Consider the following 124,727-nt stretch of genomic DNA (forward strand, 5'->3'; position numbering starts at 1 on the left):
CATTCATTTTCGCATCTTTCTCGCGCTAATCGAAACACATCACATGACCGCGCGTTTACCTCGCAAACCGGAGCGCAAGCCCGAGCCCGGCCCGAGCCCGTGTAAGATGATAGAAATTAAGCCCGAACCCGACCGAACCCGTCGGGTATTTAGATCCCCTAGTGTGCTCTGTCCTTAGTCGGTTCATTGTGATTGTTTCCTCATTGTGAGATGCGTTTCTACATGTTCCTGTGAAATATTGTTACTCGGTGTTGCTCTTGAAAGAAGACGTTGTGAGACCTGTTATTGTTTATTTGTAGTGAGTGTTCTTGTGTTTCGAGTCTTTGTTTATCGTGTCTTGTTAAGTTATATAGTATCTGCCCTAGTCATTGTTTTCCCCTTTTGTGTAAATAAATCCTGTGTTTAGTACATCCTGTCTGCACTTGAGTTCCTCCTAACCCCTCCACATGACACTATGGATCAGACGCGTCCTCACGCGGGTCTAGAGATGCAATTGCAATGCCCCGTGTTTGGCGCGTATGCCCCATAATACTAATCTTGTTGATCATTGTAATAGTATGTGTTTTCTGTAATGATACGAATCAAAACAACTCACCTGTTGAGTAAAACACAAGTGAGATTGCCATCTCTTTCTAGCTGAAGTTTGTCGCAAAGCTACTTCCGCATTTGTCCATGACACAGTTGTCATGTGGTTTCTACGTCAGTAAAGGTGGTAACAAAAGGTAACTAATGTCATTGACAGGCAGTGATGTGACTGCACTGCCCCGTGTCACTGTTTATGGTAATTTTCTCATGATTTACAAGTAGTTAAAAACATTAGAAATATTGTTAGTGATCAGCTGGACAAAATATGTAACACTAGCCTAGTGGTTTTTGGATATTTTACTGCAAATATCCATCAAATTGTACCTTTAACTTAGAAATTATACTGCTATTTAGGAGAAACCTTAGTGGTAAGATAAAATGTTTTGTGAATATGGCTTCTTCTATAAAGTAATTCTGACCCTTTTGGCTTGCCATAGTGTTTGCTTTGACATAAGCTCTGGGTTGCCCAGTCAGCGGTTTTACCACTTATTAGGCTACTTATACACTTTTGCCATAGGTGTTGTTGAAGCATAGATTCTTTAAGAATATATATATATATATATATATATATATATATATATATATATATATATATATATATATATATATATATATATATATATATATATGCATGTATGTATCAAAATACGTTCATCAGAAAATTTACTCCAGAAAATTAGTACAACATCATTGTATTTATTGGCTCAGCCTCTAGATTTTTTGGGGGATCTTGAAAAAGAAGATCCTCTGAGCAATGTCTGTGAAGCTCATGACCCTTTAGCTATACATTCATGATAAAATAAGTTTTGAGATTCATTGTTACATCTTCAACAAACTGTAGACTTGATCTTCTGTGTTGGAGTGGACTGGTTTGTCAGGGATTGTGGAGTATAGGTGATAAACATTCTTAAGGGAGAATGTAAAAAAAGATAGAAAAGACAAGAAGGAAATGTGTTAGTATTCTGTTCATGGTGCATGTCTCATTTACTTATGTGGGTTTGGTGGATGAAACTGTTCACACATACCTCATTTTCCTCTGTATTTCTCAATTTACGTTTTTTATCGATCAAAGCATCTGTAATGAAAGCATTTAAACCAGTCAAATGATTTTAGAAATGTTCTGACCTTGATGAAGCTCTCTTTCATGAAGCTTTAGTGTATTTGTACAGCAGAATCAGCTCAGTTCAGACTCATATTCTCTAACTTTGTTCGGCCAAGTTTTTCAGTGACTAAACATGGGACTAAACTTTTTGGCCAGAGAGGAAGTTTCGAGTTGTGAAACCACAGTGTGCTTTTATAGAAGGCCTAGACATTCAATTCCTCATGATATATGACTACTTTAATAAAATAAACATTTCATTACCTGAGGGCTGGTAAATTGGATTGACAGATGTAATGAAAGAGCGAGTGTCTTTGGGATCTGCTGTGCTGTCCTGATGTGACTCTGGATGTTTGAGGCCTTTGAAAGAACAGCATGAAAAGAGGGTCAAACAAAGTCAATAGAAAAACATCCAAAACAAGAAAAAAAATAATAATAGTAAATATTCACCATCTTTTTCCACTTTTGATGTTATTTCTAGAGAGAAATTCATATTGTATTAATTAAATATTTGCATATTACCAACAAAAGCTCACTTTATTTTGTTGTAAATATTTAAACGGCTATGTTGACTCAGAACAGACTGTCTGAAATCAGTTTGGTGAGGTGCCTCTGTGCACAAAAACTGCCTGCAACATCATTGCCTGACAAGTAAGCAGCCTATGGTTTCAGATGCAGTCACTAGAAAACTTCCAGAGCTGGGTGGCGCTAAACTCAGCAGGAACAGGTTTAAACAATCAAGGCCTAAAAACTTCAAACTTGTTATTTTAGAAGCTTGAGTGCTTCAAACTGCTGCTTTCATTGTAATGACAGTGTATACATCCTATAAGTAGCTAATTTTGTGTTCCACAGAAGATTTATGCTAAAGACTTGAAAGGGGAAATGGTACCAGTTTCTGAGAATCTGTGGTCGCTCTACGGGTTTCTACCTCAGCAGGTTTATTTAGCTTACTTCGTGACATCTGTTACTAAGTGACAAGTTATCTTAGACTATTTCCGGAGAATGATGTTCTCTTACCTACAGCTATAGGCTGAGATGTGGCTGGAACATAAGTGATCAGAGAATATGTCTCTGCAGGTCCAGGACCAGTCTAAAGAACATAATCAATAGTTAAGATCAAGTCCCTTTTCAACAATTCTTATTAATTATTATAAATGTTTTTATTATTATAAATAGAGTGATACTCACCGTACCAGTTTCTTGGATGGGCTCATTCAGTTTTTTTGATCTCATTTTATTACAAAAATAAATATTTATATTTATGAAATATTTTCATACATTAATATATCAGATAAGAAGCTAATTTCATATTTACACATACAGCTAGACAACAAAAATCAAACAACAAAAACTTACTGTTTTCTTCTTTTTTTACCTAGAAAACAATGAGCTACTGAATTAAACAGTATTAAACAGTATATGCAACAGAACATACAAAGAACATACATTTGCAAACCTTACTTACTTGCAAACCAGCAAAGACCGGCAAATCCTGTGAGTCCAGACAAAATGACAGCAACACCAGAGGAAACCAGCACTATAACCCATACTGTGTCAAAACAATACCAACATCCATGTTCATCCATGTTTTGGTTTTGTGTATGCATCAGTCACTTGAGAATTAAAGTATTACTCAAACGAACTGAGAATATGTAAGGACATCTAGATTTGTTTTATTTATTTTAAATAAATTTGAAATAAAACATCTAATTCATGCAAAAGTCAAGTCAGCCCAACAGGAAAAATGCTCAGGAAACCTGCGTATCGTATTGGGCCTTTAGGATGATCAGTTGAAATATGAACATTAGGAAGAAATTTGAAGTGTTGAAGTAGGGTTTCAGTGATTTGATGAAAATGACTTTTTTTTTCTTATGTGTTGTTCTACTGATATTTAGAAAAGATGCATTAAGTTGCCTGTTCTGTAGGACGATGGGGCTTCAGATGTGAAAATGACAGCCATTGTTGTTGAAGCTGAAATAGTTGAATAATGAGCTATATGAGATGCAATAAACACTTAGAAATAAATATTATTTTGTCAAGTAAATGTTTTAATTGAACACTAATCTTTACTCACATGTGTTTATTTGTGAAGATCTTTGAGTGGGCCCTGCTGTTGAAACTGCAGTGAGAGCTGTATAAAGTTGTATTAAACATGAATCATCTAAGCAGAGAATGCATGTATATTTATTTTGTACTGAACTAAATATTGCAGCAGTGACCATGATAAAAACAGTTAAATTTTAGGACAGATTCAAAATATTAAAGTTATATTAAAGAAGCATTCATATGAATGATGCATGTACAGTATATTTTGACTTTCTACTGTTACCAGACTGAGTGGAGGTTGCCATGGAAACTGCAGAAAAACATGCCACAGCATGTAGTTACAGTATTAAACTAGAATGTATGGAAAAAAATATACATAATTCTTAAACATTAAAAAAGCAGCATAATAATGAACCACATCTTTTTTTTTTAATTCTCTGAGTGCTACTGTTGACCATGTACCAATAATCTTTGAAAATAGATCCCAGCTCTTTTTCTGAATATGAATCTTGATTCCAACATATTAATTCTACAAAGTGACTTTTACCATTGAGGAAGAGTGGATGAACTTACTAATGGTTTCCTTTGTTGTGATTGTCATGGACTGGGGGTCTGCAAATATAAAAATAGCATATTGCAAGGGGAATCACTATTTAAAAGGGAACAATTTAACAATCTAGAATAACTAGAAAATGTGTTATAAGTTACTTACTAGTTTTACTGTATGGTGTTGTGGTTTCAGAAGTGGAGATTACAGCTCTCGCTGATGAAAAGACATGGTGAAATATACATTGACACAGTAATTGTTCAACCAATAATGAGCTTGACAAAATGATGTTTTTTTTTTTTTTTTTTTTAAGGAAATTCAGAATAGAGGAAAGAATAACTGATTTGCAAACTCATTTACTCACAGGTTGTCGTGGCTGTTGTTGTAGTGGTATGTTCAGTGGTGGTTGATGTTGAAACTGCAGAGACAATTTATCAGATTTACAGGGAGTCATTTACATTATTTGCAAACTTTCTACTGAAGGTAAAAACAACAACACAAACATACATATTATCATAGATTTGATGAGTTCAGTGATGTTTTGTGGTATTAGTTGGTCTCACAAAATAAAAAGATCTGTATTATAAAATTAACACTTCAGAAGTTGGTTGGCACACTCATGTAAACTAACTGTCAATCACTGGCTCTTTTTTTGAATCCTGTTCATTTTATTGGATTGTTTAAATATTTTTTCTTTATATATATATCATATCCAATAAGGTATTTATTTAACTAGAGCACATTTCTAAATAATACTTTTAATGAAAATACTTCTGACTATTAAGTGTCACATTATATTCAATATGACTTTACATTTTGTGCAGACATCATTTTGGAGCAAATTGTACAAAGAATATTTGAAAATAGATCCCAGCTCTGAATATGAATCTTGATTCCAACATATTAATTCTATAAAGTGACTTTTACCATTTTGGAGGAGTGGATAAACTTACTAATGGTTTCCTCTGTTGTGCTTGCTGAGAGGATTGTCATGGACTGGGGGTCTGCAAATATAAAAATAGCATATTGCAAGGGGAATCATTATTTAAAAGGGAATCATTTCTCAAATTTAATCTAGAATAACTAGAAATTGTGTTATAAGTTACTTACTAGTTTTACTGTATGGTGTTGTGGTTTCAGAAGTGGACATTACAGCTTGCGTTGATGAAAAGACATGGTGAAATATGCAGTGACAATAAAAAAAATAATAATTAATGAGCTTGACAAAATGATTGACATTTTTTATTAGGAAATTCAGAATAGAGAAGAATAACTGATTTGCAAACTCATTTACTCACAGGTTGTCGTGGCTGTTGTTGTAGTCCTGTGTTCAGTGGTGGTTGATGTTGAAACTGCAGAGACAGTTTATCAGATTTACAGGGAGTCATTTACATTATTTGTACATTTTAAAGCAAAGTTTGTTTGTTGAATTTACAGATCAAAACTTAGCATATGTCGTGATGTAACTTGACATCATCTCACACATACTACACCACATAATAAAAAACTCACTCTGGACTGTAACTGTCACTGGATCAGAGTGAGCAGATGGTTTTTGAACTTGTTTCTTCATCACAGTGTAGAAGCAGTTTATTCTCACAGATGAACTCTGACCTCCAGACCAAACACTGATCTGAGATCCAGTGAGTGAGATCTGACATGATGAGCTCACTTTTGAGTTACTTTCTCTTCCATTTATATAGAAATAACACTTCTCCATCTTCAGATCTTCATTATTCTCACAGCTCAGCTCAACTGTGTCTCTTTCCAGAATAACTGAAGCAGACGCTCTCAGCTTGGCCTGAGGAAGATCTAATGAACAAAAAAGAATAAATATAATGGGTTTACATAGAGATCTCAGATTAGAAGCAAGTGACTCTTCAGACTACAAACCTCTCCTTTCAGTCCTTTTTAATTCTGTCACTTTGAAGGAGAAACAACAGCACAAACATACATATTAGCATAGATTTGATGAGTTCAGTGATGTTTTGTGGCATTAGTTGGTCTCACAATATATAAAGATCTGTATTATGATATTAACACTTCAGAAGTTGGTTGACACACTCATGTAAACTAATTGTCAATCACTGGCTCTTTATTTGAATCCTGTTCATTTTATTGCCATTTTTTATTAATCAAATCATAATCAATAAGGTATATATTAGTTTAACTAGAGCAAATCTCTAAAGGATACTTTTTATGAAAATACTTCTGTCCAGAAGTCCAGAAGATGATGCAGAACAGAATATCCCAATAAAAATTTACAAAGTACATATTAAAATTAAAATAACTTGCAGATTTTAACAGTTTCTCTTTTCACCTTAATATTACGGATTTCATTTTAGACAGACGTGAGTTTCTGGAGACTTTTTTTTAGATATAGCCTGACTCTCTGATATGTCAACTTTTATTGATATGCATCAGATTGTTCACTTGCCAAAGTGACACATCTTGGGTATTCTATCATTTTTGGAAGTATAAATTGTTAATATATATATATATAAAAAAAACATTCAGCAATAAAAAAGTCCTGAAAAATAGAATGATACTATCTCTGTACAAAGAGTCTAGATGTTTTTTTTTGTTTTTTTTTTTTTACATAAAGACCCTTTCAGCTGGTTTTGAATAGGGATAACTCCAACACGCAATATGGCCACAGCATAAAGGGCTGCCCACTGCTCCGGGTGTGTGTTCACAGTGTGTGTGTGTGTATTCACTGCTCTGTGTGTGTGCACTTCGGATGGGTTAAATGCATAGCAAAAATTCTGAGTATGGGTCACCATTCTTGGCTGAATGTCACGTCACTTTCACTTTTTCACTTTCACTTTCACGTATCAAAGGAAGCCCCACCTTCTGAGTAAAAGAGCCAATCACTAGTTGGTAAAGTTATCAAGTCACTGCAGCAGCCGTTAGAAGTCCGGTTGCTATAGAAACTGTCACAATTCTGGAGACATGCGCTTAGGTCTACAGATATGACTGATGTAGCCTGAAATATAAGCTTTTTAATGCTATATGAGCAAAATTAATTTATGAGAAACTTTGATGTTTTTAGAGGGGTTGTTAAGGTACTTTGATACTACTTGCCTACATAATAAATCAAACTGGCTAAATTATTATAAAGGTGTCTCAATGATAACAATAATAACTCACCTTTGATGGGGATTGTGTTACTGATGGTGTATGTGTCACTGTGTGGTGATCTGATCTCAGGTTCAGTCTTGAGTGAATAAACACAGCTCAGCTGTCTGCTGTTCACTGATTGTGTGAAGAGTTCACTACGACTTACATCAAACATACAAAGATTCCCTCCAGACTGACTCCACTGAGAGACACGGTGAAACAGAGGAACATCATCCTCAGTGTAGAGACTACAGATGAAATCAGCTCTGACTGAAAGTGGTATTTCACATGATATGAAGAGCTGGTCATCATTATCACTAACACTGATGATGGGTTTCTGAAGGGAATCTGAAGAGAAATAATCTGCAGCTATTAAAGTGCTACTATTTTTAAGGTTCCTAATAATGTTTTGGAGTCTCCTACAATAGTATTACATGTATGCAAGGTCAAAAAAAAACTTTCAATTTCTCAAATAGGTATATGCAATATCACCTAATTTTCCAACGATTCTCAAATGATTTGTTTTAACCAGATTTAAGATTAAATTATTGTGTCCGAAATCGCATATGAGTAGGTACTAAATATGAATTTCAATTTACTTCATGACCGTAATATATTATGAATGAGAATAGTATGAATGAAATTCTTAGATACTACATCTGCCATGTTCTTACGTCGCCTCACTGCCATTTTTAAATCTCTCCTGTGGCCTCATGGGATTGTAAAGTGTTCATCATATGCAAACTTCAGAATCTAGGTGGAAGAAGTCATACTTTTTGCCTACTGTTTTTGTATACCATGAATTCGGACATACTTCTCACCTCACATACAAAAATATACAGTTTTTTTTTTTTTTCACAAACTATCCAGTAGGGAAGTATGGGATTTCGGACACAGCAAATAACTTCATTTATTCAGATCATTTACATTCATAAACACATTACACACTGCATGAAAGGCATTATTGGAAATGGCAAGATAAGGGCACTTTATCTCACTTTTACACAGCAGTCAAAGTTTCTAAGACAGCAGAACAGCAGTGAAATATCTTACCTAGAACCGTTACTGTGGCAGGAGGAGAATTAGATGATGGTTTATTGACGCCTCGTTCATTTATTGTGTAATAACAGTTAATGTAGACTGATTCAGGTGATTTTACACCTGCCCATCTGAGCACTTCAGCACCAGTGAGCTCGAGCTGACATGATGAACTGACTTTTATATTCTTCTCTTCTCTGTTTATGGTGAAATAACACTGACTCGCTCTAACATCTGCTGGAGTCTCACAGCTGATCTTCACTGAGCTGGACTCTCTTATGACATCTGGAGATACTTTTACAGTAGGAGATTCTGAAACAACACACAAAACATGGTTCTTCAGGGCTTTGTGTGCAAACACAATAATATTCTGATATTAATCATATGTATTTGGGTTCTAAACTCTGAATAAGACAACTGCTGAATAAATACACAATCTTCTAAGACTAAATGATTTTCAGGTAGGTTAACATGGAGCACTATTGACATGTAGAAAAATATTAGACAAAGATACTTTGTTCACTACAAATGTGGACATACAGTATTTAATGAACATTAAACAGCAGAGATCACTTACTGTAAGACTGAACCTCCGTCAGGAGCTGAAACACTATGAAGATGAACAACTCCATTACAGCGAGAGTGAGAGAAGAGACGAGACACACACAATGGGTGAATTAGGAAGTAACTCATCAGACCACAGGAAACTGAAAGCTTTGTGCAATCTGTTTTATGAAGATGAACATGATTATGATACTTACAGTTATGTGCACTCACTGTAACTACCCTGTAACTGAAACTTGACACTAAACAATGCTTTTCAGATGGTGGGTCATAAGTTTAATTAAGTTCTAATCAGGGCTGTTATATTGAAGAAAAAAGTTTTTTTCCAAAACTAAGTATTAGTATCAGTGTTTTTGTGCCATGACAACCTCTTAAGCACAAATGCTATTTTGGGGATTTCCGTTTTTCATTTTCCTACCTAATTTTGAATGCCTGCCTATACTAATGCTACAGTGTAAGCTCAGAAAGTTTGGTATAATTTCAAAGGAAACCCTTTGAAATTACATAAAACACTGTTGAAATTGATAAAAATGACAATATATGCTGTCTGTGTTATAATAAATAGGGAAAAAAACAAGGCGCTTTTTTATTTTATTTGTGTAACCTGAAGTTTGAAATAGAATAGCTCAGGCAATGAAAGGCCTAGCAACTTCAGACCAATGTCATTTTTTTCTAACATTTGTCAGCTATCCTGTTCTTTCTATCCTAATCTATGCTAAAGTTATTCTATTCCAACTGAAGGAAGGAATAATACCATTTTTGTATAAAATTTTAGTCTAAATAAGTATGAAGTCATCTTTTGCACACTTGCAGTATGGAATAATGTGATCTCTGTATATTATTTTACAGAAAACACTCAGAAGTTACATAAAAAGCTTCTGTTTGTGACAAATAGTATTATTTATCTTGTTTCACATATGATGAACCATCTCAATACAATGTGCTTTTTTTGTGTGTGTGTTTTCTGAACAGTCTTTGAAAGAGAATAAGTCAAATTACACAATAGCAACATGCATAAAATTATAAAAAATATCTGGTCTATCAAAATCTAAAATAGAATCCACAATCTCCAGCTTCATATCATTTCATTTATGTCTATTCTGCATCGTGTAAAGATTGGGAGACCTCGCCTGTCTGATTCAGCGCTAACACGCTCCCCGAAGCTTTTACGCGAACTTCGAGCGTCAACAAACTAATTTATGTTTATTCCCCCAGTACTGTACTGATTACTGTACCTTCACTGAGATGCGGTCAAATACTGTACGATATTGAAAATAAACAGATTAGCTTATTGCTACCGGAGCTTCCAGGCCTCAGAATAAAGAATCATATGTATAAAAGGCAAGTAGCACGCGTATAGGCTTACCAGATGCGCGTCCTGACCTCTCCACGGCGAAGGTGGCCACCCATAACTTGTTTTATGAATATTATGCATTATAAATCCGGAGATTCGGCCGCTTGTAGTTTCGTCTCGCGTGGGCTTTGTTTAGAAGCAGCCAAAAACTCAATTTCCCAGAGTACAGCGCTTCTCTGGCATCATACCGGCGGAAAGGACTGGGCAGTCGCTGTCTAGTTCCTGTCCCTCCCGCGGTGCTGAATTCACACCTTCGATTGGAGGGAACGACTTGTGAATGGCAGCTATTAGGACAAATAGCGCTTCACAAAAGAGATCAGATGTCTATAGCAGAAGAAAGGCTTTTAGACCCATCAATATGAGTTAGAGATCTTGTCAATCATACAGCTCTTGGATCTCTTTTGCGCACTTGTACAAAACGCTTTATATCTCAGCAATGGAAGCACGCAGAAACGTAAAAATGGTCTTGTTTGAAAGAAGAGATTCTAATCTAAAAGATTATATCGAGTATATAGGTATGCGTGGCTGTTTGCGGCTGACTGAAGCGGTGCAAAATGTATAAATAATAATTTGCAATGAGGTGAGAAATTTTACATCGCGATTCTGTTGAAGATCATTCGATCTGTGATTAAAATGATCTACATCATCGGATTCCTGAGAATGAGAGCTTTCTTGTGATATATGACTTGACTGTTTTGTGAAAAATATTTTAAATACACATTCTTATGAAAACGTATTCACAATCTTTAGATGGAAATTTATGGGGGGGGGGGGTATATTTCTTAGCTTAATTTGACTACTTTATGTATCATAAAACCCCAATTAATGAAGAAAACACTCTAAGCTTTCAAATGAACCCATTTATGGGCATATACCATATAAGGAAGGATATGCAAATGAGACACAAACATCTGGCATGCTATTTTCGGACCCGGTACCGGGTCTGCAGAGTTTATTAAGGTGCGAAGGATATATGACGTAGCCACATGCACTTACTAGAGAGTCTCATTCTAGCATTTAATGCTGAGGAGGACTCTAGCAAGTCTCTGAAGTACTGTACTAGGAAGGATGCAGCCTCAGTAGGGTGAAGTCTTCTGTTTGAGAGGGATCCTCTGTGCGAGATACAGCTTGTGCGCTGGCTTCAGGTGTGTCAGACACCAAGACAAGACGGAAATGACTTGTTGAGTTGTGTAATTCTCTGCTATATGAGTCAACCTAAAACGTTGACCTTTGGAAACGTTTCTATTGAAAATGCCTATTATTTAAATTATTTAGATATAGCATACAGTTTTAATATTCATTTCGTGATATTTACAATTGCAATATTTTGAGAATTTTAATATATTGTGCAGCACTATAGTTCTGACTTAGATTTACAAATTTCACTATTAATTTTACCGGTGTAACAGAATTCTTGAACAAATCACTGAATAATTTATATAATATGCTTTTGAACAAATTATCTTTTCTCAAAATAAGAAAGGAATGTTCTCCAAACGTAAAAAAAAAAAAAAAAAAAAAAAAAAAAAATCTTAAGAAAACGTTTAGTATATTTCGTCTTTCAAGAATATACTGCCAACAAAAAAGAAAAAGTCAATGCATTTTCTTACTTTAACATTAAGCAACACTTCCCAGACAATATTTTTCCAGAGATGCTGCGGTCCTATTCAAATGTGTACAGACGTAGAAGAGGGAAGCTCAAGCATTCATCTTGTGAATGTCCATTTCTTTCTTAGTGAAATAAATGAACAACTTCAACTTTATCAACAAGGACTTTTCAAACTCTGCTGTATTTTGCTTCACTGAAACCTGGCTGAGTGAAGCCATTCCAGATAACGTGCTTCATCTTCCAGACTTCCGGCTGTTCAGAGTGGATCGCATCACTGAGTAAACGGGGAAAATGAGAGATAGTGGATAGTGTTTCTACATCAACAAAGGTTGGTGTTCAGATGTAATAATGCTGAAAAGATATGCAGTCCTAAGTTGGAGGCACTCTTTTTAAATGTTGTCCTGTTTCTACTATTTCTACACACCTTTTCCTTGTTCATTCTTGTGAATGTGTATGTTGTTGCAACAGCTCGCTGAACAAATAACTGAAATGGAGAAAAGGTACTCTGTTAATAATTCTTGGAGATTTTAACAAAGCAGATCTTTCCTGTGAACTAAAAAAATAGAGACAGCAAGTTACATGTCCCTCCAGAGACAGTAATATCACTGGATCACTGTTACATCACAATAAAGGATGCTTTGAAACTCTCTGATCACTGTCAAGTTCATCTCATACCAACCTACAGGCGGAAACTCAAATCAGCTAAACCTGTATTAAAGACTGTTAAAAGATGGACTAATGAAGGATATCATGATTTACAAGCCTTCCTGTTTAAAAGCTTGTGCTGACCAAATGGCCCCTCATCTTCACGCAGATCTTCAACAGATCACTGAAGCTGTGTGAAGTTCCCTGCTGCTTTAAATGCTTCACTGTCATTCCAGTCCCCCCAAAAAACAAAACCACTGGATTAATGATTACAAACCTGTCGCTCTCCCATCTCTGGTCATCAAGTCATTTGAGAGATTGGTGTTGACCTATCTGAAAGACTTCATTGAACTCATTGTTGGCCTCATACACAATGGAGACTAGTCTGCTTACAGACAGCAGACTAAAGAGCTGACTGTCTGGTGTGCAGTCACCTCAGCTACCAAATCAGATGTCAAGAGACTACAACTGAGTCAGGACTGGTGAGAAGATTATTGTTACCACCCTTCCCAACCTCCAAGAACACAACTTTACACCTCCAGAGTGATGAAAAAAGCTAAGAAACATACTTTGGACCCCACACAACCAGCCCACTTTCATTTTCAAACTGTTGCCTTCTGGTTCGCTGACCACCAGAACAGCCAGATACAAAAACAGTTTTTTTGTTTGTTTTTTTCGTATTCAGGCTATTTTCAGCCTGAACAATTAAAAATGTTTTGTAAAATACATAAACAGTGCACTTGCAAATAACATATCTGTACATTCCTTTAAACAATATTTTCTTTCCATATATTTCTACTTCTGTATATAGTGCATTATTTAATTTTCCATTTTTTCTTATATTAGTGTTGTATTTAATTTTTACTGTGTAATCCCTATGTATATCTGCACTATGTGTGTACTTTCTTTTGCACTGGAAGCACCATTGTGTGTGTAGACATACATACTTGACAATAAATCTCTTTCTGACCTCTGACTTCTAAACTGTAGTAATCTGTGTCTAACACCAGTGTTGTGCAAGTTACTTCTAAACTGTAATACATTATATATTACTTGTTACTGTCATTTAAAAGTAATTTCTTACCTTATTATATTACTGTCTCGGAATTGGAATGTGTTACACCACTCCTGTATTACTTTTGAGTTATTTTCACCAAAATAACTACAGAAGTAAAACTTTTATGACAATGACAGAATTTACTGCAGAGCATTTTATATCTAGTAGAGGGCTATTGATGTAACTAAAGCCCCTTTCACACTGCGATTCCGGAAAATACATGGGTAATCTGTCCCAGCAATTGTTCCCGGGTCGCTAGATTTTGCCCCTTTCACACTGCCAGTGATTACCCGGAATATGTGTGTGCGTTCACACACAACCTGTAAAGGTCCTGTAAAGACATGTGACATCAGGGTGTGACGTGTAATGTATGAGTCGAAAACACTAGACATGTTAACTTTCACTTAAGCTGGCATATGATCTCAGCATCATTGCAGAAGGTGAGGATCTAACTGATCTCTGCTTCGTTACAGTTGGCACACATTTTTTCCATAGTGAACGTTGATCTGCCTTCAAAACACCCGCTAAAAGAGTCACACGATAATGTGCGTCATCACAACGACACATCCTTTAGGACATTAGTTCTGGCTTTTGTTCACACAGAGCTCATTCTGGGACTGAACCCAATGTTCCGGCAATTTTCCGGGGCCGATGTGCAGTGTGAAAGGGGCTATAATGACTCTGGGTTATCCAGGGTTTTAACAATATAGCTAATAATTGGCAAAGTGAAGGCTTAAGACAATGCAAAAAAGGATGACAGCCAAAATCATAAATAATCAAAGTCTGTTAAACATATGGTAGAGGTGAAGTGATTATCTGTGAATTTCTTGGGTCTAGTCAGTCATAGTCTGTCTCAACTATGATCTTCCTTCAACAGCTCTTCCTTCCTGTCTAAATGTATCAGATTGTTCACTTATCAAAGTCACACTGTGGTTAGCATTTGCATGAAAATGACCTTCAAGTTCTTCTCAGTAAGTTGAGTGAACAGATTACTGATTCAGTGTCTAAAACACTGATCTATAGGATGACTGGATTTCTGTTTTTGATCAATTGTCCTCCAATATTTTATAATATATGTCACTGTCACTGTGTGGTGATCTGATCTCAGGTTCAGTCTTGAGTGAATAAACACAGCTCAGCTGTCTGCTGTTCACTGATTGTGTGAAGAGTTCACTACGACTTACATAAAACAAATATTCCCTCCAGACTGACTCTTCTTAGAGACACGGTGATACAGAAGAACATCATCCTCAGTGTAGAGACTACAGATGAAATCAGCTCTGACTGAAAGTGGTATTTCACATGATATGAAGAGCTGGTCATCATTATCACTAACACTGAAGAAGGGTTTCTGAAGTGAATCTGTTTAAAGAAAAATTATCCAGTTATTAAAAACACAGCAGTAAAAGTTTCTAAGAGAGAAAAACAGCAGTGAAGTATCTCACCTAGAACCATCACTGTGGGAGGAAGAGAATTAGATGATCGTTTATTGATGCCTCGTTCATTTATTGTGTAACATTTCATGTAGATCAGTGATCCTCAAATCTGGCTCGCGAGATCCACTTTCCGGCAAAGTTTAGCTCTAACCCTAATCAAACACACATGAGTTTGCTAATCAGTTTCTTCAGGATCATTAGAAAATCACAGGCAGTTGTGTTTCATTGGAGTCGGAGCTAAACTCTGCAGGTAACTGGATCTCGCGAGCCAGATTTGAGGATCAATGATGTAGATTGATTCAGGTGATTTTACACCTGCCCATATGAGCACTTCAGCACCAGTGAGCTCGAGCTGACATGATGAACTGACTTTTGTATTCTTCTCTGTTTTTGGTGAAATAACACTGACTCGCTCTAACATCTGCTGGAGTCTCACAGCTGATCTTCACTGAGCTGGACTCTCTTATGACATCTGGAGATAAAAACAGAACAGATAAGAACAATGTTTACAAACACAATAATATTCCAATATTAATCACATATTTTTTGGGGTTCTAAATTTCTAAATAATACAACTTCTGTTTTTTTTTTTACTATATTACATATATCTAATATGTCAGGTAGGTTCACTTTTAGCTCTACTGATCAATATGTTGAAATATTTTAGACAACTTTGTTCACTACAAATGTGAACAGTATTTAATGAACACTACGGCAGCCATATCACCCTGGAGCCCAAGAATGGTTTCCCACTGAAGCTAAGCAAGGCCGAGTCTGGTCAGTACCTGGATGGGAGACCTCCTGAGAAAACTAGGATGCTGCTGGAAGAGGTGCTAGTGAGGCCAGCAGGGGGTGCTCACCCTGTGGTCTGTGTGGGTCCTAGCGCCCCAGTGTAATGATGGGGACACTATACTGTCAAAAAGTACCGTCCTTCGGATGAGATGTTAAACCTAGGTCCTGACTCTCTGTGGTCATTAAAAATCCCAGGATGTCTTTCGAAAAGAGTAGAGGTGTGACCTCAGAATCCTGGCTAAATTTGCCCATTGGCCTCTGACCATCATGGCCTTCTAACAATCCCCATATCCACTGATTGGCTTCATCTCCTCTCCACCAGTAAGCTGCAGTAAGATGCTGCACACTGGTGGTGGATGAGGAGATACCCCCTGACTGTGTAAAGTGCTTTGAGTGTCTAGAAAAGCACTATATAAATGTAATGAATTATTAACCAGCAGAGATCACTTACCGTAAGACTGAACCTCCGTCAGGAGTTGAAACACTATGAAGATGAACAACTCCATTACAGTGAGAGTGAGAGAAGAGACGAGACTCACACAATGAGTGAATTAGGAAGTAACTCATCAGACCACAGGAAACTGAATGCTTTGTGCAGTGTGTTTTATTAAGATGATGAACATGATTATGATTCCACACTCACAGTTGTGTGCACTGTAACATGTTAGGCAACCCTTACTCTAGTACAGTGGGTCACAAGTTTAATTAACAAGTGTTTAGTGATTTAGTGTTTCCCACAGTGCTCGCTATGGAGCCCCGCACATAACATGCAGGAAAAAAAACAGTAGGCTAAATTGTGCGCACAATTTAGCAAATCGAGGGAACGCAATAGCAAATCGAGGGAATGCAATAGTAAATCGAGGGAACGCAATAGAATTTGTGTGCACATTTTAGTACATTGAGGGAACGAATTAGTAAATTGTGCGCACAATTTATTTATTTTTTCTTGCATGGCATGTGCAGGGCTCCGTAGCTTGTAATTGTAGGATTCACAAACAAATTTGGTCCTGAGTTGGTCCTTTAAATTAATAGTTTAAACGAATAAATACATATTTTATATTAAATAATTTTAGATCTTCAAATGAAATACAACAAAGTCAACACACACAATGTTATCGGTGTATTAAAAAAACTGCAAACAGCAACAACTTTAAAAGGGTCATCGAATGCTAATTTCACTTTTACATGTTGTTTGAACATAAATGTGTTTTGGCAGTGTGAGTAAACATCTAACCTATGATGATAAAAAAGTGCATAAAAATTGCATAAAATTTGAAAGCATAACAACTGAATGTTTGGGAAACATCAATGAATAAAGTTTTTTTTTTTTTAAACAATGGCACTTAATGTAATTTTTATGTAACTTGAATTAATGAAAATTTATATTTTTCGTGGCTTTTGGTGTCTGAATTTGTGCTTCAATAATGAGGTCAACTTTTACTTTATTTAACAAAATTAATTAACTGTCGTAGTAATTTTATATTTCTTTATTTTAAAATAAATGTATGAGACAAAAGTCTTTTGAATATTCATTTTCTTGCAAGAAAGGTGACAGTCATAAAGTCATTACAGTCATTGTTGCAGAGCGCATAATAATAACACAGAATAACACTCTGACTCTGAAATGTATATCCTAATCAAACCTGGATGTTTCCATCTCATCCTATCATAATGCATATTCAACATATGTGTCCATTTAATATATTTAACTATGTCCCCTAGATTTGTTTCTAAGCATTTAATGCTAATTATTTTTAAAGAAGCTGGGTATAACATAGCCTTTCAAATCTCACACTTGTCTGGCACACAGACACACACACACACACACACACACACACACACACACATACACACAGACACATATAAATAGATTTCCTGTTATCTCTAAGCTCATAGAAAATTGAAGCATGCTGAAGCAAACTGAAACACTCAGAGACAGTCTAAAGTACACTCTTAAGTATACAGTGAAGTAAATAATACATACAATTATAACAATATTTGCGATGAAAAAAGCATTTCCTCCACACTTACAAGAGTGAAAGATGTCTTCCTTTCGGGTAGACTGTATGTTTTCTTGCCTAGTTGGATGTTGTGCTAATGACCAATAATTACATTGTGTGTATTCCCCAAAACTGATTTGCAGAAATCAAAACGTGGACCGTGGAAGCGGCTGTGAGTCCTGTACACTGAAGCAAGAGTGACCAGGAGGACGTATGTTCAAAATTCAAACAATGTGAAAAGAATGGTTTATTATCAGTTAATAATTAGTTGTTCATATGGTCTTGGTCAGGGGTGTCAAATTCAATTCCTGGAGTTTTGTCCCAACCCTGCTCTAACACACATAGGCCTACTCTGTAGTTTTTAAATAACCCTGAAGGACTAGATTAGTTGGAACATGTTTGTTTAATTAGGGTTGAATCTAAACTCTACAGGACTCTGGCCCTCCAGGAATTGAGTTTGACACCCCGGTCTAGGTGGTCATACAGATTATGTCTGCGAATACTGGACAAACGGCATTCCATATAGATTGATAACTTCCTTGAGGCCTTGTATACAGGAAGATTTGGGTATTATACAGAACGGCTGGCAACTTTTCATACTTATTTCATACACACAGATGTAAACTCAAGCAGTTCAGATGGTCAATTATCATAAAACAAGAACAAACAAAGAAATTAAGAAAACCAGTAGCCTATATTTACATAAGATTTTTCATTATCTGCACTTTTTGAGGTGTTAATAGACGGTTATGGTTACGGTTACACTCATGTTAATTTGTTATCTTATTTTTCGCCGTTAAACTGATTGTACGTTAGTCTACTTAAGGAAACGGCATTGTGTAGTAAAGACTAGCATAATTATTTTGAGGCTATTGAAGGAGTAATTGTTAAAAGTATGTTTTGCATGTAATATTTCAGACTAATATTTCAGACTTGTTGAGCTTGTGTCTTCATCGTGTCAGCGCCATGCACCAAGAGTTAAAGACACAGAAGCTGTTTGTGTGAGGATTCACAGACTGTGTGAGGAGGAGGAGGTGTCCTCAGCTTCTTCTGAAGAGATGAACAGACGGGATTAAGGAGAGTAAACTTCAGAATTCCAAGTTATCTTTATTTTTACTAAGACTGAAATGTTTTTTTTTTTTGTAGATGTTGTAATCCAGAGACAAGATAACTTAATTCTTTTGAGACTGATGTAAGTTGATTTTTCAGAAAATGTATGTTTCTGTTGTGTCCTACCTGTTTACTTCACATTTTGATGCAACAACATTATTTGTTCATATTTTATTTCAACCATTGATGTCCCTTTTTTCTTTGCAGAACTCAAACTAACTGGAGTTAAGGACACAAAAGTCTTCTTGTGAGAGGAGGCAGTTTTCTTCTTCTGAAGAGAGGGAAAGATAGTTTAAGGGAAGTAAACTTCATAATTTCATGTTATCAGTTGTTGTTGTTTTTTTACTTAGAGTAAAATAATGTTTGTTTTTGTAGATGTTAAAACCCAGAGACATGGGAGAGCATCATTCTTTTGAGATTTTATGTTATTTTTAGAAAATAAATGTTTCTGTTGTCTCCTGCCTGTTTACTTCACATTTTAATGCAAGAACAGTGTGATTAGGTGCTCATTTCATTAAAACCATTGATGTCTGTGTTTTTTATTGCAGAACTCAAACCAACTTTGGAGTTGTCTGACTTGGAGAGTCATCATTCTTGGTCTTCCCTCTTAAAGGAAAAGTTCACACAAAAAATAATTTAATTGCCCTTATGTCATTCCAAACCTATAAGATTTTGTCTGTCTTTAAAACACAAGTGAGTATATTTTTAATTTTCTCATAATTTTGTTAATCCATTTATAGTCTAGATAATCAGTATTTTCAAGCCTCATAAATACAGAGTTGTCGTAGAAGTAATCCATTCTGATATTTATATATGAATAAATCTTAAATTATATGATAGCAAACATGTATGTTCAAAATAAAATATTGGTCTCCCACACTTACAATGGAGGACAAAAATTAAGAGAATATTAAATATATTTATTTGTGTTCCAAAAATTAGAGTTTGTATGAATCTGGAACAACATGTGGGGAGTAAAGTATGACCATTTTCATTATTTGGTGAACTAACCCTTAGAAGAGCAGCCCTCCTCCACGTACATGAACATTTGTGAGGTATGTGAATGTCATGTCTGTTTTAATGTTTCAGTAAAGTAGCTTTCTGAAAGCAATATATTTATTCAAACAATATAACATACCCTCACACTAGTGCTGCCTTTTATAGCCTTTTGGAGCACTGTGGTACACAGAGACATTAAACAACCACAACAAGTGTTGAAACTTTAAAACCGATTATTTACGGATCCTTACTGATGTGAATACACCTCTATCTGAAAATGGATAGTTTAATTAAATGCTTTCTTTTCCAAATGTGTTTCTCTTTTTAGGGCACTGATGAAGAGCAGGTGGTGACTGGGATGAATGCTGGTCAAAGAAGAGCATGTCCTTTCCCCCCAATCTGATGCACAAGTGATTTTAACCCTCTGAAGTCGATTAAAGCATATAGATAGTAGCATGAATAAAGTTATCACAGTTATTTAACGATTTCTAAGGGTTTATTGTAGTATAGTTGTATTTATGTATAAATAACAAAACTATGTCTTCTTTTCAGAAAATGAATACAGCTATATTTTATGGAAAGGGCAATAGGAAGAGTGCAGAGTTGGCCTGTAATAGAGAAGAAAGGGAAGTGCAAATACCCTGGCTGCAGGGGGATCATCTGCATGAAGTGCAGCAAATGTGACTTGCACCTTTACATCACAGCTGAAAGGAACTGCTTTTTGCAGTTTCATGAAATGTGACATGAGTTGGATTGAGACGGGTGCACATGGATGGACAGGAGAAAACCCACACTGAGGGCCAGCAGTGGCCTAATGGTTACAGACTTGGACTAGTTACCCGAATGTCACAGGTTTGAGTCTCAGTGCTGGCAGGAGTTGTAGGGGGGGGGGGGGGGGGGCAGTGAATGAACAGTGCTCTCTTCCACCCTCAATACCCATGGCTGAAGTGCCCTTGAGCAAGGCACTGAACCCTAGTTGCTCCCCGGGCGCTGGATATATATTTGCCCGCTGCTCCGGGTGTGTGTTCATGGTGTTCATCACTTCTCACTGCTGTGTGTGGCACTTGGATGGGTTAAATGCGGAGCACCAATTCAGAGTATGGGTTACCATACTTGGCAAATGTCACAACATTCACTTTTTACTTTATTTCAGGGAGCCGCCTATCGCAATACCTGTATTTTATGTTTTCATGTTCTACATGGTATTAGTGCATGTTTCAAGCTACCATACATTTACTTAATTGTATAAAATACTTTCAAAAAGACTTGTTTTTGTTGTTGGAAACTTTGTGGATGTAAAACAATAAACAGTTGATGAAGTTGATATGCATATATGGTACAAAAGTGAATGTTTTGTCCGTATGCAAGAAGTATTATAGTACTTTTAAGTACCATTTTAAGTACCATTTTGAAGGTTAAATGAAAGGAACCTTACTTACTTTTGGTTTGCATGAATTCCAAGTATAAAAATCTATCAATATCTCAAAGAAATGTCAATTTAAATAGAAAAGATAATCATAATTTAATAGAAAAACTACATTTTTGGCCATTTTCCATTGTGGTACACTGTTGTCATATTTCAACGTTTTCCTAAATACCACCCCCCCCCCCCAAATACCCCCCCCCCCTTTTTAAATTGTTTTTGGATTTGTGTAATTGAAGCTATTTCATGTAATAAAAACTTATTTAAAAAAAAATATTTCATAGTTAGAACATAATGCGTACCATATAAATAATATCTGTAAAATTCTAAAGCTCAAAGTTCAATGCCAAGCGAGATATTTTATTTAACAGAATTCGCCTACATCGAACCACCCGTTTGGACTACATCCCTCTAGTTCCTGCAGTAATGACGTCACTAAAACAGTTTTTTGACTAACCTCCGCCCACATGAATTCACAAAAAAGGGGGCGTGGCCTTGTTGTACTCCGACGGAGAAGAGGAAGGGCTGTGTTTGTGTTTGTCGCCATGTCGTCGAAACGCTGTTATTTTCATCTTATTATCTGTTATTATCAATCACCTTTGTTTGGCCTTCCCAGGGATGCTGTACTTGGAGATTAATGGTTAATTTATGTTTAACTCGGTTCCCGAAAATTATAATCCACATGTAAAACTATGTGCAGCACATTTTGCTGAGGACAGCTTGCTGAGGACAGCTTTCTCAATCTGAATCAGTTTAATGCTGGATTCGCACAAATATTATTCCTGAAAGATGGAGAAGTTCCCTCTTTGTCTGGAGAAAGCGTTGTTTATGGACCACAACAGGTAAGTGTATTTTATTATTTAAGTTGGTGTGTTTAACAGTTTCTGTAACTTATTACACAAAGGGCAACGTTGTTTAGCTTTGTTAACTAGATGTTAGGGCTGTGCAAAAAAATATAATGCGATTTTCATGCGCATCTCTTCAGTAAAAACACTCATGTGATTATAAGTACATCTCCAGCACATGCTCCTGCCCACTTGCTTCTCAAAACTAGTCCAAAACTAGCCTAATCGCATTTCCAGGAGGGCCGCGTGCGCTAAGCTGCTGTCAAATCACAGCACAGGAACCGCTGGCACAATCAGAACTCCTTACGTATTTCTGAAGGAGGGACTTTATAGAACAAGGAAGTCATCAGCCCGTTTTTATGACAGTGAAAACAGCGGTATACAGAAAGGTGAATTGTGTGAAAAATACTGTGATTTTTTTTACACGTGAAACATGAACACATATTATATTGCACACTGTAAACACAATCAAAGCTTCAGAAAAACACGAAAAACGGGACCTTTAAACCAAACAAGTGCTGACGAAGTAAAACAACGCAATGTCCGTTTTTCATGTCTCCCTTCATTATCTTCTAATGTGACTCTGCCCCCACACTGAACGCTCTATTCAGATTCTAATGTTTCGTCTTGAATACGCCCATACAACAGAAGACAACTCAGCGAGACTGTTCTTCAAGTTCTTTTTATCTTACTGTTTGCTTCCCGATGAGAGGAATAAGACATAATTCACCCAAAAAAGATGTGATGTGGTTGAGGATTTGAGAAATGGATTTCCTCAGAGAAAAAATGAATTAAGCACTTTATTCAGCAGAGATCATAAACATGAGTAAGTCTCTTTTTATTTATTTATATACTTGTTCTAGTTTTCACATAATGTGTAAACATTTTACTAGTTATACTTCTTCCAAACTATAATTCCTGACTAAATGTGTAATTAAGTGAAATATCATGAAGTTTCAATAACAATATACAATACTATACCATTCAAAAGCATGATGTAAATAATATAAATGTAACAAATAAATGTAACTGTAACAAATGTAACAAACAATGCTGTTCTTTCAATTTATCCCCCCCCCTAAAAAACCTGAAAAAATATTCTCAGCTCTTTTCAACATTAATAATAATAATAATAATAATAATAATAATAAATGTTTTTTTTTGTAGAAAATAAGATTCTTAAAATGATTTGATTGTGTGACTGGAGTAATGATGCAAAAAAAAATCAGTTTGAAACTCAGCTTTGATTGTCCCTAATAAACTGTTTATCTGCACTCCCAAGTGGATATTAAATTATGTTGTGGGATAGTTAAATATATTCTAAATAAACCACAAACATAAAATTATATACATTTATTTTGTTCTCACATTCTTTCTTGTAACCCTTCCCTCTCAGTGACACAGCTGACTGGAAGGCTCATTATGCAGGCCTTTGTCTTCTCAGGTGTAAATCATAATGATATTCATGATAGTTGATGCCTACTCGCATTTGACTTTTACCAACAAAAAGTGTCTTAAAAAATGTAAATCAATATATTGTTTTCTGTGAGTGAGTTTGATTTTCAAATCATTTAGAAAGGCAAATTCTAGGCTACAAGCTCCAGTTCTCAAAAGTTCCAGGTACCAATGTTCTGTATTTGTTTTATCGCCTTATTCAAGTGTTTTAACATTTTTCGTTTTTCACTAACAACACATAACATTTTTCTAAAAAAAACAATCATGTACATACATGCTGCTCACATATTATTATAGCCCAGTTTGTGCTGATTACAGTGAGATTAGCCATTTAGATATTTACAGTATAAGAAACTGAAAAAGCACAAATGTCAGGGCATGACAAAACTTCTCCAGGCCCCAAAAATAGCCTTAGACTACAGAGGTGCTAAAGAAATATATACACTGTAAAAAATAAGTGTAATTTTAACTGTAAAATTTTGTAAAAACGCTACGGAAAAAAACTGATAATAGGTTAACAGTAAGTTCCCGTACTATATACAGGGAAAAACTGTAAAAGATCTAACAAAGCATTTAATGTAAATTTACAGTAAAAATCTGTTAATTATACAGCTTTTAGAAGTAAAAAAAGAACAAATCAATGTATAATTTACAGTCTAAAACTGTAAACTGATATTCCCAGAATTCCCTGCGTGACACTCCACGTTTGAAAGTATTTTGTTTAAATAATCATGTTTTTAAATAGTTCTTGTTATGAGTTATGTACATTTGAGCTTTATGTTACATCTTCTGTTGCTTAATGAAAGTTTTTTTGCATTATTTAAGTATCACGTGTGTTACCATGATGGTGTTTTGTGTTTCCATAAATGTGCACCTTCTATATGTTAATATATACTTCTGCTTGTGGTGAAGCTACTTGTGATGAGCTTTGATACTTCATGTGGCTTTCTCTTATACAGTACCATCTTTATTATTATGGTGGTTGTCAGTATTTTCAAGGTACAAAACAGATTTAATTTTGTGTGTTGTTGAATTTACTGGTTTATATTCACATTTTCTTGTTTGTAAATTACAGCTTTATATTGTAAAATTAACAGTTTTTGACGTAAATGTGTTTACAGTTTTCTGTATTTTTACAAAATTATTCTGGCAACCACAGCTGCCAAAAAGTTTTTGAAAAAACAACAAGAAATTTTTTACAGTGTACATGTAGACTAAAGATTTAATACTTTAGTGAAAGGAAAAGAAAGTAAACAGGTCATCCATGTTTTGGCAGTCAGAGGAGGTTAAAAGAGAAGTTGTCTATCTGGCAGGAGGTGTACTGTAGTTCAGCTCTGTGAGAACATCAGCAGAACCTGCAGAGACACATACTTTATTATCATGTATCATGTAGTTTACCAGTTTACTTACAACTAAACCTGTATATTGTTCTTACTGGTGAAGCAGCATAGACAGATGAATCCTATGAGTTCAGACAAAGATAACGCCATGAGTCTGAAAAAAATTTAAAAAAGTAGAGTGGAAGTAGAATTCATGGTTCAATAACAGTGAAAAGCCATTCTTATAATGCAACAAGGTAATGAAAATGCATAATTGCACTAAATCAGATAAATAATGTTCACATTTTTTAATTATGATTCATTGCTGTGAAAAGTGTTTGTCCCCATCCTAGTATGGGGGGTTAAAAAAATAAATAAAAATAAAAAAAATTATATGTTGCCTTTGTTGCATTTCATTTGAAGATCTAAAATAAAATATAAAATATGTTCAAAAAGAGAAAAATAAAGATGGGGAAAATACATTTTCACAGCACTGTTCCATGTACGTAATATATGATCATGAAACGAGAACATTTCAAGGTTTGTGTTAGATTTGCAAATACTCAGTTAGCAGTTGTGTGTAGTGAGTGAATGAACAACCTTCAGAGTGAGTGTGAACAGTGTGAGGAACAGCTGCAACAGAAAAGATCTCAAATTAAATCAGATTAGAGTACAAACTCAATTACTGCATGATGATTACAGACATTAGTGTTTAAGTCTAGGTTAGTTTCCACAGACAATGATCAATTATAGAGTTTAGCTGTACTTATGATTTGTCTGCTAATGTTTTGACTGAACAGTTACAGTCACATTTTAAAAAAGCAGTGAAATACACTGAACTCAGTAAGAAAGGTTTTTTTTCTTGTTGTTTGTTTTTTACTTTGAATCAGTTTAAAGTGAAATATGCAAAATGCATCTGCGTGCTTGTCAAGTATATGTTTAATTTACAAAATGATATTCACTCACAAGTTCCTGTGGCAGTTGTCAAAGTCTCATCAGTTGAAGCTACACAGAGCTTTCAATTAGGTCACAAGCTGCATTTACCATAATTCCTCAAATAAAAACCGGTAGTCAAATAAACGCCGGTGTTCTGTCGATGTAGCATACTTTGTCAGAATAGCATACCGGAAGTTGAGTTTTATAGCGGAGTCTGTCAATTTTGCCTACTTTGTATTAAAAATACAGTTTATACAGGGATATGCTTTTTTGATAGGCCCTGGTTTAATAAAAATACAGTTTATACAAGGGTATGCTGTTTACCGCTTGTAATCTTGCTGAAATTATGTTTAAATTTAACGCATGCACAATTCCACCAATTTCACTGCTGCGCAGCATGTACATTAACCGAAGGTATCCCATTCTGATGGGTAGGGTATGAGTGTTCCGTCAGAGCATCGGGCCTCTTATAGTGGTCGGGGGCGTGGTCCACACGGACAAATAAAGGCCGGGGGAAGATTTTTGCAGCAGAGCCAGACGAACTTACATGCCCAATGCCGGAGAGTTTCTCATTCTTGAGTCACGAACCGGGTGCATCGGTTTTTGGATCACCAGTACACTGAACCGAGAACTGTTTCTGTCGGACGCGTCCGACTCCGATTCGAGGACCGAGGAGCTGATGATACTGCGCATGCGTGATTCAGCGTGAAGCAGACTGACACAGAGCACGTCTGAACTGAACTGATTCTTTTGGTGATTGATTCTGAACTGATTCTGTGCTAATGTTACAGTTTTTCTCAGTTGCTTTGGTACATTTCTCGAATCATCCTTGAGATTTGCAAAACAGTAATTGCATTTCTCAAAACAACTCGTACAAATAGCAGAACACCATGGATTACCTGCAAAAGCCAGTCTCTTGCATCTCTCAAAAATAAATGAACATGTCAGTGCCATCAGAATGACAAGTCCTTGTGTCATAGTTTACAGATAAGATATAACAGTGTACTCTGGAGGGATGTTCTGATGTAAACTATAGCAACTGTTTTGGATGACAGTTACTGTATTGAACAGTATGCCATATGCCATATATCCATTTCAAAAGTAACAATGTACACATTACTGTATGTGGGATACTGATTGAGGCTGGATAGAATTCACAGTTACAGTTTTTCTCAGTCGCTTTGGTACATTTCTCTAATCATTCTTGAGATTTGCAAAACAGTAAGTGCATTTCTCAAAACAACTCGTACAAATATCAAAACACAATGGATGACCTGCAAAAGCCAGTCTCTTGCTCAAAATCCTTAGTTCATCTCTCAAAAATAAATATCTGTGTCAATGAACATGTCAGTGCCATCAGAATGACAAGTCCTTGTGTCATAGTTTACGGATAAGACAGTCAAATTGCTTAGTCATGTTGTCAACATAACTGATGTATGTTCTGATGTAAACTACTGTATTGAACAGTATGCCATATGCTTATGTATGCCATATATCCATTTCAAAACTACACATTTACACATTACTGTTTGTGGGATGTTGATTGAAAGAGACTGGATAGAATTCCCAGTTACACTTTTACTAGTGGTCTGACCAAAAAAATAAAAAAATAAAAAATACTTTTACAATGCCATTGTGATATAGAAAAGGAAATATGGGAACAAAGATGAAAATAATTCCATTTTCAGAATTTGTAACTCTTGTGTTGTCCTTTGTCTATACAGTATAAGCTTTCCTACTGAAGATTCATGAGATGAACCTTTGAGCTATTTCAGAGAAATGGTTTATCATTGGTTTATCATCTACATTCTCTTCATTAGTAAAGATTCACTTGCACAATTCATGCCAAATTGACAAAACATCTAATAATAGTGTGTAAAAATACAAATAAAAAGTGTGCTTGGCAGTTTATGACAACTAGATTAACCATTTTGCATTTAATGACTTATACGATGAACTAAAGACTAGATGTTTTGGGGGGTAAGACTATTGCACAGAAAACTGTATAATACATTTTGAGCAACATGACATTAGCAACTGATAATGTAGGAAACCGCAGATAAATGTGCGTAATCAATTGCATGAATGTACAATAGCAATCGCAACTTGTTCAAAAGAATGAGAAACTGGTTTTATGATGTGTATTAATGACTAGATGATGTGGAGGTTGTACAAGTAGTTTTGAAAATTTCATTTCTGTTTTGAAAAATGCACCAAAGTGACTGAGAAAAACTGTAAACTTTTTACTAGTGGTCTGACCAAAAAATAAAAATAAAAAAAAACTTTACAATGCCTTTGTGATATAGAAAAAGAAAAAATAAATATGGGCACAAAGATGAAAATAAGTCAATTTTCAGAATGTGTAACTCTTGTGTCCTCTGTCTATACAGTATAAGCTTTCTAACTGAAGATTCATGAGATGAACCTTTGAGCTATTTCAGAGAAATGGTTTATCATTGGTTTATCATCTACATTATCTTCATTAGTAAAGATTCACTTGCACAATCCATGCCAAATTGACAAAAAGTCTAATAATTATGTGTAAAAATAAAAATAAAAAGTGTGCGTGGCAGTTTATGACAACTAGATTAACCATTTTGCATTTAATGACTTATACGATGAACTAAAGACTAGATGTTCTGAGCAGTGAGACTATTGCACAGAAAACTGTATAATACATTTTGAGCGACATGACATGAGCAACTGATAATGTAGGAAACTGCAGATAAATGTGCATAATCAATTTCATGAATGTAGAAAAGCAATCGCAACTTGTTCAAAAGAATGAGAAACTGGTTTTGTGATGATGTGTATAAATGTCTAGATGATGTGGAGGTTGTACAAGTAGTTTTGAGAATTTCATTTCTGATTTGAGAAATGCACCAAAGTGACTGAGAAAAACTGTATGATCTCTGTCCACTGGAACGCTATCGCTTTTAATTTAAAACCGGTTATTTAATACAATTACTTATCAAACAGATGGAATTAGAAATAAAGGTCTGCCTCTAATAAAAGCCTGCTTCAAATAAAAGCCTGATACCTTCTGCAGTTCAGGTAAATAAAGGACCCGGCTTTTATTTGAGGAATTACGGTAGTTTGAAAATAAAACTTAAGCTGAGTTTTTAATATAACATAATACAATATTAAAGTATCAGAAAACTGAGCTGTACAGAATCATATAATGTGATAAACATATTTGTATAGCATTGAATATAGCATTGGATATAGCATTGGTTTAGACAACTCATTCAAAATAAACAGAAAATGTATATTTTAGAAAATCCTCTACATGTATATTGGGATGTATGGTTACTCACTTGTTTTTGTGGCAGTTGTCAAAGTTCTATCAGTAGAGGTCACTGTTGAGACTATCACACAAGGGACAAATACAAGTAGATGTGTAGTCATTTGTTTTGGAGAAAATTGGTTAAAGACCCTTTTTAAGACCCTTTTTAAAGTTAACCCAATAATCAAAATTATGTAATTAAAAAATCACCCTCATGACGTTCCAAACCCGTAAGACCTCCGTTCATCTTCGGAACACAGTTTAAGATATTTTAGATTTAGTCAGAGAGATCTCAGTCCCTCCACTGAAGCTGTGTGTACGGTATACTGTCCATGTCCAGAAAGGTAAGAAAAACATCATCAAAGTAGTCCATGTGACATCAGGGGGTCAGTTAGATTATTTTGAAACATCGAAAATATATTTTGGTCCAAAAATAGCAAAAACTACGACTTTATTCAGCATTGGCTTCTCTTCCGTGTCTCTTGTGAGAGAGTTAAAAACAAAGCAGTTTGTGATATCCGGTTCGCGAACAAATCATTCGATGTAACCAATCCTTTTGAAACAGTTCACCAAATCGAACTGAATCATTTTAAATGGTTCACGTCTCCAATAAGCATTAATCCACAAATGACTTAAGCTGTTAACTTTTTTAATGTGGCTGAGACTTCCTCTGAGCTCAAAAAAACCAATATCCCAGAGTAATTCATTTACTCAAACAGTAAACTGACTGAACTGCTGTGAAGAGAGAACTAAAGATGAACATTGAGCCGAGCCAGATAATGAACGAAACATTGACTCGTACACGAGTCAAGAACCGTTTCTGTCTGATTTGAGAACCGAGGAGCTGATGATACTGCGCATGTGTGATTCAGCGTGAAGCAGACCGACACACAGAGCGTCTGAACCGAGCTGATTCTTCTGTTTTTTGTTTTTCTTACCTTTCTGGACATGGACAGTATACCGTACACACAGTTTCAATGGAGGGACTGAGAGCTCTCAGACTAAATCTGAAATATCTTAAACTGTGTTCTGAAGATGAACAGAGGTCTCACTGGTTTGGATTTGAACGACATGAGGGTGAATTATTAATGACATAATTTTGATTATTGGGTGAACTAACCCATTAAATTTTTAAAGTAATTTTCTAATGTAATAATGATTTTTAGAAAATGTGTTATCAGTAACTTACAAGTTTTACTGTATGTTGTTGTGGTTTCAGAAGTGGACATTACAGTTAAAGCTGTTGAAAATACATTATGAATTTTGAAGAGACATAGTAAATGTTTAACAAATAATCATGAGTTTGAAAGAATGATAGTTGTTTTGAGGACATTCAGAATGGAGTAAGATTAAAATGATTTAGAAATTAAATTACGCACAGGCTGTTGTGTCTGTTCTACTCATATGTTCAATGGTTGATGCTGGAACTGCAGAGAAAATTTACCAAAAATACATGAAGTCAGTTTACATTATATATATGATAATTTAGCAAATTTAATCTAGAATAACTAGAAATTGTGTTATAAGTTACTTACTAGTTGTACTGTATGTTGTTGTGGATTCAGAAGTGGACATTACAGCTTGCGCTGATGAAAAGACATGGTGAAATATGCAGTGACAATAAAAATTTAAAAAAAATTAATGAGCTTGACAAAATGATTGTCATTTTTTATTAGGAAATTCAAAATAGAGGAAGAATAACTGATTTGCAAGCTCATTTACTCACAGGTTGTCGTGGCTGTTGTTGTAGTCATATGTTCAGTGGTGGTTGATGTTAAAACTGCAGAGACAGTTTATCAGATTTACAGGGAGTCATTTACATTATTTGTACATTTTAAAGCAAAGTTTGTTTGTTGAATTTACAGATCAAAACATAGCATATGTTACAAAGTCGTGATGTAACTTGACATCATCTCACACATACTACTTCACATAATAAAAAACTCACCCTGGACTGTAACTGTCACTGGATCAGAGTAAGCAGATGGTATTTGAACTTGTCCCTTCATCACAGTGAAGAAGCAGCTTATTCTCACAGATGAACTCTGACCTCCAGACCAAACACTGATCTGAGATCCAGTGAGTGAGATCTGACATGATGAGCTCACTTTTGAGTTACTTTCTCTTCCATTTATGTTGAAGTAACACTTCTCCATCTTCAGATCTTCAGTATTCTCACAGCTCAGCTCAACTGTGTCTCTTTCCAGAATAACTGAAGCAGACGCTCTCAGCTTGGCCTGAGGAAGATCTGATGAACAAAACATATATAATGTGTTTAGAGAGATCTCAGAATAGAAGCAAGTGACTCTTCAATAAGTTACAAAACCCTTAACATTCAGTCTTTTTGTGATGTAAAATTTGTTTAATTCTGTGTTTTTGAAGGTGTTAGTTGATTTTAAGGTACAAACATCTATTCTATATAATAATAGCTTAGCAACACTTTTAATATTGATTCACACTCATGTAAACTAACAGTCAGTCAGTGAGCAATGGCTCTTTATTTCCATCCTGTTCATTTTATTGCTACTGTGTAAAAATCATAATCAAGTCATAATTAGTAAGGCACGTTATGACCTCATATACAGTAGAGAATGTTGTTAAAGGATACAGAAAATCCTTTAAAATATTTATTAAAATATATTTTTTTTTAATATCACTTTTTGTTTAGTTTCTCCTCTCATGGATTTCATTTTAGGCAGAAATGAGTTTTCATAGATCTGTCAGTCATAGCCTGTCTCTATGAGATCTCAACTATGGTAATGTTTATCTCAAAAAGCTCTTCCTTCCTGTCTAAATGTATCAGATTGTTCACTTATCAAAGTCACACTGTGGTTAGCATGTGCCTGAAAATGACCTACAAGTTATTCTCAGTAAATTGAGTTAACAGATTACAGATTCAGGGCCCTATTTTAACGATCTGAAAGTGTCAAAGCGCGAAGCGCAAGTAACTTTGTGGGCGGGTCTCGGCGCTGTTGCTATTTTCCCGGCGGGATAAATGGCTCTTGCGCCCGGCGCACATCTAAAATGGGTTGGTCTGAAGTAGCTTCATTATTCATAGGTGTGGTTTGGGCGTAACGTGAAATAAACCAATCAGAGCGTCATCCAACATTCCCTTTAAAAGCAGGTGCGCAAGTTCCATTATGGATTGCTATTATTATGGCGTATTTACCAGGCGCACGCCAGGAGCGGTTCACAGCCGAGGAGACTGATGTTCTTGTAAGAGCAGTGAAAGACAGAGAAGTTGTGTTGTATGGGGATGGGAGAAACCCACCCAAAATAGCGTCGGTTAAACAGGCGTGGGAGGAAATAGCCACAATTGTTTCATCGATTTTTTTTTTCCTGGTTCTTGACGGACAAACCAATTTGTCAGATGTCCTTATACGTATATGACCTCAAACAGGTCTGATCCTTAATTACTACAATTAGCCTGAATAATTTGTAAGCTAGATTTATGCCTATTTTTTCACATCTTCGTGGCACACCACAATGATTTCCGTCATCTCATGTGTTAATATTTTTTTTAAGTGTAACAATTTATAATTTGCAAAAATAACTGTTGCATCTGTGTAGATTACATGAACAAAGTGTATGCGCGTTGTGCACGCTATACATTATGGTCAAGCATGCGCCCTTAAAATAGCAGAATGAACAACGCGCAACGCGCCACTGACTATAGACTATGTTTTTTCTGGTCAGTGGCGCAATTGTTTAATGGAACATCAAAATAGCACCAGGGATTGTTTGCGCCGGAACACGCCTCCTTTTTTGCGCTGAACCGCCCAGGGAGCGCAAGTTCATTCACTAGTTTAGCGAAGTGCTTCTGTGGAGGGAAAAGCGCGCTTTGCGCGGGTGAAAAATAGGAATGACACATGCGTCGGTGTACAAAGTCAATTGCGCTGGGTGCAAGATAGGGCCCTCAGTGTCTGATACACTGATGTATAGAACAACTGGATTTATTTTTTGATCAATCATCCTGCAAGATTTCATAATATCCGACATAATAAATCTGGCTAGAGTCAAGTCAAGTCAAGTCTATTTATATAGCGCTTTAAACAAAATACATTGCGTCAAAGCAACTGAACAACATGCATTAGGAAAACAGTGTGTCAAAAATGCAAAATGAGAGTTAAAAGGCAGTTTATCATTGAATTCAGTGATGTCATCTCTATTCAGTTTAGATAGTGTAGAATTATACAGGCATCTCTAATCATTTAATGTGCTCATGTAAAAAATCATAATAGTGATAACTCACCTCTGATGGTGATTGTGTCACTGTGTGGTGATCTGATCTCAGGTTCAGTCTTGAGTGAATAAACACAGCTCAGCTGTCTGCTGTTCACTGATTGTGTGAAGAGTTCACTACGACTTACATAAAACACACAAACATTCCCTCTAGACTGACTCCAGTGAGAGACACGGTGATCCAGAAGAACATCATCCTCAGTGTAGAGACTACAGATGAAATCAACTCTGACTGAAAGTGGTATTTCACATGATATGAAGGGCTGGTAATCATTATCACTAACACTGATGAAGGGTTTCTGAAGGGAATCTGTTTAAAGAGAAATTATCCAGTTAAACTTAGCAGATACAGTTTCTTAAACAGAAGAACAGCAGTGAAGTATCTCACCAAGAACCGTCACTGTGGCGGGAGGAGAATGAGATGATAGTTTATTGATGCCTCGTTCATTTATTGTGTAATAACAGTTAATGTAGATTGATTCAGGTGATTTTACACCTGCCCATCTGAGCACTTCAGCACCAGTGAGCTCGAGCTGACATGATGAACTGACTTTTATATTCCTCTCTTCTCTGTTTATGGTGAAATAACACTGACTCGCTCTAACATCTGCTGGAGTCTCACAGCTGATCTTCACTGAGCTGGACTCTCTTATGACATCTGGAGATACTTTTACAGTAGGAGATTCTGAAACAACACAAAACAGATCAGTCACTACATTACATCTCCTCACTGACAATGTTTACAAACAAAATAATATTCCAATATTAATCACATATTTTATGGGGTTCTAAAAACCTAAATTATTCTGCTGCAAATCTAAGGTAGGTACACTTTTAGCTCCAATGATCAATATTTTCGACAATGATTCTTTGTTCACTACAAATGCGAACATATATGTAATCAACATTAACCAGCAGAGATCACTTACTGTAAGACTGAACCTCCGTCAGGAGTTGAAACACTATGAAGATGAACAACTCCATTACAGCGAGAGTGAGAGAAGAGACGAGACTCACACAATGAGTGAATTAGGAAGTAACACATCAGACCACAGGAAACTGAATGCTTTGTGCAGTCCATTTTAAGAAGAAGATGAACATGATCATGATACCACACTTACAGTTCTGTGCACTCTAACATGTTAGCGAACCTTTACTGCAGCACAGTATCACAATTAACATGTTTTAGATGGACATAACTTTGATTTACAAATTTCACCAGTGTTTCTCACACTGCTTGGAATTAATTCTCAAATAAATGACTCTTATGAGTTGGTCCTTTAAATTAATAGTTCAATAGTTCAAATACCACATCAATGCATCTTTTTCTTCATTAAAGCAATAAGGCTGCTCATACCTGCTGTGTTACCAAGAAAGCAAAATATATATTCTCTGTTTATGTACACACCTCACACTAATCTTTGTTTAGGTTTATCTTCATCTTTTATTGCATACCGTAGTGAACAGGTTCATGATTTCATACACACAGCTGGACACAGTGGTCCCCTTATTAGGTACACTTTAACTCCTTAATGCAAATATCATATGGAAGCAACTACATGATTCATGCAAACAAAAGCAAGCAGTTCAGATGGTCATTGATATTAAAGTAAAAAAAAAATAATAATTCCAGACAAAACCATTGTTACACTATGATCATTTTATGAAACTGTTGCAGTTCAGCCCACCCAGGGACGAAAGAAGCTTTTGGGGAAAAGTCGTGGCTCAGTGGTTAAAGAGTTTGACTCCTAAGGTTGTGAGTTCGAGTCTCAGGCTGGCAATACCATGACTGATGTGCCCTTGAGCAGGGCACTGAACCCCCAACTACTCGCAGCATAAATGGCTGCCCACTGCTCCGGGTGTGTGCTCACGGTGTGTGTGTGTGCACTTTGGATGGGTTTAATGCAGAGCACGATTTCTGAGTATGGGTCACCATACTTGGCTGTATGTCACTTCACTAAACTTTTTTGTTAGAATTCATGTTGACGTTAAAAGCAATGTGTTACAATAGTTTAATAAAGAAGTGTATATATACACTTAAGATTTAATACTTTAGGGAAAGGAAATTAAACAGGTCATCCATGTTTTGAGGGGCAGACAGAAAAGTGATTCCCTTTGCAATATGTTATTTTACATTTGTAGATGTCCAATCCAAGACAAACCTGACAACCAAGAAATCAAAGACAACCCCGAGTAAGTTCATCCACTCTTCCTCAATGAGAAGTGTAGTGTAGAATTAATATGTTGGATTCAAGTCATATAAAACATACAGCTGGGATGCAGTTTCAAAGTTTATTGGTACAAAGTAAGCTGTAGCACACACAGAATTAAATGAAGATGTGCTTCATGATTATGCTGTTTTTTTCAACATGGTTATGGGCCGTTCACACAGAATGTGATTTACAATCCATTGCACTATACATTCCCATTGTTTTTTTTTTGTTTTTGTTTTTTTATGTAAATGCACTAGACAGATGTCCTTGACCATTGTGCCTGTGTCTCGTGTCTTTTGAAGGGAATTATTTCTCAAATGTAAAAGTATCTAGAATAACCAGAAAATGTGTTATTAGTAACTTACCAGTTTTACTGTTTGTTGTTGTTTCAGAAGTGGACATTGAGTGAATTAGGAAGTAACTCATCAGACCAAAGTCTTTTGTATGAAGATGAATGTAGTCATGACCACACTCACAACTGTGTGGATTGTAACATGTATATGAAACCTTTACTTTACACCGTAAACCCTGATATGTTCAGAACAAGCAAAACATTTAAGTAACCTATTGTATCATAAATTAAATAATTTAACAAATAAATTAACAGCACTTTTTTGTGAAAAATTCATACTAAACCTTTCAAGGTTAAATGCTAGTTAGAAATGACTCTCCAGCATGTGCTATCTTATACAGTATGTAGGGTGAAGGTTGTGTAGCTCGTTCTCTACCCAACCACAGGCTCTACTCTACACCACAATGATAACTCTACAATCTTTAACATAACAGAAACACATGTAAATTCCAACATAACAGAACGTTAAACACTAACACATCTCTCCTTATATTAATCGTGCGAGAGGCCACAGAAACCTCTGCAACATAAGTTATATATTATTAATAATAAGATAGTGTTACATATAATTTGGTAGTAAAACAATTGCTTCAGGTATTTACAACATTTGGAACTGCTTTAAAATTAAGCTATGTAAACACTGGCATTTTTACAATAGTCTAAGTTTGTCCCATCAAGTAATGAAAAGTTCGACACACACCTCACTTGAACACTTTCGCCAAATACAGGAAATACGTCATATCAATTGTCAAGGTGTCAAGTGCAAAGACCGCAAGTGTGAGTATTTGCACAAGGCAGTTGTTTCTATCTGGCAGGAGGTGTAGTTCATCTCTGTGAACATCAGCAGAACCTGCAGAGACACAGACTTTATTATCACATGTTTCTCTGTCATGTTGTTCAGTTTCTGTAAAACTAAACCTGTACATTGTTCTTACTGGTGAAGCGGCACAGACAGATGAATCCTATGAGTCCAGACAGAAATAATGCCATGAGTCTGTCAAAATAAAAATAGTAGAGTGGAAGTAGTGTTCATGGTTAATGAGTTAAATAGGTTTCATTTAGTTTGTAAATAAAATTCTACTTAGTACTGCTATTAATATTAAAATAGCATCCAATAATATAACTGTTATATTATATCATGATCTCTAACAGAAGTAATTATGAGTTTGCCTCTTTGCAATCCCTCCTCCCTTCTTACTCTCTCCTCTCCACAGAAGTTTTTTTTTAAGGTTGGGTGTGAGTGTTGATGTCCTCTTTTACTCTTACTCCAGCCCTCCCTTTCTGTCCCCTTGGTTTTCTCCCTCCTCCCGTCTGTGCTTTCTCTCTCTATTCTCTAGTCGTATGTCTCTTTACCTCAATGTATACACGCATGTGCAGATGATACATAGTTTTGGTGAAGTGGTGAATTGGTGAAGAATGGTGGTGGATCCTTTTGGGCCCAGGTTGCTGAGTTCAGTATATCCTTTACTGAAAGTTCAAGTGTTCTGTGTCCATATTATTCCTCATATTTCCAGCATTTGCTGAAGGTATGCTTACCTCAGACACAATGTTGTTTTGGCTCATACTCAACACATATATAATCTATATCCTATTGGTTGAAAAGATGGTACCACCCTTATTTTATCCTATATAAACTCAGTGTAAAACAATAAAAGATTTGAAGTGAAGGTATATTCAGATTTTGTGTCTGCTGTGCCTTTTCTTCCCACGGCCATGAACACCTCAGGATGACTGAGAAAACTTGTGGTGGCGGCGATGTAGAACGGGACCATTTTAATACTTAATAATTTAACAATAGCATAAAAATATCAAAAATGCTAAAAGAATCCCAGGTATTGAGATGTAATATTACTCTCTTGTTTGTGTGGTTGCTGTCAAAGTTTTACCAGAAGACGTCGCTGTTAATACTAACACAGGGACAAATACAAACTAGTGATTAGTTTGTGAATGAATAATTGTTCAAGGTTTACTGTTGTAAATAGAAGACGTAGTGGACGTTGCTGTTGAAACAGCAGTAAGAACATCTTGAGTTGTATTTAACATGGAGAATCTTTTAACACACTGGTATGCTTATTTATCTAAACTAATCACTGTAGTGTTTGTATTGTAACATTAAAGAAGAATTCACACTTAGTGTGTGTGTGTGTGTGTGTGTGTGTGTGTGCGTGTGTGTGTGTGTGTGTGTGTGTGTGTGTGTGTAAGCTAAAAAAATGTTCACATTTGATTGAATAAGTGTAGTTCCCAGTGCTACTGTGCTTACCAAATAAACTTTGTAAATGAATCCCACCCCCACCCCCCTCTCTCTCTACACGTATTGGACGTCTATAATAACATATAATGAAATAACATACTGTAATTTGCACAGTATTTGGTATTTTATTTGGTAAGCACAGTTGGGGCAGCTGTGGCCTAATGGTTAGAGCATTGGACTTGTCACCAAAAGATTGAAAGTTCAAGTCTTTGTGCTGGCATGAGTTGTAGGTGGGAGGGAACAGTGTGTGCCCTTGAGCAAGGTAGCAGGGGTTTGTGGGGCCCCAGTGCAGGTTGTACCAGTGGGCCCTGTTGAAATTGTTTAATATGTATGTTCATTCTATTTATTTATTTGTGCTATTTACTCAATGTTTAAGTGTCCAGGTACAGAAAACAAATAATTAAATGTAAAATAGCACTGCATTGACTTCACTGTAAAAATGTAATATACAATCAAACCAAAATTTATTCAGACACCTTCAACATTTCTAACATGATCATTTTATTTGATATATTTTGGAAAATGGTAATAAAATATGACAAGAATTAAGAGTTAAACTGTTTCAGAACAAATTCATCTTGTTAATGCCAGATAATTTTGAAAGAAAGATATGAAATCAATTACAATCAACCAAAACTTCAGACAGCTGTTATTGTGACAATATTTACACAACTGTCAATACTTTGTTGACCAATTACCAAGCAATGCTTAATTTTGTTTAGACTGTGTTGCATTAGCAATTCAGGAAAAAACACATAAGCAAAACATGGTGCTTTTTATGGTGCTGAATAATTTTGGTCCCAATTTTATTATTATTATTATTATTATTCAATTTCACTAGTAGTCCACTGTATGAAGAATTTTGGGTATAATATGTCAAAGTTCGCTTTATTTAGCTATTCTCACTTGCATAAATGTATTACAGTGTCCTGCACCTACTATAGTATATGTATGTGTTCCTGCTTAATTGGTAGAGCATTGCATTTTCAAGCACAAGGTTGGGGGTTTGATTCCCTGGGAACACACACACTCGAAAGAGTGTAAGAGATACACTTACACGCGTAAGAGATCACTTCTGGCGCTTTCCGCGCTTTCACAGACTGAGCCAGAACGCGCACACGTCACACACCAGGAAACACGCGCGCCCTCAGATCACTTGGACGAGGTTGTGTACAAGAGGTAAAAACGATATAATTACTGGTCATTTTGTTACACAAACTGCTTGTTTTGTATCTTAGGTCATCAATGTTTACTTACAATGGGGAATTGTTTCATTTGGACTTTTCAGTGTATGCTCTTTGAGGTGGTGACCATAGACCCTCATTATATGAGTCACAGACAAGAATGGTTTGACCTAAAAATATCAAAATGGAAACTACTGTGGAAACAAAGACACCTACATCTTGGATGGCCTTGAGGTAAGCTAAAACATATTAAAATTTAATTTGAAAATGAACTATCCCTTTAATTTGGAAATAATAGCAGTTAATAGCAATTTCTAATAGCAGTGTTATTAAAACATTATCACATACAATTATGCAATATTAAAACTTGAGAAAAATTTAATGTGGGCTGGACAGAATAATCTAATTTAAATCTAAAACTTTTTTAATTGATTAATCTTCCACAAATTATATTCTAATACACTACCAAAGACTACAGAATACCCAAGATATTTTGTTTTTAAGGGTCAAAGCACCAAAGGTGAATTTACTCTGTAATGAATTTATGATTCAAAATCTTTACTAACAGTCATTTCAAATGAAAGATGATCTTACTAGAAGGGCAAGTGATAAGAAATATTTTCATACCAGCCGTTTTCTATAACCGTAATTGCCATCTCTTTAAATGCAAATAAATACATATATGTGGTATTCTGAGAGAGCTCTCTTGTTTGAGTTAAGGTGGGAGTGAGAACAAGAGATGTAATACATGAGTGTGAAATAAAGGAAGTTACACAGAGTTTCATATGGAGTGCATTTGCTTTTAATTGAGACACTCAACATATTGGCGAAGAGGATGGGATTGAGTCTGAGTCAACCCACCCCATTCTTGCAAACACAGGGGGAACAACCCATTCCTTTCAAAGTGTGGATCAAATGTTAAGAACCTTTTTTGTACCTTTCTGGGCATGGACAGTATACCGTACACACAGTTTCAATGGAGGGGCTGAGAGCTCTTGGACTAAATCTGAAATATCTTAAACGGGTTTGGAACGACATGAGGGTGAGTCATTAATGACATACTTTTGATTATTGGTTGATCTAACACAATTAAGAGAGAGGGATATGTGGTGTTCTGAGTTAGCCTCTAGAGGGAGCTCTCGTGTTTGAGTTAAGGAGGGAGAGCCAGAACAAGGAGGTTATACAGAGTTTGACACAGAGTTCATTTGTTTTTAATTGAGACACTCTAAATATATTTAGTCGATTTGAATATGCTGTAATGGCAGTATAGTTTTATATAATTAATGTACAGTTAAATTTCTATAGACCCTTAATAAAAAAATGTCAAGAAAAAGAAATGAAAAGATTCTTGATAATGCTTCAAATAGATTTTTGAGCTGCAAATATCTTCACATTCATTTAAAATTGACATCCTATGACATACAATCTGTCTAAATAAATGTTAAATAGAAGTCCACTTACACCAAGTATATTATGATCACAAAGCTTAAGACAGTTAACATGTTACGAGGACTATTTTTTCTGATTTCTCCTTGAAACAGTAAGTAAATCAGTTGCCCTTTTAGCTGTGTGCAACTCTAACCTGTTTCACTGAAGATGAAGCTGGACTTTCCTGTAAAAATCACATCATGAGATTAATTTCAGTTAGACCATTAATCATGCATATGGGCCATTGGTTCTTGGACCCTGACGATTGCTGCTTGTGGCTATAGTTTTAATTGTAGTATAGATGATATAGTATAGATTAAGTATAGATGACTGAATGTTTGTTTTCTTTAGTGTTGCCACCCATCACAGTCCTCACGCCATCCCTTTACTACCCTAAACATTACCCTAAACATTTAATTACTTTACATTGCCCTAAACATAATTTTTCATGTTTTTTTTCTAGAAATCTAAATCACCAATAGATTCACTCCAATCTTGCAATAACAACAATAATGGTTTTAATGCTACAAGAGGAACAGTTTGAAGTTGATCTTTTAGTCACTATCTTGATTCACTATTACCTAAAAAAGCAATAAACTACTTTTGCGATTAGCTTTTCTCCATCACCTGTATCAAGTATCACCCAGACTTACCTTCATAAGAACATGTGCAGATGTAAATATACATTACAGTGGATATTTCAAAAAAGGTGTTTATACAACCAAGTCTATTTCTAGGAACTCAGAGTGGCTTCATCAGGTTCCTGAAGAAAGAAAAGTACAGACATAGTGGAAACATACATGACAGTGTAGACATAGGAATCGCACAGAAGAGATGAATTATAGCACTAATATAAGAAAACTGAAAATTTTTATATAAATCAGAAGTACAAATATAGAGAAAATAACATTTGTTTAATGTATCTACAGATATTTTACAGTATGATCTTTCAGTTTAGTCATTTTACCAGTCATTTAACAGCAAACAATGCAAGATACATCTTTCAAATCACACTCGTGACTGAAATACAGTTACTCACAACTTAAATTACAACAACTTGAAATTATGCTTCTAATGTTAGCGATCAGTGTGCTAAGAGTGCACATATATGTTTTGTTTGATAATAACAATAATAACAGACTCCAGCATCCCTGATGTATGACTTTTCTATGCCACCTTGATTAGAGTCAGAACTTTACTAGCAAAACACTGGTTTGTATCATCCAAAGAGAGTCATAAAGGTTCCAATTTTGGTTCCCCAAATAACATTTCAGTGAACAGTTCTTACATTTTTTTCTTTCTTATTGTAAATAACATTTCAAAATCTAAAGAATGTTTTTCCACTATAAAGGAACTTTTGTGCAATGGAGTTTCTTCTTGCAACAATCAATACCAATAAAGAACCTTTGTTTTTTAAGAGAGTATCATGGATGGGTTTCAAACTAAAACACTGGACTGAATGATTCATTACAACAGAATGTAAATCACTATTCTCTTTTATCTCTGATGTAATTGACTGGGCTTTGAGGGACTAAAAGCTATGATGGAGCTTGAAACTGTCTAAATGTATTTATCTTGAGTAATACAGAATAGCAAGGAGGAAAAAAAAATATCTAGTTCAAAACATTTACAATTACTTCAGACAGTTCAGCCTATTGAATGCTCAATTAGCTGTTCTTGGTATTGGAGTGGGCCTTGTCCAAGACTGAAATCACTCTATATTCCACACAAGACACTGAATAATGAAAATAAACACCTGTTTGTCTGGAAAGGAAAAGATATTTTATTTGCAGTATAGTGGCTGTACATAATAAACACAGACATGAGATTCATCAGTGCATGTCCACCAAACTGTACATGTGATCTTCTGCGTTTGAAAGAACTGGTTTGTCAGGGATTGTGGAGTACAGGTGATAAACATTCTTAAGAAAGATGAAAGACAGAAAACACATGGAAGATGGAATGTGTTAGTATTCTGTTGATGATGGACGGTCATGTGGGCTTGAGGTGTGAGTGTTCAAACATACTGTACCTCATTTTCCTCCAGATTTCCCTTTTTCTGTTGTTTGTTGACCAAATCACCTGTAATGCAATGTAGAAACAGTGTATAAAAACGCAGAAACACATGCCGTATTGCTAGAAGATGCACGATAAATGAAAGCAGTATTTATTGTAAAATCAGCTGAAAACAACGTTTGATATCCTCAGACTGAATGGAATCATAGACTAAAGCTGAAAAATCTGAATCTGTGACCATCATAAACTACACAATTTTTCTGTGAAATGTTAACTCAAATCTGGAGACTGGCTCTGACTTTCAGCAAATAGTTTTGATATATATGTTACCTTGCAAGGCTTTGTTTTTAAAATAGGAATATAAGTTTGGCTGTACTGCTCAGAAAACCAAGATAGTAAAACCAACATGACAAAGAATTGTGAATCATTTTTCTGAAGAAGAAGAAAAAAAAATCATGTTATCATATTTTTGCCATATTGCCCACTCTATTGGCTTCTATGTTTGTAATTGATCGAAGATAATTTCCTGAGAATGATGTTTTCTTACCTTCAGATATGGGCTGAGATGTTGCTGCGACAGAAGTCACCAGAGAATATGCCTCTGCAGGTCCAGAACAACTCTACATAACATAATCAATAGTAAAGACCAAGTCCCTTTCAACCGTTCTCATTAATTAAATATTAAAATAAGTATTTAAAATTAATATTATGGTGACACTCACCATACCAATTCCTTCACTGGGCACATCAGGTTTTATTGATTTTTCATGCATGCATATCAGATAAGAAGTTAAACATTTACAATATAGTCTACTTACAAACATACACTACTGAATTAAATGAATATAAAACTTACGGTTTTCTTTTTTTACCTAGAAAACAAAGAGAATCAATATTATATATTCTGTTTTTATTCTATTTTATTGTACATCACTTTGGTTGACTATCTGTTGTTATATAAACTGACCTTGAAATACTTACTTGCAAACCGGCAGAGACAGATGAGTCCCATGAGTCCAGACAAAACAGCAACACCAGTGAAAACCAGCACTATTAACCATAGATCTGTCAAAACAAACCAACACTTTATTCCAAGTTTATGAGTATTATGATTAATACTGTTGCTGCAGATACATTACTCAACCTGACAATATAAGCGATACCCAAAAGAATCGTAGTGTTTTGTTTTTTGTTTTTGTTTTTTGTTTTTTTATGAGAATTAAATGTTCTGCAGATATTTGAGAAAGAATCCAATGGTCAAATCAATTCACATAAGAAAGAAAAAAGGCAAATACCTTTGTATGTTGGTGAATGTGGACCTTTAGTAGGAGCATCTAAAAATGTAAACATGAGGACAATCAGCATCAGAAAAGACCTTAAATCAAGTCAAGTCTGCTTTATCAGTTCTTCCACATGTACAGTACATACAGAGAATCGGAATTGCGTTACTCTCAGACCTACGGTGCATACAGATAACATCAACAGTAGAGCCTAAATCTAGATCAAGTATAAAATGTAGATACAACTATACAATAAGGAAATGTATAAAAGACATAAAATTAAAAATAGAAGTTAAATAAAGCAGCGCAAGGCACATGGCAGATAGAGTGCATATCAATGAAGTGAACAACAGTGCAGATAAAATATTTAAGTGCAAAAAAAAAAAGTTTTTAGTCTGATTAAAATGGCAAAGGGCTCAAGAGCAGTTATTTTATTTAACTGTCTGACGAGGTAGTGGAATGACGAATGGAATGATTGTGAAGTGTTTTGAGTGGATATTGATGTTGAAACTGCAGTGAGAAGTTGTATTTAACAAACCAAACACTGACATACAGTTCACATATATTCCTTTATATTGTTCCGAACTAAACATTGTACCAATAACCACTAAAAACAAAAAAACCTGGACAGTGCAGGATAGATCCAGTGTGTGTGTATATATATATATATATATATATATATATATATATATATATATATATTAAGAAGTTGTGTTGTGTGATACTGAAGAAGCATTCATACTGTATGTATGATGCATGTAAGTCTGACAGTAATCGGTGTTCATTACTACTGTGAGGTTTAAATGTTTGAAAATAGTTAACAGTTTAATAATTGGTTCAGAAAATATTTCCAAAGTAATTTCCAAATCAAAAAATATTGGGTGGAACACACAATGTTCTTCCATATGCTTCAATTATGCATTTACATATAAAAACAATAATTGAATGGGAAATGCATTCTGTGTGAATTCTGTAGTATTAAAAATGACCTTTGGATCCAACATGTTAATTTTCCAACATGTTAAGTTTGACCGTTGATAACTTACACATTGTTTCCTTTGCTGTGTTGGTTGGAAGGTTTGTCTCAGAATGAAGGTCAATAATAATATAAAAATAGCATATTGCAAGGGGAATCTCTTGTTAGATGGAATCATTTCTCAAATTTATTCTCAAACAATCATAAATAATAATCAGAAAATGTGTTAACAGTAACTTACAAGTTGTACTGTATGTTGTTGTGGTTTCGGTAGTGGGCATTACAGTTAAAGCTGTTGAAAAATCATTGTGAATTTTGTAAATATTCAACAAATATTCATGAATTTGAAAGAATGATAGTTGTTTTAAGGACATTCAGAATGGAATAAGAAAAAATATATATTTAGAAATGAAATGACTCACAGGTTGTTGTGGCTGTTGTACTTGTATGTTTAATGGTTGATGTTGAAACTGCAGAGAAAATTGATCAAAATAACAGGAAGTTATCACATTACCACATTATCAGATGTAACTTTCATCACCTTAATATTGGTTCACATGACTATAGGCATATATATATATATTTATGCCTACACTCATTGTTATAACGGAGGCCGTAGCCATTTAGCCTCATTGTTAGTGCGTCCGCCTCCCATGCCGGAGACCCGGGTTACACACACACACACACAAACAGTGGGTCCGATAGCCGATATAAAGCCGAAATAATTTTACATATTAATATTTACGACATTTTCAATAATTTGACAATGGATTAAAAAAATGCATACTTATACTTTAGATGACAAAGTATTTCTCATAAATAAATAAATATTGAATTAAAATATTATTAAAAAGGGGGTAAACCATTAACACAAGGCACTCAGTATTCTGGTGTGTGCATTGTGGGTTTGTGAGTTTTTTGTGCATTGGGAATCATATTTTTCAAATAAAGCCAGGGTAACACAGCTGGATTCGAGTAATTTTGCAAGGTTTGTGAAATTAAATGTTCATTAGCTATTCAAAGATTTGTTCAATTGATATAAATGCATATTTATTTAATAAAGTATTATAATGTTTGCCATTATCTCAGTAATAATATAAAAGCAATCATTATAATACTTTTTGTATACATGAATTACTTTGTTTAACAGTTCTATCTGATTATTTGACAGACTTAACCCTATTAGACAGAACTGTTCATGAGATATATATATATATATATATATATATATATATATATATATATATATATATATATATATATATATATAAACTTACTATGGACTGTCACTGGATCAGAGTGATTGTTTTGATTATTTCATATGCATATAAAAAAACTCACTGTGGACTGTAACTGTCACTGGATCAGAGTGAGCAGATGGTATTTGAACTTGTTTCTTCATCACAGTGTAGAAGCAGCTTATTCTCACAAATGAACTCTGACCTCCAGACCAAACACTGATCTGAGATCCAGTGAGTGAGAGCTGAGATGATGAGCTCACTTTTGAGTTACTTTCTCTTCCATTTATATAGAAGTAACACTTCTCCATCTTCAGATGTTCAGTATTCTCACAGCTCAGCTCAACTGTGTCTGTTTCCAGAATAACTGACGCAGACGCTCTTAACTTGGCCTGAGGAAGATCTAATGAACAAAACATATATAATGTGTTTAGAGAGATCTCAGAATAGAAGCAAGTGACTCTTCTGAAAGTTGCAAAAACCTTAACATTCAGGGCCCTATTTTAACGATCTGAAACGCAAGTGTCAAAGCGCGAAGCGCAAGTAACTTTGTGGGCGGGTCTCGGCGCTGTTGCTATTTTCCCGGCGGGATAAATGGCTCTTGCGCCCGGCGCAAATCTAAAATGGGTTGGTCTGAAGTAGCTTCATTATTCATAGGTGTGGTTTGGGCGTAACGTGAAATAAACCAATCAGAGCGTCATCCAACATTCCCTTTAAAAGCAGGTGCGCAAGTTCCATTATTGATTGCTATTATTATGGCGTATTTACCAGGCGCACGCCAGGAGCGGTTCACAGCCGAGGAGACTGATGTTCTTGTAAGAGCAGTGAAAGACAGAGAAGTTGTGTTGTATGGAGATGAGAGAAACCCACCCAAAATAGCGTCGGTTAAACAGGCGTGGGAGGAAATAGCCACAATTGTTTCATCGATTTTTTTTTTCCTGGTTCTTGACGGACAAACAAATTTGTCAGATGTCCTTATAAGGACATATATATATATGTATATATATATATATATATATATATATATATATATATATATATATATATATATATATATATATATATATATATATATATATATATATGTCTTGCCACTATCGGGCAAACAGGTCTGATCCTTAATTACTACAATTAGCCTGAATAATTTGTAAGCAAGATTTCACAATGATTTCCGTCATCTCATGTGTTAATATTTTTTTAGTGTAACAATTTATGATTTGCAAAAATAACTGTTGCATCTGTGTAGATTACATGAGCAAAGTGTATGCGCGTTGTGCACGCTATACATTATGGTCAAGCTTGCGCCCTTAAAATAGCATAATGAACAACGCGCAACGCGCCACTGACTTTAGACTAGGTTTTTTCTGGTCAGTGGCGCAATTGTTTAATGGAACAGCAAAATAGCACCAGGGATTGTTTGCGCCGGAACACGCCTCCTTTTTTGCGCTGAACCGCCCAGGGAGCGCAAGTTCATTCACTAGTTTAGCGACGTGCTTCTGTGGAGGGAAAAGCGCGCTTTGCGCGGGTGCAAAATAGGAATGACACATGCGTCGGTGTACAAAGTCAATTGCGCTGGGTGCAAGATAGGGCCCTATGTTTTTTCTGGTCGGTGGCGCAATTGTTTAATGGAACAGCAAAATAGCACCAGGGATTGTTTGCGTCGGAACACGCCTCCTTTTTTGCGCTGAACCGCCCAGGGAGCGCAAGTTCATTCACTAGTTTAGCGAAGTGCTTCTGTGGAGGGAAAAGCGCGCTTTGCGCGGGTGCAAAATAGGAATGACACATGCGTCGGTGTACAAAGTCAATTGCGCTGGGTGCAAGATGGGGCCCTCAGTCCTTTTGTAATGTAAAATTGGTTGAATTCTGTGTGTTTGATGGTGTTCGTTGATTTTAAGATACAGACATATATAGCCTATATAATAATAGATTGACACTCATGTAAACTAACTGTCAGTCAGTGAGCAATGGCTCTTTATTTGACTTTTAAAAATATATATATATATATCTTTTTGTTTAGTTTTTCCTCTTATGGATTTCATTTTAGGCAGAAATGAGTTTCCATAGATTTGTCAGTCATGTCTGGCTCTATGAGATCTCAACTATGATCAAATTTATCTCAAAAAGCTCTTTCTTCCTGTCTAAATGAATCAGATTGTTCACTTATCAAAGTCACACTGTGGTTAGCATGTGCCTGAAAAGTAAATACAAGTTATTCTCAGTAAGTTGAGTTTTACAGATGCAGTGCCTGATACACTGATCTATGACTGGATTTCTCTTTTTGATCAATTTTCCTCCAAGATTTCATAACATCCAAAATAATAAATTTGGCTAAAGATTACAGGCATCTCTAATCATTAAATGTGCTCATTTTAAAAAATCCTAATAGTGATAACTCACCTCTGATGGTGTTCGTGTCTCTGATGGTGATGGTGACTGTGATGGGGATTGTGTTACTGATGGTGTATGTGTCACTGTGTGGTGATCTGATCTCAGGTTCAGTCTTGAGTGAATAAACACAGCTCAGCTGTCTGCTGTTCACTGATTGTGTGAAGAGTTCACTACGACTTACATCAAACACACAAAGATTCCCTCCAGACTGACTCCAGTGAGAGACACGGTGATCCAGAAGAACATCATCCTCAGTGTAGAGACTACAGATGAAATCAACTCTGACTGAAAGTGGTATTTCACATGATATGAAGAGCTGGTCATCATTATCACTAACACTGATGAAGGGTTTCTGAAGTGAATCTGTTTAAAGAAAAATTATAAAGTTATTAAAAACACAGCAGTAACAGTTTCTAAGAGAGAAGAGCAGCAGTGAAGTATCTCACCAAGAACCGTCACTGTGGCAGGAGGAGAATGAGATGATGGTTTATTGATGCCTCGTTCATTTATTGTGTAATAACAGTTAATGTAGATTGATTCAGGTGATTTTACACCTGCCCATCTGAGCACTTCAGCACCAGTGAGCTCGAGCTGACATGATGAACTAACTTTTATATTCCTCTCTTCTCTGTTTTTGGTGAAATAACACTGACTCGCTCTAACATCTGCTGGAGTCTCACAGCTGATCTTCACTGAGCTGGACTCTCTTATGACATCTGGAGATACTTTTACAGTAGGAGATTCTGAAACAACCCAAAACAGATCAGTCACTACATTACATCTCCTCACTGACAATGTTTACAAACAAAATAATATTCCAATATTAATCACATATTTTTAGGTTCTAAAAAATACCTAAATATGACAACTTTAAATATTTTACTATATTACATATATCAGATAGGTTCACTTGTAGCTGATCAATATGTTGAAATATTTTCGACAATGACACTTTGTTCACTACAAATGTGGACATACAGTATTTAATCAGTATTAAACAGCAGAGTTCACTTACTGTAAGACTGAACCTCCGTCAGGAGCTGAAACACTATGAAGATGAACAACTCCATTACAGCGAGAGTGAGAGAAGAGACGAGACTCACACAATAGGTGAATTAGGAAGTAACACATCAGACCACAGGAAACTGAATGCTTTGTGCAGTGTGTTTTATGAAGATGATGAACATGATTATGGTTCCACACTCACAGTTGTGTGCACTGTAACTTGTTAGGCAACCTTTACTCTAGCATAGTGGGTCAGAGTTTGTAGAATTGTAGGATTCACAAACTTTCACAAAATTTGGTCCTGAGTTAGTCCTTTAAATGAATAGTTTAAAAGAATAAATAAAAAATATTTTATATTAAATAGTTTTAGATTTTCAAATGAAATACAACAAAGTCAACACACACAGTTTAGAATTTTATCGGTGTCTTAAAAAAACTGCAAACAGCAACAACTTTAAAAGGGTCACCGGATGCTAATTTCACTTTTACATGTTGTTTAAACATAAATGTGTTTTGGCAGTGTGTGTACACATCTACCATATAATGATAAAAAAACTGGTGTATAAATTTAGGAGGTGGATATACTGTGAAATTGAATGCATATGCATGCAATTTGAAAGCATAACAACTGAATGTCTAGGAAACAATTAATAGATCTTTGTTTTTAAAACAATGGCACTTAAGTGTTATTGTAACCATGTAACTTCAATTAATAAAAATTATCATTTTTGGTTGCTTTTGGTGTCTGAATTTGTGCTTCAATAATGAGGTCAACTTTAAAGGTCCTATGACATGAAAATTTCACTTTCTGAGGTTTTTTAACATTAATATGAGTTCCCCTAGCCTGTATATGCTCCCCAAGTTTCTAGAAATTTGAATCGGTGTAAATTGAGATTTTTCTATCTTTCTCTGCCTTTGAGAAAATGGGAGCTCAAACGGGCTGATCTTGAATCTCCTCGTTGTGACGTTGTAACGAGAATTGTTACCTCCCCTTTTCTCTGCTTTACCTGCCCAAATATTCACATATAATTCAGTCGCAATGTCAGCACAGGCGTTTCAAACAGACTTTTATGATATGGATTCGACGGCACTGGCACAAACAGTGAGTAACAGTGTTCATGAATGCCTGATCTGTGATCAGTGATTTCTGAATCATTCAAGTACACACAGACTTTCTTTCTAAATCGTTTAATACTGTTTATGCATCAGTGAATCAAGCCAGTGACTAAACGATCAACTTCACGTTGTTTCTCTTAGTAGCATGAAACAAATCTGTTATTTAAATTGTGATTTAACTACAGAGAGCGATCAAAGAACGCTCGCTTTTTTCCGGAGCTGTTACACATGTCAATATCTGCACACTTGCCCAAACTGCCGTTACAATGAATGACGCTGTTATGCTGCACAACGGAGCTCTTACTGTATTCATGTGTTTGCTGTTAGCTGTGGTGAAAGCATTTTGTGAGAGAAAACGTGTTGCAATAATGACGAGTTCACTGCATCCACGCGATAAACAGACTCTGTCTACTCAATGCTCATCACTGCAGCCTTTCATGTGATGGGAAAAAGATCGAAAAAATTATCATATAATCAACACTTCCACGGTTCGTTAATCTCGACAGCTGTAATAGTAATATGTATATATGTATATGTATATATATATATATATATATATATATATATATATATATATATATATATATATATATATATATATATACATATATATATATATATATATATATATATATATATATATATATGTATATGTATATATATGTATATGTATATGTATATATATATATATATATATATATATATATATATATATGTATGTATATATATATATATATATATATGTATGTGTATATATATATATATATATATATGTATGTGTATATATATATATATATATATATATATATATATATATATATATGTATGTATATATATGTATATAAATAAATAACAATATAAATATACCTAAGGACACGTTAAAAAGCATTTAAAGAAAAGGAAATAATCCATGTCATGGGACCTTTAAGAAAAAAAATATGGATTTTTTTTCTTTACTCTATTTAACAAAATGAACTTACTGTCATGGAGTGCATCCCTGAATAACACTCTGACTCAGTATTTATGTCCTAATCAAACCTGGATGTTTCCAATCATAATGCATAAACAACATATGTGTCCATTGTATCTAACTATGTCCCCTAAGTATGCTAATTATTTTCTAAGAAGCTAGGTATAAAATAGCCTTGAATTGAAAATACCATTCATAAGAGTGAAAGACGTCTTCCTTCAGGTAGACTGTATGTTTTCTTGCCTAGTTGGATGTTGTGCTAATGACCAATAATTACATTGTGTGCATTCCCCAAAACGTGAAATCAAAACGAGGACCGTGGAAGCGGCTGTGAGTCCCGCACACTGGAGCAAGAGTGACCAGGAGGACTTACGTTCAAAATTCAAACAATGTGAAAAGAATGGTTTATTATCAGTTAATAATTTGTTGTTTGTATGGTCTTGGTCAGGGGTGTCAAACTTAATTCCTGGAGTTTTGTCCCAACCCTGCTCCAACACACATAGGTTTACTCTGTAGTTTTCAAATAACCCTGAAGGACTTGATTAGTTGGATCAGGTGTGTTTAATTAGGGTTGAATCTAAACTCTACAGGAGTCTTGACACCCCGTTCTAGGTGGTCATATAGGCTGCATCTGAAAACTGAAAAATGCTGCCTTCTAAGGTCGCATTCCAAGGAAGGAAGGCATCAAGGCATGTCCGAATTCAATGTTAGATGTTAGCTTCAGTTCCTGTCTCCTGAGATGCCTTCATCTGGCTGGTTTTTGAAGGCAGCATAGATGTATCCTTCGCTGCCTTTGCAACGGTTGGCCATGCGATGTATTTCTAAATGGTTCATTGATTTCATACACACAGATGTACACTCAAGCAGTTCAGATGGTAAATGATCATAAAGCAAGAACAAACAAACAAATGAAAAAAAAACTGTAGGATACTGAGACATTATAGTTAGAATATTAGTGTATGTTAAAAGAATTGTGTGTTCAAATAGCTGAACAAAAAAGTTTATACATATAGACTTAATTAGATTTAATACTTTAGCAATAGTAGTTCGGCAACTGAATGAAACAGAAACAGAAATGAAACAGGTCATCCATGATGTTCCAGTTAAAAGAGATGTTGTTTCTCTCTGTCAGGAGCTCTGTGAGAACATCAGCAGAACCTGCAGAGACACAGACTTTATTATCACATGTTTCTCTATCATGGAGTTCAGTTTCTGTACAACTAAACCTGTACATTGTTCTTACTGGTGAAGCAGCACAGACAGATGAATCCTATGAGTCCAGACAGAAATAATGCCATGAGTCTGTCAAAAGAATAAATAAAGATTGAATCCATGTTTACATTGCAACTGGGGAATGAACATGGCAGTAAATCAAATAAATTATGTGCAGAATTTTTATTATTGTTAAATAGATTTTAAATATACCAAAATGACAATCATGAAATAAAGACATTTTGTAATATATATATATATATATATATATATATATATATATATATATATATATATATATATATATATATATATATATATATATATATGTATATATGTGTGTGTGTGTGTGTGTGTGATGATAGATGATGCTAATAAGGAACAGCTGCAACAGAAAATATCTCGGATTAAATCACGGTTAGAGTAAAAACTGAACAACTGCATTGCGTCTCAATTAAATCAATGTTAAGTTGCCTATTATATGTTGTCTTATAAATGTCTAATAATTTTTTTTATTTAAAATCTAACACAGTTTTAATATTGTGTTGTAAGCAAAGTAATATTCTTCCATGTTTCTGTCTCTCTGGTGGACTCGGGCAGAGTAGACGCTGCTGTGAAAACAGCTGATAATCAGCAGTGTGTCAGAGTGAGATGTGATAGACAGACATGAAACTATACAGATACAGTATAGAGTAAACCAGTTTCCAGACAATGATCAATTATACAGTTTAGCTGTACTTATATGACACTATTTGTCTGCTAATGCTTTCAATGAACAGGAACAATCAAATTAAAATAGATGTAAAATAAACTAATAGAGGGAACTCAGTAAGAAAGTTTTTTTTTTTTTTTACTTCGAAGCAGTTTAAAGTGAAATGAGCTCTGTGTGCTTGTTAAGTATATGTTTAATTTTAAAAATGATATTCACTCACAAGTTCCTGTGGCACTTGTCAAATTATCATCAGTTGAAGCTACACAGAGATTTCAATAATGTCACAAGCTGCATTTAGTTTAGAAATAAAACTTTAGTAGTGTTATTAATACAGGATAACATAATACAATAATCAAATATCAGACAACTGAGCTGTACAGAATCATACAATGTGATAAGCAAAAGCATCCATCTAGCATTGTTTTAGACAACTCATTTAAAATAAACAGCAAATTAATATTCAAAAAATCATCTACAGGTATATTTGGATGTATGGTTACTCACTTGTTTTTGTGGCTGTTGTCAAGGTTTTATCAGTAGAGGTCACCGTTAAGACTATCACACAAGAGACAAATACAAGTAGATGTGTAGTCATTTGTTTTTGACAAAAGTGATTGTTTTGATTATTTCATATGCACATAAAAAAAACTCACTCTGGACTGTAACTGTCACTGGATCAGAGTGAGCAGATGGTTTTTCAACTTGTTTCTTCATCACAGTGTAGAAGCAGCTTATTCTCACAGATGAACTCTGACCTCCAGACCAAACACTGATCTGAGATCCAGTGAGTGAGATCTGACATGATGAGCTCACTTTTGTGTTATTTTCTCTTCCATCTATGTAGAAGTAACACTTCTCCATCTTCAGATGTTCAGTATTCTCACAGCTCAGCTCAACTGTGTCTGTTTTCAGAATAACTGAAGCAGACGCTCTCAGCTTGGCCTGAGGAAGATCTAATGAACACAGAAATGATAATGTGTTTAGAGAGATCTCAGAATAGAAGCATGTGACTCTTCAGGAAGTTGCAAAACCCTTAACATTCAGTCCTTTTGTAATGTAAAATTTGTTTAATTCTGTGTGTTTGATGTTGTTAGTTGATTTCAAGATACAAACGTCTATTCTGTACAATAATAGCTTAGCAACACTTTTAATATTGATTGACACTCACATATTGATTGTAAACTAACTAACTGTCAGTCAGTGAGCAATGGCTCTTTTTTGCATCCTGTTCATTTTATTGCTGCGGTGTAAAAATCATAATCAAGTCATAATTGTAATGTATTGTTTTGCCACTAGAGCACGCTGTTACGTCGTCTGCGCCAGTGCTTTTTGTATACAGATCAGCTTTAGTTGCCCTTCCGTTCTCTTCAGTAAAATCAGCTATCGTGCAGTTACACTCGCTGTCTTTATTGTCTCCAGTATCTTACAATAATCAGTAAGGCATGTGATGAGCTCATATACAGGAGCAGCTCAATAAATTTGAATGTTGTGGAAAAGTTCATTTATTTCAGTAATTTAACTCAAATTATGAAACTTGTGTATTAAATAAATTCAATGCACAGAGACTGAAGTAGTTTAAGTCTTTGATTTTGTATTGTGATTATTTTGGCTCACATTTAAAAGAAACCCACCAATGCACACAACAAATTAGAATATGGTGACATGCCGTTCAGCTAATCAACTCAAAACACCTGCAAAGGTTTCCTGTGCCTTCAAAACAGTCCCTCAGTTTGGTTCACTAGGCTACACAATCATGGGGAAGACTGCTGATCTTACAGTTGTCCAGAAGACAATCATTGACACCCTTCACAAGGAGGGTAAGCGACCAACATTCATTGCCAAAGAAGCTGGCTGTTCACAGAGTGCTGTATCCAAGCATGTTAACAGAATTTTGAGCGGAAGGAAAAAGTGTGAAGAAAAAGATGCACAACCAAACAAGCGTTTCAAGAATTTGAGTGAACTTTACAAGGAATGGACTGAGGCTGGGGTAAGGCATCAAGAACAACCACACAGACGTGTCAAGGAATTTGCTGAACCTCAGTTGAGAGCAAGTTTTCTATTTCATTTGGAAAACAACATCCTAGAGTCTGGAGAAAGGGTGGAAAAGGTCATAGCCCAAGTAGATTGAAGTCCAGTGTTAAGTTTCCACAGTCTGTGATGATTTGGGGTGCAATGTCATCTGCTGGAGATTGGTCCATTATGTTTTTTTGAAACAACGTTTACCAAGAAATTTTGGAGCACTTCATGCTTGAAGATGAAGATGCTGATTTCATTTTCCAGCAGGATTTATCACCTGCCCACATTGCCAAAAGTAACAAAAGTTGGTTAAATGATCATGGTGTTGGTGGGCTTGACTGGCCAGCAAACTCGCCAAAACTGAACCCCAGAGAGAATCTGTGGGCTATTGTCAAGAGGAAAATGAAAAACAAAAGACCAAAAAAATGCAGGTGAGCTGAAGGCCACGCTGAATTGAGGCAGTAATTAAAGCAAAAGGAGCCCCTACCAAGTATTGAGTACATTAACAGTAAATTAACATGCTTTCCAGAAGGCCAACAACTCACTAAAAAGGCCTTTTTTTATATACAATTTTTTTAATGGTCTTATGAAGTATTCTAATACTATATATAGTAAATTGGTTTGGGGGGGGGGGGGGGGGGGGGGTTAACATGAGCAAAAATCTTCCCAATTAAAAGAACCAAAAACATAAAAACATAAACTACTTCATTCTGTGTGCATTAAATTTTTATAATACGCAAGTTTCAAAATTTAAGTTGAACTACTGAAATAGATGAATTTTACTAGACATTCTAATTTATTGAGATGCACCTGTAGAGCATACAGAACATATTAAGGAGAACTTATAAAGAACAATTTAAAAAAATGAATAATATATATATATATATATATATATATATATATATATATATATATTAATCACTTTTTGTTTAGTTTCTCCTCTCATGGATTTCATTTTAGGCAGAAATTAGTTTCCATAGATTTGTCAGTCATGTCTGGCTCTATGAGATCTCAACTATGGTAATGTTTATCTCAAAAAGCTCTTCCTTCCTGTCTAAATGTATCAGATTGTTCACTTATCAAAGTCACACTGTGGTTAGCATTTGCCTGAAAAGGACCAACAAGTTATTCTCAGTAAGTTGAGTTAACAGATTACAGATTCAGTGTCTGACACACTAAACTATATAATGACTGGATTTCTCTTTTTGATCAATCGTCCTCCAAGATTTCATAATATCCTACATAATAAATCTGGCTAGAGAATTATACAGGCATCTCTAATCATTAAATGTGCTCATGTAAAAATCATAATGACTCACCTCTGTAGGTGTATGTGTTACTGTGTGGTGATCTGATCTCAGGTTCAGGCTTGAGTGAATAAACACAGCTCAGCTCTCTGCTGTTCACTGATTGTGTGAAGAGTTCACTACGACTTACATAAAACATACAATGATTCTTTCCAGAAAGAGTCTGACTCCACTGAGAGACACCGAAGAACAGAAGAACATCATCCTCAGAGTAGAGACTACAGATGAAATCAGCTCTGACTGAAAGTGGTATTTCACATGATATGAAGAGCTGGTCATCATTATCACCACCTCTGATGAAGGGTTTCTGAAGTGCATCTGTTTAAAGTGAAATGATCAAGTTATCAAAAACAGCAGTAACAGTTTCTAAGCGAGAAAAAGAGCAGTGAAGTATCTCACCAAGAACCGTCACTGTGGCAGGAGGAGAATGAGATGATGGTTTATTGATGCCTCGTTCATTTATTGTGTAGTAACAGTTAATGTAGATTGATTCAGGTGATTTTACACCTGTCCATCTGAGCACTTCAGCACCAGTGAGCTCGAGCTGACATGATGAACTGACTTTTATATTCCTTTCTTCTCTGTTTTTGGTGAAATAACACTGACTCGCTCTAACATCTGCTGGAGTCTCACAGCTGATCTTCACTGAGCTGGACTCTCTTATGACATCTGGAGATACTTTTACAGTAGGAGATTCTGAAACAACCCAAAACAAATCAATCACTACATTACATCTCCTCGCTGACAATGTTTACAGGAACAATAATATTCCAATATTAATCACATATTTTTGGATTCTAAAAACCTAAATAAGACAACTGCTGATTATAAAAAAAAAACATTTTACTGCAAATCTCAGGTAAGTTCACTTATATCTAAGACACTTTGTTCACTACAAATATGAACATACAGTATTTAATGAACAATAAACAGCAGAGATAACTTACTGTAAGACTGAACCTCCATCAGGAGCTGAAACACTATGAAGATGAACAACTCCATTACAGCGAGAGTGAGAGAAGAGACGAGACTCACACAGTAGGTGAACTAAAAAGTAACTCATCAGACCACAGGAAACTGAAAGCTTTGTGAAGTCCATTTTAAGATGAACATGATCATGATACCACATTCACAGTTGTGTTCACTGTAAAATGTTAGCAAACCTTTACTCTACAGTGGTCACAAGTTTAATTAACAAGTTTTAGGTGGATATGACTTTGATTTACAAATTTCACCAGTGTTTTTCACACTGCTTGCAATTGCAGGATTCACAAACTAATGACTCTTATGATTTGGTCCATTAAATTAATAGTTCAAAAGATTCGTGAACTCAGAACTTTCAACTTTGAATGAGTCTGACTCCCCAAACCAAAACAGCTTTCGGTTCAACACGATTTACTTACTAAGCTCAAGCAATTAGGCTGCTCATACCTGATGTGCTACCAAGAAAGTAAAATATATATACTCTGTTTATGTACACACCTCACACTCATCTTTGTTCAGGTTTATTTTAATTTTTATTGCATACCATAGTGAATAGGTTAATGATTTCATACACACAACTGGACACAGTGGTCCCCTTATAGGTACACTGTAACTCTTAAGCACAGACTGTGGAGGGCTGGAATTTATGAACAAACTGTAAGTTGGTTTGTTAATTACCTTACAGACAGAACTCAGTGTGTGCAGGCGGAGGGAGATACCTCTAGCTATCTCAAAATAAAAGGCGTGCCACAGGGATCAGTGCTGGGTCCACTACTTTTCATTCTATATATAAATGACATAAATCATAACAAATTGAAAGGAAATTTTCATTTTTATGCAGATGACACTGTACTGTATTGCTCAGCACCTACAGCAGTCCAGGCCCTCTCCCAATTAAAATTTGATTTTAATATGCTCAAAAAAACATTTATGATCTGAAACTTGTTTTAAAGTCTGAAAAAACTAAAGTAATGCTTTTTTCCAAATTCAAATTAAATCTGCCTTCAATCATCACTTCTCAGGATAAGAAGATTGAATGTGTTTCTAAATACAGATATCTCTGTATTTTAATAGATGAATCTCTTTCTTTTACTTCTCATATTCAGCAGCTGGCAAAAAGATTAAAACTTAAACTAGGGTTTTATTTTAGAATCAAATCCTGTCTCTCATTAGAATCTAAAAAGAGGTTAGTTGCTGGTACTTTTATGTCTATTATTGACTATGGTGATGTTTTATATATGCACGCTTCGTCTCAAAGTCTACATGCACTGGATACTATATTCCATGGAGCTTTGAAGTTCATCACTGGTCTTAAAGTCCTCACTCACCACTGTGAACTGTATGAACGTGTTGGATGGTCTTCTCTGTCAACACGGAGACTTCAACACTGGTATGTTTTTATATATAAGGCTATTTTAGGTCTTCTTCCATCCTACCTTCTGACCTACTTCAGTGTAAAAAATACTGGGACTTATAAATCTTCGGTCCCAGGATCGTGTTCTTCTGTCTGTAATGTTAGTGTTAGAACTGAGCTGGGGAAAAAGTCGTTTAACTTTGCTGCTCCCTTTGCATGGAACAAGTTACAGAAAAAATTGAAACTTAATAAGCTTGTCTCATTGATTACTTTTAAGAGGATATTAACTGACTTGGAAGCAGCCACATCTGGCTGTAGTTGTTCTGCATGATATGCTAAGGATTTGTGGTTGTTGTATCTGCTATTTTAGTTGTATTATGCTATTGTGTATTCGGTGTTGTATGTATGGTTGTACTGCTGCCTATCTTGGCCAGGACACTCTTGAAAAATAGATTTTTTAATCTCAACGAGCACTTTCCTGGTTAAATAAAGGTGAAAAAAAATAATAATAATTTTGAAATGGCATATTAGCACACATGGTATCTCTACCAAATAAAGATATTTATATTTGTAAAAATTATTCACCCTGTATTGGTTTAGACAGCTCATTCAAAATAAACAGCAAATTAATATTCAAAAAAGAAATATTGAGATGTACAGTTTACTCACTTGTAAACTGTACTCTTTAATAAAATGATTCAGTGATTCACTCATTAACAAAGGCTTTGTTTCTGAATGAATCAGCTGTTTGAATGAATCGGTTGAATCTCAATGACTTAGCCTACTCAATAAAATTTCACATTTCGACCATTTTTTTTTTTCATGTTTTAAAATATTTCAAATATCAGTATTCAATGAACGTTTTATGTTAAAAACAGAACATTAGACCTATTTATACATCTGTGTATGCATTTTAAATAAATCCATGTCCCCTCTGAGCAACATAAATTGTGTTGCCTCATTGTGTTGGTTAGCATGCTCTTGCGACTAAAATTTTCAGGGAAAATATTTTTTTATAAAGACTGAAACAGCTGTCAGCTGTCAGCTGTCAGCTGCGCTTCTGGATCATGTTTAGATATGGCTTCTTTTTTTATCTATAGAGTTTTAGCTCGCAACGGCGAATGGCGCGGTGGATTGTGTTCACCGACAATGTTTTCTGGAAGTATTCCTGAGTTGTGATTTCCATTACAGTAGCTTTCCTGTATGTGATGCAGTGTCATGTAAGGACAATGTCTATAGGTATCAGTTGGAAAATCTGCTAATTACTGTTCTTTTATCTGAGATTAATTCTTCTGTGTTAGTTCATGTTTGAATCAGGACTAGTAAGAGAACATTGTGCATTTTACATTTTTTCACCTTCAAACCAAACATTTTGTATGATTTCAGCCGGCAAAATTTAAATTCATTGTTTCACCTCCATCAGGAGCTAAAAAAAACTATTAAATTGATGGTGTGTGTGAGAAAAGAGACAGAATGAGACTCTAACACAGAATAAGGAAATGCATTGTTCCGTCAGTTCTACGAAAATTAATGTAGACCATTGCTATCATGAGACCACATGTACAACTGTCTGCACTTTAACAGATGACAGATCTGGGGCAAAGAGTCACACTAAAAGAAGTGTAAAAGTAACATTTAAATGTGCCAAAAACACCTTTATCATTAATACACTTGAAAAAGACTTGATCATAATATCAAAATTAAGAATGTGAAATACATTATTCACTTAATAATGACTTTGTTAGGTGTGTTTGCTCATTAATGCATAAAACAAAAGTTGTTCATTGATCAGATAATTGACAGAGAAAATAATACAAATGAAACAAGTCACTACTCTAATTTTGTGAAATTGTTTGCAACTTTGTTTTGCAACTTTGTTCGGATTTTGCTCATGAAAAAAATCTTGTATGATCTTGTGCTTGTATCATGATAAATATATCTTTAGAATTTCTAAATTTTATATTTTAGAAAACAGAATGGGGCAACTGTCAGGACAGATGAGGACCCAAGAGCGGAATGAGGCTGAAAAATAGTATTTTATTAAAGAGGACATCTTAACGTCAAAAAACAAAACACTAACCCACTGGGGGGAAAAATCAGTCTTGACTCTTCTCCGAGAACGCCAGGAGAGAGGGGGCAACGAATCCAAAGCGGCAGGCAGGAAAATAGTCGGGCAGACAAGGGGTCAAGCGAGGTGCAGACAGGGCTGATAACGGTGGGCAGTACCAGAGTCAAAAACAGTCCAGGTCGAAAACCAGAAAAGCGGTCCGAAATCCTTACACTAACTGGGCAGGTAGTGATGTGACTTTTGAACCGAGGCTTTGGAGCTTGTGTCGAGAAAAAAGGGGCGTGCCAGATGAAGCCGCGATTCGAGGCTTGTGTTGTTAACATGGAAATCACGTGACTGATGACAAACGAGGCCTCGGTTTGTGTGGAGTGTCGGTTCCGGATAAAGGGGGTTCGAAACTCACGCCACCTTGTGGGTGTTGTCAGGAGTAGATGAATCAGTTGTAGTAGAGTCAGCGAGTCAGAGTTAGAGTTAGATAGTTGTGTCGTCATCGTTATTGTGTCATATGTGTTAGGGCTGTATATTATTAGATTATATCAGGTTATATTAGTTATAGTATATTGTTATCATTAATTAAAGTAGTTATATTATAGTATTTTTATATTAATTAGATAAGATTGATTTTTTTATTTATTTTTGGGGGATTTGGACTGGACTGCTTTTTGATTTGGATTGTCTTTTTGGATTTGTTTGCTTTTTGTGACCTCTTCCTTTTTCCTTGTAATGAAGCAAGCAAGAAAGAGGAAATCCTCCCCTGTCTGGGAGTTTTTTTATATGGTTGGTCACAATAAGGTATGCGTATTATTATTGTTTTACTGTCTTGATCTAATAATAATACTCACTATATAGCTGTATTATATTTCATGTCTATTCATTTATGTTTCTAGGTGAAATGCTTGCTGTGCCTAAAGGAGCTGTCATACAACAATAACACCTTCTCCGTGCTCAGGCATTATCGAGCACTGCACGAGCACGCACAGACTACTAACAATCTTTGTCAATCAAATCAAATCAATATTTATCCGAAGTGAATCTCACAAGATCTGAGGATCCACTAGTATATTGGGCTCAACATAAACATCTGTATCCTCATTTATACCAGCTGACACTGACATTTTTATGTTCCCCTGTATCCTCTGTTCCATGCGAAAGGATCGTCCCCAACACAGAAAAAATTCTGTTCCTCAATAAAAAGAATGTATGATCCTTCCTTCACCCACCCAGTGTTGCAGTTTGTTCCTTTAAATCAATAGTCCCATAAGCACAACACTGAACTAAAACTAGCAACAGTTTAATGCACAAAACACACCAGAAACAATTCTTAACCTTTCCCACCCCACACTTTTCTGTTGTAATTTGCGTTATTACACTCCCTCCACCAACACAGTCTCACTTTTGTTGTTCCTACTGTCACTATCAAAACAATTTATGAATAATGAATGGACTGTGTGTTACAGTTGTCTCTGCACAAGTAAATTCAGACAGAGAGAGAAACATATTTTATTTGATACCCAGGCAATGGACAAATGTCTGCTCAGGTCATTGATTCAGTATTTTTATTGGTCTGCTATTTCTTTGCACAGTAGCTAGGTGTCACTAGTGAGTAATAATGAATGAAGCTTCAAGTAATGAACCACTTGGTGAAGCAATGGGCTGCGAGGTCTCATCAGTGGTTCAGGAAGCCTCATTTTGCCATCACTATGGGCAGGCAAACCAACAAGCGAACTGACCAGAACAGGACAGAACCGAACCGAAGCCAAACGCACAGAACACACTGACAAGGATGGGTGAAAATCACGCAGAATAAATAGGGTGGGTAACGAGATAGAGGGAACAGGTGCGTCAGACAAGCCGCAGCCTAGATTGCTGAGCGAGATCAGCTGGCGGTAGAGCGAAGGGAAGAAAAACCAGAAAAATATAAAAAATCAGAGAGAGAGAGAGAAAAAAGGAAACAAAACGAAAACAAGTGTAGAAAAATGAGTAGAAACGAAAAAAATATATATAAAAATAAACAAAGTAAAATAAAAGGAAGAAAAATGGACAGATCATACCCGAGTCTTGACAGCAACAGTCTTAAAACACAAACATGTTTCTACTCTCTTTTTTTCCACACCCATTCAGAAATTACATAAAACCTTTAAAGTGCATTTTAAGCTTTGACACTTCCCAGACTCAGTGTTGTGAGTTATTTCAAATTTGTCCTACTTCCTCCATATTTGTTAACAGCTCCATAGCTGTTAGGGGCCATTCACAAAAAAAAAAAAAAAAAAAAAACTTTTTTTGCTTTGAAATACAGAAGAGTGGATGAACTTACTTTCCTTTGCTGTGCTGGTTGGCAGGCTTGTCTTGGACTGGACTACTAATGGAAAAATAACTTATCTCAAGGGAGATACTAATTTAGTTACTAATGTACTTATGTTTATGTTGCTGTTATTATTAACCAATTTCAGTATAGTTCATGATAAATACAAAGCCACTGTAAATTACAGAAACATATTTTAAATGTTGAATAAATAATCACGAATTAGAAAGAATGATTGTTGTTTTGAGGACATTCAGATATAGTCTCAATAACTGATATACAAACTCATTTACTCACAGGTTGTTGGGGCTGTTGTTGTAGTTGTATGTTCAGTGGTGGTTGATGTTGAAACTGCAGAGACAATTTATCAGAATTACAGGGAGTTATTTACATAGTTTGTTTGTTGAAGGTACAAGTCTTTTATGTACAATAATACCACATTTAACACATTAGTGATGTTATAACTTGACCACCTAATTACTGGTTCACATGAGTATATTATTAATAATAATAATAATAATAATAATAATCAGTGGCAGTTTCTCCATTAGGGCGATTGGGCGACGCAACACAAAAGCACGAAAGGGAGGGATTTTTTTCGGTAACACTTTAGAATAAGGTTCCATTAGTTAATGTTAGTTAACTACTTTCGTTAACATGAACTAAGCAAGAACAATCCTTCTACAGCATTTATAAGTCTTAGTTCATGTTAATTTCAACATTTACTAATGCATTATTTAAATCAAAAGTTGTGCTTGTTAACATTAGTTAATGCACTGTGAATTACCATGAACTAACAATGAATAATTGTATTTTCATTAACTAACATTAACGAAGATGAATAAATACAGTAATAAATGTATTATTCATTGTTTGTTCATGTTAATTAATACATTAACTAACATTAACTAATGGAACCTTATTCTAAAGTGTTACCTTTTTTTCTTTCACATTCAACAACAATAATATTTCAAAAGTATTTTTAATTTTAACAACAAGAAAAAATGAAAAACTACTTAAATATCTTTATCAAATGTGAAAAAAAAAAACAGAGAGGCGGGGGACAGCTTTGCCAATTCAGTTGTCAGCTGAACTTGATCGACATCACGCAGAGAGCCGCCACTGATAATAATAATAATAATAATAATAAAAACTCACTGTGGACTATTGCAAAAACCTTACATTTCAGTAATTTTAGTCGTTTAGTAATATTATTTTAGAGGGAGAACAACATAAACATTCATATTAGCAATTGATTTGATGATTTCATGTTTCATGCTTTTTATTTATCATGACCTATACTGAAATTGGTTAATAATAACAGCAACATAAACATTAGTACATTAGTAACAAAGTTACTAATACAGTAAAGCATTTTGGTTAATCTAAATTTAAAATGAGAAGCAACTTTCTTTTGAAAAGTGATGAATCAGATATAGTCTGGCTCTCTGTCCTCTAATCTATGATCACATGATTAGCTCAAGCAGCTCTTCCTTTCTTCCTTCATGTATCAGATTACTCACACTGTGGTTTTAGTGTTGGTCTGAAAATAACTTAAATATAAAGTTTTTCTGTGTTAGAATCGAGAGACTTCACAGATTACTCTCTACGTACTGATTCAGTGTCTGACAGAAGCATCACACAACTGCTAGAATCAGCATCAATTATAATGTTTCTGAATGATTCTGTGGTTTCCCAGGGATTATGATCAACAATATTCAACTTTACAACATTAGTATATTTTTCCTTTCAGTGTTGTATAGCCTATATAAAGTGTCTTAAAGCTGCAGTAGGTAACTTTTGTAAAAATATATTTGTTTACATATTTGTTAAACCTGTCATTATGTCCTGACAGTAGAATATGAGACAGATCATTTGTGAAAAAATCAAGCTCCTCTGGCTCCTCCCAGTGGTCCTATTGCCATTTGCAGTTACTGACTGCTCCTGGTAAGAAACAACCAATCAGAGCTACGGTCCGTAACTTTGTTTGTGTTCAAATTGTAGAAAAATGTATATAATAAGCGAGTACACCATGAATCCATTTTCCAAACCGTGTTTTTTAGCTTGTCCTGAATCACTAGGGTGCACCTATAATAAGTGTTTATATTCTGACTATTTTCGATTGCTTCGGGGGTACCGCGTCGGAGTAACCCAGTACCTTTGTGATTCTTCATAGACATAAACAGAGAGAAGTAGTTCCGGCTACAATGTTCTTCCGCAAGACGCAAGCAGTTCTGTTTATTAACCGCTAGAGCATCAAAAGTTACCTACCGCAGCTTTAATAAAAGAAATATCCATCCAGAATTATTAAACACATATTATCATCTCATTTTTCTCATATTAGTTTGTTTATTGAAGATTTTTTCATTTTTTTATTGGTCAATCCTCCGTGATTTCATAATATCCTTCTGGCCTACATTATAAATCATACTGGCTAATAAGAATTATGTATGTGTCTCTAATCATGTGCTTTTATTTATCTATTTTTTTAAATGATAACAGTGATAATAACTCACCTCTGGCAGTGATTGTGTCTCTGATGGTGGTCGTGTCTCTGATGGTGACTGTGATGGTGATGGGGATTGTGTTACTGATGGTGTATATGTCACTGTGTGATGATCTGATCTCAGGTTCAGTCTTGAGTGAATAAACACAGCTCAGCTGTCTGCTGTTCACTGATCGTGTGAAGAGTTCACTACGACTTACATCAAACATACAAAGATTCTTTTCAGCCAGACTCCACTGAGAGACACGGTGAAACAGAAGAACATCATCCTCAGTGTAGAGACTACAGATGAAATCAGCTCTGACTGAAAGTGGTATTTCACATGATATGAAGAGCTGGTCATCATTATCACTAACACTGATGAAGGGTTTCTGAAGGGAATCTGTTTAAAGACAAATGATCCGGTTACTAAAACACTACCATAATAGTTTCCAAATCACAAGGAAATCACAGTGAAATATTTTCAGGCACATAAAAACCCTCAGGTTTTAAAAACCCAAATAAGACAACTGCTGATTATATACAAAATATTCTACAACAAAAATGTCAGATAGGTTCACAAGCAGCCTACTGATAAACATGTTAAAATATTTTAGACAATGACTCTTTTTTTTTCACTACAAATGTGGACATACAGTATTTAATCAACAATAAAGAGCAGAGATCACTTACTGTAAGACTGAACCTCCGTCAGGAGCTGAAACACTATGAAGATGAACAACTCCATTACAGCGAGAGTGAGAGAAGAGATGAGACTCACACGATGAGTGAATTAGGAAGTAACACATCAGACCAGAGTCTTTTGTATGAAGATGAACATAGTCATGACATCACTCACGCCTGTGTGCACTGTAACATATGAACATTTACACCGTAAACCCTGATATGTTCAGAATAAGCAAAACATTTAAGTAACATAATTTATTATAAATTAGGTAATTTAACAAATAAATTAACAGATATCTATCAAAGAGACTATCTCATACATTATGTATATTGAAGGTTGTGTATCTCGTCCTTGTGATGTTTTAATAAAGCAACTTAGTTTCCTCAAAGTCTGAGCTTTATTATCATTTATTTATTTATTATCACTTTTGACTGTACATACAAGCACAATGTGACTACTCTTAGAAACTGGCAGAGTAGAGTTCTTTTTTTATGTCCCCAACTTAACTCATAGAAAACACTAGGTTTTCACCTAATGGATTAAAGACACATTACCTACTGTAACATTAAACTGTTTTCTACCACATCACCCTTCCTTATGAGTTACTTAACAAATGTAACACTGAACTGTGAAATTACTGTAGTCAGAAAACAACACTTGTTCCTTTTATCTTGCAAAGTCCTTGTATCTCTTAGGATTTGTGACAATTCGTCCAGACCTTGTTTGCACCCTTTTAAATGAACTGATTGTAGGGTGACTGGAATCAAACTCAGGTAGATCAGTTCCTGGTTGTTCACACTACACTTAACTGTCTGGGACGTTAAAGTTGATCCTTACCATGAACTTCATTTTGCCTGTGAGTTTGTTGAACTAAAGTAGATGCTGGTTCAGTGTCACTGACTGTAGGCATCAGGAGTCGTCGATTTCGTCAAAGAACTCCAGGTTCAGAATGGATGAGGTAAGACCGTGGTGATTAACACTTTCTGAGAACAGTCCCGGATCTTATCCAACCTCTTTTAGCATCCAGCTTGACTGCAACAGGAGTTCCAGGTGGAATCTCTGGTAATGTTCTAACACTGTTTCTGTTGTTGTTATACTTCCTGTAGGTCCTTTTTGCCTTTTGATCAGCCTTTCTCACTCGCCGCAGATCGGGCCATTCAGGTTGCAGGTATGACTCCAATGTGGGAACTGTAGTTCTTATTTGTCTTCCCATCATCAGCTGTGCTGGACTTACGCCTGTAGCTTGAAGGGGTGTAGCTCTGTAGCTCATCAAACTGGTGAATGGGTCAGACTGTTCCAGAATCCTTTTAGCTGTTTGCACTGCCATTTCTGCTTCTCCATTTGACTGGGCATAAGAAGTGCTTGAAATAATGTGCTGAAAATCACAGTCTCTAGCAAAGTTTTTGAAAGCACTTTCACTAAACTGTGGGCCATTGTCAGTAAAGAGAGTGTTGGGACAGCCCCACCATGCAAACATGTTCTTCAAGCAAGCATGTGTTGTTTAATCTGACAAGTTTTGAAGGTGAGCAATGTCAATATATCTTGAAAAATAGTCCACGACTACCAAGTAATGTTGCTTATTCACTTTGCAGATATCAGCACCAATTCACTCACATGGATGGTCTGGCAGTGGAGTGGTTGAAAGTGGCTCCTTCCTTTGGGTAAGTCTTGATTCCAGACAGTCCTTGCAGCTGTTAACTAGCTGCTGGATTTCCTGACTTAAGTCTGGCCACCACACACTACATCTGGCTCTCTCTCTCTACATTTCACAATGCCTTGGTGAGCACTGTGCAATCTTTGCAGTATGTCAGACCTCATATTTTGGGGTGTTATGATCCTGTCATCATAAAGCACAAGGTCCTGGAAAATTGATGACATGCAATGTAGTATGATTTCAACGCTTGAGGGACATTAGCTGCATACCTTAGCCAGCCATCAGGCACATACTGCCTCACCTTTTGTAGCTCAAAAGTCTCTCTTTTCACAGATTCCAGCTTTGTGGGAGAAACTGGCCATGCACCACTGACTGCATTCTCATAGGCTTCCACTACTTGCACTAATTCAGAGACCACTGATGAAATGGTTGGCTGAGGGTGTCGTGAAAGCATATCAGTGACCACTAGTTGTATGCCAGGTACATATTGTGTGACAGGATTGTAACGCATCATCCGCAGCAACAGCCTTTGACATCTCAGGTGAACTGAATCAAGATCCTTTGCATTGATCAGAGGAATCAGTGGCTTATGGTCAGTTTTTGCAGGATGAAACTTTACAATCCATTCAAAAAACATGAGAATTTTTCACAGGACCACATGGCCGCCAGACACTCTTCGATCTGGAGGACGTACCTTTTTTTCAGCATCGGTCAGCACCCTGGAACAGTAAGCCAGACTGTAGCTGCTCACATCTGCACTGACGCCTGTGGCCATTGTAACATCGTAGAATGCTAGCACCGGAGCTTTTGTGATTAGCCGTTTCACATTTTCAAAGGTCTCCTCTTGTACAGCACCCCAGTACCATACTACATCTCGTTTCAACAGCTCATTGAGAGGTCGGATAATCTCTGAGATGAGGAACATACCAATCATTCCTAGAATTCTCCATAACTCTGAGACGTTCTATGGCTTTTCAAGGTGAGTGACAGCTTCGACTTCGGCTATGTCTGGGCGGATGCCCTCCTTGTCTATGACATGTCCCAAGTACCGGAGTTGACTCTGACGTAACGGACACTTTTCCGTGTTCAGCTTGAGACCAGCCGGTCAATGGCTTCCAGAGCCCTAAGAAGTCACTGCTTGTGTTCCCCAGTAGTGTTGCTAAATAAAATATTGTCCATAAAAACTGCAACTCCTTCAGGGTGTTTGAGGATTACTGACATTTCCCGTTGAAAGATTTCATTTTTTGTTTTTGTTTCAGATAAACACAAATCTTTATTTGCCCTGTCTTCTTTGGAACGGCCACCGTAGGGGCGCATCACTCAATGATCTTCTCAACAACACCACATTGTACCATTCTCTCTAGCTCTGCCTTGCCCTTTGAAAGCAAGGGCACGGACAGCCGTCTTGCAGTGTGCACACTGTATGAACAGCATCCTCCTTTAGGCAGATTTTAATGGGTTTTGTCTTCACTAATCACAGTTCAGAAAAATAAATGGGTTGGAGCTCTTCTAGCCTCTTAACTAAACACATTTCACTTGCTGCATCACGACCAAGGAGATTTTATACATAAGGACTAATCACCACAAATGCTTCAAAAATATACTGCTCATATTTAAAGGTAGGCTTTGCTCTGAACTGGCCTTTGCATTGCAATATACTCCCAGGGATCTGAAGTTTCACATTAATATTGTTAAGTTTTCGCTTGTACTTCAAAATTGAGAAGGCTTTCTCAGAAATGACACAATTATGTCAGCGCCTGTATCAATTTAAAGTCTATGTCGGTGACCGAATTAGGAGTGTGACAATCCAAGCTCCACTTCTGTCATGAGTTAACTCACCCAGGAAATGTGTTACACTGCTGCCCTCTTGTGGTTTGCTGACATCATGGACTTCTCGGGTTCTACAAACTGCAGCGAAATGACCCTTTTTCCTGCATTTGGGACCCTCGGCACCTTTTGCTGGACAAATTTCACCTTTCCCATGATTTCTACCTCTCTGATTTGAGCACTGACGCTGGCAACCTGTTCATTAATGTGTCCAGGGACTTGTTCAGACTGCCTCACGAGCTCTGCGGCATTTCTGAGTTTCAATTCGGGTATTAATAGGAGCTTTTCTGACAGCTCTCTTTTCTGAATCCGAAACTGAATCCGAAATCCGCGAATATTCTCCTTTTTAGCAGGACCAAAGTCATACGTGTTTGCTAGCTCATGGAGGCAGGGCCGTAGCTGGGTTTTGTGGGGCCCTGGTACACCTGGGGTTTGTGTACCAGTGGGCCCTGTTTGAAATTGTTTAATTGGTAAGTTCATTCTATTAATTTATTTGTGTTATTTACTCAATTTTTTTTTTCAAGTTTGTAGGTGTCCAGGTACAGAAACTGAATAATTAAATGTAAGATAGCACTGCATTGTCTTCATTGTAAAAATTAAATATACAATAAAACCAAAATTTATTCAGACACCTTCAACATTTCTAACATTATCAGAGTTTATTTGCTATAGTATGGAAAATGGTAAAAAAAAAAAAAATGACAAGAACTCAGAGTTAAACTGTGTCAGAACAAATTCATCTCGTTAATGCCAGATAACTTTTTTTTTTAAACCAATTACCAAGCAATCCATAATTTTGTTCAGACTGTGTTGCATTAGCAATTCAGGAAAAAAAACACATAGGCAAAACATGGTGCTGAATAATTTTGGTCCCAATTTTATTATTATTATTATTATTATTCAATTTCACTAGTAGTCCATTCTTGGGTATAATGTATATATATATCAAAAATTATATCTGGTGTCAGAATAATTGTTGGTTTGACTGTGCATTAATACATTAATTTACTTACAGCAGCTAGTAGCTAAATTAGACGTGGTCACTTTTAGAGACAATGAATGCATCCAATATAATACACATCAAATTTTTTTCTTTACTGTTTACTTTCACTTAAGACATAACCGACAGTTATTTCGAATATACTTTCCAAGACGGGTATTTTGACACATTTTGTATGTATTTGTCGGTACAAGAGCAAAAAGAGGCAAATTTGGTGTTCAGTCGTTTTGAGACGCATCTTTCTGCATGTGCCCTGTGCGCACAGAACACCACGGGTGCTGAATTGGGCTCTTTCATCTGACTCCCCAAACCAAAGCAGCTTTCGGTTCAACACGATTCACTTACTGAAATCAAGTAACACATCAATGCATCTTTTTCTTCATTGAAGCAATTAGGCTGCTCATACCTGCTGTGTTACCAAGGAAGCAAAACATGTATTCTTTGTTTATACCGCACACTCATCTTTGTTTAGATTTATCTTCATTTTTATTGCATACCATAGTGAACAGGTTCATGATTTCATACACACAGCTGGACACAGTGGTCCCCTTATAGGTGCACTTCTGCTCCTTAATGCAAAAAATAATCAGATAATCTTATGTAAGCTACTGCATAAAAGCATGCAGATAAAATGAAGCAGTTCAGATGGTTATTGATCTGAAAGTAAAAAAAAAAAAACAGACAGACAAATCCAGTAGGACACTATGATCATTTTCTGAAATTGTTGCAGTTCAGCTGTCAACTTTGTTGTTAGAATTTATCGCATCATATGTTAAAAGCAATGTGTGTTACAATAGTTTAAAGAAAATGTATACATGTAGACTAAAGATTTAATACTTTAGCGAAAGGAAAAGAAAGCAAACAGGTCATCCATGTTTTGAGGGGCAGTCAGAAGAGGTTAAAAGAGATGTTGTTTCTATCTGGCAGGAGGTGTAATACACCTCTGTGAGAACATCAGCAGAACCTGCAGAGACACAGACTTTATTATCATATGTTTCTATATCATGGAGTTTACCAGTTTACTTACAACTAAACCTATATATTGTTCTTACTGGTGAAGCGGCACAGAAAGATGAATCCTATGAGTCCAGACAGAAATAAACCAATAACAGTGAAAACCAGCACTACTGAAAGCCATGAGCCTGTCAGAAGAAAGGTTTTTTTTTAATTATTACATTTGCATAATTTAATTACATTACTTATATAATTAAATTATATAAATTATTATATGAATGAACATGCATAATTTCACTAAATCAGATTAATAATGTTCAGATTTTTAGAATTATCATTAAGTGCTGTGAAAAAGTTTGTCCCCATTATGATTTCTTCAGTACTAGTGCATATCCCTTACAAAATAGTTTCAGGGGTTTTTTTTTTTTTTTGGTAATACACTAGGGCTGGGATAAACGATTAATTTTTAAACGATTAATTTAGCGATTATTTTTTCGATGCATTGATTAATCTAACGATTAATTTTTTTTTTCAGACCGATTCGATTTCGATCTCCCCATTAATTGACTACTAACAATTTATACATGTTGATTTACATATCTGAATGAAAAAAACATGAATTCCTTAACATTGCAATTTATGTTTATTGCTCTTAAAATTACAAAATAAAAGACTGACTAAGAATGCATTACTTTGCACTTGTATAGAGATAGCATTCAATAAAACCTTGAAGCCTTGAAAACACATAGCTTACTGAAACAAGCTTACTGAACACATAGGGCTTAGCTTACTGAAAAAAAGTTCTTCTTTCAGATAGAAATAACAACAACATGATGTCTAGCATTCAATAAAAAAGGTCACCCAAAATACTTGTTTAGAGCAATTGAAAGAATACAGTAACCAATGTAAACTTGAGGTCTTTAAGCTAATACCCAGAGTGCTTCTCCACAATAAAAAAAAAAAAAAAAAAAAAAAAAAATAGCAGTGGGAGCCAGCAGCCTGTCATGGAGGAAAAAAAAATCTCCGAATGCTCCACGTGAAATTTTGGCGTTCCGCCCCATTTCTATCGTGTCTAATGATTTGGGTTAATATGCACGAGGGAGAGAGAGAGAGCAAGACAGCGCTCGTGTAGTTTGAAGACTGTGAGTGCGCGAGCACGCGTGTAACTTTGGTGTTTCACCCTCTTTTCTATCGTGTTTAATGATTTTGATTAATATGCACGAGGGAGAGAGAGAGCAAGAAGCGTTCGTGTTGTTTGAAGACTGTGAGTGCGCGCGCAGGCGCAGCCGGGGCTCTCTCTCGTACGCGCCCTGTCAGGCGAGAGTGGCGGCTGCAGTGAGAGGAGGAGTGAACAAAGCGCAGGCAAGCCGGACAGATCTCTTCTCGTAGTGGATCTGACACCTATGAGATCAAAGATGGCCATCGCGGGATTCACACTTGTGCACAGTGTTGCTAATAAACTGGATGTAATTCAAGTTCTGTTGCTTTTATATGAAAACTAATAGAATGAACAAGACACCCATTTGATACCAAAGACATGTTTATCAATATTTTTTTTCTTTAATACAGACAGATGTGTTTTTATTTATTAGATTTTTTTTTATATAAATATTAAATTACATAACCCAAAGAGATCGCACTGTCAGATAGTTTGGGAATATCCACACACATAACATAAACACACAAAACATGATATTAGAGTTTTAAAATCAAAATTTTTAAAAGAGAACATTACATCACAGTTGTTTAAACCAATGAGCATTAAGCTGTGTCGTCAGCAAGTCGATTCCCATCGTGCTTTTGATCAGCGCAGTCGATGGAGAGCAACTGCGCCCGACTGCAGAATCCGACACGTGCGCCTTGCGCTCGTGAGAGATTTTTGACATAAGTCAGCATGACATCAGAGCAAGGCGGACGTCACTCGGACACATTTCTAACCGGCATGCATCTCGCGCTGATCACCGGTGATCGGTAAAAACAGGTCGCGAATCGATGCACATATTTTGAGTCTACGTATTTTTTGCATCGACGCGTTGTCCCAGCCCTATAATACACCGATACAAATATAAACTATATGTGTTGCCTGTGTTGTATTTCATTTGAAGATCTAAAACTATTTAATATAAAATATGTTCAAAAGGAGAAAAATAAAGTTGGGGAAATACATTTTCACAGCACTGTACCATGTACGGAATATATGATCATGAAACAAGTACATTTCAAGGTTTTTGTTAGATTTTGCAAAATACTCAGAATAGCAGTTGTGTGTAGTGAGTGAATGAACAGCTGCAAAAGAAAAGATCTCAAATTAAATCAGATTAGAGTACAAACTGCATGATGATTACAGACATTATTCAGACAGTGTTTCTTTCTAGATTAGTTTCCACAGACAATGATCAATTATAGAGTTTAGCTGTATCTATATGACACTATTTGTCTACTAATGCTTTGAATGAACAGGAACAATCACATTACTGAGTAAGAAGTGTTTTTTTCTCACTCTCTTTGAAGAAGTTTAAAGTGAAATGCGCAAAGACACGCCAGGCTCCAACACCACCCAATCACAGTACACACCATCACCAGAGTACTAATCACAGTCACCTGCTCCTCATCTACAGTACCCACAATCTCCCCAGCACTTAAAAGTCACACACACACATGCAGTCACTGTCCGGTCTCGTTCACAACTAGGTCAATACCTACCTGCTAACTCTAAGGACTAACCATATACCTGACTTACCTCTCTCCAGTGATCTCCGGTGTCCTCCTGTTCCCATCGTGTGTGTGTGTGCATCATCTTCCTCCATCGCCCCAAGCTACTACCTCTCGGATCATCTCACCTCCCAAGACACCAGCACCGTGTCCTTACCCATTGCTCACCTTAGTGCTTCAGTTTGCTTCACCATTGTTCTCCTTCACCTCTGCTTGTGTCAAATAAACATCATTCCCTGTGATTCTCTGTCTCCGGTACCTGACTACTGCAACAGAAGACCAGACCAAGAATGATCGACACAAGCAGACCCCTCCCAGGACCTCGTTGATGCGTTACGTCAGACGATCACCAGCATTCCATCACCCCCTTCACCAGCGAGCACTTCCGGAAACAACATCACCTCTTTCTTACCTACCGTACACGCCAGCTCCATGGCCAAACCAGTGCCCTTCTCTGGTTTGGCGGAGGAATGCAGCAGATTTCTCCTCCAATGCTAGCTAGTCCTGGAGATGCAAACTGTACCCCACCGAACGATCAAAGATAGCCTTCTTAATCTCCCAGGTGCAAAGGTAAAGCACTACAATGGGCCGATTCCATTTGGACCCAAAATTAGTCTGTCATCCCGTCATATTCTAGCTTTGTTTACCACTTCAAATAAGTTTTCAGTAGACCTGTCTGGGATTCATCCATTGGTGAGAAACTTTATAGTTTAAAACAAGGAAAAAATTACTGTCAATGAATATGCTCTTAAATTAAGGACTCTCGCGGCCACAAGTGGATGGAATGTGCAAGCCTTGCTGACCACCTACCATCAGGGATTGGATCCTAGTGTGCAGTTGCATCTCGCAGCATACGAGGACACCATCGGGTTCAAACGCTTCATTCTACTATCCATCCACTTCACCACTCGTATGCAGTCGTGCCTCGAAGAGCACCAGGGCCAGTCACATGCCAACTCGCCCCTCTGCTGTCCAGAGACCGTCAGCTCTCCAGAACCAGTCCATGAACCCATGCAAGTAGATTCCACTGTATCACGATGACTGAACGGCAAAGATGGCAGGCCCAGAATCTCTGCTTATACTGTGGATCACTGGGGCATATCATCTCCCTATGCCCTGTCCGTCCAAGTATCAGATGAAGCCACTCGCCACTGTTGTGACACTTACTACCGCTGATTTTTCCCATCCAGTCTATGCACTCCTCGATTCTGGGTCAGCCAGCAACTTCATCTCCGGAACCCCCTGCCATCAGCTCAACCTCACTACCACGGCAACGCCGTCAGCATACCAGATTCACGTCAGATACCACATTCAATAACTGGAAAACCCGGAGGCTTGCGGCCATGTGTTGATTATCAATCCCTCAACAAAGTAACCATGAAATTCCAATACCCTCTTCCTCTCGTCCCAGCTTCCCTGGAACATCTCCGTGGTGCCACTGTCTTCACCAAGTTGGACCTCTGCAGTGCATATAACCTCATCGGAATATGTGAGGGGGACGAGTGGAAGACAGCCTTTATCACCCCTACTGAACACTACAAATATCTTGTGATGTCGTCCGGAACTGGCCAACCCCCGCTACCATAAAAGAACTCCAACGATTCCTCGGTTTCACTAACTTCTACCACATCACCTGACATCGGCAACCGTGAACTCCTAGCCATCAAGTTGGCGCTTGAAGAGTGGAGGTATTGGCTGGAGGGAGCCAAACACCCCTTCTTGGTACTCACAGACTACAAGAACCTCGAATATCTGCGTATGGCCAAGAGGCTTAACCCCAGGCAAGCATGATGGGCTCTATTTATTACCCGCTTTAATTTCTCTTAATTAAGGCTGAAGCCTTATCCCGTTGTTACACTCCTGAAGAAAACCTGGAGGAACCTGCAGCTCTACGAGTTAAGAGGGGAAGTCATGGCCTAATGGTTAGAGAGTTGGACTCCCAATCGAAGGGTTGTGAGTTCGAGTCTCGGGCTGGCAGGAATTGTGGGTGGGGGGAGTGCATGTACAGTTCTCTCTCCATCCTCAATACCACGACTTAGGTACCCTTGAGCAAGGCACTGAACCCCCAACTTCTCCCCGGACGCCGCAGCATAAATGGCTGCCCACTGCTCCGGGTGTGTGTTCACAGTGTGTGTGTGTGTGTGTGTGTGTGTGTGTGTTCACTGCTCTGTGTGTGTGCACTTCGGATGGGTTAAACGCAGAGCACAAATTCTGAGTATGGGTCACCATACTTGGCTGAACGTCACTTCACTTCACTACTCCCTGAAAAATTAATTGTCTGCCCAAACACTTGGTCAATGGAGACTCTGCCCTCCTCCAATTCCTCAACCAACGCCCTGCCGGGTTGTCAACCGGGCTTGTAATACATCACCAGAACACGGCGCACTCCACTTAGCTCACATCTCACTAGGCACTGGTCAATGAAACCCTCTCGCTGCTGAGTGAACGCTTCTGGTGGCCCAACATGGCATCCGACATCAGAAGGTACGTGCAAGGATGTAGGAAATGCACCGTCTCGAGGAGTCACCTACCATCTGGCAAACTCCTCCCTCTGCCCGTTCCTAACCGTCCATGGTCACACCTAGGGGTGGACTTCGTCACAGACCTACCACTTTTGAAAGACTCTACATGTATTCTGGTAATTGTTTATAGATTCTCTCAATCATGCCGTCTGATTCCTCTAAAGGGACTACCCACAGCTATGAGGATATTGTTTCTGACAGAGGTCCCCAATTCATCTCCTGAGTCTGGAAGGCCTTTCACTCCCTCCTAGGCGTGGCCGTCAGCTTGTCATCTGGATACCACCCTCAGTTGAACGAGCAGACAGAGAGGAAAATCCAAGATATTGGTTGCTTTCTTCGTACCTTCTGTCATGGCCACCAGGACTCTTAGAACCGTTCCAGGGGTGGGCGAGTAATTAATAATAATTCCTTACATTTATATAGAGCTTTTCTAGCTACTCAAAGCGCTTTACATAGTCAGGGGGTATCTCCTCATCCACCTCCAGTACGCACAGAACTCCCTGCACCAACCTTCCACCAGACTCACTCCATTCCAGTGCATGCTCAGCTACCAGCCGCCGCTCTTTCCCTGGTCAGGAGAACCCTCAGACGTACCATCCGTCGATTTCTGTTTCCAAGAGAGCGAGAGGGTCTGGGGCTCGGCCCACCATCAGCTACAACGGGCCCTACGTAGACGCAGGATGACAGCTGACCTTCACCGCTCCGAAGCTCCAGCACACCAACCAGGACACAAGGTCTGGCTGTCAACCCAAGACATCCGCCTGCGTCTACCATGCCGCAAACTGAGTCCCAGATTCATTGGCCCATTCACCATCACAGAGCAGATCAACCCAGTCACATACAATCTACACCTCCCTCCTGACTATCTTATCCACCCCACATTTCATGTATCACTCCTCAAACCCCACCATCCTTCTGTATCCTTCTCCACAGAGCCTGGCGTAGTTGCAGCCGAAGCCCCCCATCCACTCATCCTGGACGATGGTGCTACCTACGAGGTTCGTGAGATTTTGGATTTTCGACACCGTGGTGGACAACTTGAGTATCTAATGGACTGGGAAGGTTACGATACAGAGGAACGCTCATGGGTTCCACGCAACGACATCCTGGACCCGAACCTGCTGGACACCTTCCACATTATTCACCCTGACAGACCTGCTCCACGGGGAAGAGGAAGACATATCCAGCACCGTATCCTCACCCATTGCTCACCTTAGTGCTTCAGTTTGCTTCACCATCGTTCTCCTTCACCTCTGCTTGTGTCAAATACACATCATTCCCTGTCATTCTCTGTCTCCGCTCCCTGACTACTGTAACATCTTGTGAAGTAAGTTTAATTTTAAAAATGATATTCACTCACGAGTTCCTGTGGCAGTTTTCAAAGCCTCATCAGTTGAAGCTACACAGATATTGTAATGTCACAAGCTGCATTTAGTTAGGAAATAAAACTTAAGATGAGTTTTTAATACAGGATAACATAATACAATATTAAAATATAAGAAAACTAAGCTGTACAGAAACATATAACATGATAAACATATATTTTCAGTCACTTACCATTGGTTTAGACAACTCATTCAAAATAAACAGAAAATTAATATTTAAAAAAAACATCTAAAGGTATATTGAGATGTACAGTTTACTCACTTGTTTTTGTGGCAGTTTTATCAGTAGAGGTCACCATTGAGACTATCGCACAAGGGACAAATACAAGTAGATGTGTAGTCATTTGTTTTGGAGAAAATGGATTAAGTTCTGTTGCTGTAAAAAAAATCTGTTATTTCAAAATATGCATAGAGAAACTCACTCTGGACAGTTACTGTCACTGGATCAGAGTGAGCAGATGGTTTTTGAACTTGTTTCTTCATCACAGTGTAGAAGCAGCTTATTCTCACAGATGAACTCTGACCTTCAGACCAAACACTGATCTGAGATCCAGTGAGTGAGAGCTGACATGATGAGCTCACTTTTAAGTTACTTTCTCTTCCATTTATGTTGAAGTAACACTTCTCCATCTTGAGATCTTCAGTATTCTCACAGCTCAGCTCAACTGAGTCAGTTTCCAGAATAACTGACGCAGACGCTCTCAACTTGGCCTGAGGAAGATCTGATGAACAAAACATATATAATGTGTTTAGAGAGATCTCAGAATAGAAGCTCTTCAGAAAGCTGCAAAAATATTTACTTTCTTTCTGTCCTTTTTAGTCATGTTCTAATGTTATAATGGTTGCACTTTATTTTACAGTACATGTACTAACATGTACTTATAGTGTACTTACAGTGTATTTATCTAAGTAAGTTCTGGTAATACAAGGCAACTACATTGGTTAGGGTTAGGTTTAGGGGTAGGTTCAGGGTTAGTACCTAGTTATTACATAGTTATTGTAATTACTATAATAAGTACATAGTATGTACATGAGGAACAGGACTGTAAAATAAAGTGCTACCGTTATAATAATAATCAGAAAATGTGTAACTTAACGCGTAATAATCAGTAACTTATAAGTTTTACTGTATGTTGTTGTGGTTTCAGAAGTTGGCATTACAGTTAAAGCTGTAGAAAAACTGTGAATTTTGCAATGACATTGTAAATGTTCAACAAATAATCACGAGTTTGAAAGAATGATAGTTGTTTTGAGGACATTCAGAATGTAGTTAGAACAAAAATGATTTAGAAATTTAATAACTCACAAGTTGTCATGGGTCTTGATGTAGTCATATGTTCAGTGGTGGTTGGTGTTGAAACTGCAGAGAAAATGTATCAGAATTACAAGGAATCAGTTTACTGTTACGTTTATGAACTTTCTGTTCCCTTATTTGGTCAACTTCCTTTTCTTGTTTTGGTTAATTGATTGATCCCCACCTGTCTCCAGTTCCCTCATTACTGTCTTTGTGTTTAAATACCCGGTCTGTTCAGTTCTCCCTCGTCCATGATTGAATGTATTAACACTTCTGAATGAATGTGCATCTGTCTATGTATATTGTGAAGTTAATGTTTTTGCTGTATATAGTCTGTAGTCTCCTTCGTTTTCTAGTAAACTCCTAATTTTGATCACCATCCTCCTCAAGCTCTTTAGTCTTTCGTTTAGCACTACCCCGTTTGTAACAGAATCACGGACCTAACAGTATAGTTTATTTAGCTGCGTTTTTTCTTTCTTTCTTTTTTTATTTTTTCCACCCTCTCCCAGAATGGCCATTCCAGCAGTCCGTCTCCTGTGCCTGGAGCAACTGGACCGTTCACTGGAGGACCATACCAGGGACATTCTAGATCTGGCGTGCCTTACCCACTTCCCCGACCGCTCGCTCTCTAACTTCTACACCGGCCTTCAGCACCGCTGAAGAGGATATCTCCAGCCCCACTCCCGACCCAGAGACCAGCCAGCCACCAACACGCCGCACGGAGCCAGAGCCCACCGCAGCCGCAGAGCCCGAGCCATTCACGGACAGGGAGCAGGACCTCGAGAGCGCGACTGACCAGGTGTGTGAGCCAGCAACACCGTGCATCGTGGGAGTCTTAGTGGAGAGGGCGTGGAGGAAAGCCCTGCCCACACTTCCGTGACTGAGGGTGAGCTGTATGGTCTCGGGAAATATGGAGCAACTTATGGATCTAATGGACTGGTCTATGGAGGTAATTCCGCTGGTTCCGTCCAGCCCTGATCCCCCTGTATACCCTCTCAGTCTCTGAATTTTCTGTTTCTCCGCTGGTTCCACCCAGCCCTGAATTTCCTGTGTCTCCGCTGGTTCCGCCCAGCTCTGAATTTCCTGTGTGTCCGCTGGTTCCTCCCAGCTCTGAATTTTCTGTATCTCCACTGGTTCCGCCCAGCTCTGAATTTTCTGTGCCCCCGCTGGTTCCGCCCAGCTCTGAATTTCCTGTGTCTCCTGTATTAACTCCCAGCCTCCCTCTCCCACCTCCTCCTAGACCTGCCAGTTCCCCTGCTCCACTTCCGCTGGTTCTGTCCAGCCATGATCCTCCTGTGTTTCCTCCCATCCTTCCCATCTCTCCTCCTCCTAGACCAGCCAGTTCCACGACCTCATCTCCGCTGGTGCCAGTCTGTCCCGCAACTCACCCTCAGTCCTCGCCATCTGGGCACGATGGTTCGCCGCTGGGCTGCCAGTCTCCAGCTCCACCTTGGTGTGTTAAAGCCCTGTCTCCGCCTCCAGCCTCCGAGCCCTGGACTCCTCCTCGGTCCTTCGACCCAGTGGCTCCGCCTTGGCTCTTAGCTGCCTTGTCTCCACCATGGCCTGGCAGCCCACCTGCTCCACCGGGCTCCCTCGTCCCTCCGGCTCCACCTTGGTCAGTCGTCGACCATCCGCCACCTCGGTACTCCACTCCTCTGGCTTCACCTCGTCACTCCATCCCTTCGGCTCTGTCCTTCAGTGTGACTCTCCAATTTTCATAGTCATGAAAATAAAGAAAACTCTTTGAATGAGAAGGTGTGTCCAAACCTTTGGTCTGTACTGTATATATAAAATGTCCATGAGTGTCCTGTCATATTTACATAAGATTTTACAATATCTGCACTTTGAGGTGTTAATAGACGGTTATGGTTACGGTTAAATTCATGTTAATTTGTTATCTTATTTTTCACGGTTAAACTGAATTTACGTTAGTTTCCTAAACTAAACAGCATTATGAAATAAAGACTAGCATAATTATTTTGAGGCCACTGAAGTGGTAATTGTTGAAAGTATGTTTTGCATGTAATGTTTCAGACTTGTCGAGCTTGTGTCTGCACCGAGAGTTAAAGACACAGAAGCTGTTTGTGTGAGGATTCACAGACTGTGAGGAGACAGTGTTCTTCTGAAGAGAGGGACAGACGGGTTTAAGGAGAGTACATTTCAGAATTCCAAGTTATCTTTATTCTTACTAAAATAATGTTTGTTTTTGTAGATGTTTAAACCATTTATGTCCCTTTTTTCTTTGCAGAACTCTAACTTTGGAGTTAAGGATACAGTAGTCTGCTTGTGTGAAGAGGTGATTTTCTCAGCTTCTTCAGAAGACAGGGAAAGATAGTTTAAGGGAAGTAAACTTCATAATTTCATGTTATCAGTTATCAGTTGTTGTTGTTTTACTAAGAGTAAAATAATGTTTGTTTTTGTTGATGTTGAAAGCCAGAGACATAGGAGAGTTTAATTCTTTTGAGATTTAAGTTATTTTTAGAAAATAAATGTTTGTGTTGTCTCCTGCCTGTTTACTTCACATTTTAATGCAACAACAATGTGATTAGGTGCTCATTTCATTAAAACCATTGATGTCTGTGTTTTTTTATTGCAGAACTCAATCCAACTTTGAAGTTGTCTGATTTGGAGAGTCATCATTCTTGGTCTTCCCTCTTAAAGGAATAGTTCACACAAAAAATAATTTACTTGTCCTCATGTCATTCCTAAACCTATACTTATGTCTGTCTTTACAACACAAATTAAAATCTTTTTAATTTCTCATAATTTTTTGTTTATCCATTTATAGTCTAGATAATCAGTATTTTTAAGGCTCATAAATACAGAGTTATCGTAGAAGTAATCCATTCCAATATTTAAATATAAATCTTAAATTATATAATAGCGAACATGTTAACATGTCACCCACACTTACAATGGAGGACAAAAATTAAGAGAATATTAAATATATGTATTTGTGTTCCAAAAATTATCAGCATTTGTATGGGTCTGGAGCAACATGGGGTGGAGTAAATTATGACCATTTTTCATTTTTTGGTGAACTAACCCTTAGAATAGCAGCCCTCCACGTACATGAACATTTGTGAGGTATGTGAATGCCATGTCTGTTTTAATGTTTCAGTAAAGTAGCTTTCTGAAAGCAATATATTTATTCAAACAATATCACATGCCCTCACACTAGTGCTGCCATTATAGCCTTCTAGAGCGCTGTGATAGACGGAGATATTAATCAACCACACAAAGTGTTGAAACTTTAACACAGATTTACCTATCCTTACTGATGTGAATACACCTCTATCTGAAAATGGATAGTTAAAGGTTTTCTTTTTTAAAAGGGGTTTCTCTTTTTAGGCCGCTGCTGAAGAGCAGGTGGTGACTGGATGAATGCTGGTCAAAGAAGAGCATGTGCTTTCCCCCCAATTTGATGCAACGGTGGTTTTAAAGGAGGACGCTGCCCTGGATGATGTAAAAGATGGCACATGCTGTGCTGATGTGGCTTCTTCATGATTATATCAAATATGCTAAAGAGATCATGTAAACTGACAGTGATGCATGATCTGTATTCACGGACTATGAAACAAACTAAGTGTATATAATTTGTAAAAAGTTAAATGCTTGTTCTGCGTTTAGTAGAAGAGTTTACACGGTCATTCATACACAGGGTTAATTGTTCAATTATTGTATAATAGATTTTAATACAATATATAAAATTTAACGGTCCAATTTGATCTCAAGTTATATTCAACAAATGTTCAATGCTTTAAGAACTCTGTGGCTGTTAATGCCATACCTTTCTGCATTTCTTATATGCATGTTACTTTTCTCTTGTTTTCAATAAATATTTACCTTTTGATAGTCATTCTGTGTGTGTAAAAGTGATTTTTAAAATGTTGCATACACAAAGGATCACAACAAAGACAAAATACATTGCCAAAACCTCTTAATTTATTTTACAATCATGCCATTAACCAACATTAAGACAAAGTGCTAGAACTGCCAGTCTGCCACCAAATCCAGTTCCCCCCCTGCCACCAACAGGAAGCAGTGTTTATAGGGAGCAAACACCCAGAAACGGTGCCTCCAATTACACCACAATCAACTTCCACCTGCAAGCAATCAAAACACACGGCAGAAAAAAGCCACTGGGCTTCACACCCTCCCCCATAAAATAAACTTTAAGAATTAAGTTCAAAGTTCACCCCATAATCACCCTGCATGATGAAACATGTCAATGCAACGCCATATCCGAAAACATCTCCTAAACTGCAACACCACCACAACGGGGACCTAGGAAGAACCACACGAATGACAAACACAACAATATATTATCACATTAATAAAAAAAGACACCGGTGCACGGGACAATGCGTCCGCCAACACATTTTCCATTCCCTCTATCCATCCATCCATCCTTCCATCCCAGACAGTTCTGTGCTCTTTCTGGTTGCAGCTGTTCGACTAGCGGCACCACGCATGCTGAAAAAACATCAGATAAACTCTGCATACTCTCATCTAGATCCCCAGTAGAAACAGGTTTAGATGTAACAATCAAAGGTGATGGCACATCACGCCAAACCCGCTCTCCTGCCAGATTATTCCCCAGAATGACAGATAGCTATTCCTTCCACTGGAAGAGCTGGTCTCACACCCAATTCGACTTCACCTTGAATTAAATGACAATACAGACAAAACCTTGTGTAAAAGGTACAGACATTTTAGTCAGACCTATTCCACAAATCAACAATGAAACACCCGTAAAGGTTTCATTTGAAAAAGGCAATACAGATTCCAAAATAACCAAAGCAGAGGCATCAGTATCTCACAATTTTCACCGGTACTTTCTCCCCCTGCGGAAGTGATACGTAGCCCTCAGAAACAAAAGGTGAAAAACCGGAATTTGCACTGATGGTCTTTTCAACATGGGGCACACCTGCAAGCTCTAAACCACCTTTCATGGAAACAGCGGCCGCCAATGCCGTCGGATTGGACAAGCTATAACGATTGTGATCTTTTGCCTTAAGTACTATCAGGCAATCTTCTTTCCAGTGACCATGGCAATAATTACAAATTAGCAACAATTTGTATTTACATAACTGACATATTTGGAGATTGAATCGACGTTACAACATTTTTACCTGCGTGTTCATTTTCCAACCGGCCAGCATCAAAACAGGATTTATGAATTAACTCATTCATCAGCCAAAACTGCCTCAGCTGCGGTAAACACCTTAAACTATGCAATATACATAGCCGTTTGACTAGGAAGCATATTCTTAAACTGTTCTAAAACTAATAAATTGATCAAATACTCGAATGATTCAACAGCCGAAGCAGTACACAAACGTGTGAAACAGAACTCTAATTCACGCACGAATTCGACATGTGTTGGAGTAAAACGTTTTTTAAGCCCACAAAACTTCTTGCAATACGTATCTGGAATCATTTCATATGCCTTAATAACAGCATCTTTAACCTTCTTATAATTCTAACTCTCAGTCCCGCTCAACGCAGAATAAATTGTGCGACTTACCCATCAAAACACATTGCAACATTAAGGTGCGCTCAGTTTCAGGCCATTTTTGTTTATCAGCAACCCGTTCAAATAACACGAAAAAGGTATCCACATCATTCTCATTAAATGAAGGCATCAATATCAAATTTGCTGCTACATTAAACTTAGCAGAAAACAGGTCACTTTCTTACACAAACCTGTCACCAAACATTTGCATCCTTCCTTCTTTTATGAGGTTAAGCCGCTGTTGTTGCAAATCTAATTTCCTTCTTTCCAAATCCTGCTTCGCAAATACGGTCTCCAGTTCTAATTTGTTTCTCCATCGTAAACTCCATTTTACGCGGTTCCATTTGAAGAACTAATTATTTTTGTTGTTCAAATGACCGTGTTACCGAAGGGTTACAGGTATCTGTAAATCTGACTCCGCTACAGACGACAGAATGTTGATTTATCAGAGCAATTTTTACAATGGTCCGAATATTTTCTTAACTATCATTCGTAGAAAGGTTATCATCATAATGTGCTGCGACTTCAATCAATTGATCTTTCGTTAATAAAATAAAAACCTGCTCAGACGGATTTGCAAAAAATTCACTAACTTCAATCTATGTCATACTTAAAATATCTATACCTTCACAAACCCATAAAAACATACACTTAAAATCTACTGCATACTCACTGCAAAATCATCACTAAAGGATACCCTAGAGATTCAACTTCACACAGTCCCTAAAAAGTAAACAAAGTAGACCCTAATCTTCAAGCATACAGTGGCAGGTTTTTATGCACCTGATACCGCAAGTCGAGAAGAACAACCAATTAGTTTGGCGATTCCCTCAAACCTCGGCGTGCCCCAAGACTTAAGTCTAACCATCGATCTGCTCAAAAATAATAAACTAAAACAAAAACTCAACATGCCCAAAAAGGACATGTCGCTAAATCCTAACAGTAAAGTCAAAACTCAAGGGTTCCCACTAAATAAGCTACAGCTGCGAGTTGAAAAAAAACCTAGCAAATAAGCTTAATAAATGTACTCATATCTTCTACAAATTTAAACAATCCAAAACAAACTTACCAATCCTGCTGCCAGGCCAATAACAAAAAAATAATAAAAAAAAACACAATTCCAAATCAAAACTAAACACTTAGGGACGAGCCCCCATTTGTTGCAAACACAAAGGATCACAACAAATACGGAGAAGACAAAATACAATCATTTCCAAAACCTCTCAATTTATTTTACAATCATGCCATTAACCAACATTAAGACTGAAAGTGCTAGAACCACCAACAGGAAGCAGTCTTTATAGGGAGCAAACACCCAGAAACCGGTGCCTCCAATTACACCACAATCAACTTCCACCTGCAAGCAATCAAAACACAAACACACACAAGGCAGAAAAAAGCCACTGGGCGTCACAATGAACAATATTTGTACGCTAGATGCCTAGCTCAATTTGGGTTCATTTTAGCTTAGCAATTCAGTGTTACCCACAGCCTTACAATCAATTTGTGGTGGCACTCATCAAATTCATTTTCTTCCAGCAGGAGGCGCTAAGAGCGGTAGAGGTTTCTCCGGTAACGGCTGCAATCTAGTAATTTTAAACCATAAAAAAGTAACCCAGCATGCTGGGTTAAACATAATAACCCAACTGATTGGATTAAAATAACCATCGTTGGGTTCGTCCCTTTTTGACCCAGCGCTGGGTTGCCAAAATAACCCAAATTGGGTTGTTTTCAACCCAGCAGTTTTTAGAGTGTGTATATATTTATTTATTTATTTATTTATTTATTTATTTATATACACATATATATTACATTATCAGGGTAAATTAGCACACTCTAAAAACGGCTGGGTTATTTTTTAACTCAAAATGCTGGGTTGAGTCTGTTGGGTCATTTTGTTGGGTTATTTAATTTCTTTTTAAACACTTTTGGGTAGTTTCAGTTTACCAGGTGTTGGGTTAAACCTGCTGGGTTGCGTCGCTGGGTTGTTTCAGGCCAGTGCTGGGTTATTTAACGCGCCTTGAAGATGTTTAAATCGCTCCCTAACTGTCATTTTGGAAGAACAACGGGGCAAAGCTGCGGCTTTCAACTGTTTTAAGGTAAGTTTATTTAATGTTTTTATTAATAATTACTTTAAATTGGCAGAATTATAACTTTTTTTTGCAGCAACAATACTGTTAAACGTCTACAGGCCAACATTATTTACGTTAAATGATGAACTGTTTACCTCAAACGGCCAACCTACGTTACGTGACTCGCATAATCGTGTTAAGGTATCTGAGACGACAGATTAATACAGTTTTATTAAGTTTCAGACAGTGACGGATGGCTGAAATATGCGAATACCTGTGAAAATAGAGGAAAAAGTAGTTTCTGACACTGAAAAGCGAATTTGATATTTAAGTGAGTCAAATGAGTTCAAAAAGTGAATACGACTTTCTGCTCTAATGTAAACGCCTGCAGTTGTCCATATCGACATGTAAATCATAGAAATTACGTAGAATATAGTCGGACTGCAGGTCTAAAAGAACCGACGACCCAGTTCAAATAAACCGGTTCAGTAATCCTCGAACAAAGTGATTCCCGGAAAATAATCAACGTCTCAGGGCATTTCAAACTGCGCGCACGCACAGCGATTGACGTAGGCCGCGTTAGTGAAGTGATTTGATGCTTTTGTGGTTTATAAAGTCTTTTTACATACAAATTATAATTCAAAATGTGTTTTTTTCCTGTCAGAAAAGCGCATGGATACATTTGTGAGAGAAAAACTCGTCGAGTGCAGTCTTATTGAGGCGTCTAACGGTACGTTCGTGTTTATTATACATTTTACATAATTGTTTGTCTGTGATAATCAACTAACGTTAACCCTCACGTAACTTAAACGCACATATATTTGTATTTCGTGCTATAGTTAAAGCTGCACCAGAATGTACCTAATTTATGAGCGTAAACATCATATTAATTTTCCAGATCGTGTTTTTGACTTGTCCTTATCACTTTGGTACATCTATAAGTGTTTATATATGGACTGTTTTACCTACGTGACTTGTCATAGAAATGTCTGTGTGCGCGCATTCAGCTTGATCTCCCTTATCTGTGCCAGTGACGGTGTGTGTTTGATATAGCCAGCATATTAACATAAAACTGTGATTTAAAATGACTGGAACATCCCATTGATTAGACAGTTTGAAAGCACACCTTTCAGCCAATCACTATATCATATTCTGCTTCTGTAGACCAACTCATAGGTGAATTTAACAAATAATCACGATGGGTCAATTTCATGATTAACTTCACACAGTTAATTGAACTGAATCACTGTTATTAAAACAATTTGTATTTTTTCTTTTTTTAAACGTTATTTTAAAGGTTGGAACAAACATGGAATTCTTTAACTGAGCAGAGTCCACAAAACCCCATCCAATTGTCGTGGCGATTTAAAAATGCCAGCAGATCTCTCAGGCATTGATCCTAATCAATGGACAGGTAAGGATATTCTGCACTATTTTCAAAAGGAATTGCAAATTGTATATTTAATTGTATTTTTCCACATGTGGACATATACATTGTGAAATAGTCCAAACTCAATTGAAAAGCATTTGTATTTCAGATGCCTTACACAGAAAGCTGTCAATTTGTGTCAAGCGTGGGACTATACTATGGGGCGTTTTTTATTGGGATATATTCTGTAGTTTTTACCCCAAATCTCTCACTGTATGCACGTCAGCAAACAACATTGCAGTTCTACTCTTATTACCTAGCTGCATCTTACCCTATATTTTATTCCTCCGGTGAAAAGCATTTGGTTAATGGTGAATATTGACCAATAGTACCATGTGGCTCTAACGGTTAGCAGGGGATAGTAGCTGCATTTGGGGTAAAAATTACAGAATTATTTATTGTGTGAGGTGCCAAGAATAGAGGAAGATCCGGGTTGCACTGTCTGTTCTTTATCACACATCTCTCGGAGCGGCAGCTGCCTTTAGTAGTGCCTTAACCTCCATTGTTAAAAGCATTTGGCACAATTGTCTTTGAGTGACATCACCTCCCAAAACAAACACTCTACATAGTATGGTCCCACCTCTGGCAAAAATTGACAGTTTTCAATTTGAGGCATTGGAAATTCAGATGCTAAAGATTCCATTTGAGTTTTGGCAGGTAACGTGCGACACAGTGAAAAAACAGACATGGTAATTCATAAAACCTCATGTACTTGTTCTTATGTTGCATCTATGCTAACATTAGTCTGTTTCTCTCTTATTCCGAGGCCACCCTAGCCACCCGTATCCAGTACGTATCCAGAGCAGATGGTGGATCAGCACCTAAAAAGGACCTCTACATCCCTGAAAGACAGCGGAGACCAGGACAACTAGAGCCCCAGATACAGATCCCCTGTAAAGACCTTGTCTCAGAGGAGCACCAGGACAAGACCACAGGAAACAGATGATTCTTCTGCACAATCTGACTTTGCTGCAGTCTGGAATTGAACTACTGGTTTCATCTGGTCAGAGGAGAACTGGCCCCCCAACTGAGCCTGGTTTCTCCCAAGGTTTTTTTCTCCATTCTGTCACTGATGGAGTTTTGGTTCCTTGTTTTTCTTTAGTTGGGGACAATTAATATCAAGCGATATCATCCACTTGATTGCACAGAGGGACGATACATCACTGAATCAATGACGAATTGACTTTAACTGAAAACTGAGTGTTTACTTTTGTCCCTTTGCATTATTACACACTATTTTCCTATTTAATACTGTAAAGCTGCTATGATGCAGTATTTGATCAATATGACAGGCTTATTACTCATAATACATGGAAAATACAGCTACAAACTGACTTTGTTTCTCCATTTGAAATTTGGCAGTCACTGTGCATTCATAAAAAACTGAAACAGTAATTTTTGTTCAGTGTTTTTGTTCAAGATTTGCAATTGTGTTTGGATTTTGTTACAATTTGTCACATGTGGAAAACACAATTGAAAATATAATTTTGCAATTCCTTTTGAAAATTGTCCTTCCGTTGACAGGCTCTATAGCAGGCTACACTGCTCTCAGGTGTAGATCTTTGCTTCAGAGCTTAAGTGTTTGACAATAGTTCACCCAAAAATGAAAATTGTCAATAATTATTCACCCTGGTCTGAAAGCTCTCGAATATCAACGAAAATATCTTAACTTGTGTTCTGAAGATGAAGGAAGGTCTTACGGGTTTGTAACGACATGAAGTTGAATAATAAATGACAGAATTTTCATTTTTGGGTGAACTATATATGTTGAACTACCCTAAGTAGTGCACATCTACCTACGTAGTAGTCTTTATATACTTCATATAAATTTAAGGACATCTTTAAATGATTTTACATTTAAATTTAAAGAATGTTAATTGTCAATGTCATTTCACTGTGTATTTAAATAGCTAAAAATCTCAAAATGTAATAGTTAAACAGCTAGACACAGGTCATTCAGAAATAATTTTCTTATTTATTGCAACTGTATTTCTGTGATTTTTATTTATTTATTTTGCATTTGCTGGAAACAAAAAAAGGGAAAATTCCATGTTGTTTGTCATTGGTACAAATTTTTGAATGTCAGATGGCATTAAAAATATTTTTTAACAGTCTAAATAATCTGTATTATTCATTATTTATTAATCCATGATTGCTTTGTTAAGCAAAAGTGAAATTATGAGAATAACCCAGCAAGAATAACCCAGAATCATAAAAATGCAAACCCACAAATGGTAAAAATGCAGCATGCTGGGTTAAAATGTGTAAACCAGCATGCTGGGTTACTTTAACCCAGCACGTGTTCTGTCCAATATTTACCCAGTGCTGGGTTGCCAATTGGGTTATTTTTAACCCAGCCATTTTTAGAGTGCATGAGATTTACAAATGTTATATTACATTTTGTTTGTTGAAGGTACAGGTCCTTCAAATATGAAAAATAGCATATGTCACATATTGATGATGAAACTTGACATCACCTTAATATTGTTTCACATGAGTAGAATAGATAGATAGATAGATAGATAGATAGATAGATAGATAGATCACTTACTCTGGACTGTAACCGTCACTGGATCAGAGTGAGCAGATGGTTTTTGAACTTGTCCCTTCGTCACAGTGTAGAAGCAGCTTATTCTCACAGATGAACTCTGACCTCCAGACCAAACACTGATCTGAGATCCAGTGAGTGAGAGCTGACATGATGAGCTCACTTTTGAGTTACTTTCTCTTCCATTTATATAGAAGTAACACTTCTCCATCTTCAGATCTTCAGTATTCTCACAGCTCAGCTCAACTGTGTCTCTTTCCAGAATAACTGAAGCAGACGCTCTCAGCTTGGCCTGAGGAAGATCTAATTAACAAAACGATTATAATGTGTTTAGAGATCTCTCAGAATAGAAGCATGTGACTCTTCAGAAAGTTGCAAAAACCTTCAGTCCTTTTGTAATGTAAAATGTGTTTAATTCTATGTGTTTGAAGGTGTAATTTGATTTTAAGATATAAACTTCAATTATGTACAATAATAGCTTAGCAACACTTTTAATATTGATTGACACTCACATATTGATTGCAAACTAACTGTCAGTCAGTGTGTGAGCAATGGCTATTTTTTGCATTCTGTTCCTTTTATTGCTGCTGTGTGAACATCAAGTCATAATCAGTAAGGCATGTGATGAGCTCATATACAGGTCTCAATAAATTAGAATGTTGTGGAAAAGTTCATTTATTTAAGTTGTGAAACTCATGTATTAAATAAATTCAATACACAGAGACTGAAGTAGTTTAAGTCTTTGATTTTTTATTTTGATTATTTTGGCTAACATTTAAAAGAAACCCACCAATTCACACAACAAATTAATATAGGGTGACATGCCATTCAGCTAATCAACTAAAAAAACCTGCAAAGGTTTAATGAGTCCTCAAAATTGTCTCTCAGTTTTGTTCAGTAGGTTACACAATCATGGGGAAGACTGCTGACTTGACAGTTGTCCAGAAGACAATCATCGACACCATTCACAATGAGTGTAAACCACAAACATTCATTGCCAAAGAAGCTGGCTGTTCACAGAGTGCTGTATCCAACCATGTTAACAGAGACTTGAGTGGAAGGAAAAAAGTGTGAAAGAAAAAGATGCACAACCAACCGAGAGAACCACAGCCTTATGAGGATTGTCAAGCAAAATCGATTCAAGAATTTGAGTGAACTCCACAAGGAATGAACTGAGGCTGGGGTCAAGACATCAAGAGCTACCACACACAGACGTGTCAAGGAATTTGCTGAACCACAGACAACGTCAGAGGTGTTTTACCTGGGCTAAGGAGAATAACAACTGGACTGTTGCCCAGTGGTGCAAAGTCCTCTTTTCAGATGAGAGCAAGTTTTGTATTTCATTTGGAAACCAATGTCTTAGAGTCTGGAAAAAGGGTGGAGAAGCTCATAGCCCAAGTTGCTTGAAGTCAAGTTTTAAGTTTCCATAGTCTGTGATCATTTAGGGTGCTGGTCCATTGTGTTTTTTTGAAAACCAAAGGCACTGCTCCCGTTTACCAAGAAATTTTGGAGCACTTCATGCTTGAAGATGAAGATGCTGATTTCATTTTCCAGTAGGATTTGGCACCTGTCCACATTGCCAAAAGCACCAAAAGTTGGTTAAATGATCATGGTGTTGGTGGGCTTGACTGGACAGCAAACTCACCAGACCTGAACTTCATAGATAATCTATGGGCTATTGTCAAGAGGGAAATGAGAAACAAGAAACCAAAAAATGCAGGTGAGCTGAAGGTCACAGAAACCTGGGCTTCCAGACCACCTCAGCAGTGCCACAAACTGATCACCTCCATACCACGCTGAATTGAGGGAGAAATTAAAGCAAAAGGAGCCCCTACCAAGTATTAACCACATGTACAGTAAATGAACATAATTTCATAATTTCACAATTTAAGTTGAACTACTGAAATAAATGAACTTTTCCTAGACATTCTAATTTATTGAGATGCACCTGTAGAGCATATTGACTTAACATATTAAGGAGAACTTATAAAGAACATTTTAAAATCTTTAATTATATATATATTTTTAATCACTTTTTTTTGTTTGTTTCTCCTCTCACGGATTTCATTTTAGGCAGAAATTAGTTTCCATAGATTTGTCAGTCATGTCTGTCTCTATGAGATCTCAATTATGGTCATGTTTATCTCAAAAAGCTCTTCCTTCCTGTCTAAATGTATCAGATTGTTCACTTATCAAAGTCACACATGTGCCTGAAAATGACCTACAAGTTATTCTCAGTAAGCTGAGTTAACAGATTACAGATTCAGTGTCTGATACACTAATCTATAGAACGACTGGATTTCTCTTTTTCATCCATTGTCCTCCAAGATTTCAAAATAGCCTACATAATAAATCTGGCTAGAGAATTATACAGGCATCTCTAATCATTAAAGGGGGGGTGAAATGCTCGTTTTCACTCAATATCCTGTTAATCTTGAGTACCTATAGAGTAGCACTGCATCCTTCATAACTCCAAAAAGTCTTTATTTTTATTATATTTATAAGAGAAAGATAGTCTGTACCGATTTTCCCGGAAAAACACGAGCGGCTGGAGGCGTGACGATGGGGGCGGAGCTAAAAAATCACGAACGCCAGTAGGCTTTTGCGTTGAGAGCGTTTGTAAGCTGTGACACAGATCCAGAGGCTGAAATTTAACAAGAGCAGCATCAGCAGAGGCGTCTCTATGTGGTATGTACTGAAACTGAATATATTTGCTTAGCGGTTTTGGAAAATGACTAAGTTCCACTTTATGTCGTCTTTTTTTTTGTACATGTGGAAAGTGCAGTTTGATGACAACATCGCATGTTGTTTACTTGATGTGCTTACACGCTGATAGCTAAGTTAACATCACAGAGATATTTAAAGCAGTTTTACTCACCGCATGCGGTTCCAACACACGGTCGTGACCCTTTTTCGTTGGGATTGCATCATCCTTATGAAATAAAAGATACGCAAATCCTGAGTCAAACTGGGCCTTGTTTGTAAAACAAGCATCTTCGAAATGCAGGAAACAAACAAAAACACTTGCACAACTCCGTTGATGCTCTGTAAAAATAAACTCCATCCACTGGTCCCTTAATGCTGTTTTTTTTTTTTTGGTAATCTGTGCAGGGTTGTCTTGCCCTGGCAACCAAAAACACACTTATTTTGTGACTTTTCGCGACGCTCTTGCTCTGATCAGGCTGTGCTCAGCCTCTCAGTGCTCTGCTCTACGGGAGCGCGCGCTCTTCCGGCAGAAGTGCCTTAGCACCCATATAAGGAAATTCCGCTCCATCTAAAGTCACACAGAGCCATACTCGAAAAAAACTTTCTGAAACTTGTGACAAACCGGAAGAGGTTTTTTTGGAACAAAAATACTCCTTCAAACGTACAACTTAATTTTTGAAACTTTGTCCATGTTTAGCATGGGAATCCAACTCTTTAACAGTGTAAAAAACTCAGTATGCATGAAATAGCATTTCACCCCCCCTTTAAATGTGCTCATGTAAAAATCATAATAGTGATAACTCACCTCTGATGATGATTGTGTCACTGTGTGGTGATCTGATCTCAGGTTCAGTCTTGAGTGAATAAACACAGCTCAGCTCTCTGCTGTTCACTGATTGTGTGAAGAGTTCACTATGACTTACATCAAACATACAAACATTCCCTCCAGACTGACTCCAGTGAGAGAGACGGTGATCCAGAAGAACATCATCCTCAGTGTAGAGACTACAGATGAAATCAGCTCTGACTGAAAGTGGTATTTCACATGATATGAAGAGCTGGTCATCATTATCACTAACACTGATGATGAGTTTCTGAAGGGAATCTGTTTAAAGAGAAATGATCCAGTTATCAAAAACATAGCAGTAACAGTTTCTAAGACATAAGAACAGCAGTGAAGTATCTCACCAAGAACTGTCACTGTGGCAGGAGGAGAATGAGATGATGGTTTATTGATCCCTCGTTCATTTATTGTGTAGTAACAGTTAATGTAGATTGATTCAGGTGATTTTACACCTGCCCATCTGAGCACTTCAGCACCAGTGAGCTCGAGCTGACATGATGAACTGACTTTTATATTCCTCTCTTCTCTGTTTTTGGTGAAATAACACTGACTCGCTCTAACATCTGCTGGAGTCTCACAGCTGATCTTCACTGAGCTGGACTCTCTTATGACATCTGGAGATACTTTTACAGTAGAAGATTCTGAAACAACCCAAAACTCAATCACTACATTACATCTCCTGACTGATAATGTTTACAAGCACAATCATTTTCCATATTTTGCATTCTAAAAACCTAAATAAGACAACTGCTGATTATAAACAAAACATTTTACTGCAATTCTCTGGTAGGTTCACTTATAGCTCAAGACCGTTTGTTCACTACAAATATGAACATACAGTATTTAATCAGCATTAAAACAGAGATCACTTACTGAAAGACTGAACTTCCGTCAGGAGCTGAAACACTATGAAGATGAACAACTCCATTACAGCGAGAGTGAGAGAAGAGACGAGACTCACACAGTAGGTGAACTAAAAAGTAACTCATCAGACCACAGGAAACTGAAAGCTTTGTGAAGTCCATTTTAAGATGAACATAGTCATGATACCACATTCACAGTTGTGTGCACTGTAAAATGTTAGCAAACATTTACTCTACAGTGGCCACAAGTTTAATTAACAAGTTTTAGGTGGATATAACTTTGATTTACAAATTTCACCAGTGTTTCTCACACTGCTTGCAATTGCAGGATTCATAAACTATTGACTCTTATGAACTGGTCATTTAAATTAATAGTTCAAAAGACCTGTGAACTCAGAATTTACAACTTTGAATCAATCTGACTCCCCAAACCAAAGCAGCTTTCGGCTCAACACGATTCACTTACTGAAATCAAGTACCACATCAATGCATCTTTTTCTTCAATAAAGCAATAAGGCTGCTCATACCTGCTGTTTACCAAGAAAGCAAAATATGTATTCTCTATTTATGTACATACCGCACACCCATCTTTGTTTGCACAAGTTTATCTTCATTTTTATTGCATACCATAGTGAACAGGTTCATGATTTTATACACACAGCTGGACACAGTGGTCCCCTTATAGGTACACTTCTGCTCCTTAATGCAAAAATCTAATCAGGTAATCTTATGGAAGCTGCTGCATAAAAGCATGCAGATAAAAGTAAGCAGTTCAGATGGTCATTCATCTGAAAGTAAAAAAAAAGTAAAAAATAAAAAACAGACCAGTAGGACACTATGATAATTTTCTGAAACTGTTGCAGTTCAGCTCTCAACTTTGTTATTAGAATTCATCTGTATGTTAAAAGCAATGTGTGTTACAGTAGTTTAATAAAGAAGTGTATCATTTCAATTCAATTTTAATTCAATTTCAATTTCTATTTATTTATAAAGAGGGGGAAGTCGAGGCCTAATGGTTAGAGAGTCTGACTCGCAATCGAAAGGTGAGTTCGAGTCTCGGGCCGGCAGGAATTGTAGGTGGGGGGAGTGCATGGACAGTGCTTTCTCCACCTTCAATACCATGACTTACGTGCCCTTGAGCAAGGCATCGAACCCCCAACTGCTCCCCGGGCGCCGCAGCATAAATGGCTGCCCACTGCTCTGGGTGTGTGTGTGTGTGTGTGTGTGTGTGTGTGTGTGTGTGTGTGCATTTAACCCACACTTCGGATGGGTTAAATGCAGAGCACGAATTCTGAGTATGGGTCACCATACTTGGCTGAATGTCACGTCACTTTCACTTTCATAAAGCACCTTTAAACACAACTACCATTGACCAATGTGCTGTACAAATTAAAAACAACCAAATCACAGATAAATAACACAACATCAAACCAGGACAACATCATCATCAGTGATATACTGTAGTATAAGACAGATCGAATAAAAAGGTTTTTAACTTAGATTTAGAAATGGACAGAATATGAGCAGTCCTAATATCAGTGGGCAAACTGTTCCAGAGTCTTGGAGCCACTACGGAAAAGGCTCGATCTCCCCTAGTCTTAAGCCTCGATCTAGGAGCCACTTACAGCCTCAAGTTGGCAGACCTAAGAGCTCTTGAAGGTTGATGGATCAACGATAAATCAGAAAGGTAGGATGGTGCTAACCCATTCAACCACTTAAAAACTAATAACAGTTTAAAATATATCCTATACTGCACATGTAGCCAATGGAGTGACTGGAGGACAGGAGTTATATGCTCCCATTTGCGAACTCCTGTCAGGGCTCTGGCAGCAGCATTCTGAACATCTAAAGGTGATTTATGGAAGACTGACTAGACCCCAAATAAAGACAGTTACAGTAATCAAGCATTGTGGTAATAAAACCATGTATTACTCTTTCAAAATTTGTAAATGAAAGAAAGGACTTAATTTTTACCAGGGTTCACAGCAGATAAAATCTGGACTTCAAACTCGTTTAACCTGTCTATCAAGCTTTATAGCACTATCTAACACCCCGCACAGGTTTTTCACAAGTGGCTTAGCATAAGGTGCCAGAACACCAAGATTTACATATAGACTAAGTTTAATTTAAGATGTAATACATTAGCAAAAGGAAAGGAAAGTAAACAGGTCATCCATGTTTTGAGGGGCAGACAGAGGAGGTTAGAGATGATGTTTCTGTCTGGCAGGAGGAGGTGTAGTTCAGCTCTGTGAGAACATCAGCAGAACCTGCAGAGACACAGACTTTATTATCATATGTTTCTATATTATGGAGTTTATCAGTTTCTGTACAACTAAACCTACATATTGTTCTTACTGGTGAAGCAGCACAGACAGATGAATCCTATGAGTCCAGACAGAAATAAACCAATAACAGTGAAAACCAGCACTACTGAAAGCCATGAGCCTGTCAGAAGAAAGTTTTTTTAATTATTTTATTTTCAATTATTTATATATAATATATATATTATAATTATATTATATATAATTAAATTATATTATGATTGTTTTAATTATCATTAAGTGCTGTGAAATAGTTTGTCCCCATCCTGATTTCTTCAGTTTTAGTGCATATCCCTTACAAAATAGTTTCAGAAATAAAAAAAACTAAATAATAATAAAACAGAGGCAACCTAAGTAAACATTTAGTACTGTCAAATACTGATCTCCAGTTATCAGAAGTCTTTGGTTGCAGTTGTTCCTGTTAAAGTTGTTGCTGTTTGCAGGGTTTTTGTAATACATCAATTTAAAAACATTTTAAAAAGCAGTGAAATAAACCAATACAGTGAACTCAGTAAGAAAGGACGAGAGAGGACCAGGCCTGGACAATATTTTATCTTTGCTTTTTATTTTGTGCGCACCAGTCGTCTGTGAGGGGCTGGTGTGCTGTTTTGTGTTTATTTTTGAATTATTAAAATGTTTTGATTGTCCGCCGGTTCCCGCCTCCTTCTTCCCGATGAATAGGAAGTTTTTATCATTACACAGTTTAAAGTGAAATGCGCAAAATACAAATATGTGTGTGCTTGTCAAATATGGGTTTCATTTTAAAAATGATATTCACTCACAAGTTCCTGTGGCAGTTGTCAAAGTCTCATCAGTTGAAGCTACACAGAGATTTCAATAATGTCACAAGCTGCATTTAGTTTAGAAATAAAACTTAAAGGGATGGTTCACTTTTAAATTAAATTTTGATAAGTTTTAGCTTACCTCAAGGGCATAGACATAGGTTTCTTTGTTTCCGCAGTATTTCCCATTTTTATATTTTTTAGGTCAAACCGTTCTTGTCTGTGACTCATATAATGGAGGTCTATGGTCACCACCTCAAAGAGCATGCACAGAGAAGTCCAAATGAAACAATTCCCCATCATAAGTACACATTGATGACCTAAGACACGAAACGAGCGGTTTGTGTAAGAAAACAAACAGCATTTATAGTTTTTTACCTCTTGTTCACAACCACGTCCAACTGATCTGAGTGCGTGAGTGCTTCCTGATGTGTGACGTGTGCACGTTCTGGCTTAGTTTGCGCAAGCGCGGAAAACGCCGGAAGTAATCTCTTACGTGTCTACGTCACTCATTGTTTACACTTACTGTCTATGGTTTACACAAAGATTTCTGAAGTGTTACCTTTCACTGTGAAGATTTAAACATATTCATACGTACAGGAAATTCCAATGGAAGACAATTTCAATATATCAACAGACAAGGTTTTTTTTTTTTTTTTTTTTTACAACTATATTCATTTGAACCAGAAAACACAGGTCAAGTACTCAGGAGCGATCCGCTGCAGCAGCACGTATTCAAGCCTCAGAGAGACAGAGATCTCTTCAAAATTGGTGGTGTTTTAGTAGCAAGTGTTGTGAGATGCCAACAGAAGTGGAGAGCATATGTGGTCACGAATGGAACATAGAAATGCCACAACTACAAGACGACGACGAGGACCTTGACAGTATCGCATCACACACCTGCCTGATCCTGAGTTTTCTCCGCTGTTGAGACGCAGCGTTTTGCATGTTGAGCGTGTGCACACGTCACATCAGGAAGCACACGCACCCTCAGATCAGTTGGATGTGGTTGTGTAAAAAAAGAGGTAAAAACTATATAGATACTGTTCGTTTTCTTACACAAACTGCTCGTTTCATTTATTAGGCCATCAATGTGTACTTACGAAGCTGTACAGAATCATATAATGTGATAAACATTAGCATTGGTTTAGACAACTTATTCAAAATAAACATAAAAATTTATATTTAAAAAAATCCTCTACAGGTATATTGTTTGTCATTTGTTTTGAGAAAATTGTTTAAGTTTTACTGCTAAATCAGTTATTTCTAAATATTCATGTAAAAAACTCACTCTGGGCTGTTACTGTCACTGGATCAGAGTGAGCAGATAAGGACATTCAGAATGGAGTAAGAATAAAATGATTTAGAAATTAATTACTCACAGGCTGTCGTGACTGTTGTACTCGTATGTTCAATGATTGATGCTGAGACTGCAGAGAAAATAGATTTTCTCTGAACTACAGGGAGTCAAAATTACAAGCAGTCAGTTAACATATATATATATATATATATATATATATATATATATATATATATATATATATATATATATATATATATATATATATATATATTTAATTACATTATCAGGGTAAATTTGCATGATTTGCAATTTTTATAGTAAATTTTGTTTGTTGAAGGTACAGGTCCCTCAAATATAAAAAATATAATATGTCCCATACTGGTCATGTAAATTGACATCACCTTAATATTGGTTCACATGAGTGAAGAATGAGAAAAGTAGGCTACCTATTAATTTTAAGAGAATTAACTCAAATTTGCAGTTTTATTTTAGAGTGGATTGTTAATTCCCAGCATGCTTTTTATATGGCTGATTACAGAGAGAAAATGTTGAAATTAAATGCTATTTTATGTTTTTGAGTGAATGGAAGAATCTATTAATGTTTAATGTTCAGTTAAGTTTGACATTTTAAAGAGTTTCTGCTACACTGAAGTTTCCATTGCAAAGTGCAATAGTTACCATTGTGCAGAAGAGTACAGCTTATGGTTATGGATACTACTCCTCTGAAGCTTTCAGCCTTGTTTAATGAACAGTAGCTTTGCTAGTGCCGTAGTTTCCAATATTTCTCAAGTATTTTCCTATTTTAGCACTTTGGCTGTATACAGTCTTTTAAACTTATAAAATAACTCTAATTCAAATACAAACAGACCTCACTTTTACAGTATACATAATAAATCACTTTTACAGTGTACATAATAAATCATACTGGGTAAAGAATTATATAGGTGTCTCTGATCCTTGTGCTCATTTAATTAAAACTGATATCAGTGGTAACAACTTACCTCTGATGATGATTGTGTTACTGATGGTGTATGTGTTACTGTGTGGTGATCTGATCTCAGGTTCAGTCTTGAGTGAATAAACACAGCTCAGCTCTCTGCTGTTCACTGATTGTGTGAAGAGTTCACTACGACTTACATCAAACATACAAAGACTCCCTCCAGTCCTACTCCATTGAGAGACATGGTGATCCAGAAGAACATTATCCTCAATGTAGAGACTACAGATGAAATCAACGCTGACTGAAAGAGGTATTTTATATGATATACTGAGCGGGTCATCACTAAAATCGATGAAGGGAATCGGAAATGAATCTGTTTGAAGACAAATGATCCAGTTATCAAAAACATAGCAGTAACAGTTTCTAACACAAAAGAACAACTTTGACATTTCTAACCAAGAACCTTCACTGTGAAGGAGAGGCAGAAGGAGAATTAGATGATGGTTTATTGATTCCTCCTTCATTTATTGTGTAGTAACAGTTGTACAACGTAGTAACAATGTAGACTGATTCGGGTGATTTTACACCTGCCCATCTGAGCACTTCAGCACCAGTGAGCTCAAGCTGAAGGACTAATTTATTTTCCCGTTCTTATATTTTTCTCTTCTCTGTTTGTGATGAAACACTATCTTTCTGAACACTGACTCACTCTCACAAACTTCACTGATCTGGACTCTCTTATCTGGATCTGGAGATACTTTTACAGTAGGAGATTCAGAAACAACCCAATCAAATAACACTATGCAAGTATTGACATTAACAAAAATATTTTCATAATATTCTGATTATGTAAACCTCAAGTAGAGTAATTAGCCTGATTTCAATAGCCAAGCTGAGCTAATATAGGAAAAATTAAATAGAAACATTAATCCCAGGTAGGTTGTATTCATATTTTCATATTCATATCATGTTTGTATATTCATATTCATATTTAAACTTTAACAGTCAAACATGTTGAGATGTTTTGGACTACAACACTTTTTTCATGGCAAATGTAAGCATACAGTATTTAAGAAGCATAAATCACTTACTGTAAGACTGAATCTCCAGAAGGAGCTGAAAAGCAAAAAAAAATTAACAACTCCATTACAGCCAGAGTGAGAGACAAAGAGTCAAAACAAGACTCACACAATAAGATTATTATTACAATAGACCACAGGAAATCATTTAATATATATAGTGCAGTTTATGTAGATGAAAGTTTACTTATAGTGAAATACAGCATGAACTGTAAAGCATTTCACTTTTAAACTTTCATTTAAAAGTAGCAAAAATAATTAATGATCATATAAAGAAAGACAAGGTTAAAAAAAAATGTTATATTTTTATTAAATATAAAAGGCGTTAATATGCAAATAATTATCTGTAGTCACGTTAAAAAAACGAGATTTCAATAATGTCACAAGCTGCATTTAATTTGGAAGTAAAACTTTATAGCCTACAGATTAACATAATACGTTACTAAAATACCAGAAAACTGAGCTGTACAGAATCATATAATGTGATAAACATATTTTAAAAAAATCATTCACCTAGTATTGGTTAAGAAAACTCATTCAAAATAAAAAGCAAATTAATATTCAAAACGGAAATATTGAGATGTATGGTTTACTCACTTGTTTTTGTGGCTGTTGTCAAGGTTTTAGCAGTAGAGGTCACCACTGAGACTATCACACGAGGGACAAATACAAGTAGATGTGTAGTCATTTGTTTTGAGAAAATGGATTACGTTTTACTGCTTTTAAATAAATATTTTATTATTCAAGATTCAAGATTCAAGATTTTTATTCGTCACATACAAAATTATTTATAGCATATATAACCAGCAGTGAAATGTGAGTCAGGTCCGCTCCATGGACAGTGCAATTATTAAAGAAAACAACACAGATTAAAATATACATAAATAAAGCTATGTAAGAATGAAATAAAAGTAAACAATAAAAATATAAGAGTAAAATATAAAAAATGTATATTGTAGAATTAAATATAGAACGCAAAATAATGTGCATGAGTGTAAACTGTAGTCTTAAATATTAAGATGTACAGGGATGTACAATGTGCATATATGCATTTTACTGTAGTCTTAAATATTAAGATGTACAGGGATGTACAAGAAGCAAATGTGCAAAACAGGGCAACACTGTCAGTGTGTCTATGTGAGGTAGTGAATATAGTAAAAAGATAAAGTGAACATTAAGTGGAGGCATGAGGATGTTAAGAAGCTGGTTTAGAGTTTAAGAGCCTGATGGCCTGGGGGAAGAAACTCCTCCTGAGTCTCTCAGTTTTTGCCATCAGGCTACGGAAGCGCTTACCAGATGGCAGCAAAGTGAAAATATGATTACTGGGGTGGGTGTAGTCTTTGATGATTTTTGCAGATCTACTTCTGCAGCGTTTGAGGTAGTCCTGCAGAGAGGGGAGAGCAGACCCTGAAATGCGCTCAGCTAAGCGCACAACTCTCTGCAGGGCTTTGCAGTCTTGACTGGAGCTGTTCCCATACCACACTGAGATACACTGAGTCAATACACTTTCTATAGCCCCAGAATAGAAAGTTTTCAGGATTGCTGGTGAGACCCTGAATTTCCTCAGCTGTCGCAGATGGTACAGTCTTTGCCTGGCTTTATTGACCTGTGTTTGAATGTGAGTAGTCCAAGTGAGGTCCTCCGAGATGTTTACACCAAGGTACTTGAAGCTGCTCACCCTCTCCACAGTGGTCCCGCTGATCATAAGAGGAGTATAGGGCTGCTGCTGTCTCTTCCTGAAGTCCACAATCAGTTCTTTAGTTTTGCTCACATTCAGAGAGAGACAGTTGTCCTGGCACCATGATGTCAATTTCTCTATCTCATCCAAGTATGCGGTCTCATTATTGTTGTGAATGAGGCCCAGAACCACAGTATCATCAGCAAATTTGATTATAGATGTGGAGCTGTGCGAAGACACGCAGTCGTGTGTGTAAAGAGAGTAGAGCAGGGGACTCAGGACACAGCCCTGTGGGGCTCCTACGTTCAGGGTGATGGAGCTGGAGGTGTACTGGCCTAGTTTCACCACTTGAGGTCTGCCGGTGAGGAAATCAAGGATCCAGTTGCAGAGTGAAGAATTCAGTCCGAGGTCTATGAGTTTGGAAGCTAGCTTTATGGGGACTATAGTATTAAAAGCTGAGCTATAGTCAATAAATAGCAGCCTTACATAGTTCCTGTTATTGCTGTCGATGTGTGTGAGAGAAGAGTGCAGGATGTGAGAGATGGCATCATCAGTGGATCTGTTTGGGCGATAAGCAAACTGAAGAGGGTCCAAAGTATCCGGGATGGAGGAGCAGATGACGTTTTTAACCAGTCCCTCAAAGACCTTCATGACTATTGATGTGAGGGCAACTGGACGATAGTCATTCAGACAAGAGGGTTTATTGTTTTTAGGCACAGGGATGATGACTGATTTTTTGAATGAGGTGGGAACCACCGATGTAGCAAGAGACTCGTTAAAAATGGATGTAAACAAACCAGTGAGCTGATCAGCGCAGGACCGCAGAACACGGCCAGAAATCCCATCAGGTCCAGCTGCTTTCCTTACATTCACTAGCTTTAGTACCCTTCGAACCTCGTCCTCCGACACGGTGATCACATGATGATCGCTGCTCTGACTGCTGCTTCCTGACACACTGATCGGCAGACTCGCACTGCTTCGATTGCTTTCAAAGCGGCCGTAGAAATTGTTTAGCTCGTCAGCCAGCGACGGATCTGCTCTCACCTCTGCAGAGGATTTATTTCCAAAGTCACAGATGGTCCTTAGTCCTTGCCACATATATATATTACATTTATTTTAAATTATTTTAACATAAATTCAGTTTCTACAATATTTATAGCTTATCATTGGTGTCTGTAAGTTTATGTGAATATGACAGAAATTTTCTGAAAAATTAACACAAGACATAATCAACCAGACAATGAACATTATTGACAGCAATTATTATATGATGCAATCACACTTGTAGCAACATTTGTTAGTTTCTGTATGTTGTTTCAGTGTTAGCATCATCTGAGGTCCTCTTAGTGTCAGCATCATCTCTTCTCAGATGTTTTAGATCCAGAATCCAGAGCTTGTGTAAATCATAGTTACCATGGGATGTAAATCACGTGGCAAAACAGAGAAACAAATATAGGTTAGGGATTATTAGGCACACACATAATACACACTACAATAGACCACAGAAAATCATTTAATATATATAGTGCAGTTTATGTAGATGAAAGTTTACTAAAAGACCGCACTTTCAACCGTGTGCACTCGGAAATATAGGGCATATGTCACATCTTTTGTACTCACAGGTTGAACATTATTTTTCAAATCCTGTACATTATTGTATTTCCTCTATGCCCTGCTTCACTCAAACGCGTCGTTTACTACAAAGTCCCTCCTTCTGACAGGCACAGTCTGCTCTGATTGGCCATCTGACCTAGTGCATTGTGATTGGCTGAACACCGCAAGCACCTGTCAGAAATGTAATGGCCTTTTCCATAATCGTGAGCTTCATCTTTCAAAATAAATGTAAAGACAGTTCATAATGTCCTTAGTTTTACCAACAGTTCAAGTCTGAAAGAGAAACAGAGTCACAAGACAGAGACAGTGATGAAACTCCTATGTGTTGGCAGTACACAAACCACAGACGGTTCAGACAGCTGACTCCGCTATGTGACCATCTCTCTCTCACACACACACACACACACAAACAGATACACACACATCTTCCTGACATGATTGCTTCAACACTAACTGTAGATACTGAAACCACGGCTTCTTTCTTTGCGTGAACATTTGAGCGGCATTACGCAAATATTTCCACATAGTGACATAGAGATGTGGAGGCGTGTTAGAATGAGACGTTTTTTAGGGGGGCGTGGCAAAGTCTTAACTTTGATAAAGAATATCTCTTTGGATTTGAGACTTTAGTCTTTGGAACTTCACAGATCTTTTTTATGGACCAAGAGCTTGTAACACTCCAAAGAGAAAGGAAAAATTGAAATCACATCATATGACCCCTTTAAAAGAAATGTTGTTTCCATCTGGCAGGAGGTGTAGTTATTAGTTATTATTTTGTAGTTATGTTTATGTTCATGTTAGGAGTTTGTTTTATGTTTGTTTGTGGTTTTGGTCTTTGCACATCCCTGAAGTTGTGCTTTCACTTGTGGTCCTGTAAATGAAAGTGTACAAAGGGTCGTTTGTTCAAGTTTATGTAACAGCTTCATCCTAGACGGGCTCATATAAGTCATTGATATATGTCAACTTTTTGACCAATTGATCTCCATAGCTTCCGGTTACAGTTTCTAATTTCTGATGGTTATTGTCAAGAGTTCACTATGACTTAAATAAAACACAAAGATTCCTTGCAGATTGTCAGATTCAGCGTATATTTATGATCCAGAATCAGATCTCGAGGCTGAAACTGAATGAGAGCAGCAGCAGCAACGACTCGCTCGGAGCGGGGCTCGAACCCGGGTCTACGGTATGGGCATAGCTGTCAACATTGAACATTGAAAATTAGGGACATTTCCCGGAATCCATCCCCAAAATAAGAGATTTTTTTTTTTTTTACACGATTCTTATCCACAAACTTAAAAAAAAAAGCACTAATCATTAACAGTCTAAAGAGTTTATAACTACACAATATATATTAAAGAATGACAGACCAATTGATATGTTAAAAGTGATTTATTTATGAACAAGGTAATATTAATAATAATTTAATATTAATAATTATTTCGTGCTGCGAACCTACATGGCTGGACCTACATGGCTGCTTGTCAGGTAGTGGAAGGTGGACTCCCATTTACTCAAATATCGGCATAATGTCCTCGGTTTTGGTTGGTGATTAATTCAGTGATTTTGGCATTCAGCGTCCTAATCCATCATCGCACATCACACTCATCTACTCTACTCTCGAAGTTCACTTCCCGCTACTTTTTCCCTCTACCTCCCGCCCGCTGGCACCGCTGCAACTGTCTTCTTCTTCGATGGTAGCCTAAGCTACTGTATACTGCCACCTGCTTTACTGGAGGTCTAGCAACCCAAGTGCAAGCCACTTCACAGACACAGATAGTTGCGTGTGTAAAATTACGGGATATTTTACGGGAAAATACTAAAACGGGAAGACAGCGGGAAAATACCTAAAATACGTGAGAAACCCAGAAAAAACGGGAGGGTTGACAGTTATGGGTATGGGAGGAGGACACATTAACAAGGAGGCAGAGGTATTTTAAGCAGTTTTACTCACCGCCTGCGGTTCCAACACATGATCGTGACCCTTTTTCGTTGGGATTGCATCATCCTTAAGAAATAAACGATACGCAAATCCGTTGTCAAACTGGGCCTTGTTTGTAAGACAAGCATCTTTGAAATGCAGGGAACAAACACAAACACTTGCACAACTCCATTGATGCTCTGTAAAAATAAACTCCATCCACTGGTCTGTAGCAGAAATGAGTCGAACCAAACAAATCAAAGAGTCTATCAGAGCTGTGTGCATTGAAACGAGAGCCGAACTCCTCAGGAAGTCATAAATCAGTTCTAGTGCCAGAAGAACCAAGCAAGATAACCAACCAACCAACTTGTTCACACAACAGCTTTCAACATTAACACCAATAGAACAATTATTAACAATTTTAATTTGAAGAAGAGATTGTCAAATTTATTGTTCGTGATTGAAATGCAACGCTGGACATCACATGTAAACCCAAGAGATCATGTTAAATACTTGCATTGACTTCCCCCCAGCCAGCAGAACCAGACTGAAATTCCTAAGGGGGAAGGGCTTTAAACCTCTGTCTTCACAGAACATCCCTTTGCCAGAGAATGGCAAAGAAACTGCTTCTTGTACATAGATATGGACCAGAATGAACTCAAAAAAGACTTATGAATGAATCATTCCATTGCTTAACTCCATATTCATTTATGTGTAACCCACACATTTGACTATCATGTATAATAACTTATTGTGTATGTCTTTTGATAACTATAGGATACATAGTCATGTCTAGTATTGATGTAATCGAATTTTCTTGCTTGATATTGTCCTGACAATCATTTATTTGTAAAATATATCATAATGGTGTTATAGGAATCATGTCCAAAATTAGACCCTGTGAGGCAAGAACCACATGCTTGGTAAGATAAACAAATGATTTATGATACCCACCCCAAGACCATATCTGATTGGTCAAGGCAACATTTGAGGGGTGGCCAACAAGGAAGTTTAAATACTTTGGACCCCATGAAATTTTGCTTTTAGTCTGCTTTTAGTTCCAGCCTTGCTCGTGCTATCAGTCATGCTATTAGTCATGCCTGCTCTTAGCTTTTAGCTTGTAGCTTTGCTACCTAGCTTTAGCTTGTAGCATCTAGCCATGCGGTTAGTCATCATTGTTCTTTGAGCGCGGTTCCAGCGTGCCTGCCTGCTTCTACTATGCCACGATGAGAAGGAACACAACCTAGTCTCGTCAAACTTTATTTCTTTTCTTTTCCGTTTGAGAGTTTCGTGTTCTGAGTTAAGTTTTGTAACGTCGACCTCGTCTGCGCGTTTGAACTCCGACCAGCCACACAACTCCAGCTTCAGCCAACGCCCAAGCACGGGCTCCCCAAGATGTCACTTCAGCCAACTGAACTTCCAGCCAATCAGCGACACCGGGATACCCCTTTCAACTGGAGTCCCTTTCACAGCAAACGAAGGCAACGTTTTCCCAGATATTTGTTGTGCTGGTGTATCTAATATAATTTTAACCCCATTAAGGAACTCAATGCGAGCGCTAATTACGTGATTGATGGTTGTTCATGTCTATGCAATTTAACGTATTGCTGTAAACTTGGAATTCCATATTTCCATTCTCTTAAACTCATCTTTCCCTAACTTTCGACCTTCCTGCAACTTGTGTGAATGTGTGTGTGCATGCGTTTATGTGTAGATTAGTTTATATGTCTTAGATTTATCTAATAAAGCCTTATTCATATTGAAAAGAGAAGTATCTTGTGTTTTGTGCTTACAAGTTAATGTCTTAAACTGCTGATCTTGTTACTGTGCTAATTGATAGTGTTTTCACTATAGTTTGGATATTAGTATCCAGCGCAGATTTGATGTTAAACGGCTCGTTCACTGAACCGCAGGCGCGTCTCCTTGAACAGACGTGAAACAGTGATTCTGTTCAAATTCCCTTTAAAATCTTAAATGATTCCCTTTGAGCTAAATTGACCTGTTTCCCTTACAGGTCCCTTAATGCTGTTTTTCCTTTGGTAATCTGTGCAGGGTTGTCTTACCCTGGCAACCAAAAACACACTTCTTTTGTGACAATTTGGTCTCTCGCTCTGATCAGTGAATATCTCTGCTGTGCTCTGCTCTACGGGAGCGCGCGCTCTTCCGGGAGAAGTGCCCTTAGGACCCATATAAGGATCTAAGGACCCATCTAACCTCACACAGAGCCATACTAGAAAAAAACTTTCCGAAACTTGTGACAAACCGGAAGGAGTATTTTTGGAACAGAAATACTCCTTCAAATGTACAACTTAATTTTTGAAACTTTGTCCATGTTCAGCATGGGAATCCAACTCGTTAACAGTGTAACAAACTCAGTATGCATGAAATAGCATTTCACCCCCCCTTTAAGAATGTATTTACACAATTTATGTTTCTCATAGGGGACATGAATTCATTTTAAATGCATACACAGATGTATAAATAGGCCTAATGTTTTGTTTTTAACATAAAACATTAGATGAATGATGATATTTGAAATAATGTAAAATATGAAAAAATTAAATGTGAAATTATGAAAAAAATATAATGTGAAATTAAAACTGCCAGTAGGTGACAGCAAGTGAATGTTATTGAGTATGTTTTTGAGATTCAAGGATTCATTCAAACAGCTGATTCATTCAGAAACAACGATTCGTTCAAAAAGACGCAAAACAGTGCTGCGATCTTTGTTTGGAACTATTTTCGTTAATTAGGAAATGTAGAGGAGTAAAAATAAAAGTTGGCTGAAATATAAAAACTCAAGTAAAGTACAGATACTCCCAAACAATACTTAAGTACTGTAACAAAGTATTTTTACTTCTTTATAGAACACCACTGTTGTTAGCAACCATTTCCTTTAAAGACAAATAAAGCTTTAACTTAAAAAAGGCTCACAGGGGTTTATTTTATGTTGTAGTCTAAAATATGTAAATATCCCAAGCTTTTGTTAAGCACAGACATTATATAACACTTTTAATCAAAAACTCATTCATAATCCAATCAACTTCAGGACAGTGCTATAATGCTACCTCCTTTCTGGGTTTTGACCTACAAAAACACATAATCTCTGCAGCGTTCTATAGCTCTCCCATCTAATTTTCTAATGTACTAATGCAATCGCGCATCATGATTGGTATCAAGAAATTAACTGAATGTCTTTGGTGAAATTGAACATGTCACATATACACACACATGTTTTAAAGCTTTAAGTGAATCAGTTTCACATTTGTCAGTTGGTTTTAGATGGTTTTCTTTTGACTCTGTTTGACTCTCTTCCTCAATCTGTTCTTTTAAAGGCCTCAAACACCCAGAGACACATCAGGACAGCACAGCAGTTCCCACGATGCACATTACATTTGTAAGTTTAATGTTCCACCCTCAGGTAGGGGAGTGTTCCTTTGTCATATTCTGAGGAATCAAATTGCTCTCTTTCTATTCACAAAAGAGTTTTTGTTATTTAGGCTTACTATAAAAACACACTGTGGTTTCACCACTGGAAACTTCCTCTCTAGCACAAAAGCTACATTTTACACGCCCACGTTTAAGTGTTGAGAAACTTGTCTGCCCAAACACAGTGAATTAATATAGAGGAAGTTGGACAAATATTAAATTCATCAGAACACTGTTGCATAGAATAAGTCTGGGAAGAGATAATTCTGTGCAACCTGTCAGGTTTAAAATACATTAAAGTTTAATTAAAGACATTGTTCATCCAGGCCAGCACATCTTTAAAGTGATGCGACTGGTTTAAATGTTTCTGCACTGCATTACAGATGTTTTGATCGATGAACAACAGAAACAGGGAAATACAGAGGAAAATGAGATACGTATGAACATCAGTGTCACACACCAAACACACAAAACCACATAACTGCTATTCATGAACGGAATACTAACACATTTACTTGACATTCATTTCATGTGTGTCTTTCCTTTCTTTTATTCTTTCGTTCTTCTTTCTTAAGAAAGTTTATCATGTACTCCACAATCCCTCAAACACAGAGGATCAAGCCTACAATTGGGTGAAGATGCACTGATGTATCTCAAGTCTTCTTTTTTATCATGTACAGTCATTAAATCTTTACTTGCATACAAACAGGTTTTAATTTTCATCATTTATGCATTGTGACCTTTATTGAGAGGATTTTCTGTGGAAAGTCACATTAGCTCAATACTCCAATGTAAGAAGAGCTTCCTATACAAAAAAAGCTGAAATAAAAATGTAATGATAAATGGAAAATATCATAGCACAAACATAATTTGAATATATATTTTCAAATCTGTCAAAATGAATGTGTGCCGAGTGTTTTAAATGGATGCTGGCAAAAGAAGTGTGTTTTGGAGGAATTTAAAAATGTTTTCTTTTGTTGGAATAAAAGACACTTAGTACCGGATGAAGTGCTTCTAATTATTATCTGTGTATGAACATTTATTTATTTATTTATTTATTTATTAGCTCCTTCTCCATTTTGCATTAACTTGTACTTTTACTTTCAATACTTAAGTACATATAAGATTAAAAAATTGCATTTCTTAAGTATAATAAATATCACATACTTTTATGCAAGTAAAATTCTAAACAGTGACTTTAACTTCTACCAAAGTAATTTTCTGCTAAGATATCTGTACTTTTACTTGAGTATGACATTCAGGAACTTATACCAGCTAATAAGTGGCTAAATGGTACTACAGAGATGGTTGGGAATATTTGATGATGAACAGGTAAACTCATCAACTTAATAATAAACTTTCAGCTGTCAGCTGCGCTTCTGGATCATGTTTAGATATGACTTCTTTTTGACCTATAGAGTTTTAGCTCGCAACGGCAAATGACACGGTGGATTGTGTTCACCAACAATGTTTTCTGGAAGTATTCCTGAGCCCATGTTGTGATTTCCATTGCAGTAGCATTCCTGTATGTGATGCAGTGCCGTCTAAGAGCTGAAGATTACGGGCATCCACTATGGTTTTCCGGTCTTGACTCTTACGCACAGATATTGTTCCAGATTCTCTGAATCTTTGGATGATATTATGCACTGTAGATGATGATAACTTCAAACTCTTTGCAATTTTTCTCTGAGAAACTCCATTCTGATATTGCTGCACTATTTTTTTGCCGCAGCATTGGAGGAATTGGTGATCCTCTGCCCATCTTGACTTCTGAGAGACACTGCCACTCTGAGAGGCTCTTTTTATACACATTCATGTTCCCAGTTGGCCTTAATAAGTTGCAAACTGGTCCTCCAGCTGTTCCTTAGATGTACATTTAACTTTTCCGGCTTCTTATTGCTACGTGTCCCAACTTTTTTGTAATGTGCAGCTCTAATGAAATCCAAAGTGAGCCAATATTTGGCATCACATTTAAAAATTTCTCACTTTCAACATTTGACATGTTATCTATATTCTATTGTGAATAAAATATACATTTATGAGATTTGTAAAATATTCCATTCCTTTTTTACTAACAATTTGTACAGTGTCCCAAGCTTATGGAAGGCCAAACAAAGTAGTTTCTCTTTCACAATGAAATAGCGTCACCACCATGACATGGTGCTGATGGCCACAGTGAGAATATCTAATATATATATATCCTATATACAGTATAATAAGGGGCACGGCAGAGTCTTAACTTTTAGAAAGAATATCTCTTTGGGTTTGAGACTTTATAGCTTATAACACTCCAAAGAGAATGGAAAATTTGAAATCGCATCATATGATCCCTTTAAGCAGAAGATGCGGCTAATAATACTGATTTGTTGAAGGCTTGAAAGGGGAAATGGCTGTGAGAAGCTGTGGTGGCTAAACAATGTCTATAGGTATCAGTTGGAGACATCTGCTAGCTACTGTTCTTTTTAATTTATCTGAGATAAATTATTCTGTCTTAGTTTATGTTTGAATCAAGACTGGTAAGAGAACATTGTGCATTTTACATTTTTTTTCACCTTCAAACCAAATGTTTTGTATGATTTCATCCGACAAAATTTAAATTATTTGTTTCACCTCCATCAGGAGCTAAAAACCTACTCCGTCAGAGTGTGTGTGTGAGAAAAGAGACAAAATGAGACTTTAACACAGAATAAGGAAATGCATTGTTCCCTCAGTTCTACAAAAATGAATGTAGACCATTGCTATCACGAGACCACATCTACAACTGTCTGCACTTTAACAGATGATAGATCTGGGGCTAAGACTCACAATAAGGGAAGAGAGGTAGTTTTGTAAAGGAAACATAGAAGAATGCCAAAAACACCTTTACCATTAATATACATGAAAAAGACTTGATCATAGTGTCAAAATTAAGAATGTGAAATACATTATTCACTTAATAGTGACTTTGTTACACGTTTGCTCATTAATGCATAAAACAAAAGATGTTCATTGATCAGATAATTGACAGAGAAAATAATACAAATGAAAGAAGTCACTATTGTTTATAACATGCTGCAACTTTGTTTAATATGCTCATGAAAAAATCTTGTATCACCTTGTACTTGTATGATGATAAATGTATCTTTAGAAATTCTCAATTTTATATTTTAAAAAACATAATAGAGGCAACAGTCTTAAAACACAAACATGTTTCTACACTCATATTTCAGTACCCATTCAGAAATTACTAATATTACTAGTCCAATTCAATACTTATGAACCCTGTTTATATCACTAGGTGTGTGAAGGCAGCAATTTATAACATACAGGACTCCTCTCACCCTTCCTACAACAGATTTAGGCATCTCGTCTCTGGGACAATTCAGACCAGAGCATCCAGACTCAAAAACAGTTTCTTCCCTCAAGCTGTCAGAACAGACGGTCTAACTGTGAGCCTCTACACTGAAAGGATGGTGTGCATAACTCCATTATAACTTTAATAGTGCACTAACACAGTCCAGGACTGAACTACCAACTGAGGATATAAAAATACATCACAATTTCTATTACATAACAGCTTAACATGTTTAATACTATATCCGTTACATTCACTTTTTAATATTAATAACTGTACCGTGTATATCTATTCACCTAGTACATACATGCTGCTACATCTGATATATTACTTATTTAACTGTCAATTCTGTATTTATGATACCTTGTACCTATTGTCAGTATTTATTGTCCTCATGTCCTGTTGTCTTTTTAGCTCTTGTTACTGTCTACTAAACACTACTATTTCATTTGTATCCATTGTCAAGCAATGTTCTAAAACGTACAATAAGTCTGACTTTGACTTTTAACTACAGTAATACTATGAAGTAAAACGAATATGTCAGCCAAGTTGTAGTTCATGTGTTTGTGTTCATATAAAATTAGACATATTATATGAAATATTTTATAGAAACGTTGTTCACTATAAATGTGGACTTATTTCTTTAAGAAGACAACAAATAGCAGAGATATTTTACTATAAGACTGAACGTCCATGGAACTGAAAAACTATGAAGAAGTAAAACCTCCATTACAGCGAGTGTGAAAGAGACAGAACAAAACTCAAACAATGCTTGAATTAGGAAGTGTCAGATCAGACCACAGGAAACCATTCAATGCATTGAGCAGTTTAATGTAGATCACAGAACACACCATTAGACCACACACACAGTCATGTGCAATGCAACATTTACATGTAACGTATATCTCAGAGCATGAACAAGAATATCTGAAAATAATTTTTTTTACAAGACTAGAGCATATGTAAAGATAAATATTTAAATTCTGGTATACATTTCAGGTCGATTAGGACTGTATTTTCAATACGTTTTTTCCCAGGTAATTTAGGAGACTTTTTTTTTCTTCAAAAAGGACACTTGGAGACCAGAGTCCAGATATCCAAATGATTTAAGAAGTCCACATAATTTAGGACAACTGTGCAAACCAAACCACTCATGAAAATATTCCTGAACGTTAATTTCAATTGAAAAAAAAAGAAAAAGAAGAAGAAAAAGAAGAATGATGTTTCACCATGAATGTAAACAATGCAGAAGATACTTGTGAGGTAACAATGCTTAAAGTTTTTTTTTATTCTTGTTTAAATAAACATAAAGTCAAAGTGTCAAACATGGAGATGACAAAAACCCTTTACCAGCAGCCTTGACCTGACTGTATCCTATACAGAGCCATTCAAAATGACTGATTACAGAAATTGTGTGCTTGTGTGTTGTGTCTTTTGCTTGGAGCATCAGAAGCAAAAATATACTATAAAAGGGCTATTTTTTTAAGCTAAATACACTCTGGAATGAATGATTCACTGAAAACAGGATGCGAGTCATTTTCTCTGTAATCAGCTGGGTTTTGTAGAAGGAGAAGCTAAAAATTATTCTAAACATAGATTTTTTTTCTTCTTTTTTTAGTAATACAGAAATCTAAGAAAAAAATATTTGTTTTGTTCAAATTCCATCAGAAAATAAGTAAAACATTTTCATTTATCATTAAATATTTAGTTCAGCTCTTACTGAATGCCCGAGCTCTTCTTACAGCGTGGTATTGCACTAGTGAGGATTGCTGGAGAAGATGCTCTGGATATTCACTGAAGTCACAGTATGTTCCATAATAATGGTAAATAATACACTGAATAATGTAAATAAAGACCTATTTATCTGTAAGTAAAGATACTTTAATGGCTGTACATGATGAAACCAGATTCATCAGTTCATCTTCACCAAACTGTACACGTGATCTTCTGTTTTGGAGTGAACTGGTTTGTCAGGGATTGTGGCGTACAGGTGATAAACATTCTTAAGGACATACATGAAATAAATGTGTTAGTATTCTGTTCATGATGGAGGGTTATGTGCTTTTGGGGTGTGACAGTGTTCACACATACCTCCTTATCCTGCGGATTTCCCTGTTTCTGTTCTTTATTAACCAAAACATCTGTAAAGCAATGCAGAAACATTTAAACCAGTCAAATAACTTTAAAGAACATGTATTAATACATTCTTTGTCATAAAACATTAATGCATTTTAAGCTTTTACACTTCTCAGACTCTGTGTTGTAAGTTATTTCAAATTTGTCCTTCTTCCTCTATATTTGTTTCTTAACACCTAAATGTGTGCATCAAAAATGTTTTGGATTGGACAGGAAGTTTGGAGTTGTGAAAACTCAGTGTCATAGGATTTCTATATTAACAACTCTTATGTGAAAACAATTATGACCATTATGATCACTTTAATGAAAGATTCATTACCTGAGGGCTGGTAAATTGTATTTACAGAAGTAATGAAAGAGTAACTGTCTTTGGGATCTGCTGTGCTGTCCTGATGTGACTCTGAGTGTTTGAGGCCTGTGAAAGAACAGCATGAAGAAGAGAGTCAAACTGAGTCAGTAATCACAACTATACACAATAGGAGGACAAATGTGAAGTGGCTTCACCTACAAAGCTTCAAACTTGGTGTGTGAAGATGCATCACATTAGATTTGATACCAGTGACACCAAACACGATTAATGCATGTCTTGATACCAAACATGATGCACAATGATTGGATCAGTGCTTTTACAAAACAGATGTGAGAGCAAGTGCGGTAGGGATGAACAATATCTGTAGGCCAAAACCCAGAAATGAGTAAGCATTTCCAATTGCAGTGTCTGAAAGAGGTTTTATTATTATTATTATTATTATTATTATTATTTTATGGGATTTGGATTAAATAAGGTCTGTGGTTTACACAGGGCCGTTTTTAGGCAGTTACCTAGTGTGGCACCACAAAAAAATCATAAAAAAACATTAATCAGAAAGACAAATCAAAAAGCAATCCAAAATCTAAATTTTTAATGTTTAATAATGTATGCCATGTCGTGGAATTGCTATGTGTTTCGTTGTGAAAGTGAACTACTTTGTTTGTTTGTTTTGACTGCTTTATTATGCGTATTTGTTCATTTGTTGTTCATTTAATGCCATCCTACACAAATAAATCATATAACGTACTAAATATGGGGATAATTTCAACTTAAGACAAGTAAAATTATAATTATTAAATTATAATTAAATTAATGCTTAGAAACATATCTTTTATTTCATGTTATAAACATGTTAGAAGGAAAGGCAGAGGGGTACCAAAAAGGATCTTGCCTAGGGCACAAAATGGTGAGCAATGGCCCTGGGTTTACTAAAGCTCAAGACATTTTTCTGTTTTATTCTACAACATAAAATACATCAGTAAAGCCCCCTTTGTTTTTTTGTTTTTATTTTAAAGACTAAAAGAGTTGTTGTAAGCTCATTAACCAAATGTTGAAAACATGTGACCACAGAGTAGTTGGTTTATAGCCTATCTTTAGCTTTTTACTGCTGGTGATTGTATTAATGCTTCAAGATGTATAAAAGTTCAGTTCATTTGTGAAGATTATCACAGTGATGGTGACTTCTGGATTCATCAACAAAAATACATCATCACTGCATTTAGTCTACTCAATGAAGAGGAAAGATCGTCAGTGACTTCTGAAGATTTGGAATATGTTCTCTTTTATGAGAGGTTTATGGTAAATTTCATTTTGGTGTTAAATGTTTCTTTAAGAGAGCATGTGGTTAATAATGCTGATCTGCTGAAGAATTGAAAGAGGAAATGGGTTTAGTACCAGTTTCTGAGAAGCTATGATCACTGAACAATGTTTCTTTAAGATCACTTGGTGTCATGTGTTACTACGTTTTTAATTTATCTGAGATAATTTCCTGAGAATGATGTTCTCTAACCTTCAGATATGGGCTGAGATGTGGCTGGTACAGACGTGATCATAAAGTATGTCTCTGCAGGTCCAGAACAACTCTAAATAACATAATCAATTATTAAGATCAAGTCACTTATGACAGTTCTTATTAATTATGGTTTAATATAAATATTTATTATTGTAAGTGTTAAAGTGCTACTCACCATACCAATTCCTTGACTGCTCACATCAGGTTTCATTGATCTTGTTTTATTTCAAAGAATGAAACATGGATATTTATGGATACATGCATATATCAGATAAGAAGCTAAACATTTACAGCTCCTGGACAACAAAAATATATATATATATATTATTTTTTTTTGCAAAAAAAACAAAAAAAAAAACCATGAAAATACTTACAATTTTCTTCTTTTTTTACCTAAGAAACAATGAGTTATTGCATTAAATGTTCAGTTTTTATTCCTGCACATATAATTCAATTATAAAATACATACTAAAGTACACTGAAATACTTACTTGCAAAGCGGCAGAAACAGATGAGTCCAGACACAATGACAGCAGCACCAGAGGAAACCAGCACTATAACCCATACTGTGTCAAAAGAAAAGCAACACTTTAATCAATGTTTATGTGTATTATGTTTAATTTGGTTGTTTTAGATACATCAGTCCACCCGACAACTAAAGCTATACATAAATTAATTTTATGTACATGTAGATTAGTTTTATTTTTGAAAGAAGCATTCATATGTATGATGTATGTGTCTATCTGTATGCAAGAGCAATGCAGTCACATCAGATTGGCATTTTCAATAAAGTAAATAAATAAAAAAGGAAACAAACATATTGGTGAAACACAGTTCATCCAGTGCAACGTAACATTCTGTTTAGACATCATTCTGAAGAAAATTAATTTTTACATTTGCTTGCTAACTTGGCATCAACAGTACTTAATATTTTATGATATTATACTGTTACCAGGTTCCAGAGTAGAGGTTTCCACAGAACCTGCAGAAAATCACAGCATGTAGTGAAATATTAAAACAGAATTGTAAAAAAAAAATATATATATATATACATATATATATATATGTATAGCAACCATATTGAAAAAACACATTATTAATTCTCTGAGGGCTACTGCTTACCATGTACGAATAAACTTGGAAAATGGACCCCAGCTGTATTTTTGAATTTGCTATTTTGAATCCAATACATTTATTATACACAATGTCCATTGAGGAAGAGTGTTTGAACTAACCCATGGTTTCTGTTGCTGTGTTGGTTAGCAGGTTTGATTCTGATTGAAAGTCTACTAATAGAAAAATTATACATTTGCAAGGGGAATCACTTTTTTGTTTTAGAAGGGAATCATTTCTAAAATTTTAAATGATGTGGAATAACTAGAATATCTGTTATTAGAAATATTTGTTATTAGGAGAGGCAAATATAATGGGGAAAAAATGCAAGGCCTCAAGAGGTGTTTTTAAAAGTTGAATTTTAAACTGAGCACCATGTTTTAACGTGTCATATGCAAGACACTGCAAAAGACATGAGAAAAGCACAATGGTCAAGTACATCTGACTAGTGTATTTACATATAAAAAAACAATGGGAATGTATAGTGCAATGGAATGTAAATCACAATCTGTGTGAACAGCCCTTAACCATGTTGAAAAAAAACAGCATAATCATGAACCACATCTTCATTTAATTCTGTGTGTGCTACAGCTTACTCTGTACCAATAAACTTTGAAACTGCATCCCAGCTGTAATTTTTATTATGACTTGAATCCAACATGTTAATTCTGCACAGTGACTTTTCTCATTGAGGAAGAGAGGATGAACTTACTCAGGGTTGTCTTTGATTTGCTGGTTGGCAGGCTCGTCTTGGATTGGTCATCTACAAATGTAAAAATAACATATTGCAAAGGGAAGCACTTTTTAGAAAGGAATTATTTCTCAAATTAAAATTATCAAGAATAACCAGAAAATTTGTTATTAGTAACTTACCAGCTTTACTGTATGTCGTTTTTTCAGAAGTGGACATTACAGTTAACACAGCTGAAAGTACATTGTGAAAATGGTGGTTATGTACAGTAAATGTAAAGTAAATGTTGCTGTTAGGGGCCATTCACACAGAATTCTTTTTTTTTGCTTTGAAAAACTTGAGGAGCGGCAAATAGAATAGGGAAAAATGCAAGGCCTCGAGATGTGTTTTTAAAACTTTTATTTTAAATTGAGCACTGTGTTTTTACGTGTCATATGCAAGACACTGCAAAAGACAAGAGACACAAGCACAATGGTTAAGTACATCTGTCTAGTGCATTTACATATAAAAAAAAACAAAACAATGGGAATGTAGAGTGCAATGGAATGTAAATCAGATTCAGTGTGAACAGCCCATAACCATGTTGAAAAAAAAAACAGCCTAATCATGAACCACATCTTAATTTAATTCTGTGTGTGCTACAGCTTACTCTGTACCAGTAAACTTTGAAACTGCACCCAAGCTGTATTTTTTTGTTATAACTTGAATCCAACATGTTAATTCTACACAGTGAATTTTCTCATTGAGGAGGAGCGGATGAACTTACTCAGGGTTGTCTTTGCTGTGCTGGTTGACAGGCTTGTCTTGGATTCGTCATCTACAAATATAAAAATAACATATTGCAAAGGGAATCACTTTTCAGAAAGCAATTATTTCTCAAATTAAAATAATCTAGAATAACCGGAAAATGTGTTATTAGCAACTTACCAGTTTTACTGTATGTTGTTATTTCAGAAGTGGAAATGACATTTAACTCTGCTGAAAATACATTGTGAAAATTGTGGTTATTTACAGTAAATGTAAAGTAAATGTAGCTGTTAGGGGCCATTCACCAAAAAAAAGAAATGTTTTGCTTTGAAAAATGGAAGAGTGGATGAACTTACTTTCCTTTGCTGTGCTGGTTGGCAGGCTCGTTTTGGATTGGACTAATAATGTAAAAATAAAACATCGCAAGGGGGATCATTTTTTAGAAGAACATTGTTTCTGAAATTTAATTTAGAATAACCAGAAATGCTGTTACTTTATTAATAACTTTGTTACTAATGTACTAATGATTATGTTGCTATGTATGTACCAATTTTACTGTATGTTGTTTCAGAAGTGGCCAGTATAGTTCATGCACAAAAAAAAAAAAAGCCACTGTGAAACTTAAAGACAATTTTAAATGCTGAGTAAATAATCATGAATTAGAAAGAATGATTGTTGTTTTGAGGACATTCAGAAAGAAGTCCGAATAACTGATATACAAACTCATTTACTCACAGGTTGTCGGGGCTGTTGTTGTAGTCGTATGTTCAGTGGTGGTTGAAGTTGAATCTGCAGAAACAATTTATCAGAATTACAGAGAGTCATTTACATTATGCAAAGTTTGTTTGTTGAAGGTACAGGTCTTTCATGTGTAAAAAATGGCACATTTAACATATTAGTGATGTTATAACTTTACATGAGTATATTAATAATAATAATAATAATAATAAAAATAACTCACTCTGGACTATTGCAAAAACCCTAACTTTCAGTCATTTTGTAATATAATTTTGGAGGAAGAACAGCATAAACATCCGTATTAGCAATTGATTTGATGATTTCATGTTTCCATTTGTATCAGATATAGTCTGGCTCTCTGTCCTCTAAACTATGATCACATGATTAGCTCAAGCAGCTCTTCCTTTCTTCCTTCATGTATCAGATTACTCACTTTTAAAAGTCACACTGTGGTTTTAGTGCCTGTCTGAAAGAACTTAAATATAAAGTTTTTTCTGTGTTAGAATCGAGACTTCACAGATTACTGTCTACTGATTCAGTGTCTGACAGAAGCATCACACAAGAATCAGCATCAATATGTTGTTTCTGAATGATTCTGTGGTTTCCCAGGGATTATGATCAACAATATTCAACTTTACAACATGTAATATATCTGCAGAGGTGGGTAGTAACGAGTTACATTTACTTCGTTACATTTACTTGAGTAATTTTTCGGGGTAACGAATACTTTTCGGAGTATATTTAAAGATGGGTACTTTATACTCTTACTTGAGTACATTTTTTGGGAAAAATCTGTACTTTTACTTCGTTACTGTGGGCGACGCCCCTCTCGTTACTTTATCTTAATGCAATAAATGCTTCAGTTTATTCCAAACGCGCCGTCTACTTTTCTCTGGACAATGAGCGATGCCCATTCGCGAATGTTTAATTCTTTTGAGTCAACTCTGTTCAAAGGCTTGATCAAACCAGTCGGCAAACGAGTGAATTGGTTCATGAATCAGTTTGAATGAGTCGTTCAGTTCCATGCTGCACGCGCTGAGTGTCTGAAGTGGTTCACTCAGAGTTGTAACGTTTAAGAATATTAGCAGCGTTGAAAACGTGGCTATGGAACTGCACTGAATGAAAGCTAATCTGCAAAGGCTATTATTTGCTTGCGGTGGATATCCTTATTAGATGAACGCGTGTGCGGTCTACTGTTTAACAGGTAATAACTTGGGCTACATTCGATTACAGTACACGATAGCACTGTGACATTAGTTTGTTGTACGTGTGTGGCTTATAACAGGTTGAATGCAGCTTCCAAAAGACAAAGAATAGCCGATTAAGATTTTATTAATTTTAATACAATCACACCAGTGCGAGTACGTTCAGCAAGTCATATCATCAGCTGCTAAATTCAGATCTGTGATCGCTTGCTGGCGCTGAGCCAGAGACAGACGCGTTTTTACAGCGCTGCGCATTAACCAATCACACACGGTTCTGTTGAGCTTTTGAATGCAATGGCCAATCAGAGGTGTTCCGATGAGTCATCGCTGAAATGCCGGTGCTTCCTTCACTCGCTCACTTACTGAATACCTCTTTCTGCCGAATTCTCTCGTCAGAAACAACAAATTGCAGATGTGTGTACGAATCTATAATTAAGATATTGATTTCACAGTGTTAACAGTTTCAGTGATTTTAATGGTAGTTTCTGAGAGTGAATGAAATCTAGACTGTCAGTGAAAATTATGTTTAATGTAAATGTTATTTGCTCTCTTTCTGAACAATGAAAGATTAGTAGCAATATTTATATCACATTAACTTTCAATGTTAAATTCACATTTAAAATAAAGTCAGTCGTATTAAAAATATGTTATGGCATGATACCTATATTTGTTACTTAAATAAACAGACAGGGTTTTATAATAAATTACATAAATTGGATTAAAGGCTGATGAAATATATACATTTATACACACACACATACATTACTTACATTTTTTGTCTATATATCTATATAAAAAAAGGCTCCGTATATATGACCCAAAGTAACTAGTAACTAACTACTTGAGTAGATTTTTTATCCGATACTCTTTTACTCTTACTCAAGTAACTATTCAAGACTAGTACTTTTACTTTTACTTGAGTAAATATTTCTAGAATTACTTTTACTTTTACTTGAGTAAAGTTTTTGGGTACTCTACCCACCTCTGTATATCTGTCCTTTCAGTCTTGTACAGCCTATTGAAAGCATCTTAATAAAAAAAAATATCCATCCAGAATTATTAAACATAGTTTAACATTCCTTTTTTTCTCATATTAGTTTGTTTATTGAAGATATTGACTTCACATTTTATTATTGATCAATCCTCCATGATTTCTTAATATCCTTCTGATCTACATTATAAATCATACTGACTAATAAGAATTATATATGTGTCTCTAATCATGAGCTTTTATATATACATATGAAAAAAAATAATAGTGATAACTCACCTCTGGTAGTGATTGTGTCTCTGAAGTTGATCGTGTCTCTGATGGTGACTGTGACTGTGATGGGGATTGTGTTACTGATGGTGATTGTGTCACTGTGTGGTGATCTGTTCTCAGGTTCAGTCTTGAGTGAATAAACACAGCTCAGCTCTCTGCTGTTCACTGATTGTGTGAAGAGTTCACTACGACTTAAATAAAATATACAAAGATTCCCTCCAGACTGACTCCA

At 36.4% G+C, this 124,727-nt stretch overlaps 1 protein-coding gene and 5 long non-coding RNA genes across 10 annotated transcripts in view; 2 read left to right on the top strand and 4 right to left on the bottom strand.

Moving 5' to 3' along the window:
• Positions 1-1,261: 1,261 nt before the first annotated feature.
• Positions 1,262-67,302, bottom strand: LOC128022124 (serine-rich adhesin for platelets). Of its 3 annotated transcripts, XM_052609395.1 has the most exons (20): positions 67,058-67,302; positions 49,280-49,576; positions 48,843-49,196; positions 31,214-31,513; positions 30,992-31,045; positions 30,801-30,851; positions 5,231-5,281; positions 4,642-4,695; positions 4,443-4,493; positions 4,304-4,342; positions 4,014-4,040; positions 3,759-3,815; positions 3,150-3,233; positions 3,041-3,059; positions 2,873-2,912; positions 2,702-2,774; positions 2,135-2,161; positions 1,949-2,044; positions 1,611-1,660; positions 1,262-1,491 (listed from the first exon to the last, which is right to left on the bottom strand). In XM_052609395.1, the coding sequence occupies exons 1-20, from the start codon at positions 67,110-67,112 to the stop codon at positions 1,405-1,407; spliced, it is 1,866 nt and encodes a 621-aa protein (XP_052465355.1). In that variant the 5' UTR covers positions 67,113-67,302; the 3' UTR covers positions 1,262-1,404. The 3 variants fall into 3 exon arrangements, with proteins under 3 accessions (XP_052465355.1, XP_052465356.1, XP_052465357.1); XM_052609396.1 differs by lacking the exons at positions 4,304-4,342; positions 4,443-4,493; positions 4,642-4,695; positions 49,280-49,576 and adding an exon at positions 57,571-57,867 and having other exon boundaries at positions 67,058-67,301; XM_052609397.1 differs by lacking the exons at positions 4,014-4,040; positions 4,304-4,342; positions 4,443-4,493; positions 4,642-4,695; positions 49,280-49,576 and adding an exon at positions 57,571-57,867 and having other exon boundaries at positions 67,058-67,301.
• On the bottom strand, positions 24,929-28,066 carry LOC128022129 (uncharacterized). Of its 2 annotated transcripts, XR_008185862.1 has the most exons (3): positions 25,644-28,066; positions 25,160-25,218; positions 24,929-25,079 (listed from the first exon to the last, which is right to left on the bottom strand). It is a non-coding gene; the product is annotated as an uncharacterized LOC128022129 (long non-coding RNA). The 2 variants fall into 2 exon arrangements; XR_008185861.1 differs by having other exon boundaries at positions 25,160-28,066.
• LOC128022130 (uncharacterized) lies at positions 42,713-43,572 on the bottom strand. The gene is made up of 3 exons (XR_008185863.1): positions 43,499-43,572; positions 42,968-43,017; positions 42,713-42,857 (listed from the first exon to the last, which is right to left on the bottom strand). It is a non-coding gene; the product is annotated as an uncharacterized LOC128022130 (long non-coding RNA).
• Positions 67,303-82,100: 14,798 nt separating the features above from the next.
• LOC128022126 (uncharacterized) lies at positions 82,101-84,305 on the top strand. The gene is made up of 3 exons (XR_008185859.1): positions 82,101-82,696; positions 82,997-83,487; positions 83,752-84,305. It is a non-coding gene; the product is annotated as an uncharacterized LOC128022126 (long non-coding RNA).
• Positions 84,306-87,754: 3,449 nt separating this feature from the next.
• Positions 87,755-91,531, top strand: LOC128022125 (uncharacterized). Of its 2 annotated transcripts, XR_008185858.1 has the most exons (4): positions 87,755-88,017; positions 88,655-88,720; positions 89,288-89,404; positions 90,186-91,531. It is a non-coding gene; the product is annotated as an uncharacterized LOC128022125 (long non-coding RNA). The 2 variants fall into 2 exon arrangements; XR_008185857.1 differs by lacking the exon at positions 87,755-88,017 and having other exon boundaries at positions 88,071-88,720.
• A 29,937-nt stretch (positions 91,532-121,468) lies between these two features.
• LOC128022128 (uncharacterized) overlaps positions 121,469-124,727 on the bottom strand; it is a 3,339-nt gene continuing 80 nt past the window's right edge. The window contains exons 1-3 of the long non-coding RNA XR_008185860.1: positions 124,502-124,727; positions 121,645-122,077; positions 121,469-121,519 (exon numbers count right to left, since the gene is read on the bottom strand). The exon at positions 124,502-124,727 is cut by the window's right edge and continues 80 nt beyond it. This is a non-coding gene — a long non-coding RNA (uncharacterized LOC128022128). The remainder of the gene's footprint in view (positions 121,520-121,644; positions 122,078-124,501) is intronic.

This window comes from Carassius gibelio, chromosome A11 (genome assembly GCF_023724105.1).
Source record: "Carassius gibelio isolate Cgi1373 ecotype wild population from Czech Republic chromosome A11, carGib1.2-hapl.c, whole genome shotgun sequence".
Lineage (NCBI taxonomy): Eukaryota > Metazoa > Chordata > Actinopteri > Cypriniformes > Cyprinidae > Carassius > Carassius gibelio.

Excerpts from the sequence above, each read along its gene's own strand:
- LOC128022124 (XM_052609395.1), bottom strand. The coding sequence starts at position 67,112 with ATGGAGTTGTTCATCTTCATAGTGTTTCAGCTCCTGACGGAGGTTCAG. Across the intron at positions 4,696-5,230 it reads CACAACAGAGGAAACCATTA|TTTCAACATCAACCACCACT; the intron begins GTAAGTTTATCC and ends TTGTCTCTGCAG. Across the intron at positions 2,162-2,701 it reads ATCTCAGCCTATAGCTGTAG|AAATAACATCAAAAGTGGAA; the intron begins GTAAGAGAACAT and ends ATTTCTCTCTAG.